The following is a 144,179-nucleotide window of genomic DNA, read 5'->3' on the forward strand; positions in this document are numbered from 1 at the left end:
GAATCGATGCAGTCCTTCAACAAAGTAAATACCTTACAATACGTTAGTTCGTCCAGTCTTGGAGTATTGTTCGTCTGTGTGAGACCTTTACCAGTTGGGTCTGATTCGAAAGATTGAGAGGGTCCAAAGAGGAGCGGCAAGATTCGTGACTGGTGCGTTTAGCCATCGCGAGAGAGTTACAAATGTCATAGAAAGTTTGAAGTGGGACACACTTGCAGATAGACGATGCGCTAAACAGAAGGGGCTGCACACTAAGTTCCGAAATCCAATCATCACCGAGGATGTAGAGCATTTATTATTGCCACCAACTTTCAAATCGGGTAATTATCACTAGTCAAAGATAAGGGAAATTAGAGCTCGTACTGAGGCGTTCAGACAGTCGTATTTCCGTCGTGCGATCCACGAGTTGAAGAGGGGGTGGGGGGGAATATGACTTTGGAGCGAATTGTGCCCTCCGCCACACACCACATGATAGCTAGCGGAGAATATATGTTGATATGTAGATGTAGATGTACTTTGGAGAGAACGGTGCGTAGTTGCTATCCACTTTCATAATCGTTACGTGCACTTCCCACTAGTTCGCGGGAAGAATTGTTCAAGATTGCCATAGTAACCATTCGAAACGACTGGAAGTAGTTTTGAACACCAACCATTTTCTTACACCCTATTAGTCATGGTAATGTGTTGTATTTTTGGTGTTTCCATATTCTCCACCACCTGTTTAAGTAAGGAAACATGGTAAAATACCGATCGAGGCAGCATCGTTAATCTTAGAGCAGACCTCAAGTCATAACCAAATCATGGTAACTGTGTTTCACAGTTTCATCAGTAGGGCTCTTCGTGCACCCACAGCTCTCCGCGGCTGGGGTTGGTGTCCGGCCGGTGCGCACCGCGTGCAGCCTTCCTCCCAGGGGTAATCCCGGCGCACCCAGCGTGATGTGCCACGTACCTCCCTACCGCCTGCAGCGCTGCAGGGCCAAACGACTGCATATTGCAGCGGGTCGCGTCTAGCCCTGCAGTAACCGTTTTGTCCCTCCAACGTCGGCGCTGTACTGCGCGCCTGCGACGACCTTCCCGAATTAAGGGCGAGTCGCAGAGTACTCGCTGACTTCTCTCCACACTCAGGCAGACCAGGACGCAGTAATTCAATTTCCATCCTCCGAATACCGCTCTGCCCCATGTTTTCATCTCTGCAGAGTAAAGCTACATCCGCGCATGTGCTCTACGGGCCGCTGCTCCGTGCATAACAAAGGGTATTGCTGTTCCACATCGGATGAAGCGCAGGAAAATTGTCTGTCTGCCTGTCTCAGTACACAAAGTAACCATTTTTATCTTAACCCCACCACTGTTATTCAAGAATGTGATTAAATTTTTATAATCTGTTTTTTATATGAGTCGTTCTAACTTGTGGACCAAGGAAACTGATAAGATAAGTTGGAGACGGCCGGTGTGGTAGAGCGGTTCTAGACGCTACAGTCCGGAACCGAGCGACCGCTATGGTCGCAGGTTCGAATCCTGCCTCGGCCATGGATGTTTGTCATGTCCTTAGGTTAGTTAGATTTAAGTAGTTCTAAGTTCTAGGGGACTGATGACCTAAGAAGTCCCATAGTGCTCAGAGCCATTTGAACCATTTGAACATAAGCTGGTGCGAAGTGATCGGAGTCATGAAGATAGATAGCACAACAGAACACATACGACTGACTGCTGTAATTCACATTTACACATTTATTTTGTCCATTTTTACATTCACCTCCAGGACATAAAGCGTAAAGATCATGGCTTATTGCCATCTCAACAAAATTACAGTACGCATAGTTATATCCGAATTCTGCAAACTATCCAGTCTACCTAATCTCTTGGCAACAGTATCTATTTTGTCTTAGACAAATTTTCTTTTCGTTTTTATTGCTTCCCTCTTATAAGAGACTGAACTGTACTTCATTAAATGTTAGAACTTCAGGAAACGCAATGACATCATTAGCAACAGGCAAATTTTTTATTTTAAAAGCTTTCTTTCTTTCCGCCAGCATTATTTGTGAAAATAATACAGTTAATATTTAACTGTGTTAATAGTTACTTCAGGTATGTATCGTCTTACGTGGAATGTAGTTTGAAAAGATTAGAGAAAAATCTTTGAGCCATTTATTCATTTTACTGCGTTTTATAATTCAGGTACAAATGTTACTTTAGTAGCTGTTAAATTAATACTAAATCTCTGTTCCTTTCTACTAAAATAAAACACTTTTTAAAAGCTGTAGACGTTAACACTACATTTAGGCATGTTACAACAGGTGACGAATTAAGAATTTCAAATGAATTGTTTGTTCTGAGAATAATCTGTCTCTTTCAAATCACCCTTACTGTGTTTTACAGATATCTTAAAAAATCTATCGAAGAACCGATGAACTAAGTAGGATGAGGACAATTAATTGGTTTAATCACAATAATGTATTATAGAACGTTTTAGAGAGTTTTTGTCTAAGTTATATAAGTAACACTTTAACAGGCGTCGAATGAGGCCTTGCTCCCATATATAGAATGTGTTCGCACCGCAGTCACCGCCTTACGGATGACCATTGAGGGACTGGAGATTGTTTCTGCCATTTCAGACGGGTGAGACAATAATGTGTCCGTTCTAATTGATTGCGGGCACGAAGCGATAAGTTCTCTTGGAGAATACGCCGCCTCAGATCAGTTACACTAATGCGACTCAGAAGAGTCTCCATCAAAATATAGTTTAAGGAGCCACAGGCTATCGGGTAAACCAAACTAAGAAAAACGGCGTCAAAAACCTTAAAAGTTTCAGCATGACATGCTAGACGGACAGTTAATCACAATACACGCTCCGCCTGATAAACTGATCAACTGACAGTCCCGACACATACATTAAGAAATACACGATGGGATTAGGCAATTTAGTTAAAATAGACCCCCGGGTCGAGTCCCTTGGTATAAGTTAGACGACGCCGAACTAGCGACTCGGTTCTCAAGGAGCTCTATTCCAAATTACTAGTTGGGATTAACAGTTTCTGAACCTAACGTTGCAACTTATCGGCCACTTCCTGCTTCGACTGAATAAGTTGGAGACGCCCTAAAATTTGCCAAACGAATTTTCCAATGGCCAATTTGAGATTGTATCCTGAGCAATTGTTTATGGGTGGGGTTGTTATCTCTGAGAAAGGTAATTTCCGATCCAGTTCTTGTAAGGCAGAATAACAGGTAGAAACTGCAACACCTACGTCGCCAGTAGTGTCTGCTGTGATGTTAGCTGGGTTGGACCAAACGGCGCATTAGCCTCCCCCCCCCTCCCCCCTCCACCTCCCTTCCCCACAACAAAAGCCCTGCTCTCCATCACGCCGATCCAGATCTGGAATAATTACAACGCAATGTATTAGGCACAATACAGAAAATAGCCAACAACAAATGACTTGCCAGAGGAGAACCACTCTCTGAGGGTACCACTGAAATATCAGTGAACGCCTCAGGATAAAAGACCAACTATACCAGCATGAATAGGAGCAAACCATTTATCACAAGTCATTTGTTACTTCACAAAAGTTCAGCAATATTTTATTGCACAGATAAATCTTATAATTCCGCTGTCTGACAAACATATTTCCATTGAATTCTCGTATTCCATCTTACCACCATAAGTATGGAGCATTTTTTCAAACAAACATTAAAAATGGCTACTCTCCAAGTCAGATTTACAGATAAACACCACAGATTTACGTTCAATATAAATAAGTAAAAAGAGAAATTCTTGTAACGCTGGCCAAGGTGAACCACATAATCGTGAAAACATATTTGCTCAATCAGTGGAGGCTCTTTGGCGTAGACAAGATACTGTCGTGGAGAATTAATAAAATATCATTGAACGGCTCAGCATTTCTGCTGCCAGTGTGGTGAACAAGCTGCCCAAGGAACTACAACCAAAGACTACTAAGGGGCCACCAAGGCACCACCTGTGGACTAGACAGGGGCGATTGCGACACTAGGCAACGATGTAAAACATAGAACGAGTCAACTCGGCACATCTTGGTTGGGAAGCATAGGAGGAAATTTTCTGCAGTTATTTGCAATAGCTTTAAACAAAATAGCTTTGCAATTATTGTGCAACTCTGCAGTACCGTTACTGTCTAAGGGTTGTGTGATAACTTTAGTAGCAGATAATAAAAACCAGTCAAGTTTTAATAATTTGTTGCTAACTAAAGGTAAACATGACAAGTTATTTCTAGTTCAGGTTATGTTTTCCAAAGATTAAGTCAAACAATTTCATGAGTTGTATCCTACTTATCCAACGGTTCCTTTTCTATATCTGACATCTTCGATCACTAGACATATGTGGTTAACTTGATATCATAATCAAGTTTTAATATAGAATAGGAGACTTAAAAAACTTTTTAAAATATATAGGGACCACTGCTGCTATACGCATTAATCTAGAAAACACTTTTTAAAACTAAAATCTCATGTGTAACAAGATTGTTCATTGGAGGAAGTTACTCATGGACATCTTTTATCCCATGACCTTGCAGGGAAGAGAGTCACGATGTTAATTTTACTTTCAGGTCATACACATTGCCTAGAAAGAGCTCCCTCAATCCTGAGGTACGCTGACACCTTACCTGAACTTTTAAGAGATTGAATTTAGTAATAACTAGCGTGTGCAAAAAAAAAAAATGATTTCATAACTTTCAATCACACAAACAAGGACGGAGAGACCAAAAAAAAGAACAGAAGAACAACAAAAAAATTGTTGCGGTGAAGACGGAAAAAAAGTAATTTTATATGAAGAGTGATACATGACGAAATAAAGGTATTGGTTAAGGTGTTAAATATAAGTTACCAGATAATCTGATAATGAGTAAAACACCTTTTGAGAATATGATTATAGTATGGACACTGCGAGAAATTAGTATGAAACATTGTATCTTTTTCGATAACTTGTTTCTTATTCCCCTTTCACTATTATGTATTGTGTAAAAGAGGTGAGTTGGGATTCACTGATAAGGAGAATATGATAGATGCTTATTAATTGCATTTTTTAAATAATTAAATTATTAAAAGAAGCTCTACCAGTTAAATGAATTTAAAGCTGTTTGGTTAACACTTCTTTGCAACGAATTGTAAGCTTTAAATTATGACTACTTTTCTGAAAACTAACAAATTATTTTTCATTTAAAGATTTTTTGGTGATGACAACAAAAAAGCTAAATGGACTTCTCCACAGGTAGTTTTATATAAAACTGTGAAAACACTAACTTACTGTTGGGTAATGTGCGGGTCAGAAAACGATACTCATACTTTCTACATATTCCACAGTTCGCAGCATTTTAAGCTAATTTGTCAATTTTTGTTCCTAAATAAAATCCCTATTTACTGATACCTCTTCAGTATACTCTTGAATGTAGGACGGAAGTTTCGTAATTCATTATTTAACTTATTTTGCTATCTAAAAGGTAGAATTCCATTTTTTTTTTGCTCTGCGAGTAGAAAGAAATGTACCAGAAAATAATAGACAACTATGCACAGAAGGCTAGGCTGGTGGTGAACCAAGGCAGAATGAAGTTCAGGCGTTAAGGAAGAAGAGAAGAATAGGAATAATTTCATGAGATAAGTGGCATGAACTTCGAGACAGTTCATCAGTCCATATTCTTGGAGTTTTGGTTTACCAGCGACGACAGTATAGAACTGCACATCAAGGAAAGAACAGCAGTGAGAATGAAACGTAAGTATTCCATTTGCGAGATGCTGAACTCAAAATACATATAAAACATAGTGATATGCTCAGCAGTCATGTGCGATTCATAAACCTGGATCATGGCTAAACTAAAAGAGGAAAAACTATTAATATTAAAATGAAAGGAAATACGGAAAGTGTTGGAACTGATCTTAAGTAAACTACAATAGTCGAGAAAATGGAACGAAGAAATCTACCTCTTGATGCGACAACCAACTGTCATAATGTTGGAAACAAAAGAAGCTAGTGTGCAGGTTATGTAGCCGGAATACCAGAAAAAAGACGCTGAAGAAGGCAATTGAGCTGGAAATCGAACAACAGACGCCGCATAGGACGGCCAGGGTACTTCTGGACGGATGACCTGACGCAGGACCTGACAGACCTGAGGATGGAAGACACCCGGAGGAAATGAACATGAGACAGAAAGAAATGGAAGCAGTTTGAAGAAGCAGCCTGTGTTCCGGTGGGCATGTGATCACTAGATATGTCACACACGAATATTACAATTTGTTCATAGTGTTTGTCCTTTCCATAACGTTCCAAATTTTCTAGTCACTTCTTCAGTCTCATAACACCTCTCTGATTTACTTTGGAGATCAGAATTATCGAGTCTTCCCACTACATTTTCAACATCCATTTTTTTCTTGGAATGATGCATCAAGACGGTGAGTTTTTCCTTTTCACTTGTTGATTTTCAGTTACTAATTTCCACTCAGCTAGTTCCCATTTTCTAAAGACCACGAATTCACAATGAAAGCGTAATTGAAGCATATCAGTCCTGATTGTACGTGTATGAAATATCTAACTCCATCAACCAAGCATCAATGTTCCTAAAAAAACTCCATGTACTCGGAGTTGGCCACATGTGACTTTGCTTTCTTCCTAAAAACTAAAACTCTGATGAATACACGGCGGTTCACAGCACGTGAATAATTCAGACGCATAACACGATAAATGATTAAACTCTAGGGTACTCTCAGAAATAAAAGTTTAACGAATGTGTTTACAGGCGACTGATTTGCTGTGAATCTAATGGGAACGATCCTGAAAAAGTACTACCGAATTTATTCGTCAAGTGTAGTTTTTGATTCTTAAGGACTGTGTTCTAAGATTTCCTCGTAGCTGCACCAGTACCCTCTATACAACTTCAAACGTTCTGAATGCCTCCTCTGCCACTTTAAGGACACATGAACTGTCGTGTGCTCATGCCTTGAAGCGCTCGTATGATTGACACATCATGCTGTTGTGTGTGCATATGCAAATGCGCATGTGTGTGGTTACGCCGAACGGCATCGGTCGCGTGTTTACCTGGAGCCTGCTGACATCTCTGTTGAGACTTGCAGGTCTCTAACTGGCTAACTGTTGACCCATTAGCGAGTGTTTGCTCTCTGTCTTCGTATGTGGTATTCTGTCGTCTGCGAGAAGTGTATAATTAGATGGCTTATTCACATTCTTAGAACCTTAAACAAGAGTCTGATATTGTATTTTAAATTGCAAGCAAATAGTTCTTGGAACACAAGATAACTGTGTAGAAATTGTGTAGATAGGGTAACGAAGACACACACTACCGTCTAAGAAATTTATGAACGAAGTAATGGAAATATTTACGTTTGTATGAGATTCTAGTTTGGTTTGGTTTCTACAATATTTTAACTGTCAAGTATGGTTCGATTTTGTAAATTAACATTTTGTTTGGATTGGAAAATTTAATGTTTACTTACAAATGAAAGGAAATAGGAAGAAAAAGTATTAAGATTTAGTGCCAATTAACGATGATGTCATTAAAAATGGAACACAGTCTCGCAGAAGGACGGTGAAGGAAATCGACAGTATTGCGAGCTCAGGGGCAGAAATGTTTTGTCTCAGCGCCAAGGCTGCTGAAACAGTGGGTGACAGGTAAACTGGTTTTTGATTGTATCGGGGAGCGGTGCCAACCACAGTCGCATCCTCTTAAACATAGGAAATGGATACTCAACGGCTCTACGTGACACACGAGAATTCGAATTTCCGTTTAATCAACAAAATTCGGCAACAAATATCGTCATAATGTTCATAGAAGTCTCTAGTCGAACATAAAGCCGAGCATGGGTGAGGTTACCTATCACATTTAAGATTTCATTCCAGCTTCGGAGATCAAATATTTTGTACTTCGTTATTTAAAAACACTACACTGAGAACCAACGGCGTTCTACTCAGAACATTAGATGAATTCTAATTCTGTATTACCAAAAAATACAACCACCTGAACTCTGTGTGTGAACAACTTCCGCGGCCCGCCACAAATTTCTCTCCGATGCCAAACTCTTTATCTCAGAGAAGCATTTGCAACCTACGTCCTCAATTATTTGCTGGATGTATTCCAATCTCTGTCTTACTCTACAGCTTTTGCCCTCTACAGCTCCCTTTAGTATCATGTAAGTCAGTCCCTGATCTCTTAACAGATGTCCTATCGCCCTGTTCCTTGTTCCTGCAGTGTTTTCCATATATTCCTCTCCTCTCCGACTCTGTGCAGAATCTCCTCGTTCTTCCATATTTTACTTTTATAATTACGTTAAATCATCTTTAATTTCGACATAAAGTCCTTTAGTGTAAGTCATCATAGTTTGCTACATTCTTCTTCCCTCTCTTCTTCATCTCCCTCCTCTTGTTCTTTTTCGTTAAGTTATTCTTCTCCACGCCCCCACTTTCTTCTTCTTCTTGATCTACCTTTTTTTCTATCTAATATTTAGTTTTCTCTTCCACTGTGTAGTTTAATTATATATTGCATATGAAGAATGTGGATAGTGTATTTCTAATTTAACATCTATTTTAGAAACTAAAATTGTGCTATATTTTACTCCCCTGTACATGTTTTAAAATATGTAGACTATAAATCAATTACTGACTAAGTGATAAAAAAATTTAGAACCGAAAAACCAAGGTAAGTGTCGTTGCCAACAACATGAAAAATGGCGAAAGGTTACGATAATATCAAACAGTGTATATAAGATTAAAAAGACAGCGTGAGCGGTATGTGTCAGCCTACACGTGAGGCTAAAGCGGGCTAAGTGCCACAAGACTTTGTGATTGTTTGCAGCGTGTAGTCGAGGTTTTTCTCAGATTTGAAAACGTAATAGGCTGGAAGCATGTCATTGCTAAGAACCTAAGGAAGTTGTAAAATTATGAAAAATGAGTAACCTAACAATTTGTTTGGGGTTACTGTGCTCCAGCCTGAGGACGTTTCTATATTATAAATGCAGTTCCTTGCGAGGTGGGAGAGTGCCTATGTATGTCAAAAACAGTATTCCTTTAGAGTCCACAGACGTATCACGGCACTGCACTCAACAGATATTTGAATGTTGTGGAGGGGCAGTTGAATTTAGTGAAACTAAACTCCTATTTGTTGTTGTTTACAAGTCCCTTAAGTCTGACCTTAGAGCTTTTCTGCTCAAGCTAGAGAGAGTTCTTGATCCACTTTATAGGAAGTATCAGGAAATTGTTAAATGTGGTAACTCCAATATAAATGTTGTATATGACAGTGCAAGAAAAATGACGTTGGTAGATCTGGTATATTCATATGATCTCATGCAGACTTCCTTTTTTCCAACTAGGGTGCAGGGAAACAGTAGCACAGCCATAGACAATATTTTTATTCATTCTTCATTACTAGATGTACATACTGTTAGTAAAAGGGTGAATGGCCTTTCAGACCATGATGCAAAAATTTTAAAGCTAAAAGGCTTTTGTACTCAAACAAACCTCACATAAATTTACAAACTACATAGGAAAGTTAATCCAACAGCAATAGAGAGTTTATTAAACCTCGTCAAGGAACAAGAGTGGCAGGATGTTTGTAGTGCCGATAAGCTAGATCATAAATAAAATGCTTTACTCAACAAATTTCTCATGTTCTTTGAGAGTTGCTTTCCATTAGAACATTCTAAATGGGATACTAGCAGTAAAAGGCAGCCCAGGTGGCTGACTAGTGGGATAAGGATATCATGAAGAACAAAGTGGGAAATATATCAAAATGTTAGCAGTCACAATCAAGGTACAGTAGCCCATTACTAACTGTACTTTAAGGTGCTTAAATATTAATAGGAAGGCAAAGAGTATGTGGTATGTAAATTGATAAGCTAATTCACAGGATAAAATTAAAATCATATGGTCAGTTGTGAAGGAAGCGTCTTGTCAGAAGCACGAGGTCGACGATATCAAGTCAGTTCATAGTAAAAATATTTCTGTTACTGCAAAATCAGATAAATGTACAGTATTTAACAATCATTTTCTGAAAATTTCCGGTGAATTAAGTTAAAATTTAGTTTCTACAGGGACTGATGTCCGAAATACTCCTCTGTGATACAGACAAGGGGAAGATAGAGTGAATAATTTAATCGCTGAAGGCTAAGGACTCTCATGGATATGATGGAGTGCCTAACCGAATATTAAAGTACTGTGCGGCGCATGTTAGCCCTATATTTAGGCATATTTGTAATTTTTGCTTTCGGAATGGTCAGTTTCCTCGACGATTAAAGTACTCAGTAGTAGGGCCGCTTTGTTAAAAAAGAGAAAGGGATAATGTAGACAATTTTAGAACTATTTCTATGCTATCAGTGTTTGCTAAAGTTATTGAAAAGGCTGTGTATGTAAGCATAACTTATCATTTCATATCACACGATTTGCTATCAAATGTACAGTTCGGCTTTAGAAGTCGTTTAACAACTGAAGACGCTATATTCTCTTTTCTCTGTGAGGTACTAGATGGGTTAAACAAAAGATTTCGAACGCTACGAATATTTATTGATTTACCTAAGGGATTTGATTGTGTTGATCCCAAAATATTACTCCAGAAATTGAACCATTACGGAATACAGGGAGTAGCTAGCAATTGGTTCACCTCTTACTTTGCCAACAGACAGCGAAAGGTCATTAATCGTAGTGGTGAGAATGGCTATGATGTGGGGTCTTGGAGTGGGGTACGGTCAAATGCGTGGGGGGGGGGGGGGGGGGGACGGGGGTGGATGTGGTGCCTCAGGGGTCGGTTTTGGGCCACTCCTGTTCCTTATTTATATAAGATGCCCTCTAGCATTATGGGTAACTATAAAATATTTCTATTTGCTGATGAGCCTAGCTTGACAGCAAAGGATGTTGTATGCAACATTGGCTCGGTTTCAGATAGTGCAGTTCATGAAAAATTTCATGGCTTGTATAAAATAAACTAACGCTAAATCACAGTAAGACTCAGTTTTTACGTTTCTAACACACAATTCAACATAGCCTGACTTTTTAATATCACAGATTGGGCATATGATTAGTGAAACTGAACGGTTCAATTTTCTAGGTGTTCAGATAGACAGTAAACTATCGTGGAAAGCCCACGGTCAGGAAGTTGTTGAAAGACTTTCTGCTGCGATTTTTACTATTCGAAAGGTATCTGAAGTGTGTGATCGTTCGACACGAAAATTAGTCTACTTTGCTTATTTTCATTCGCTTATGTCATATGGTATTGTATATTGGGGTAACTCTTCCCATTCTAAAATGTTATTTTTGGCTCAGAAACGGCGGTTCGGGCAATAAGTTGTATAATAAGTTCACGAAACTCTTGTCGACCTCTGTTCACGAGTTTGAGTATTTTGACATTGGCCTCTTAGTATAATATTTCTTACTGTCATTTCTTGTTAACAATTTTAGCCTATTCCCAAGAACAATCAGCTTTGACTCAGTTAAAACTCGGCAGAAATCAAACCTGCATTGGGATCGTACTTCCTTAACTGTTGTGGAGAAAGGTATGCAGTGTACTGCTGCATCCGATTTCAATAAGCTACCACTAGAATTCAAAAATCTTAGCAGTAATCCACGAGCTTTCAAAACAAATGTGAAGACTTTCCCCAAGGGTCACTCTTTTTATTCTGTCGAGGAGTTCTTGTGTTTATTCAAACGTATGGCTTGACTTTTTCGGGTTCATACACATTTTATTTTTATCTGTGATTAGTTTTATGCTCTAATATTATGTACTGACATGTCCCATGACCTCGGAGATTTGCTCCTCAATTTGGTCCTACAGAATTTGACGTGTAAATAAAAATAAAAATAAAATATTAATATAATGAAAACAAATATATCGAAATGTAGTTCGATCCAAGTGAAAGAAATTACACCTCGTGTCTTCAAGAAGAAAACAACGTTTAAAACACTTGAAGACTGGAGCAAGAAAGTGGTTACCACTGACATAATAAAGGACTTTGTTTTACCGTCACAGCGATGTAAACACAATTTTTCATCTGAAAAGAAAGAGGATCTCCAACAGATGCTGCCGTCTTTGGAAATAGACAATAGAACGATTTTCGAACAGTTAATCAACTGAAGTTGCTTTCTTTTCTATGAAATTAAAAACCGATTAAAAATACTTTAATTATAAGATAGCGAATCTGTAAAACATATGTGTAAAATGTTTATTATTTAAAAAAATGATAAATGATTGAGACATATTTCATTGGCTCTTACCTCCTATTTGCCGAAACCTGTATGACATTTTGCATGTTCTGCGTTTTTCGGAACACATTTATTTTCATTGTTAAAGGGAACGGATTTCAAAAAAGTTGCAATGTTGGTGTGACTATAGACAACAAATAGAAAATGTTTTTTTGTGACAGTAATCTGAGTACCTCGGTATCAGTCTTTGGGCGTTCAGCCTGTTATTTTTTGCCACTCTACATACAGATAATACTAGATACGCTAATGAGCCAAAATCTTTCGACTACCTCGTTATCAGCGTGTATGTCCATCTTTTTAATGTAACTCAATAGGAATACTTCTTGGCTTGGACGCGACAAATTCTTAGTCTGTTTCCGAAGGTAAATGTCACCTGATGCCTAGGATCATATCAAGCTGTTCACAGTGCTTTGTGGGTGTAAAAGTGATGTCCGTTGTTGTCCCAGCTGTGTTCCATTGGGTTCATATCAGAAGACATTGATGGCGGTAACTTAAGTCCAAGAAGTGTGATACCTATCAATCTCCTCAAATCACCCGGTTTCGATTCCCGGCGGGATCAGGGATTTTCTCTGCCTCGTCATGGCTGAGTGTTGTGTGCTGTCCTTAGGTTAGTTAGGTTTAAGTAGCTCTAAGTTCTAGGGGACTGATGACCATAGATGATTAGTCCCATAGTGCTCAGAGCCATTTTTTCCCTCAAATCACTTACGACACCGACAATTATCCTGACGAATGATGTCTTCATCAAGCAGCAAGACATGTATGAGGAAACTCCAAAAAGTATGCTACACTCTATTACGTCAGGTCAAGTAAGCTTTGTTTAATGCTGCTCTATACTTCGAAGTTATGCAGAAACATTATCGCGTGTTTCAATGCAGTCACCAAGTATGTAAACAACGGTCGGTACATTCTACCCGTTGTTCATTTCCTCGACGACAGAAATCACGTTGTTCACGGTGCCGTTCGTGAACCCGTGTATCAGATTTCTAATCGTTGGGAAATGCATTTCAGCTTGCCGAAAAGATGGAATTCGCATGGTGCAAGATCTGGACTTCCTGACCACCATCACCCAGATCTGTGCGACCTTCATCGTATATTGTCTCTATTTCACTACGGCTCGACGCGAAATTGCAGATGGTCCATATACCGCCGGAATTTCACTGTGAATGTTGGCGCAGTTTAGACGTTCTGTGTACAAGAATCGAGTGCAACGGCCACAGAACTATGTTGACAGGAATCCCGGATCATCTGCTATATTCAGACGGTGTGCCACTCAATGTAAAGATGGTATCTGCATTTTCGGACGTGTCTGAAGGAACTGATACCATCTTCATATGGATAAGGCTTACTGGCCAATGATATTCTTCAGTGCGGATGCACTCACATTGCTCAAACTCTTATGGGAATAGGTAGATTGCCGTGAGTAATGAGTGTAGTGGGCATGGCCACTACAGATGTAGTGTGTGGACAGTAAGTTGGAAGGGTGGGTCTCACGGGGAGCGTGCCAGAGATAAGTTCCTGCAGTCGCACTATCGTCTCTGTTCTCGCTGGCTCAGTCGGATAGATCGTCGGCCGTGTAAGCAGGAGATGCCAGGATCGCGTCCTGGTCGGGGAACACATTTTTAACTGTCCCCATTGATATTTACCAACGCCTGAAAGCAGCTAATGGTCTGGATTTCGACGTAATTTCATCATGTGCCGTTCTTGTTACGGTATGGTGTCAGCGTCGAATGACAGGTGTATTTTACCATCTGAATTGCCACAATAATGTTACCCTAGCATCCAGCCGTCATCGGGCCTTCGGTTGCTGCCACAGATCCAATGAAAACTGCTCACCGCCGTCCTGTCTCTGTGGTACGGTGCAAGTTTCGAGCGATTGTTTGGCTGGACGACGCCGTATCCGAACGCGAGCACAGGTGTGATGTGTCAATGAATATTATTCATCCTACCAGGTGCCTTGTTTCCACGTGTAAAGCTGCGACTTACACGTTCCGTAATGGGGCGTGGACCCTCAACCCCTTGTTCTCTCTCTTCTCCATATATGCTAAAAGTAGCAGCACCCGAACAGTCTAACAACTTTTCCATTTGCTTTCCCAGGCGCATGATCATAATTTTCCCTTTGCCAAAGCCTGTTATGTCAGTCGATTTCGCATTATCTTCAGTGCTACTTAGTGTACATATTAGATTAATGATATCATCAGAATTACATAATAAATCAGGGGGGTATGTCAATTTTTATCCGCAAAGTAGTTATAAAATTTTATTGTAATCAAATAGGAAACTTACGAGAACATCATTTTTCGACGTACTCTCCTTGTGTTTCAACGTACTTGGCCCATCGTCGTAAAAGCTTGCTGATGTTATAAAATAAAGTTCTCGGTTGAGCTGCGAGCTAGGAAGGCACCGTTTCTTCAACTGCTTCGTCCGAGGTATATCGACGGCCCCTTAATGCCTGTGTGAGTGGACCAAACAAGTGACAGTCAGAAGGGGCAAGATCGGGACTATATGGAGGATGATCCAGTACTTCAAATTTGAGTTTCTGGAGCGTTTCAGCAGTGTGGGCAGCTGTATGAGGACGGGCATTGTCGTGCAACAACACAACAGCTTTTGACAGCAATCCTCTGAATTTGACTCGAATTGCAGGCTTTAGCGTGGCAGTAAGCATCTCACTGCAACGTACACTGTTTATTGTTGTGTCCTTTCCTCTTAATGATTCAGTACTGGACCTTGTGCGTCCCAAAAAATGGTAAGTATTAGTTTTCCTGCGGACGGTTCGGTCTTGAACTTTTTCTTGCATGGCGAATTTGGTTTTTCCATTCCATACTCCGAAGTTTACTCTCCGGCTTGTAATGATGGATCTATCTTTCGTCACCAGTAATGACTCTGTCTAAGAAGTTGTCTCCTTCCTTACCCTAGCGATCCAAATGTTTTTTGCAGATGTCCAAGAGCATTTGTTTATGCAACTGTGTGAGTTGTTTTGGCACCCATCTTGGACAAACTTTACGAAACCCCAGTCTGTTGTGGCTAATTTCGTAGGCAGAACCGTGACTAATTTGCAGGCTCTGTGCCACTTCCTCAATAGTTAATCGTCTGTTGAAGAGAATTATTTAACGTGAACTCTCAATGGTTTCTTCACTTGGTGCGGTAAACGGTCGTCCGGCTCCTTCATCGTGCTTACCACTTGTGTGACAATTTCGGAATTTTTCAATCCATTCGTAGACACTCCTTTGTGGCAAAACACTGTTCCCGTACTGTACCGGATTTCTTCGACGAACTGCGGCCCCTGATACGCCTTCCGGCCACAAGAAAAGGATCACTGAGCGTTGCTCTTCTTTGGTGCAAATAGACAGCGGAGCAGCCATGATTAACTGCATAGCAGCTAATGCGAAACTAACCTAGCAGCTTGAAAATTGCAAAGATATAACAACAAATAAACAAAACATGCGCCATCAATGTAAAACGACAGTACTAACAAAATCTAACTAAATTGTGTACAATAACTGACTTATCCTCGTATAAAGACACTTATTTCAAGAATCTTTTTTTTTTTCTAAATACAAAATTTAAAAGTCGGAAAACACAAAGTCCAAAGCTGCATTGTTACAACACAGTAAGGCGATTTCTTATTATTTTCTTCATTAACGACCAACGTAACGCTGTAACACATAGCACAATAAACGCAATATATATCCTTTGCACTGGCGTTGCATTCGGTCTCTTGGAATAAAATGGGCCTATATAGTAGCTAATAGTAAGACACAAGCATCTCCGTACCGGGGACAGGATCGTGCTGTGGACCTGTTCCACAGCACAGGCCATTCTGAATCTTCACATTCCTTCCTTTTATACATGTTCCCTCCGTTTCCACTTTATTGCCATTTGATGTTTTCCATTCTTCTTATTCCTTCTACTTTCTCTTTTCCTCTCTCCGATTTATTCCAGGTCACGCGCCCTGGTCGCGGTACCGTGACCGGCCTTCAGAAGTTCAACATTGTTCAAAGATTTCGTTAAGTCCAATAAAGCTATTAATGTGGGTCTTTCCTTCCTTCAGCTACCTTCTAAGACGACTTGTACTTCTCCTTCGAATCTGTATTTCTCTGCCGGCCAGACTGGCCGAGCGGTTCTAGGCGCTGCAGTCTGAAACCGCGCGACCGCTACGGTCGCAGGTTCAAACCCTGTGTGATGTTCTTAGGTTAGTTAGATTTAAGTAGTTCTAAGTTCTAGGGGACTGATGACCTCAGAAGTTAAGTCCCATAGTGCTCAGAGCCTTTTGAACATTTTTTTTTCTCTGGAACACAAACTATCTTTTTCCTTCTCGCGTAGCGCGATCACGACGTATGCTTATTGAACAGCACAACAGTAAACACAATCTGATAAAGGAGCATAAAGACGAAGTGCGTCATCAAACAATAATTATTGCAACTAAGACTGTTTTTCTTCAAAATTTTAATATGGTTGGTTGTCATGATGCAGTTGGAAAAGTTTTATACCAAACTCGTCTGCCCCGAATCTGGAGTCTTCCAGATTTTCCGTCGACCGGTGTGCCCGAGCGGTTCTAGGAGCTTTAGTCTGGAACCGCGCGACCGCAACGTTCGCAGGTTCGAATCCTGCCTCGGACATGGATCTGTGTGATGTCCTTAGGTTAGTTAGGTTTAAGTAGTTCTAACTTATAGGGTTATGTTGACCTCCGATGTTAAGTCCCATAGTGCTCAGAGCCATTTTTCTTCCAGATTTTCCATTCTTTAGTAAATAATTCGTGCCAATACTCTACAATTTTTTTCATATTGGTGTTTTTGTGATATTGTCCAAAGATCTCAAAGCAACACCGATGTCAGCAACACGTCGATACCACAGACGTTAGCGAGATCTCGCTACAATCCACGACGACGAATGGACGACGCTCGCCATGAAGACGTGCAAGATCTTTCAGCACTGCAGTCCGCTCGCACGGAGGTAATACGAAATAAAGCTTGGGAGAGGTCTGCCGCAGGTCGTGATCTCAGCTGAAGCACTCAGTATCATTGAGTTATTCAGGTCAATTAGACTATACTTCAAACAGATTCGTTTGTTAAATAGTGTTTTCAGTTATGTGTTAATGCTCAATGACAGTTGTAAATCAGGCACTCCTGTGACAAAGGGTTGTGCCAATTTAAGTAAACCTTCATATTCGTTCATCTAATAAAGTGAACTAATATTTTACATGTTTTAGATCCAACGAGCCGTCTCTCAGAGCAGTCAAAGAACCCACAGTTATGACCAGACGACTGTAGTTTCGTCTGGTCGTAACAGCCATTAATGCCTTCGTGAAGTCTGACAATACCTGTCCTCTAGCAGTCTCAATGGTATTAACAGGTGAAGAACATGGCCTTGGTTTTTCTGTATAACATGCTAGGACAACATAGTCCGATCTCGGGCATAATGTGGTATTTGATAGCGTTTAACAACAGGTAGCACGGTAAAGCCGTGTACGCTGCCTGTGATCGCTAAGGCCCGGGGCGCCTGTAGCTCGTGACGGCTGCTGATTGGCCGCGGACGTCCCTGGAGGCGGCGGGCCTGGAGGCGCTATCGCGAGCCGTAACAGCGAGTGGCGGCAGCGATAAGGCCCCGGAGGGGGGGGGGGGGGGGGGGGGGGCAGGGCGGACCACCTGCCAAGCCGACGCTGCGCGACGCACTAACGCGAGCTGCGGCAGTTTGGCCGGCTCTAAGATTACCAGCCGCTAACTGCAGTCCAGTCGCACAAACTGCTTTGCCTTCTCTCTCTCTCTCTCTCTCTCTCTCTCTCTCTCTCTCTCTCTCTGCTTTTCTGCCTCCATCTCCTTTTCTCCCAGCTTTAGCTTCTAATTCCCACACACCGACCAGAGCAAACCGCTTAAGGTACTTCGTGGACAGTATTCTTCATGACATAAGCACGATCGACATATTAGGGCCATTTTCGGAACAGGCTGTCGGAAGCAGACGTTAATTTCAAGAATTTGATATACTAGGGGTAGTCATTTAATTTTAAGCATCACCTCAAATAAACGTATGTAATTAATAGTTTGCGAGTGAAACTTCTCGCGACGACGTACTTGTACAAAGTTACAATGAAATGAACACCCTTAGCTGCTTACAGGCGTTGACATACGTCAACGGGGAAAGATGAAAATGTGTGTCCCTACCGGGAGTCGAATCCGGGATCTCCTGCTAACATGGCAGACGCTCTATCCATCTGAGCCACCGAGGACGCAGAGGTCTGCGCGACAGCAGGGATTTATCTCTGGCACGCCTCCAGCGAAACCCACCTTCTCAACGTATTGTCCCGCACCACATTCGTAGTGCCCCAACCCATTATACTCATTACTCACGGCGCGTTGCCGATTCCCGTAAGAGTTCGGGCACTGTTTGTGCATTCGCACAGAAGAAGAAGATGGTCAAGTGGCCGGGGAGGGTCAAGTGGCCGGTGAGCCTCAACTATTTATTTACTGAGATGGTATCTGTTCTTTCGGACATGTTCGAAAGAACAAATACCATCTTAGTAAATAGTTGTACAAAATTTCCAAGGACATCTTACCGTGTCTGTTATGGGTAAAACTCACGTTTTCGTCGATTATCACCATCGTCTTCGTCAGATGCAGTCAGATGCTGCTGATGATAGTGGTAATCATCAAGAACCTAAGATTTTAGTCGTAAGTAACGCCGCAAGAAATCATATTTTAAACAACTAATCATTGTTTCTTTGAGGGTTCATGTCTGTGACATGTTACATATTGACTTCCCAGCGCCAAATTGCAGTACCACGTCAATGAAGGAACCAAATGAAAGTGGCACAAACCATTTTTAATAATTTGCGGCGTGTGATAAATCTTTTTCTGGCTGTGACTGTGAACATGAATCGATGATCCGTGCTGGCTTCACCATCGTATGAGGTAGTCCTCAGGTGGCACAGACACTTCCACTGCGGTTGAAGACGCCTGAATGACGAAGAACGAAATGCCTCACCAAATTCACTATGAAGACCTAAGAAACGCAAAAGAATCAGAGGAGCTGGTGCACGGCATATAACAGCGGAAGCGACAGCGGAAATCAAGTCAGAATTCGACATATTGCGCTACGTTCTGATTAAGCCAAACTTTTTCCCCCCTTAGATGGTGCGTCTGCTCCCACCCATCCGAAAACTCCGCCAACCTCAAGCAGCAGCGGAAATGTGTCCGCGTCAAGTCTATCTATACTGCGGAATAGGATTGAAGGGTCATTTTGATCCATTGCCGTGGAGAAATTTGAAGTTTTGCTCGAGGCTTCTTACTGACTTCCTGTGTAGTAGCAGAAAATCGTGGCACCCTGCGACATCACCCTTGGGTTCGGCGACGTGTCAGACAGGAAGGTAGTGATACATGTGAGATAAAAGCCAGACCTCGTAAGTTTGTATGAGGTGTAACGTGTGTCAATGGTGTCACATTTTTGCCAAATTTGAGCTCAATTCTGCCGAACGGAGTCTTGGACATGCGAGTTATGCGAAGGTCTTACTCACTTACCCACATTTCGCCGCTTGTCTTGAGGCTTCTGCGATTGTAACCGTGACACCTTACATTGAAATCACGCTGCTTTCCTATGGGGAGGCTAGGAAAACAATTTAGACATACCGCCTCTCTGAAGAGACAAGAGCCTCAAGGAGTGGCCATAAAGTGAGTCAAAAAACCATCCGGTACCTTGGGACGTTGATTCCCACACATTTCGCGGTCGAGACCGATAGCCAGTGCAACAGCACGACGTCCCTGATTAGTTTTAACACTAATGACAATTCCTCCTCCCACTTTCCCCCCCCCCCCCCCCTGCCCTCCTACAATATTCCCTCCTTCTCCCATCATGGGCCTGCAACGCTATTTTTTGTTATCAGTCTTCTGACTGGTTTAATGCGGTCCGCCACGAATTCTTCTCCTGTGGGAACGTCTTCATCTCAGAGTAGCACTTGCAACCTACACCCTAAATTATTTGCTGGATATATTACAGTCTCTGTCTTCCTCTGCAGTTTTTTCCTTCTACAACCCCCCCCCCTCCCCCTCCAGCAACATAGAAGTCATTTCCTCATGCCTTAACAGATTTCCTATCATCCTACCCCTTCTCCTTGTCGATGTTTTCCACAGATTCCTTTCCTGTCCGATTCGGCACAGAACCTCCTCATTCCTTACCTTATCAGTCCACCTAATGTTCAACATGCATCTGTAGCACCACATCTCAAATGCTTCGACTCTCTTCTGTTCCGGTTTTCCCACTGTCCATGTTTCACTACCATACAATGCTGTAGGCCTACTCCAGACGAACTTCGTCAGAAATATTTTCCTCAAATTACGGCCGATATTTGATATTTGTAGACTGATCTTGACCAGGAATGGCCTATTTGCCACCGATAGTCTGCCTTTGATGTCCTCTTTGTTCTGTCCGTTTCTCACTATTTTTCTGGATAGGTAGCAGAATTTCTTTACTTCATCTACTTCGTGAACATCAATCCTGATGTTAAGTTCATCGCTGTTCTCATTTCTACTACTTCTCATTACCTTCGTGTTTCTTCGATTTACTCTCAATCCATACTCTGTACTCATTATACTGTTCATTCCATTTTACAGATATATTTAATTCTTCATTTTTTTCACTAGGTTCAAAAAATGGTTCAAATGGATCTGAGCACTATGGGACTCAACTGCTGTGGTCATTAGTCCCCTAGAACTTAGAACTACTTAAACCTAGCTAACCTTAGGACATCACACACACCCATGCCCGAAGCAGGATTCGAACCTGCGACTGTAGCAGTCGCACGGTGCGGGACTTAATTCTTCTTCACTTTCACTTAGGATAGCAATGTCATAAGCGAATCGTTTGACTGATATTCTTTCACCTTAAAATTTAATTCGACTCCTGAACACTTCTTTCATTTCGATCATTGCTTCGTCGATGTACAGATTGAACAGTAGCGGTGAGAGACTACATCCATGTCTTACACCCTTTTTAATACGAGTACTTCGTTCATGGTCGTCCACTCTTATTATTCCCTCTTGCTTGTATTACATATTGTATATGACCAATCTCTCCCTATAGCTTACTCCTATTTTTCTCAGGATTTCCAACATCTTGCACCACTTTATATTGTCGAACGCTTCTTCCAGGTGGACAAAGCTGATTGTGCGATAGTTCTCGCACTTGTCATGTTTTCCAAAAGTCAGGTGGTATGTCGCCGGACTCGTGCATTCTACACACCAACGTGAATAATCGTTTTGTTGCCACTTCCATTAATGATTTTAGAAATTCGGATGGAGTGTTATCTATTCCTTTTGCCTTATCTGACGTTAGTCCTCCAAAGCTCTTACATTCTCATTCTAATACTGGGTCCCCTGTCTCTTCTAAATCGACTCCTGTTCCTTCTTCAATCACATCAGAAAAATCTTCACCCTCATAGACGCTTTCAATGTATTCTTTCCACCTATCTACTCTCTCATCTGCATTTAATTGTGGAATTCACGTTGCACTCTTAATGTTATCACCCTTGCTTTGGTTGTTTTGATTTTCCTGTATCCTGAGTCAGTCCTATCGACAATCATTTCTATTTCGATTTCTGCACATTTTTCCTGCAGCCATTTCGTCTTAGCTTCCCTGCACTTTCTATTTATTTCATTCCTCAGCCACTTGTATCTCTGTACTCCTGAGTCTCCGGAACATTTTTGTACTTCCTCCTTTCATCAATCAATTTAAGTACATCTTTTGTTACCATGGTTTCTTCGCAGTTAACTTCTTTGTACCTATATTTTCCTTCCATACTTTTGTTATCGACTTTTAGGGGATGTCCATTCCTCTTCAATTCTACTGTCTACTGAGATTATTCCTGTATCTATGTCCTTTGAGAACTTCGAGAGCATCTCGTCATTCCTTAGTAGTTCAGTAACCCACGTCTTTGCTTGTTGATTCTTACTGATTAATGTCTTAAACTTCAGCCTACTCTTCATCACTACTATGTTGTAATCTGACTCTGTATCTGCTCCTTGGCACGTCTTACAATCCAGTATCCGATTTCGGAATCTCTGTCTGACCATGATGTAATTCAATTGAAATCTTCTCGTATCGCCCGGCCTTTTCCAAGTATAACTCCTCCTCTTGTCATTCCTGAACTGAGTATTCGCTGTTACTATCCGAAGTGTATTACAGAACTCAATTAATCTTTTTCCTGTCTCAATCCTTGTCAAAAGTCCATATTCTTCTGTAACCTTTTGTTCCACTCCTTCCCCTACAACTGTATTCCAATCTCCCATGACTATTAGATTTTCATCTCCCTATACATACTGTATTACCCTTTCAATATCCTACTACACGTTCTCTATATCTTCATCTTCAGCTTGCGACGTCAGCATGTACACCTGAACTATCGTTGTCGGTGTTGGTTTGTTGTCGATTCTGATAAGAATAACCCTATCAATGAACTGTTCGCAGTAACACATACCCTGCCCTATCTTCCTATTCATAACGAATCCAACTCCCGTTATAACATTGCTGCTGCTGTTAATATTACCCTACACTCATCTGACCAGAAATTCTTGTCGTCTTTTCGTTTCACTTCTCTGACCCCCTAATATTATATCTAGATTGAGCCTTTGCATTTGCCTTTTCAGGTTTTCTAGTTTCCCTATCACGTTCAAGCTTCTGACATTCCACGCCCCAACTCTTAGAATTTTGTTACTTTCTTGATTATTTTAATCTTTTTCTCATGATAACCTCCATCTTGACAGTCCCCTCCATGACATCCGAATGAGAGACTATTCCGGAGTCTTTCGCTAATGGAGAGATGTTCATGACACTTCTTCAGTTACAGGCCACATATCCTGTGGATACACATTACGTGTCTTTGATGCAGTGGTTTCTATTGCCTTTTCGATCCTCATGCCATTCATCTTTGTTTCTTCTTCCGCCTTCAGGGGCAGTTTGCCACCCCAAGGACAAGAGAGTGCCCCGAACCTCCTCCGCCCTGTTTGACAAGGCCGTTGTCAGAATGAGAATGACTTCTTATGCTGGAAGTCGTCTACCGCAAATGCTGATTATTAATCAAAATTTAAGCAGCTGTGGGATTCGAACACAGGACCGAAAATGTTTCGATTATGAATCAACGACGCTACCCCAGGAGGACAGGCTACCGTCCCGAAATCGTACTCATCATTATATGACCAGTTTCTAGCAAATCGCGAAGGGCTTTTTGCTTTTGTATACAAAGTTATGCCACTATCCAGTTTTCAAACCTGTTACAGGAAATCTGAGCGTGATCCGAAGATACAGAGGACGTTTTTGCTTCTTCAAGTGTCCTGTTTATTAGCTTTGACACCCCCCCCCCCCCCCCCATGAACCATGGACTTGCCGTTGGTGGGGAGGCTTGCGTGCCTCAGCGATACAGATAGCCCTTCCGTAGGTGCAACCACAACGGAGGGGTATCTGTTGAGAGGCCAGACAAACGTGTGGTTCCTGAAGAGGAGCAGCATTCTTTTCAGTAGTTACAAGGGCAACAGTCTGGATGATTGATTGATCTGGCCTTGTAACAATAACCAAATCGGCCTTGCTGTGTTGGTACGGCGAACGGCTGAAAGCAAGGGGAAACTACGGCTGTAATTTTTCCCGAGGGCATGCAGCTTTACTGTATGATTAAATGATGATGGCGTCCTCTTCGTTAAAATATTCCGGAGGTAAAATAGTCCCCCATTCGGATGTCCGGGCGGGGACTACTCAGGAGGATGTCGTTATCAGGTGAAAGAAAACTGGCGTTCTACGGATCAGAGCGTGGAATGTCAGATCCCTTAATCGGACAGGTAGGTTAGAAAATTTAAAAAGGGAAATGGATAGGTTAAAGTCAGATATAGTGGGAATTAGTGAAGTTCGGTGGCAGGAGGAACAAGACTTCTGGTCAGGTGACTACAGGGTTGTAAACACAAAATCAAATAGGGGTAATGCAGGAGTAGGTTTAATAATGAATAGGAAAATAGGAATGCGGGTAAGCTACTACAAACAGCATAGTGAACGCATTATTGTGGCCAAGATAGATACGAAGCCCACACCTACTACAGTAGTACAAGTTTATATGCCAACTAGCTCTGCAATTAACGAAGAAATTGAAGAAATATATGATGAAATAAAAGAAATTATTCAGATTGTGCAGGGAGACGAAAATTTAATACTCATGGGTGACTGGAATTCGAGTGTAGGAAAAGGAAGAGAAGGAAACGTTGTAGGTGAATATGGATTGGGGCTAAGCAATGAAAGAGGAAGCCGCCAGGCAGAATTTTGCACAGAGCGCAACTTAATCATAGCTAAGACTTGGTTTAAGAACCATGAAAGAAGGTTGTATGCATGGAAGAACCCTGGAGATACTAAAAGGCATCAGATAGATTATATAATGGTAAGACAGAAATTTAGGAACCAGGTTTTAAGTTGTGAGGTATTTCCAGGGGCAGATGTGGACTCTGACCACAATCTATTGGTTATGACCTGTAGATTAAAACTGAAGAAACTTCAAAAATTTGGGAATTTAAGGAGATGGGACCTGGATACACTGAAAGAACCAGTGGTTGTACAGAGTTTCAGAGAGAGCATAAAAGAACAATTGACGGGGATGGGGGAAAGAAGAATGGGTAGCTTTGAGGGATGGAGTAGTGAAGGCAGCAGAGGATCAAGTAGGTAAAAAGACGAGGGCTAACAGAAATCCTTGGGTAACAGAAGAAATATTGAATTTAACTGATGAAAGGAGAAAATATAAAAGTGCAGTAAATGAAGCAGGCAAAAAGGAATACAAACGTCTCAAAAATGAGATCGACAGGAAGTGCAAAATGTCTAAGCAGGGATGGCCAGAGACAAATGTAAGGATGTAGAGGCTTATCTCACTAGCGGTAAGATAGATACTGCCTACAGGAAAATTAAAGAGACCTTTGGAGATAAGAGAACCATTTGTATGAACATCAAGAGCACAGATGTAAACCCAGTTCTAAGCAAAAAAGGGAAAGTAGAAAGGTGGAAGGAGTATATAGAGGGTATATACAAGAGCGATGTACTTGAGGACAATATTATGGAAATGGAAGAGGATGTCGATGAAGATGAAATGGGAGATACGATACTGCGTGAAGAGTTTGACAGAGCACTGAAAGACCTGAGTCGAAGCAAGGCCCCGGGAATAGACCACATTCCATTAGAACTACTGACGTCCATGGGAGAGCCAGTGCTGACCAAACTCTACCATCTGGTGAGCAAGACTTATGAGACAGGCGAAATACCCACAGACTTCAAGAATAATTTAATAATTCCAATCCCAAAGAAAGCAGGTGTTGATAGATGTGAAAATTACCGAACTCTCAGTTTAATAAGCCAGAGCTGCAAAATACTAACACGAATTCTTTACAGACGAATGGGAAAACTAGTAGAAGCCGACCTCGGGGAAGATCATTTTGGATTCCGTAGAAATACTGGAACACGTGAGGCAACACTGACCTTACGACTTATCTTACAAGAAAGATAAAGGAAAGGCAAACCTACGTTCCTAGCATTTGTAGACTTAGAGAAAGCTTTTGACAATGTTGACTCGAATACTCTCTTTCAAATTCTAAAGGTGGCAGGAGTAAAACACAGGGAGCGAAAGGCTATTTACAATTTGTACAGAAACCAGTTGGCAGTTATAAGAGTAGAGGGGCATGAAAGGGAAGCAGTGGTTGGGAAGGGAGTAAGACAGGGTTGTAGCCTCTCTCCGATGTTATTCAATCTGTATATTGTGGAAGCAGTAAAGGAAATAAAAGAAAAATTCGGAGTAGGTATTAAAATCCATGGAGAAGAAATAAAAACTTTGAGGTTCGCCGATGACATTGTAAATCTGTCAGAGACAGTAAAGGACTTGGAAGAGCAGTTGAATGGAATGGACAGTGTCTTGAAAGTAGGATATAAGATGAATATCAACAAAAGCAAAACGAGGATAATGGAATGTAGTCGAATTAAGTTGGGTGATGCTCAGGGAATTAGATTAGGAAAAGAGGCACTTAAACTAATGTGGAAGTATGGATTAGGGTTAAGGAGAAGAGAAGTTTGTGGCACAACTTGACCAGAAGAAGGGATCGGTTGGTAGGACATGTTCTGAGACCAAGAGATGAATACACTAAGCAAATTCAGAAGGATGTAGGTTGCAGTAGGTACTGGGAGATGAAGAAGCTTGCACAGGATAGAGTAGCATCAAACCAGTCTCAGGACTGAAGACCACAACAACAACAACAACAGCTTTGACGCTAATGATAATCCCACCGAATACTGACTCCTGCTCCAACAATGTGGGGCTGCAACCCCCACTGAACCTGTTATGACCTCATTGTAACATGGCGCGAACGCAATTTTTTGCTTTGGTATACAGAGTTATACTACTGTGGACTTTTCAAAACAATTCGACGAAATATGACTGTGATATGAAGCTGATCAGTGTGTTTGCCCTTTTTCAACCCTTCTGTTTCGTATTCTCCTATGGCGTGATCATGGAGGGATGCGACATTGACACATGCGTGGATCAAATGGCAGTGGGCCTGTATAAAGCCTCCCAGTTTGGCAAACCACCATCGCTCTTTGGTTGGGCAGATTAAAAATGGTGCTGTAAAGAGGCAGCCATTCACTGACCTCTAGGCACCACGAGACAGGCATTCTTTTCGACACCCCTTGTATTTCACATGCAGCCAGCAGGAGCTAGTTTTTGAGCGCCCCACAAACCAAACATCATCATCTGTAGCTAGTTCATCGACGTAGCACCACACAGCTGAGATGTGTCTACATAGAGCTGGTCGCATCACATGAGAGCGCGAAACAGGAGAGCTGAAAATTCTAACCACCCTTTGCACTTCAGCTCACGTTTACATTATTTCCTCGAATGATGTTGACAGATCCCGTAGTGATTCCAGTAGATCAAAAATTGCGCCCAGGCTACAGTCCAAAGTTGTCAGATCACGTTCAGTGGGGTTGCAACCCCACGACGTTCTTAGAGAAAGACTGGATTGTCTCGTATGTCGAAGGTTCTCCAGAACGTTTTCCTTTAACTTTTCATACAGCGAAACATGTCGGGATCAACATCTCAATGGAAGAGGGGAATTCTCTAACGCTATTTCTACCACCAGCTGTGATTCCTTTCTCGTCGCTTCTGAACGGTCATTTCAGCGTTGGCCGCCACGATTCTCACCTCCATCGCAGAGGTGTCAATAAGTGAAAAATCCAGCTCGCTTTGGTACGAGGTACAGAACTGTAATGAAGTGTAGTGTTCGGAAGTGTAGAGCTGTGTAAGGTAGTGCTGCGTAGTAGCGTAGTCCAGAAATATAAATTACAAAATTTGTGATATACGCTGCATAGTGTGTATAATTGCGTTTACGAATAATTGCGTTAACCGTTCAAATTGTCATAAAAATTACAACAATTGAAAAAGAGTCTCAGCTGTGGTTGGCCTCTCCAGAAATTTGTTTGTAAATTATTTTAAGATATTGTGTCCTATATTCATGCCTATGCATGTGAAACATTAGGTCCATTCTTCTATACAGATAATAAACTAAAAGAAATTAATACATAAATACAAGCGTCAGGAGACACCTCCAAGGAGACATTGGGAAGATAGAAGTAATTTGTGATGCCACTGTTACTTAAATAACCTATCTTACAACCCACATAAACTTCTGAAATCTGGCCGTTTTCTAGCATAAGTCGACACCTTACTGTCTGAAGCGTCGCAGAGCCCTAGGGTGATGTCGCAGGGCTCCACACTTTTGAACCGTTACAGAGAACGTTAGTAGACACCTTAGAGCCAAATTTCGAGTCCCTACGAGTCAGTCACGGTATTTGGAAGTGTAGATTGATGATTTCTTTGTGATTGGTATTGATTTCGCAAAATCAAACGAGCAAAGCAAAGTAATGGTAACATGTGGTGTCACCACTGGTAATAAAGACGAAGACCTAAATATCATCGGGAAAGGTGAATAACTGCAATGGTGTAACGATAACACATTAACCTCGTGAGAGACGTATCATCGAAGGATGATTCCACCGCCATCTTCTGCTGAGGTTCCTCCTCATTCTGGCAGAATACACTCGCACATGCTGGTTCTTTTGGCTGCTAAAATTTAGACTGACAACTCCTACTGTGCTGACACAATAAGCAGTAAACTCTCCTGCTTACCATGAGTGCGTGCTGGCATTTCCAGAAAGATGACTAGGTGGTTTTCAAGGCTGATCGTATCTTTTCCTATAAAGTCAAAATGTAGATTTCTGAGGCCAAAATCTCTACCACGTTATCCTTCATGGGATTCCATTAGTCGCATTTCAGGATGAATGTGTGTAAATCCACCATGGTGTATGTAACATATAGATTTGTTTGCGTGGTTGCCTAATGTTGTCTCCACAATGAAATTCTCACGCCTACAATTGATTGAAACGACTCTGGCATTGACAAATTACGTCTAGAGATTTCCCTGAAACGAACATTCATGTTGTACTTTTACTTCACATCAAACCGACTGTTCCCGTCAGGATGCTACTAAAATGATACCGTAATTATTTACTCTTAAAAAAGTAAATACACAAATAAAACATGTGGAGTGCACAAATGTATAAAAATGAAGAACAAAATGTCGCTTTCTACCTCACACGCAGTTTCTAGTTTGGGAAAGCATAATTTGACTTTCTTTAGACCACATCTCCCGTTAATAAACGGACACAATGTTGGCTGTTACTGATTAACGGTTAAAGACAGAAGACCTACACCCTGAGCGGCGCTTTCAGGTAAAAACCCAGGGGACAAACAAATTGAACTCAACACATCTGATGAGAGTGTTACATTTTAAGCCGAACCGGAATGCCCTTATCACCTACTGAAGTATGGACAACATTTGTAGTGTACCGATGATCTGCTCGTTGGTGCGCTGACCGCTGTGCGGATAATGTACGTGGCGTAACCACAATTCCCTGACTGCACAGTGGGCGCAGTACGCTGTTTGCAAACTTGTAGGGCTAAAATATCCTCAGCACAAGAAAGAACACAAGTTAAGATTTCTGTTTGCTCACTAGCCATAAAAATAAATTCGTCCCAAGAATTCTCCTGTAAAGAAGAACTTCAGTGTGTATCAGACTCGGCAGAGAGAGCTACAGAGTCTTCACTTGAGTAAACAGAAAAACAGTCTTGTTTACAGAGAAACGTCTTCAGGTGCTCCATGTGCTACACGTAACACTTGTCAAAATCTGCCAAATTTTTGGCTGTGGCTCTCACCATCGAAGTGTCTATTTCGAACCCCACAAGGAAATGTCTTCAATCGATCCCCGCTGGGAAGTGTCACTTCATGCCATACCCTGCACCCTCCTGAATACGTGTCACATCCATTTTCAATCAGGAGACGAATCCCATGGCATAGATCGTGGATCTGCCAGGAAAGAGCCTGAAGCTCATACATCTCTCAAAAGATTTTCTGGAAGTGTCCATTGCTCCTTCTACATCCTCAGCACTCCGCCAAACAAATACGCTCAGAGGTGAGCTCAATGACATCGTTTTGAACCCGTGCAGCCCTTCGAGACAAAAGGATGTCTTTTCTGCCCCTCAGACACTTTCTGCAGTTATACTATTCTCAAATTACTTCCGTTCTGCCAGAATGCAACCTTCTGCCCACACTGTCGGCGTTACGGTGGTTCTGCAACCTCCAAACAGCAACCTCCTCGCTCCGCTCTCTCTTAGAGAAGAAAATGTTCAATGCCGCCGAACACGACAAGTCTCTTCCCAGTGCCTCTATAGCTGGTAGTTGCTTCTGTGGAATGGGTGGCCCAAGTCGCACTTCCTGTCAGTGCTCAGAACTAATTCAATTAAAGAGATTTAGTGCAACAGAAAGTCTTAATCTGTGGTGTTACACAGTATCAGCCAATAAAATGAGTAATAATCCAACTGGGTATCGTAAACCATGATCTAGTATACATGTAAATCGAGAAGCATATACAGAATATTTTATGTATGTTGGCCGTACATGTTTTAGGAACGAGTAACATCCTTCAGGCTTTTCATGGTCTTAGCTTGCATTTTTCGTGCTGACAATTAAAACTTTACGGCTACTGCTAGTACAAATAGTGTGTCGAAATTGCCTCGCTGTTAGTACTCAATAAAACAAAAAGTCTCAAAACTTGGGTTCGAAAAGCATTCCTTATGAGATCTGAACGTTTGTTCATGCGACAGGCTGACACATCATTTCGTTGTTAACATAATCACTGTTGTTAAAATGAGCTCCTGCGATAGTGTCTTTGGATGTATTTCGTTACCACAGCACTCGTAGGTAAAAAGGCATTCACTGGGTACTCTGCAGTCATTTTGTGGCTCGATTTGTGTTGTTCTGCTTTGTACTGTAAATTACTGGCAACTCTGTGTAAGTGTCGCTGTACCTTATTCACACAGATGACTTCCACCTTCGCTTAATGGCTACCTGCAGGTGGGACCGGATGCTCGGGGGTGCGGTTTTTTAGGGCTTCTGTTAATGCCGAAATATTACGTAACAAAGAGGCCAAAAGGGGAGTGGCACCGTGCGAGGTGGCATACCTGGATCTAGAAACGAATCCTTGAAAATGTGTAATCAGTCACGAAACTGTGAGATACTCTGCTGTAGGCAGCAGTAGTAAAAATAAAGTGGAGTATTGGAAGAGACAAACTGCATAACAAGAAAAAGCCTTCTAGAAGGAGTATGTACGAGCTCTTTAATTATAGAAGATCCTTCCCATAGCTCGGGAATTCATTTAAATGTTACTGAAACACTAACTGTCGCATCATATTTTCTTACCGTGTAATGAACAGTGTAAAGTTATTGCACACTCTAAGGGAAAAAAGAAAAGAAAAAACAACGACGTTCGACGAAGTAGATATGCAAATATGTCAAAAAGTGGTATTTATACAGGTATCGATGAAAATGCGAAACTACTGTATACAGTGTAACAGAAAATATTCTTTAAATTTAACATGATTGGTACAGGAGGGCCCAGGTAGCCTTGAGATTGCTTCCAGTAAACCTTCGCAGAAATCTGAACAAATCCATTATTACCAATTCTATCAGTCCATGAAACTCTTAGCGTGCTCCTGTATGGTCACATCTCAATTGCCTCAATCCGTTTTCCCTTTGTACAGTTCACTGCCCAGGTCCGAGCTCTATAGACGTGTATGGGAAATATGTAGCAACATAAGAGGAATAATTTTGTCACTATTGTGAGGTGATGGCTGTGGAACCTATTTTATAAAACGAGGCTCTGGTTTCTTCAACGTGGACTGTATTACTTGGTGAATTACTCCATTGGCATTTTTCATAAACCGGTATTTTTTATTTTTAAGAAATATTTGTATAAGGTAATATAACAGACAATTGTTACTAATATATTATAAGCACGACCCATTTCGACAGCATGCTGGTCTTATCAGGGGGATTTAGTGTTACTTTTACAATTAGAGTGAAGTGAGGTTAGTTTTCTGTGTTGTTTGTGGCAATGAGGTTATCTGTGGAAAAATACGCCTGTTTATTAAGATAAATAAGTTATACTTTGTAAATTAAGTGACAGGCATGATTCACTCATTTTGTTAGTGCATTTACCTACATTTTTGTTGGTAATTTTGTTGTGTGACACACAGATACAGTAACAAGCACCTCAAAACTTAATACTTTCACAAAAATTTGTTACGTCATCTTAAAAGCTGAGTATTTTCTGTTCTTAAAACAATAGTTTGCACTGAAGAGAATATGTTTATCTCTAGATGTCATTTGGTCGTTGTACATATTCGGGCAGTAGGTGGTAAAGACAATTTTTTTTCTCAGTGAAATAGCTATTCAACACTTGAGTAGTTTTCAAAGATGTTAATATTTTTACTTTCAAGTTTATAATTTAGTTACATGTCTCCATGTACTGTGCCATAAGTGAATAGTTCCAATTCTTCACATACGTCTATTTGGTGTCCGTTCCCGTTTTATGTAATATATGAAGATCAAGCGCAATATCGTGGAATGACGTCCCTGTGTTTCTTATGTGGGTGGTTATTGCCGATTTACTACAGTTGTTAGTAAGGTAAGTATGTATATGTTCGTTGTATATCTCTCTGTGCGGCCTACATAGACGTCTTCGCAAGTAGTATGTATTATTGTACAAATGCCTGACTGTGAGTGTTTATCTCTAAGAGTGTTAAAATTGTATCTTAATGTGTTTCATGAAGGTAATTTTGATTATGTGTAGTCTGAAAACGTTTCAATATAGTAAGATAGGTTTCCTGTGAAAGGAATACAAGCAACGGGTGTCTTTTCCATTTTCTACGTTAAAGTTGATTTAATATATTTTTTTTTCCTTTTTCGTCTGAGTCTGTCAATTACTGTGTCATCGTCGCCATTTGCTGAAGGGTGTCTTTTCCATTTTCTACGTGAAAGTTGATTTAATGTATTCTTTTTCCTTTTTCGTCTGTGTCTGTCAATTACTGTGTCATCGTCGCCATTTGCTGAAGGTATTTGATGGCACACAGCTAATAAACCTTTTTACTTCTTCTATAACATTACCATTAATATTTAGATGTCAGTTTGGCACATCTTACTTGCTCATGACCATTAATTTCGATGTTGATTTCTAGGCCACAGTGCTCACCACTTTCACTGATTCGGAATACAAAGTGCCGAGGACGGCAAATATTGAAGTATCGTCAGTGTTTCGGATATTGTTTAGCCCCCCTTTATTCTAGCTGATTCCTTCTTATATATTTTAAAGGATATCATTGAAGATACGCCGGTCACTGTGGCCGAGCGATTCCAGGCGCTTCAGCCAGGAACCGCACTGCTGCTACGGTCGCAGGTTCGAGTCCTGCTTCGGGCATGGATCTACATCTGCATCTACATGTGTGTGATGTACTTACGTTAGTTAGGTTTCAGCAGTTCTAAGTCCAGGGGACATATACCTCAAATGTTAAGTCCCATAGTGCTTAGAGCCATTTTTTAAGATACATTCCTCAAAAGTATTACGTATCAGAGGCGGCAGAATTCAGCAGTGTCTTAGTCCTCAGTGTAAGATTTCTCATTTTGCACCCTGACAGAAGCACAGCGATTGCAATGTAGGTTATGATTAGGAGGTCTCTGCCACCTATCCCTTTACTTTTTAGCATCTCCGTCATCTTGCAATGTTGCGCTCACTTCGTATTAATGTACCGGACATTACGTTTCTGTCCCGGGATTCGTAGGCGAACAGCCAGGGAAGGCGCTCCATTCCACAGGTACGTAAATTACGCCATGCCCCACGACGGCGGCACACCATTTCCGCCACAGAGTCGATACGCCGTGACAACCGCGGGGCGGCGGGTTTACACGTGCTGACGTCACGGAACACGTGGTCCCGGCAGGCCCGGGGTGTAGACGGGTCGCCTCGAGGCACACCGCCAGCAACGCGCCGCCCGTGTAATCGCCTCCCCGCGACCTGTCGATGGTGCTGTCAGTGGCGCCGCATTATCAGCCGCTGGGAGGCGTCGACGTAACGACCGGAGAGCCGTATCACACCCACGAGCCGTGGCCCGTCACCAGCGCAGAAGAGGGTGTATGTGTGTGTGTGTGTGTGTGTGTGTGTGTGTGTGAAGTAGACCGAGGAGGTCCGCGGGGTCGATTTCTGCCCATGGGATGGCGCCGGCCAGCCGACACCGCCCGTGACATTACCACGCGGCCTGTTGGGAGGTGTCGTTTATCAGAAATTTAATAAACACAGTGACAGGTTTCGAGCCGCTTGGAGCGGATCACTTTAGATTACAGCGGCGCTCGGATTGCCAGTTGGCGCAGGCGACAGGGATGTTTGGCAGCCACAGCGCGACGTGCCGATTGGAATCGACTGCCAATCTCTTGAGTAGTAACGAAAAATGTAGCGTTGCAGATAATGGCGTGTAACTTTCACCTGCTTTCGGGTTTATAGATAACCTGTCGAATTCACGGAAACTTGGGATGTGACATACTTGAAAATGCAATAAAATGGAAATTTATATTTTTTGGAGCCTCATTTTTTTTGGGGGGGAAATGTGTAGAACTGTTTAAGACTAGAAGACAATAGTCGAAAAGGTTCATTACGGAGTAAACATGGAACAGATCACCCATATTAAACCTTTGATTACTTGTTTAACCCTAGAAGTAACAAAGCATTCTCCACAACACGTTCTACAATGGCAAGGTGCTATATTGTGCCCTCCGCGAGAGCAATTAGAAACACATAAATGTTGTTGAGTGTTGTTAATTTTTATTGAAGTTTTTTTAAAAATAGATATTGATGTGTAAGTGGAACTGTGTATGTGGAACGCTTAACCTTAAAATATCTTTCAGTACAATCTTAGCAATACCAACCCATTTTTCGTTTTGTGTCCACAGGTAGGAAGGAACTTGAACAATAAAAAAAATAATAATAAAAAATAAAACTTTTGCTAATTTTTGTTAAGTTTTCTTCACAATATACATTTTAAAGGTGTGTAGATGTGCAAGCAAGCAGCTGAACTTGAAAATATGAATAAGATATTTGTTGCGAAAAGTCACATTCGATACTAAGAGCTAAAGTTTTGTTTCATATTTTACCAAAAAATTCAAAACAATTACGGAATCTGATTAAAAACAATTAACACTGTTTTTGAAGTTTTAAAATTCAAAGCACCTGACTAGATTGCACCCTCCCCACCTCTCACCCCTCGTTTTGCGAGAGTTAACTTATTACTGATAGTTGTTGTTTCCGTTATCATTTGAAATAATTAACCAGGAGACTGTGTTACCGGTTTGTGGACAGATATCACCTCACATTAATTTCAGAAATAATCTAAGATACTGGACAATCTGTTTCAGGACATATGTCACTCCTGGCCAGGCCAGGACAAGCCAGAAATTACAGTTGGGTATTGTACAGATGATATCCAGGCAGTTACCGAAAGTCAAAGAAAAAAGGGTAGGTCAATTGCACTGCCCCTATAGAAGTAACCAAGAGTGCCATTTCTAACTACCCTTCAATTCTTTTATCATCGGGACATGGCGAAGGGGAAGGCTTCGTACCTCAGTCCTCTAGAAACTGCGCTAGAAGAGGAAGAATCTGTATTTCGATCTCTGTTTCAGCTGAAATCACCTTTCACATTCAGTTCTCAGAATGTGGTTTCATCACCGAAGATTCAGCTAGAGAGATACTTTCTTCAAATTCGAAATTAGTACGGTTCACCAGCTCCTCGTGTTCCTAAACAGCAAGGGAAGTTATAAGCTATTGACAGTGTGAAACTGGAATGGTTTCTGACGTAATATGCACGTGCTTCACTGGGCGCTACAGAGACCAGTGCCTGTCAAGGTTTCGCCAACCACTTGTAAAGCACCACTGACGGAATCGTCATGAGACAGCACTGCCGCTGATTAGCTGCTTTCCTGTCCCTCGTTTTCTTCCAAGGTACTGAATGTCAAGGCACTGCTGTTTCGATTCCCTGTTTTGACGAGTCGTTTCTTTTTAGCTGAGAATTGTTCCACTTGCACAGCGTAGCACAAATTCTACTAAATCAAACTGCGATTCATTAAGTATGTATTCAGAGAAAAATATAATTGTCCACAATTTTTATTGATTCCTAAGTACCCTATATTGTCTAAATTACAGGTACCAGCTTAACCTTCATTACCTGATCTTAGTAAAGTATGAGGTAATAGATCGATTGCAGTGAACAGGTAATACAGATATTACTAATTTGACTGTCGGGGTTCGGTCCGCCCGTGGTTCGCCCTGTTTTTCCGTTTTTGTTTCACCATGCGTTGTCCGTTTTTCTGAAGACAATAAATTTTAAGATGTCAAAATCTTGGTTCCCTGCTAAATAGGTTACAGAGACATGGTCGCTCTTACACCTACTTCCTGTTACAACACAATTGCAATTTATTACTTACGACAGAAATCACATCATTAGCAGTCTTAATTTCTAGACAGTCTGGCAGATAGACTAGAATGTGGTCACTGATTGGTATCTTAAATGGCAATATCTCACTAATATTTGTAAATTTCAATTTTTAATTTTATATCGTTGGTATTTTGTTGCAGCGACATACAACCACAGTGTAATCTTTACGTCCTGAATCTATAAAAAGAACATATACAACAACAAAGTAGAGTACTGCGGAATGTCTTCACGGAAAATTAACCACAAAAACGATCATATTACTAACAATACTTAGCAACACTAATTGTGCCAAGTTGCTTCTTGTTAACAAGATTAATAAATAGTGAACCGTGTCGGCATAACATTATAAAATTCAGTGAAATTTTGACATCAGACGTCAATACTGAAAGTACAAGAGAAGTTGCAATGTTAAACACAGAGCAGAGTGCAGATCAGTGTGCCTTGAAAGCCTGTAGAAAAGTAGGAACTGTCGACGTGATAGAAAACGAAATTTGGATCAATGTGGGATACATAGAGTCGATCAGGACTCTAGAATACCTGCGATCAAAGAAGGCGGAAGGGCACAGGAAACATTCTTTTGGAATTTCTAAAAAACGGGATAAGATAAAACAAAATGACTTTTCAACTTCGTCTTTAGAGTTTACGAATATCGAGATACACATTCAGAAACCCCAAAAAATAGAAAGAAAAAAAAGAAACAACAACAACAAAAATAATAATGAAGAAAAATAAAATTATCCACACAGTTCCGCAGACAGCAGGGATACATACGCGAGTATATGCTTCCGCGATGTTGACAAGGATAGTATACAGAAAAATGAAAAAGAAAATTCAAAATCTGAAAGATGGTGATCGGTTAGAAATCGTGCTTAATATCTGAAGCAATCTTAAGAAAATTCAAGACATGTGAAGCAAAGCAAGCGCTGTATCATGTATAAGATACAGAGGCGAGCGAGTGCACGGGACTTACCCTAGTTCACTGCTAGGAGCGCCACGTCATCGTAACGCGCCTGCATATAGTATTGCACCACATTTAACATAAAAGTAAAAATTAAGATTTGTGTGTAAAACTTTGTTAAAGTATAGTTCTATGTAATAATGTTTCAGGTAACAAATCTTAATGTTATAAAATTAGTAGTTTACGTAAAATTCACGTTTTGAAAGAAAAATAGGAGGCGCTAAATAATGACGCTAGGAAGCCAAAATTTGGTGAGAAGGTGCAGTAAGAAGTCATTAATGAGTGGTGCTGGTTTCCAAAACCATAAAACTAAAATTGACTCCAGAATCCGCGTTTTTCGGAAAAATCAGAGGCGCGAAATAATAGAGCTACAATATTGAAAATTGGTAGGATGCTTCAGTTCACCCTAATAATAATAATGGAAATACCACAATCAGTTACCTCTTCTAGTTTTTTAGTAATTTAGTAAAAACTACTTTTGTGAGTAAAATGTACATAAGCATTATAGATTAAGTACTTTAAATTTTAATGATAAAACAAATTCTTTAAGACCAATGATCAGATAGGACAATTAACAAAGCTACACCAAGTTTTAGTCTTGTAGCATAATTAACAGCTGATACAAGTCTTGATAAAGCTATGGTTCAGAGGTAACAATCTACCGTTGGTTCCATTGTAAAAATTCTAGAGAGTAAAGTTTTATTTTTAGCGGGCTGAGATTTTCTACGTGCTTCTGTACTGCTCAGATGTATGTATACAAAAATTGAGAAGTTTGTAAAGCTATTATTAAATGTGATATTTAAGATTATGTGCCTGAGATAGCGATCATTTGGAGGCTGCAGGCATCTGCATAGGAACGGAAAGAACAGATGCTCTCTTGGCGGTACGCGCCGGAGCTATATAAAAAGAGCGGCAGAGGCAGTAGTAAGCTCACTCCGCATTAGACCAACGCCTAGTCCACGCGAGCTTAACGTCCGATCGCGCCTCGCCTCGGGTGACGTCATAGCGGGCTGTGACATGCGCGTACTTAGCAATGTAAACGGACATTGAAAATCGCGAGGACTGTACACCGTCCTGGATCGTTTAGACTTCGGTAACAAACTGTTATTGTGCCGTCCGTGTGAAGTATAATTCCGCGTGGCAAGTGGTGACTAACTCCACTTTTAAGGCGAGCATTAATCTTTTTTTTTAACATTATTGCGAACTATTAATAGAGCACCGTTAGTTAGAGTAATGAACTATTCGGGAGGAACTTGCTGTAGAAGTCGCCTCTGAACTATTAAACGATTGGCTGAATTAACAATATTTAATGTCTTTAGCATTTTCAGAAGTTTCGAGTAATTTGTGTGAGCCTTTAAGATAATAAAATCTTGTTTGGAACTTTAAATTTTATTGAAGCAGCCCTAATCCCGTGAAGAACTATGGATATTTTTCGTTTAGCTGGGCTGTACAGGAATGTGGCCGTGCAGACTGGGAACTAAGGTCAGTAAGTTTCCCTTCGCTTTCTGACTGGCCACCAAATTAGTTGCCAGGCTAGCGTGATTTAAGGTGGCAATGTTCAACTTTCATTCAACATTAAACAACGACTTCTTCGCCGTCCCACATATGTTGCATCGGCAATAGTCTGTTACGTGAAATGAACATTCAAACAACTCATTCGACAACTTCTTCGCCGCCCCACATATGGTGCTTATCGGCCGGGAAAACTGAATTAAAAGCAAATAAAAGTGCTCGATGTGTGAAAGCGATTGGTATAAATTAACGAACTCGGTAGGCAATAACAGGACACTGAATTGAACTAGTGTGGGAACAGTGTTACCAGTAAAGGCGGGTGTAGTGTATAAACAATAAGTGTCTACCGCTGTACGTTGGTTAGTGACGATGGTGAGGAAGGCGACGATGCTGGATCGCGGCTGCCGACGGCGCTGAGACTAAAGGAAGACGGTGCGTCATCGCGGAGCTGCGCTGATCTGCGAGACAGCTGCCGGCTGCGCCGAGCGGTCAACGGTGCCTTGCTGCCCCCCCCTGGAGCTATTGCAGTAGGCGATTCCTGTGGCGGTACTCGACGCTACAGCTGCTGCTGCTGCCTTCAATACGTCGCGACGCGTCGCATCACGATTGCTGGTACACCGCGACGACATCATTCGTCGAAATCAAGCATTTAAGTTAAGTCAAAGACTTTTAAAATATTTATTAACTGCTGCTAACAAACTAAAAGATATGGAAAGTAGTGTACATTTCAGAAGGGAACCGGTCTCTGACCAAGAATCCTCAGGATCAGGAATTAATGAGGATGGTTCCATTAATCCCTCAAATATTGAACTAGAACGTAATTTGTCACCAGTAAATTATGACTTTAATTTAAATGAGAGTGCAGGGATGCAATCAATAAGTGAAATAGAAGTCAAAAGGGAGCCAGTAGAGTTGCTAACTTTGTCAGGTAGTGAAACTGAGCTCAATATATCTCCAGCTCAGTCAAGTCAAGAGATACAAAGTATCAAGGTAGAAGCTCCGGATTGGATGCAAATACTGTTTGCCAAACTCGAATCAAACCAAAATAAAATTGAGGCTAAAATTGAGGATAGTAATAAAGAACTAAAAGAAGAACTGCAATCAAAATGGAATAGTTTGAATTATAAGATAGATGCTATTCATCATGACATTCAAGTAAAAGTAGGGCAACAGTTAACTAAAATGCATAGTACTTTCAAATGTGAAATAGATCAAATTCAAAAAAATTATCAAGAGGCAGATGAACTTTTGGAAGTGAGGTTGTCCGAAAGATCGAGCAACGAGTCCAAACTTTGCTCTGACAAAGTTAAAGAGGTACAAATTAAAGTAGATACTTGTCAGAAAAACATTGAGAAAGTAAAAGAAACCTGTACCGAAATTCGTGGTGCAGTGGAACAAAGATGTTTTGCCAGGATAGAAGCAGTAGAGTCACAAGTAGAGGAATTAAATACTAACATTGCTAACCTAGAAAATAGAGTAACCTCTGTTAATTCTAGTCATTCTACTGTACAGCATGTGACTTCAGTTGACGCCGCTTTTATAGGGTGTCGACAGTTTTTGCGCTTTGATCCTGATAAGTACATTCACCCTCTTGAATTTTGGAATGACTTTGAGGATGTTCTCCCCAACACTTGGTCAGAAAGAGAAAAAATTTCATTTATAAGAAGTCATTTGTCAGGTGATGCTTTGCGATGGTCAGCGGATGTAATGATCAAATGTAAAACTTTATCTGAATTTAAGTCTGCATTTCTCAACGAATACTGGTCACATAACAAACAAAATGATGTGTTAAGGGAATTCTGGAGTGGTAAGAAGTTTTTCCCAGGGCGTGAATCAGTAAAGGATTTCGCTAGGAAGTGGGTTTCAAGACTGTCACATTTGACAGAAAAGATGAAGCCAGATATGATCATTATGGGTTTAGAAGGTAAGCTGCCGTGGTACTGGCAGAAGAGGATCATTTCCGCCCCTAGAGATAATATAGACAAATTTATTGAATATCTGGAAAGAGTGGAAAGAGTAGCTGCTGCTGAGGAGCAGGTGCAGCAGAATAACAAATCTTCTAACAATCACGTACAAAATAATGGAAACGTGAACGTTAGAAATATGGAAGTTAGGCACACCAAAACAAACTATCGAAACCAAAGCCGTGGCAGAGGAAGAGGGGGTAGATACTCACCACGCTTTCGTAACAACTACTATGACGAAAGTGGAGAAGTAAATACTATGCCATTAAGACAAGAAGGGAGTCATGATGCTACTATATCTAGTGGTGTTACAGATGAACACAACAGGCCGCGTGTGGGAAACTAAATCCCGTCTATGAGGAAACTGGCGCTCACCAGGCGGTAACAGTAACACAGCCAGTAACGGAAACACAGACAATCAGCCAACATACACAGACAGACAACATGGATGACGAAATAAATACAGATAATACCAGTGATGTGTTAAGCCACTCTCAGAAAATAGTGGATAGTATTTTGGATACACTAGAAAAATGGGTCAAGGAAGAACAGGAACTCAAGCTAGATAATGGGGAAGAAATAGATAATGGGTTTGAGTCTGATGGGAATAATGATGAAGTAAAAGCTTACATATTCGATGAAAATGGCAATCTAAAAGCTGAAGTAGAAGTAGCAGAAGTAGAATCAGTACTGCAAAACTTTAGAGAGGAGGAAATGATGAATGAAGGGGGTAGAAATAGTAACGAGGTGAAAGAATCTAGTAGCTGTGTAAACGTGCCACAAATGGTTGAAGGTGACGACATTCTTATGAACAGCAATATTGCGCAGGGACGCAGTTGCTCAGAGGTAGAGGATAGTTTGGCTGATGTGCAGCAAACAAAAGTAGAAAAAGTCGTCAGATGCTTCGATTTAAAGTTAGTGGACAGATTAGAGAAAGCAGCTAAGATTATAGAGCATGATGAGCCCCAGGATGTAAATGTAAATGTAATTGCAACTGATCAGAATTACTTTAGCTGGAAGAACATAGAACGAGATTTATTAGACGAGGTGTGTGAGCAACCTGTTCAATGTAAAATAACTCACCCTGTTATCAAAGTAAACATATCAGGAGTCACTGTGCGTTGTCTGCTTGACAGTGGCAGTGAAGCAAGTGCTTTATCACAAACATTTTTTGACACCATACCCAATAAAGAGAAGTTAACAGTTATGAAAGTAAGTGGCTTAAAGATTATAGGTGCTACTGGAAAAGTCTCTAGACCAGTTCAACACGAAGCTTTGATACCCATTGGTATAAATGACGTAGTAATAGATCATCCTTGTTTGATTGTGCTAGGCTTAAGTGTTGATATGTTGATTGGTACTGATTTCTTATCAAAGTACCAGGGAAAGATCAATTTTGATCAGAACAACTTAATTTTAACTTTACCTGACTCTAAAGTGATAAGAGAGTCTTTTATAGGAAGTCATATAGGCGGTAGTAATGAAACTTGGGAACTGCCTATTAGAGTAATAAAGAATAAAGGATACTTGCAGGAAAATTTGGTTTTCAGTGAGAATGAGGAAAGTGCTAAGGTTGAAGAGAGACACATCCTAAAAGAAATAGAGGAAAAGGTACAATCAACAAAGCAAATTGCTGACGAACAAAGATCAGAGTTAAAGAGTGTGTTAACTAAGCATAGTAATGTATTCTCAAACGCACCTGGTGAAGTTAAAGGTTATGAATGCCATTTGAATATCAAGCCTGGGAAGGTATTTTTTAAGAAGCCTTATCCAATACATGTTGCAAGGAAACAAGCAGTGCGAAATGAAATTAAACGTATGTTGGCATGGGGTGTCATAGAGCAAGCAATTAGTGAATACAATAGTCCTCTTGTTGTAGTGCCTAAGCGTGATGGAAGTGTTAGATTAGTATTGGATGCACGCTGGTTAAATGAAATTGTCATCAGAGAAAGTGATCGTCCTCAAAATATGGATGAGTTAATTCAAAAGTTCCGAGGGGTTAAGTACTTTACTTCCATGGACATAACATGTGGTTACTGGAATTTGCTGCTGGCTAAGGAATCACGTAGGTATACAGCATTTTTGTATGAAGGAGTATGCTACCAGTATAAAGTAGTTCCGTTCGGATTGAATATTTCAGTGTGTGCCTTTGTAAGAGTTATGGCTCATGTATTAGGACAGGAATTATTAGATCAAGTAACCATTTACGTAGACGATATTCTGTTGGCAACTCCCACATGGGAAGAACATATCAGTCTGTTGGACAGGGTACTAGAAGCTCTTGAAAATGGAGGTATGAAATTAAAGTTAGAAAAGACTGAATGTGTAAAGGACAGAATAAAATTCCTGGGCCATGAAATTAGCAGAGAGGGTATATTACCTGATCCATCCAAATTATCATGTATTGAAAAGTTTGAAGCGCCCCGAAATAAAAAGCAACTCAGGTCAATGTTCGGTTTGTTTGGATTCTACCGACATTTTGTTAAAGATCATTTATTTAATGATCCATGTTTACTCAACCTGCTAAAAAAGAATACCCCATGGGTTTGGACTCCAGAATGACAGTCTGCTTTTGAGGGATTAAAAGATTGTTTGATTAATAGTCCGCTCTTGCACCATCCCGATTTTACAAGACCCTTTTGCATGTCAGTGGATGCAAGTGGTTATGGGATTGCTGTAGAATTGTTTCAGCTAGAAACAGAAGGCGACCAGGAGGTTCATAAAACTATTGCTTTTGCAAGTCGTTCATTACAATCTGCTGAGCGAAATTATGCTATCTCAGAATTAGAGGCACTAGCCATAGTATTTGGCATGCAGAAGTTTGAGCACTATTTGTTAGGACAGAAGGTAATTATCTATAGTGATCACAAAGCACTTACATTTTTGAAGACTTGTAAACTAAGGCATCCAAGGTTGAGAAGGTGGGCCATGTACCTTCAACAGTTTGATCTTGAAATTAATTATATACAGGGAAAGAGCAATTTGGTAGCAGATGGGCTATCAAGAAGTGCTGAATTATGGAATGAATCAGAACTTCCTTTGGCAGAAAGGAATGAGGTAAGTATGTTGACAGTACATGAGCTCAGAGAGGAGAGTGCCTTAAAGAAAGTATTTAAGAATTTAAGACGAGAACAGAATGAGGATGATCAATTGAAGCTAGTTAAAAGCTATTTAGGGGACCCTAATTATCCAAAGGTAGCACAATATTACTGTCTACACAAAGGAATTTTGTTCCGTAGGAGGAAGGTAACTTTAGCAGAATGGAAAGTGTGTTTTCCTTCACAGCACGTAGATCTGCTAATAGATTATGTACATCTAAGGTATGGTCATTATGGTACGAAAAAGTGCATTGCTAAACTAAATGAGAAAGTCATCTTTGATAACATGCATCGTAGAGTTGCAGAAAGGTTAGCATCCTGTGTTATTTGTCAAAAGGTAAGAGCAGTAAATAAAATAGTGCAAGGGGATATGCATCACGTAGACCCAAGTGAACCCTTAGAGTTATGTGCAGTTGATCTTTTTGGACCTCTCCCGACATCTAAAGGAAGATGTACGCATGTTTTTGTGGTGATTGATGGGTTTAGTAAATATGTTAAACTGTATCCGATTAAGAGAGCCAATGCCAAAACACTTGTAGATAAATTGGAGAAAGATTATTTTGTGAAAATTGGCAAGCCAAAGAACCTATTGTCAGATAATGGTCCTCAATTTGTATCAGAAAAATTTAAGTTGTGTCTTGAAAGTAGCGGAACTCGGCATATAAGGATTTCAGCATACTTTCCGCAAGGAAATATGAGTGAAAGGGTTATGCGAGAACTGAATAGACTATGTAGAACCTACTGTGCTAGGAAGCATTCAACATGGGCTGATCATATTAAGTATTTTGAAGAGATAATTAATAATCTGAAACACGATGCCACAGGTTTTGCTCCATGTGAGCTGATGTTCAATCAGGAACCACATAATATCATTCCGAGTATGATTGACTTTCCAGTTCTAAGTCAGAGTACATTGGATGAGAAGAAAGCACAGGCCAGGGCAAATATACGCAAAAGAGCTTTAGATAGGAAAAAGAGGCATGATGCAAGGGCTTCCCCCACTAGTTTTAAAATTGGTGAGCTAGTGCTGGTCAAAACAAAAGAAAAATCAAAGAAAATTTCTGCAGAAACTAAAAAGTTTATGCATGTATATCATGGACCATTTAGAATAGTAAGTAAACCTCATGCAAATGCCTATCGTTTGGAATATCCAAAGAGTAAGAGAGAACTAGGTTTAAGAAATATTGTGGATCTAAAGGAATTTAAAATTAACAGTAATTAATTACTGTAGGGAGTCTGCCACTCTTTGGCGGATACACGGTTTGGCGTACCGTGCAGTCCCAGCTGGGTGAAACTTTATTTCCTTTTCAAGTTTCATTCCCTTCTTCTGGTCTATCATAACAGGTAAGAATCACATATGTCTTCATGTTGTATATATGCTATTAGGTTTTAAGTATTCTTAGTAAGGGTCTACCTAGTGAATGGCAAAACAAAAGTCTGAGTACCAATAAGAGGCAAACATGGCTAAAATAAATAAATTAAAATATTTCATGTAATTGTAAAGGGTTAGAAACTACAACTAAGAGAGACACTTTGCAGTATACGAAGTACGGTATGAATATGAATAATCCATGAGATTATGCAGAAGGTAGTATGTTGCTAGAAATAAGGTTGTCTGAAGGAAAACAGCGTAAGAAGGTAATGCTCATAGAGGCAAGCAATGGCGTTTTAGAATTAAATAAATGGAGATGTGTGGAAGTGGTGTGAGGATCGCACCAAATATATAGAAACAAGACGTCAATAGGCTGACAAAAGGAAAAGGGAGAAAGAAGTGGAGGAATGAAGTATTTTTGAATCTGGAAGAAAAGGGAGAAAATGAATAAGGTGAAGAAGTGAAGTAAGTAAATTGAAGTAAATGATGTAGGATTAAAGAATAATTCCCTCACGTCTCGTGAAATGGTGAAAAACGCTAAATCTTGCTTGAGGCAAATAAACAGTTAAACAGACAACAGAAACACACAAATATTGGAAAACGCAGAAATTTGGAATCGGTATACTAAAAATAACTAATTTCTTTAGTAATTCATACAATAAAGCAAAGTGCTGGTCAGCAAATGACTTCTTTGATGAACTAATCCATACGATAATTAAGCCAGAGTACATTAAAACTAAAAGGTTACTCAATTTTCTAAGTTGAAGCAAGATCTTAATATATTAATTTGCTAAAAGAATTTTCACTATTTAGGAACCTAAAAGATTATATATGAAAGAAGAAAGTAGGAGCTATTGTATCAGATACGACTTAGTGCTAAATGTCTTTCTGACAACTTCACAATTAGTAAAATAGTGCCAGAATATAAACTATCAAATGTACTTTGTCCTACCTTAGATATAAGTTGAAAACAAAAACTTAGACTGTATTGTCTGTTTCTCAGGGACATGCAGGCTGCATGAATGACTGACAACAAGCGGTAGGGAGATTGGAAGTAGAGACGCAAACCACAGTGAATACAATTTCCTCCCACAATTTTGTCAATCAGTGAAATTAAATGAGTGTTACAATAGGACACCCACCACAGTGCCGAGTATTATAGTAAAAGAAAAATGTGAGTGCGTTGCAGTGATAAAAGTCGTGTGTATTTTCTTTTTCAGGAAGAGACTGATTTTAAAGAAAAAAAAATAACTATTTTGTAACCATTGAAAAATTTATATTTCCATGTAAATGTATGTAAATAATTTGTGAATGTCTTCTGTACTAGGTTTTCTATGTGTATATGAGTATGGTTATTTTGTGTATGTAGTAATAAGGAATTTCCTAAGAAGAAGCAGCTTAAGTTGAAAGAGGTATACTAAAGTAATCCATCGCTTGTTTGTTCTTTTAGAAATTTAATTTTGTTCAAAAATAGATTTTCACGAAAATTAAAAAGGGGGTGATGAAGCAAAGCAAGCGCTGTATCATGTATAAGATACAGAGGCGAGCGAGTGCACGGGACTTACCCTAGTTCACTGCTAGGAGCGCCACGTCATCGTAACGCGCCTGCATATAGTATTGCACCACATTTAACATAAAAGTAAAAATTAAGATTTGTGTGTAAAACTTTGTTAAAGTATAGTTCTATGTAATAATGTTTCAGGTAACAAATCTTAATGTTATAAAATTAGTAGTTTACGTAAAATTCACGTTTTGAAAGAAAAATAGGAGGCGCTAAATAATGACTCTAGGAAGCCAAAATTTGGTGAGAAGGTGCAGTAAGAAGTCATTAATGAGTGGTGCTGGTTTCCAAAACCATAAAACTAAAATTGACTCCAGAATCCGCGTTTTTCGGAAAAATCAGAGGCGCGAAATAATAGAGCTACAATATTGAAAATTGGTAGGATGCTTCAGTTCACCCTAATAATAATAATGGAAATACCACAATCAGTTACCTCTTCTAGTTTTTTAGTAATTTAGTAAAAACTACTTTTGTGAGTAAAATGTACATAAGCATTATAGATTAAGTACTTTAAATTTTAATGATAAGACAAATTCTTTAAGACCAATGATCAGATAGGACAATTAACAAAGCTACACCAAGTTTTACTCTTGTAGCATAATTAACAGCTGATACAAGTCTTGATAAAGCTATGGTTCAGAGGTAACAATCTACCGTTGGTTCCATTGTAAAAATTCTAGAGAGTAAAGTTTTATTTTTAGCGGGCTGAGATTTTCTACGTGCTTCTGTACTGCTCAGATGTATGTATACAAAAATTGAGAAGTTTGTAAAGCTATTATTAAATGTGATATTTAAGATTATGTGCCTGAGATAGCGATCATTTGGAGGCTGCAGGCATCTGCATAGGAACGGAAAGAACAGATGCTCTCTTGGCGGTACGCGCCGGAGCTATATAAAAAGAGCGGCAGAGGCAGTAGTAAGCTCACTCCGCATTAGACCAACGCCTAGTCCACGCGAGCTTAACGTCCGATCGCGCCTCGCCTCGGGTGACGTCATAGCGGGCTGTGACATGCGCGTACTTAGCAATGTAAACGGACATTGAAAATTGCGAGGACTGTACACCGTCCTGGATCGTTTAGACTTCGGTAACAAACTGTTATTGTGCCGTCCGTGTGAAGTATAATTCCGCGTGGCAAGTGGTGACTAACTCCACTTTTAAGGCGAGCATTAATCTTTTTTTTTAACATTATTGCGAACTATTAATAGAGCACCGTTAGTTAGAGTAATGAACTATTCGGGAGGAACTTGCTGTAGAAGTCGCCTCTGAACTATTAAACGATTGGCTGAATTAACAATATTTAATGTCTTTAGCATTTTCAGAAGTTTCGAGTAATTTGTGTGAGCCTTTAAGATAATAAAATCTTGTTTGGAACTTTAAATTTTATTGAAGCAGCCCTAATCCCGTGAAGAACTATGGATATTTTTCGTTTAGCTGGGCTGTACAGGAATGTGGCCGTGCAGACTGGGAACTAAGGTCAGTAAGTTTCCCTTCGCTTTCTGACTGGCCACCAAATTAGTTGCCAGGCTCGCGTGATTTAAGGTGGCAATGTTCAACTTTCATTCAACATTAAACAACGACTTCTTCGCCGTCCCACATATGTTGCATCGGCAATAGTCTGTTACGTGAAATGAACATTCAAACAACTCATTCGACAACTTCTTCGCCGCCCCACACATGCACATAGGATTTATAGACACCCTATCTGAGAAACCTGGCGTTGGCCAGTTACTCATTTTGCCAATCCTCTATCTGAAATGAAAACAAAAATAAACTGCGCGTACAGCGTAAGATCGAAAAAAGTTTGTTTCCATGTACTCGTGAAACCGCTTTCTAAATTGTGAAATAGTCAGAGAAAGAAATATACATAACGTGCAAAATTGTAGGTACAGAAACCAAATTAAAAAACATATTATGCAATATAAAAATTCTTTATAATATGTAATTAACTCATAACTTGATTATCAACAATATTTATAGTTATATATCCAGGAGCGACGATGAATAAAACATTGGGTTAGCCCATCCTTCAGCAAGCGACATATAGTTGTCCACGAGAAAAACTTGGCGACGTCGAATTCACTCTGTAGTAAATTATGGATTGTCCCTGTGTCTACTTAACTGTTACGGAAAATATAAGGCTTGCTGGATTCTAAAGTCTATTGAAGTTAAAGGGGCGCAGCTGATCACGTTGAGACCAACCCTAGATTGCTAAATGTATGTGATGCGAAGGAAAAAGCGTTCCACTTTAATTTCGCTAAACATGATGAAACGTATAAAACGAGAATGGTTATCGTTATTCTTTAAATATTTGCTTTGAAAGTTATTTAGGCTTCATACAAAGTTCGTATAAGCTGCTAAGAGAATGATGTCCATATCACGTAACAGTAGACGTAGTTAGAGTCGAACTTCTCTCAACAACTACTATTTGCATAAAGATGTCACTATTTTCATAAATGTATGATGACGTCTATTCTCTTAAACAGCAAACTGAATAGGAGAACATGAGGTACGTTATCTTTAGGCTAAACGTGGTTTCTGAATGTGCGGCTGCTGAATAACTAGGAAACATTTGTAAGTAGCTGAAAATAGTAAAAGAAAATGAGATGCGTCGTTGTTTAACAAATGCGCCTGGCTGTGTCCTGTGGTACCTGAAACAATTTCAATTTCTGATTGTATGTGCTTGCATTGCTAGCACATTTTACTTCTCTTCATTAAAGAAGCGAATCTGCAGGCATCGTGCCCAGTATTAGCTGAATTTAGAGAATGTTGTAGCAATGGCTGCCAACAATCAACATTCATCTGCTATCCTGATAAATGGCAATAACTTGGAAGAAAGATGCTTTACATACATCTGAACATTAAATAAATTCAGTTAACGAAAAACAGTTATATTCCATGATGACAAACAGAAATTAGTACATCACAGACCTTTCTATTCACGTAATAAAATATTAGTGTTCAAGTTTGCGACTTATTGTTCCAAGGACTAGAAGAGAAGTAAGTGTTAATAGTATCACAGTCTTTAGAGAAATAACGTTAACAATGAGAGTTTTACTTTCTTTGATTTTATTGCATCGCAGATACGGCTATAATTTTAGTTTATTTGATTTCGTGCTGCTGTCACTTCGTATCTTTTCTCATGCAAGGAAATATTTATTTAGGAGTTTTCCATTTCCAGAGGATAATACAACGTGTCTATAACGCGATTTTGAAAACATATCTACGGCAACTCCCCTTTATAGCTCAATAAACGGCTACTGCTTTGGCCTAAAGCCGTTTGTGCTCGCAATTTGAAATTTGTCAAAAGCGCTGTCAGCTATAAGGGATTTCCTTAAGTTGACTAGACTGTAGGTGTGTCTTAGTAGTAAACAATAAGGGTACTAAAACTTTATGCACATTGCGGAGGTGTTTTACACATCTCATTGTTTGTGATGTCAAATCTCCTGAACTACGAAAGGCAGGTGGTTTCTTACCCAAATATCGATTGTTGCCCAACAGTAAGGGATATCTCTACAGAGTTTGGTGTAAATGGGTCCATTGCGGAGGGGGAAACACACATAGACCCACTTTCGTAACGTATATGGATGAATAACGCTAGGCACTGTAAAATGGTGGAATGTGCTCGAAATTTGTAGGGAAATAGGAGTCAGCTATAGGGAGAGACTTATAATATGCACTACCTGTAATAAGAAAGGGGGAAAATAGGAATGGAAGACAAAAACTAAGTTGTCGGATTCAAAAGAATGTAAGACAAGTCTATAGTTTCCCCTCCTAGTTTTCGACCTATACATCGAAGAGGCAGTGATGGACTTAAAAGAAAGTTCATGAATTTTATTAAAATTCTGAATGAAAGGATATCAATGATATTATTCAGTAATGGCATTGTTATCTTTACAGAAAGCGAAGAAAAACTGTTGTTGTTGTTGTGGTCTTCAGTCCTGAGACTGGTTTGATGCAGCTCTCTATGCTACTCTATCCTGTGCAAGCTTTTTCATCTCCCAGTACCTACTGCAACATACATCCTTCTGAATCTGCTTAGTGTATTCATCTCTTGGCCTCGCTCTACGATTTTTACCCTACGCGCTGCCCTCCAGTACTAAATTGGTGATCCCTTGATGCCTCAGAACATGTCCTACCAACCTGTCCCTTCTTCTTGTCAAGTTGCACCACAAACTCCCCTTCTCCCCAATTCTATTCAATACCTCCTCATTAGGTATGTGATCTGCCCATCTAATCTTCAGCATTCTTCTGTAGCACCACGCTTCGAAACCTTCTATTCTCTTGTTCTCTAAACTACACTCCTGGAAATTTAAATAAGAACACCGTGAATTCATTGTCCCAGGAAGGGGAAACTTTATTGACACATTCCTGGGGTCAGATACATCACATGATCACACTGACACAACCACAGGCACATAGACACAGGCAACAGAGCATGCACAATGTCGGCACTAGTACAGTGTATATCCACCTATCGCAGCAATGCAGGCTGCTATTCTCCCATGGAGACGATCGTAGAGATGCTGGATGAAGTCCTGTGGAACGGCTTGCCATGCCATTTCCACCTGGCGCCTCAGTTGGACCAGCGTTCCTGCTGGACGTGCAGACCGCGTGAGACGACGATTCATCCAGTCCCAAAGATGCTCAATGGGGGACAGATCCGGAGATCTTGCTGGCCAGGGTAGTTGACTTACAGCTTCTAGAGCACGTTGGGTGGCACGGGATACAAGCGGACGTGCATTGTCCTGTTGGAACAGCAAGTTCCCTTGCCGGTCTAGGAATGGTAGAACGATGGGTTCGATGACGGTTTGGATGTCCCGTGCACTATTCAGTGTCCCCTCGACGATCACCAGAGGTGTATGGCCAGTGTAGGAGATCGCTCCCCACACCATGATGCCGGGTGTTGGCCCAGTGTGCCTCGGACGTATGAAGTCCTGATTGTGGCGCTCACCTGCACGGCGCCAAACACGCATACGACCATCATTGGCACCAAGGTAGAAGCGACTCTCATCGCTGAAGACGACACGTCTCCATTCGTCCCTCCATTCACGCCTGTCGCGACACCACTGGAGGCGGGCTGCACGATGTTGGGGCGTGAGCGGAAGACGGCCTAACGGTGTGCGGGACCGTAGCCCAGCTACATGGAGACGGTTGCGAATGGTCCTCGCCGATTCCCCAGGAGCAACAGTGTCCCTAATTTGCTGTGAAGTGGCGGTGCGGTCACCTACGGCACTGCGTAGGATCCTACGGTCTTGGCGTGCATCCGTGCGTCGCTGCGGTCCGGTCCCAGGTCGACGGGCACGTGCACCTTCCGCCGACCACTGGCGACAACATCGATGTACTGTGGAGACCTCACGCCCCACGCTTTGAGCAATTCTGCGGTACGTCCACCCGGCCTCCCGCATGCCCACTATACGCCCTCGGTCAAGGTCCGTCAGCTGCACATACGGTTCACGTTCACGCTGTCGCGGCATGCTACCAGTGTTAAGGACTGCGATGGAGCTCCATATGCCACGGCAAACTGGCTAACACTGACGGCGGCGGTGCACAAATGCTGCGCAGCTATCGCCATTCGACGGCCAACACCGCGGTTCCTGGTTTGTCCGCTGTGCCGTGCGTTTGATTATTGCTTGTACAGCCCTCTCGCAGTGTCCGGAGCAAGTATGGTGGGTCTGAGACACCGGTGTCAATGTGTTCTTTTTTCCATTTCCAGGAGTGTATTTATCGTCCACATTTCACTTCCATACATGGCTACACTCCATACAAATACTTTCAGAAACGACTTCCTGACACTTATATCTATACTCGATGTTAATAAATTTCTCTTCTTCAGAAACGCTTTCCTTGCAATTGCCAGTCTACATTATATATCCTCTCTACTTCGAGCATCTTCAGTTATTTTGCTCCCCAAATAGAAAAAAATCCTTTACTACTTTAAGTGTCTCATTTCCTAGTCTATTCCAGCAGCATCACCCGACTTAATTCGACTACATTCCTTTATCCTCGTTTTGCCTTTGTTGATGTTCATCTATATCCTCCTTTCAAGCCACTGTCCATTCCGTTCAACTGCTCTTCCAAGTCCTTCGCTGTCTCTGACAGAATTACAATATCATCGGCGAACCTCACAGTTTTTATTTCTTCTCCATGAAGTTTGACGCCTGCTCCGAATTTATCTTTTGTTTCCCTCATTGCTTGCTCAATATACAGATTGAATAAATCGGGGATAGGCTACAAACCTTTCTCACTCTCTTCCCAACCACTTCTTCCCTTTCACACCCCTCGACCCTTACTGTATAATTTTTTTAATGAGATTATGAGCAGACAACGATCTTGGTGTTCAGTTGAAGGGCATGGAAACTGTGGGATAAGACATACTGGAATGTATCCACCAAATAACTGAAGTCGCTGGAGGCAGGTGCTACTTCAAGATGGAGAGGTTAAAATAGGAGAGAAATTCGTTACAAGCAGCATCAGTTGAATTAACAGACTAATGACTCAATAAAAAAATTAAAAAAAATATCACAGTGTTTGTTATTCATAGTAGAACATTATTTATATATTTCTAAATTGCAGCTCGGCTTAAAAATGTTAAGAAAGGGGTGATTTATTAAAAATTCTGTCACTCAGAGACTTAATATTGTATAGGTAAGTTGCCACATTACTTAATAACAAAGTGAATACCGTAGCACAGATTGCTTGTTGTTGGTCAGTTATCGAGGAAGTAGCATGTGTGAAGCATCTGCTATTCGCAGAGTTTAGCACGAACTATGAACGTCAAGTATGTATATACTTGCGTTGCTCGTCATATATTACTGTCTAATGAAATCTTATAATAGCTATATAAGAGCACTGAAAAGATAGGCTTGCAAAGTGGGCTACATTTGATGCATAGCGATGGCTGAGAAGTTCAAATATAAACATTGTGAAGTGTTTTTGTAGCACGAAATAATATGCTTGCTATAACGTTCCTACACTGGAACAAAAAGTTCACTTCGTGTACTTGTTTTGACATTAAGCATATGCTGTGAATAATAAGTGCTTCTGTTCATATACTAGCATCTAAGTAAATAACATATAGGCCACTACGAACAGTAGTGAAAAATATTTGTAATAACAGTGGATAACGTTCGTTCTGAATCAACAATACAGCTACGCCAGTTACCAAGGAGACTGTAAACAATGAATATTCTACTGTATGGTGATATATCTGGCCATTTTAATGGTACAGTTAAGACTGCTGATCTTAATATGGATTGTATTATTAGAAAATGGTTAGTGGGCGGCCAATGTAGGATAACCGTGTATCGTTTCTGACAGCTATCTGTTTTCATTTGAACCCTCTCATTGTAATGAAGCACTCCTGTTGTACATCTGTTAGAAAACAGTGTTAATGACATATGTATAATTAATTTAGCGAATTTATTAAACTTCTGATTGCTATTATTTATGTCGCCTGAGATAGAGGCCTCTCTGAAGCTTTTGAAAAATCTTTAATATTAATTATTATAGCATTTAAAAGGAGTAAACTGAAAGTAATTTTTCCGTTAAATACTATTCTTCAGTAACACAAAATGTATATGCAGTTACATTCTTTTGCCATTACATTTATTCTACTGATATTTAAAGGTGTTGCTAATCATTCTGGAAACTTTGAGCAGTGATACGAAATTTTCTATTTCATGTTTCGTTTGTCATTCACTATGTACACATGTGCAATTTCTCTATTGTTGTTTTTTGCATGTCATAGTGTGTGGCATTTTGTTCAACGTGGTGGCAAACTACGCGCATCGTGCAGAAACTGTCATCAAGCAAACTGGCTTCCACTGTCCAGAAAGATTATGTGGAAGGCAGTGATGAAGCGTTTATATGGACTAGAGACTGTTTACATGTCATCTGATTGCAGTTTTCCACAGTCACTGCTGAACGTATTGCCTTTCCTTGGTGAGTACCAGTTATAATGACAGTGAAAGTATGTATTATGCACACTTGGATTGAAATTATAGCTGTTACTCACCAAAGAAAGGCAATAAGAAATTTTTTTGGATAGTTAATATTTCATATATTTACTTGTTGGAAGGCTATAAGCAAGAAATCATATGAGCATTTCGATAGTGACGCAAAACCTTATCTCTTATTTTGTCACATTTTGCTTTAATTTGAATTGAATTTCTTTTTACTGTTAGAATGATTCACGTATGCAGTCACTTCTCATAGACTTTATATTGGAGACATTGCTGTTTCGTTAAACACTACTATTAACAAAAATATCTTCACAGATCCCATCACCAGAGAAAATAATAGCTATGATAGGTTGCAACCATAGATGTCAGCATTATTAAGTTACCACAGAATTAATGAAAAATAGTAAATTCAGCTAACTACATCTACAGCATACATTTTGCAGGTATTAAAATTTGGCATAATTTCCAAACCATAAACTGAAGTTTTCCAGTCAAGCCATCGCTGTTATGGTATTGACTATTGTGGTGTGACGAAACGTAAACGGAATGTTCTCAATGCAATTCTCCGGCAAAGCAGGCTCACGTATTGCGGCAAGCCTTTTACTCAGTGAATGATGAATGTGCTACGCCTTGCTTTCGGCAACTTAGATCGATGGGCAGCTGTCTCAGCCCCGAATTTATCAAAGGGAAAAGAGTAATTAACGGTGTCTGGAACAAACAACAAATGGAAGTGTGGGGAGGAAATCGCAGGAGAGAAGTTAAACGTAAAGTAACTGACAGAAATACAACTCTGGATTTCTCGCGAAGAACAATGGAGAATTTCATAGTGATAACGTTACGCAATCTGTAATGAAGCTCTAGGAAGAGTAATGTAGCTGACCGTGTTGAATATTGATAGTTCTTTGGGAATTAACGTATCCGACCTCATATTCTTGTGACACATATCAGTTACCCCTTACCTGAAACTCGTTTCGTTTCGAGTGTACGTAATACGTCAAGGGAAATTAACAGCAGAGATTAACGTTTTCTACACAGACAGAAAATAAAATGGTGACAGTCTGCAGTACAATTGCAGTAAAATTTTTTCCAAATCTGGCGTTTCCTGCCCTCGAAAACTGTGAACATATTGAATAATAAGTATGGGACAACGACTAATTAAATCTTTTAATTCAGTAAGATACAAAATAAATCAACAAATATGAAATTTCTGATGTGAGTCTCCCAATTCCACGATCTGCTACTACTGCTTTAATTGAAACTAAATTTGGAAGATGAAGCTGCTGTAAACGAGAGTTAAAAACTATGAATGGCTTTAAAAGACTACAGAATTCTGGTATTCTCAAAACTTTAAGAATACCTGACCAACAACTCAAGGGATTGGCAATTTTTACTTTTAAGTTGAGAATATATAACGAATATGATAATACATATAATTAAAATATTTAAATTAATTTAAAATCGAAGATCTTAAACACAGAGTGCAGATTGTACTTTTAAACCTATACCTGACACTCTGTCAGAGAAGTGAATAAGTTGAACCCTTCAAAGTTGCAGTTTGCAAGGACTCAAAAAGCAAAGGAATATATAATAGACTACATAGTCATACCAAACGAAACAACTTGCATTCAGATGATGTAAGTAGAAGAAATAATGAATATATAGGGAGTATTTTACACTGTGGAAAACTTTTGTACTTAAGTTTTATATGGTTTTATTGTCGTATTAATATGGTTGAATCTCTTACAGGTGATATATTTGTTTACTGAATGTAATGTTAATCGAGGAAATACTAGCGTTAGACACGAATTTGCGGGCGCACGTTCCTCAGTCACAGTTATAGGTACACTAAGTTATAGGCAAACTACAACTTAAAGATAAGCTATAAATTCTCATTATGCACGTTAGTACAGGTTAAACGGTATATAGCTGTCACTAGAAGTAAACAGTCATTACAGAAGCAAGCGTCTGGTCAAGATGTTTTCTGTAACTAATAGTACTATATACAACCGAATAAATGTGTTCCACACATACGTTGAATGACAGATACTTAAAGGAAAGATGATGTAAGAGGTGGAAGTCAGTTTATTTTGTTGTAAAATAATCACAAAAATCCGTAGTGGTTCTTGATTTATTACTATGGAACTACTTTCCTTGTTTACAACATTATTAAGCCAAATAACCTGTTATGATCCGTAGAATCAACTATATCATAGCTAACGTGTTATTCTGTAAACGGAATTGATGTTATTTGTTGGCATGGTGTTGTCAAGAAGTTATTATGACAACATGATTACTACAAGTATTGTTTAAGAGTAACTGTGGAAGATAATGTATGTCTATGTAATACGTTTTTAGATCCTAATTTAGCTACACAAATGGAGAACAAAAATAAAATTTATGAGCACATGGTAGATTCATGGTGAGGGTTCCTGTAGTCATGTCCTATTTCATGAACCACACGGGCAACGTATGAGTGGCCAAGTAAGTGGTGCCGACAGTCTGGATACCAGTTATTTTGGAATAAGGGTGGGAATCTCGGACATATTCTGAGTCGTGGTCACCTTTGTGCTCATACGGCAAAGACTACAAAATCCATCGGTTAGGCCCTCAGCCGTTTAGGGGTAAAACCGAATGGGACTCGGGGCAAGTAAGACTAGCAACCTGCTTCCCTGGTACTTTAAATATGATGCTGGCAACAATCAGAGCAAAATGCTTCGGACCTTTCGAGGTGACAGAGTCCCACCTTTAACTGATAAACCAGGGACACCAAAGATACGACTTGGCAAAGAAATGCTAATGAGATGGGGTGCTATTAATGTCAATGGGGGCTACTCTGGAAAGAAGGTAGAGTTGGCAGAGGCTGCAAGTAAGATGGGGCTGGACAGTTTAGCTGTTAGTGACATTCGGGTAAGGGGTGAGAAAGAAGAGGAAGTGGGAGAATACAAGGTCTACCTGTCAGGAGTCACAGCAGGAATAGCACAATGGGGTGTAGGGCTTTACATCAGGAAAGAAATGGAACCCAGTGTAGTTGCAATAAAGGTATATAAACGAACGACTCATGTGGATAGATTTGACAGTGTCTAGCAAGAAAATTCGGGTGGGTCAGTGTATTCGCATTGTGAAGGGACAGATCAAGATAAGATGGATAGTTTTTATGAGGCACTCAGTGATGTAGTTGTTAGAGTAAAGGTCAAGGACAGTGTTTTGCTCATGGATGATTTTAAAGCCAGGATTGGAAATCGAACAGAAGGGTATGAAAAGGTTATGGGTAAATTTGGAGAGGATATGGAGGCCAACAGGAACGGAAACAACTCTTCGATTTCTGTGCCATATGGGCTTAGTAATCACAAACTCCTTTTTTAAACATAAGAACATTCACTGGTATACTTGGGAAAGCAGGGGAACCAGATCTGTCATTGACTATATAATAACAGATCAGGAATTCAGGAAGGCTGTGAGGGACACACGTGTATTCAGGGGATTCTTTGATGATACTGATCATTATTTAATCTGCAGAGAAATTGGTATTGTGAGGCCGAAAGTGCAGAAGGTCAGGTTCATATGTAGGAGGATAAGAGTGGATAAACTTCAAGGTAAGGAAATCAGGCACAAGTACATAACAGCGATCTCAGAAAGGTACCAGTTAGTTGAATGTATTCAGTTACAGTCATTGGAAGAGTAATGGACAAGGTTCAGGGACATAGTACTAGAAGTGGCGAATGAATGTCTTGGAACAGTAGTGTGTAAAAGTAGAATGAAGCAAATAGCTTGGTGGAATGACACAGTCAAGGCAGTCTGTAAAAGGAAAAAGAAGATGTATCAAAAATGGCTACATACTAGAACTCAGGTAGACAGAGAAAGTTATGTTGAAGAAAGAAAAAAAACCAAACAGATAATTGCAGCATCCAAGAAGAAATCATGGGAAGACTTTGGAAACAGGTTGGAGACATTGGATCAAGCCGCTGGAAAACCATTCTGGAGTGTAATTAGCAGTCTTCGAAAAGGAGTTAAGATGGAAATGACAAGTATTTTGGACAGGTCAGGAAAACTGCTGGTGAATCCTGTGGATGCCTTGGACAGATGGAGGGAATATTTTGAAGAGTTGCTCAATGTAGGTGCAAATGTGATCAGTAATGTTTCAGATTTCGAGGTAGAATGGGACAGGAATGAGGATGGAAATAGAATCACATTTGAGGAAGTGGAGATTGCAGTGCAATAAAGCAGCTGGGGTGGATGAAATTAAGTCGGAACTCATCCAATACAGTGTGAAAGTCAGGTCTTAAATGGCTACACAGGATAATTGAAATGGCCTAGGAAACGGGACGGGTTCCATCAGACTGGACAAAAGCAGTAATCCCACTAATCTTTAAACATGGAAACAGAAAAGATTGTAACAACTACAGAGGTATCTCTTTAATTAGCGTTGTGGGTAAAATCTTCTCAGGGATTGTTGAAAGGAAAGTGCGAGTATTAGTTGAAGACCAGTTGGATGAAAATCAGTGTTGGTTTAGGCCTCTTAGAGGTTGCCAGGACCAGATCTTGAGCTTACAGCAAATAATGGAGAAGTGTTATGAGTGGAACAGAGAATTGTATCTATGCTTCATAGATCTACACTCCTGGAAATTGAAATAAGAACACCGAGAATTCATTGTCCCAGGAAGGGGAAACTTTATTGACACATTCCTGGGGTCAGATACATCACATGATCACACTGACACAACCACAGGCACATAGACACAGGCAACAGAGCATGCACAATGTCGGCATTAGTACAGTGTATATCCACCTTTCGCAGCAATGCAGGCTGCTATTCTCCCATGGAGACGATCGTAGAGATGCTGGATGTAGTCCTGTGGAACGCCTTGCATTGCCATTTCCACCTGGCGCCTCAGTTGGACCAGCGTTCGTGCTGGACGTGCAGACCGCGTGAGACGACGCTTCATCCAGTCCCAAACATGCTCAATGGGGGACAGATCCGGAGATCTTGCTGGCCAGGGTAGTTGACTTACAGCTTCTAGAGCACGTTGGGTGGCACGGGATACATGCGGACGTGCATTGTCCTGTTGGAACAGCAAGTTCCCTTGCCGGTCTAGGAATGGTAGAACGATGGGTTCGATGACGGTTTGGATGTCCCGTGCACTATTCAGTGTCCCCTCGACGATCACCAGAGGTGTATGGCCAGTGTAGGAGATCGCTCCCCACACCATGATGCCGGGTGTTGGCCCTGTGTGCCTCGGTCGTATGAAGTCCTGATTGTGGCGCTCACCTGCACGGCGCCAAACACGCATACGACCATCATTGGCACCAAGGTAGAAGCGACTCTCATCGCTGAAGACGACACGTCTCTATTCGTCCCTCCATTCACGCCTGTCGCCACACCACTGGAGGCGGGCTGCACGATGTTGGGGCGAGAGCGGAAGACGGCCTAACGGTGTGCGGGACCGTAGTCCAGCTTCATGGAGACGGTTGCGAATGGTCCTCGCCGATACCCCAGGAGCAACAGTGTCCCTAATTTGCTGGGAAGTGGCGGTGCGGTCCCCTACGACACTGCGTAGGATCCTACGGTCTTGGCGTGCATCCGTGCGTCGCTGCGGTCCGGTCCCAGGTCGACGGGCACGTGCACCTTCCGCCGACCACTGGCGACAACATCGATGTACTGTGGAGACCTCACGCCCCACGTGTTGAGCAATTCGGCGGTACGTCCACCCGGCCTCCCGCATGCCCACTATACGCCCTCGCTCAAAGTCCGTCAGCTGCACATACGGTTCACGTCCACGCTGTCGCGGCATGCTACCAGTGTTAAAGACTGCGATGGAGCTCCGTATGCCACGGCAAACTGGCTGACACTGACGGCGGCGGTGCACAAATGCTGCGCAGCTAGCGCCATTCGACGGCCAACACGGCGGTTCCTGGTGTGTCCGCTGTGCCGTGCGTGTGATCATTGCTTGTACAGCCCTCTCGCAGTGTCCGGAGCAAGTATGGTGGGTCTGACACACCGGTGTCAATGTATTCTTTTTTCCATTTCCAGGAGTGTAGAAAAGGCATTTGACCGGGTTCCTAGGATGACGTAATTGTCTGTTCTACGAGATTATGGAATAGGAGGCAAACTTTTGCAAGAAATTAAAGATCTTTATATGGATAGTCAGGCAGCAGTTAGAGTTGACGGTAAATTGAGTTTATGGTTCAGAGTAGTCAGGGCAAAGTAATCCGATACGGAGTAGACCAATGTTTATGCTGTAGTGCAGAGTGTAACTGCCTCTGCTCCCCATGTGGTATCCACTAATATCCGGATATGTTACTTCAGGTGATCAGCACGTCAAAAGAAAGTTAACACAAGCGGTCGCTGAAATGGAAATATTCTCTCGCAGTCAACAACAGCAAATGCAGCCTCAACAGGGTAACCGAGTCATTCACTTGAATTGTATATTTTGTTCATCAAACCGATCGCGAACAGTCATGGCTCGGCATCGTTGCCTAAGAACACAAAGTGCATAGTGTAACTGCCTCTGCTCTCCATGTGGTATCCACTAATTTCCGGATATGTTACTTCGGGTGAGCTGCATGTCAGAAGAAAGTTTACACAAGTGGCCACCGAAATAGAAATAGTCTCTCGCAGTCCACAGCAGCAAAGGCAGCCTCAACAAGGTAACCAAATCATTCACTTGAATTGTATATTTTGTTCTTCAAACCAATCGCGAACAGTTGTCGCTCGGCATCGTTGTCCAAGAACAAAAAGGCCATTAATGTCTACAAATGGTTTCCAGGAATCCGAACAAAACCATTCTAGTCACTGTTCGGTTCAGCTGGATAAGATGATGCAGTCCATTCAATGAAAATACAGACCACCATATTATGGATCCATCACAGCTTTGAACAGTGCCTTGGTGGCATCTTCGATCCATAGCTTCGTTGGTTCTACGCCACAATAGAACACGGCTACCAGGTCTTACCAGCTGGGATTGGGACTCACCTGACGAGGTCAAAGTTTTAATGTAGTCTGGGGTCCAGCCTACGTGGTCACTGGCACAGGAGAGGCGATTCAGGCTGTAAGTAGAGGCACTCCGTCTGTCGTGTGCTGACAATGCCCATTATCGCCAGATTCTGCCGCACTGTCCTAACGGATACGTTCATCCTATGTCCTTCATCGATTTCTGCGGTTATTGAACGGAGTGTTGCCTGTCTCGTAGTACTGACAAGTCTACGCAAACTCATCTGCTCTCAGTTGTTAAGTGAAGGCCATCGGCCACTGCGTTTCCGAGGTGAGATGTAATGGCTGAAATTTGGTATTGCCGCCACATTCATGACACTGCGATGCTCGTAGTACTGAATTCCCAAACTATTTCCGGAACGTAATGTGAAAATTACCGAACTATCAGTTTAATAAGTCACAGCTGCAAAATACTAACGCGAATTCATTACAGACGAATGGAAAAACTGGTAGAAGTCGACCTCGAGGAAGATCAGTTTGGATTCCGTAGAAATGTTGGAAGACGTGAGGCAATACTGACCTTACGCCTTATCTTAGAAGAAAGATAAAGGAAAGGCAAACCTACGTTTCTAGCATTTGTAGACATAGAGAAAGCTTTTGACAATGTTGACTGGAATACTATCTTTCAAATTCTAAAGGTGGCAGGGGTAAAATACAGGGAGCGAAAGGCTATTTACAATTTGTACAAAAAGCAGATGCCGGCCGCGGTGGTCTCGCGGTTCTAGGCGCGCAGTCCGGAACCGTGCGACTGCTACGGTCGCAGGTTCGAATCCTGCCTCGGGCATGGATGTGTGTGATGTCCTTAGGTTAGTTAGGTTTAAGTAGTTCTAAGTTCTAGGGGACTAATGACCACAGCAGTTGAGTCCCATAGTGCTCAGAGCCATTTGAACCATTTTTGAAAAAGCAGATGGCAGTTATAAGAGTCGAGAGGCATGAAAGGGAAGCAGTGGTTGGGAAGGGAGTGAGACATGGTTGTAGTCTCTCCCCGATGTTATTCAATCTGTATATTGAGCAATTACTAAAGGAAACGAAAGAAAAATTCCTAGTAGGTATTAAAATCCATGGATAAGAAATAAAAACTTTGAGGTGCGCCGATGACATTGTAATTCTGTCAGAGACAGCGAAGGACTTGGAAGAGCTGTTGAACGGAATGGACAGTGTCTTGAAAGGAGGATATAAGATGAACATCAACAAAAGCCAAACGAGGATCGTGGAATGTAGTCGAATTAAGTCAGATGATGCTGTGGGAATTAGATTAGGAAATGAGACACTTAAAGTAGTAAAGGAGGTTTGCTATTTGGGGAGCAAAATAACTGATGATGGTCGAAGTAGAGAGGATGCAAAATGTAGACTGGCAATGGCAAGGAAAGCGTTTCTGAGGAGAGAAATTTTGCTAACATCGAGTATAGGTTTAAGTGTCAGGAAGCCGTTTCTGAAAGTATTTGTATGGAGTGTAGACATGTATGTAAGTGAAACATGTACGATAAATAGTTTGGACAAAAAGAAAATAGAAGCTTTTGAAATGTGGTGCTATATAGGAATGTTGAAGATTAGATGAGTAGATAACGTAACTAATGAGGAGGTATTGAATAGAATAGGGGAGAAGAGGGGTTTGTGGCACAACTTGACAAGAAGAAGGGACCGGTTGGTAGGGCATGTTCTGAGGCATCAAGGGTTCACAAATTTAGCATTGGATGGCAGCATGGAGGCTAAAAATCGTAGATCGAGGCCAAGAGATGAATACACTAAGTAGATTCAGAAGGATGTAGGTTGTAGTAAGTACTGGGCGATGAAAAAGCTTGCATAGGATAGAGTAGAATGGAGAGCTGCATCAAACCAGTCTCAGGACTGAAGGCAACAACAACAACAACAACAATGTCCCTTGTGTGTAAGACGAACTACCATTCGGTCTTCAAAGTCTGTTAATTCCCGTCTTAAGGCCATAATCACATAGGAAACCTTTTCACACGAGCAGTCTTTAGTGGAAATGACAGCTTTGCGGAAGCACTGCCCCTTTATGCCTTGTGCACCGCCATCTGTATGTCGGCATGAGCCATGCTGGTCCGTATCGACGTGTGCTTCGCTGCCTGGTGGCGTGAATTCAGCGTTGTGGCGCGCCGTTTGGAGTTCGGCAGTGGTCTCTGAATCGAGGGCAAGACCAGTCTCTCTGCTCTCTGGGGAGACGCAGGGAGGAGGAGGTGGCTGTTGCGGCACGATGTGGTGCACGTGTTGAAATGGTTTCTTGCTTTGTACGAAGGAAGCGTTACAGTGGAAGGTTGATCTATGGGGAACCTAGAAAGCTCCGCGTTTGGAAAGTGCTTTTCTGGTACATTCCATTCATGGTCTAAGTGGCTCAGCCGGTCGTATTCCTGGCGCTTTATGCTGCAGTAGCTAAGATGTCGTTTGTCTCCTGCTAGAGTCTATAGCTTCATAGTGCCTTTGGCGAGACACTCGATTGCATCGTAGCTGATGCCGCAAGTTGTTTTGAGGCGGGCCTCCCTTTTTTGTTGCTCTTCGGCGTTGAATTAACGTTACTGTCAACGTATTTTTTTTCAATATAGTTTTAAGGTTTCCCATTTTCAATTGTTCCCCTCTTAACGGGAACCAAATAATTTGCAAAAATTCCTCTAGTAAGAGCTCTTTGTAATGACCTCACAGTGTTTTCAGGGTTTTTTGTACTGAGCTGAAGGTTTCGGCCACATCGCTACTGTTTAATATTCTCCCCTTCCGGGGTGCTAGTACCGTACTAGCTTCTGCTGATTTGTGATTAATCCTTGTTATTCATTTAATGTATGGTAATATTGAAATATGTATTGATTATAGTTATTTCTTAGCTGCGTCCCCTGACCAGGTTCTCACGTAGTTTATTAAGGCCATTAATAACGAGCAATCGGTTGGCTACTCGCCATTATCCTGTCTGATTCTGAGGTAAGGTCTTGTTTGGCTTTTCTTATGTGACTGCATCCGTCTGGGGCCTTACATTCAAGCTTCAACACCCAAAAATTTTGCGGGAGTATTTGACCTTTCTCACTGTCTGTCAGTGCAAGTAACGTAACTGTTTTCAGTGTAATTACTCGTTGTTGGAAATCATATTTAATTTTGTTTGTCTCTTTTAGACCTTTTACTGAATGGGTTCTCTAATGCTAACTTAGTGGGCAGTAAGTTGATTCAGTCTGTTTTTGAAAAATTGTCATTTAATTGCAGATAATTGGTGGGGCTTAGATACCTATTTATTTTGCTCTTCCTTTGGTGGATGACCGAGCGAGGTGGCGCAGTGGTTAGCACACTGCACTCGCATTCGGGAGGACGACGGTTCAATCCCGTCTCCGGCCATCATGATTTAGGTTTTCCGTGATTTCCCTAAATCGCTTCAGGCAAATGCCGGGATGGTTCCTTTGAAAGGGCACGGCCGATTTCCTTCCCCGTCCTTCCCTCACCCGAGCTTGCGCTCCGTCTCTAATGACCTCGTTGTCGATGGGACGTTAAACACTAATCTCCTCCTCCTTCTTTGGTGGATGGTTATTGTGCCTGTGTTACTGTTTAGTTTGGAGCGGTCTTGCTTAGGTGATTCCTTCGCTGCACTGTTTCCTACCTGGCAGCGCTTCTCGCCTTGGTTCCTTGCTCTGGATGGCGTGAGAGAGGGGGGGGCTGGTTCAGCAGTGGCTGGAGTGGCTGTTTACTAACGCGTGCGTCTGGACTGTGCGGTGGGACTGCTGCATGCTCTTTGAGATCTGACCACGTCACTTACCTCTGCGGACACCTTTCATTCCCCTTCGTCAGCTCCCTAAGTTGAATTTACGTTTCCTTCTGTAGCCTTCAGCCGCTTCTTCTTCAGTGCTTCACATACTGAGATCTTGTCTAGCCCCTCGAACATTATCACCGGTGAAATCCTGTGATATTAAGCACTTACTGTCCTTGTCTACAAACTTGTTATTCATTTGTAACATTTGCTAGTTAATTCATCCCCTTGGAAGGGAACTTTGTTACAGACTGTTGTTCTGAAAATGTTTAGTGGATCACTGATAACTTGGTAATGATTGAAATACAATTGTAAGTTTTTTTTACCTCTGTGATTTTGTTAAATTCGCAAGTTATTCGGTACTGAATGTTTGTCCAGCAGCTCATATGTCGGTTCTGCAGTTGTCCTAATTTTTATTTAGCACTGCGTCAACTTACAATTTTAAATGCTAGGTGTGTCCTTAAAAAAATGGATCTGAACTTATGTCATTAACTGTTTCATAACTGTTCTAATCCTTTCTGGCAAATTAGTCATACCTCAATTGTGATTATTTCGTAGCAAAATTAAATTGTAACAAATGATGAGTGATGTCATAACCGGATCTTAGCCTTCCTCACGGCTGCGGAATTCAGAGCATATCACTATCCGATGACTTTTGTCACCTGAGTGTAACACGTGTAAAAAAAAAAAGTTCACTCAAGTCTACACTGCAGTATTATGATTGGCAGTATTCTGATTGTTTTTTTTTTGTTTGGAAAAGGCATATTTTAACAGTTGTTACAGCCTAAAAACTATTTTATTGTTTGTAATATGCAGATTTCGTAAGTTACTTACTGTTTATTTTTTAATTATTATCACTACGATGACTGTGTGAAAGGTATCCCCTCTGTGATGTATATCGTAGCTTTGCAATACGTTATGTTGATTTTCGGTGCTGTCCTTTCAGTAGCTAATAATTTTTATAGCTATTTGTTGCGGCACATTCTCTCTGCAGCAGCGTGTCTGAGTGAGAGTTGTGAACCGTGCACCCATGTACAAGTACGTAACAGGCAACCCGTCAAAACGAAGGAAGTCGGAGACGACGAAAATACGAACGTTTTTCTACAATTGTTTGAAAGGGATGATGAGGAGTAGGATGTGTATTCTGAAGCGTCACCACTATATTTTTGGCGTGGCTTCGGAAAGCATAGACACTGCCTGGCTAATACAAGAGGCCGGGGAGGCGGGACTAGACTGGTTTCTAAGAGACAGTGTTACATCATGGGCTAGTGCTGGTACTACAAAAACTGTGAATATGACACCACAGCACCAAACTACTAGACAGAACGGAGTAGTCATATCATCGAGACATCAGAAAGGTGGAGCCACTGGGACAATAATAATCAAACCGATTCACATCAGAGCGGTGGGCTCTGTTGGGTTCTTTGTGATGCGAGTCGACACCTTGGAAAAACTGGTATGTGTACCAAGCTAGTATAAATATTCCTTATTTTTACTTATGTGGGTGTAATGCAGTAGACGTGATGTAGGATTACGTGTTGGCATGAATCTGCAAGCTGCCATTACAAGACTTGTCTAGCTGTAGGCCTACTGTAGAATCTAAGACCAGTGGTGTTGACGTAGTGCCTTCCAGCAGCTGGGGCATTTCCGGTTCTATTTCGCGGCGCTGCCAGCCTCCTGCCCTGGACTAGGGCCAAGCAGCTGCTCGGCCACCTTCACCTGTGCGAGTGTATTGTCACATTACGCCTCCGCTGACAATGCCACGCACTATTGCTGTAAGCTGTCTCCACCTATAGGGCCCTCGATGAGATTCTGCGCCTTCAGCGCTTCCTGCTATGAGCTGTAATGCTGTGTCCAACCGATGCCCCCTTGGTCCTGATCACTGCACGCACCTCGCTTTATCACACTCGCTGTGTCGCTGTAGTCATCAATTCTCTGGGCGCAGGGCATAACGTGCTGCAGGGCCATTGCAAGTCTCAGCATATCCGCACCCATGTCTCTAGCACACATCTTTGGTGGCGTTACAACCACCGAGAGTCACTAAACTGTTATAGTTTATTAATAAAATGATATTTAGTCAATGATGTTCCCGTGATATGTCGACAGCACCTACAGCCACCCGCCGCTTCACTGTTTCCCAGGCAAGGGTGGTGTAGTACCGTATTCCTGATACTAACAGCCTCGTTTCACCACGCTCCGCGGAAGCCATCTACTCCCGGCCATTACAGAAATGGAACACTTAATAAATCACAGTTTGGATTTCAGATGCGCTGTTCCACTGAGACGGCAATATACAAATCCAGTATGCACATAATACAGCCTTTAAGTTGTAAATAGTCACCAACAGGAATTTTCTGTGACTTCTGCAAAGCATTTTAAGATGTGAACCATGACATATGTTACAGAAATTACAATTCGATGCTTTAAATGGAATAGAATATGAGTGGTTCAAGTCTTACCTACAGAACAGGAAACAAAAAGTTTCTTTATATGGTCAAGTGATTTAAATAAGTTTTCCACTTTATCTAACTGGTGTGAAATTACATTAGGTGTTCCAGAGTGTTCAATCATGGGTCCCCTTCTACTCTTCATACATGTGAACGACCTCCCTTCTTATATCAAACAAGAAGCCGAACTGACACTGTTTGCCGATGATGCAAGCATAATTATTAATCCAGTAAAATAAATTCCAATTGAAAATGATACAAATAAGGTCACTGGAAAAGTATTTAATTGGTTTTCAGCAAATGAGCTTGCTTTAAACTTTGAAAAACTACAGTACATCCTATTTTCTGCTGCAAAAACTACATTCACTTCAATAAATATAACATATCAACAGAGGTTAGTAGACAGGGTAGAGCATACAAAGTTTTTGGGTGTACATATATATGAGAATCTTAATTGGAAGATTCATATTTAGGATCTTCTAAAGCGACTAGGTTCAGCAACTTTTGCAGTCAGTATAATTTCTAATTCTGAGGATATAGAAATTATTAAGCTAACATACTTTGCGTATTTTCACTCTCTGATGTCATATGGAATAATATTTTTGGGTAACTCAGCACGTAGAGTAAAAGAATTCACTGCTAAAAAGAAAGTGGTTAGAATAATGTGGTTCAAATGGCTCTGAGCACTATGGGACTTAACATCTATGGTCATCAGTCCCCTAGAACTTTGAACTACTTAAACCTAACTAACATAATGACTTCACACAACACCCAGCCATTAGGAGGCAGAGAAAATCCGTGACCCCGCCGGGAATCGAACCCGGGAACCCGGGCTTGGAAAGCGAGAACGCTACCGGACGACCACGAGATGCGGGCAGAATAATGTGTGTGGTTCTTAGTCGAACATCTTGTAGGCATATTTTTAAAATGTTGGGAATTCTTAGTACAGCCTCACATTACATTTACTCACTAATGACATTTGTTCTCGACAACATCGACCATTATAAAAAACAACAGTGACATTCATGATTATAATACCAGAAAAAATAAAGACTCGCACTACGCCTTATTTAAACTATCCTTAGCAAAGAAAGGAGTAAAATAGGACACTATGAATGTTTGTAACAAATTACCAGATAAAATAAAATGTCTGACAGACAGCAGTAATAGTTTCAAAAACAAATTGAAATCATACATCCTTGACAACTTCTTCAATACCATACATGACTTCTTCAATAGGAATAAATAAATCTGTAAATACAGTAAGTGCATATTTTGCCATTTAACGGAATGCGGTAAATAATAGAAATATTAATCTTTATCACAGTAATGTAATATATATATATATATATATATATATATATATATATATATATATATACTCCTGGAAATGGAAAAAAGAACACATTGACACCGGTGTGTTCGACCCACCATACTTGCTCCGGACACTGCGAGAGAGCTGTACAAGCAATGATAACACGCACTGCACAACGGACACACCAGGAACCGCAGTGTTGGCCGTCGAATGGCGCTAGCTGCGCAGCATTTGTGCACCGCCGCCGTCAGTGTCAGCCAGTTTGCCATGGCATACGGAGCTCCATCGCAGTCTTTAACACTGGTAGCATGCCGCGACAGCGTGGACGTGAACCGTATGTGCAGTTGACGGACATTGAGCGAGGGCGTATAGTGAGCGTGTGGGAGGCCGGGTGGACGTACCGCCGAATTGCTCAACACGTGGGGCATGAGGTCTCCACAGTACATCGATGTTGTCGCCAGTGGTCGGCGGAAGGTGCACGTGCTCGTCGACCGGGGACCGGACCGCAGCGACGCACGGATGCCCCCCAAGACCGTAGGATCCTACGCAGTGCCGTAGGGGACCGCACCGCCACTTCCCAGGATATTAGGGACACTGTTGCTCCTGGGGTATCGGCGAGGACCATTCGCAACCGTCTCCATGAAGCTAGGCTACGGTCCCGCACACCGTTAGGCCGTCTTCTGCCCACGCCCCAACATCGTGCAGCCCGCCTCCAGTGGTGTCGCGACAGGCGTGAATGGAGGGACGAATGGAGACGTGTCGTCTTCAGCGATGAGAGTCGCTTCTACCTTGGTGCCAATGATGGTCGTATGCGTGTTTGGCGCCGTGCAGGTGAGCGACACAATCATGACTGCATACGACCGAGGCACACAGGGTCAACACCCGGCACCATGGTGTTGGGCCGTACACCTCTGGTGATCGTCGAGGGGACATTGAACAGTGCACGGTACATCCAAACCGTCATCGAACCCATCGTTCTACCATTCCTAGACCGGCAAGGGAACAGGACAATGCACGTCCGCATGTATCCCGTGCAACCCAACGTGCTCTAGAAGGTGTAAGTCAACTACCCTGGCCAGCAAGATCTCCGGATCTGTCCCCCATTGAGCATGTTTGGGAGTGGATGAAGCGTCGTCTCACGCGGTCTGCATGTCCAGCACGAACGCTGGTCCAACTGAGGCGCCAGGTGGAAATGGAATGGCAAGCCGTTCCACAGGACTACATCCAGCATCTCTACGATCGTCTCCATAGGAGAATAGCAGCCTGCATTGCTGCGAAAGGTGGATATACATTGTACTAGTGCCGACATTGTGCATGCTCTGTTGCCTGTGTCTATGTGCTTGTGGTTCTGTCAGTGTGATCATGTGATGTATCTGACCCCAGGAATGTGTCAATAAAGTTTCCCCTTCCTGGGACAATGAATTCACGGTGTTCTTATTTCAATTTCCAGGAGTATATATATATATATATATATATATATATATATATATATATATATATATATATATATATATAAAAATCTTGTTTCATATGTGCATTTCATGTGCACTTGACACGATCCACATCATAATAACTATTGCAGCGTGTGATTGACCAATGGAACACACAACTAACTAACAAACTTACTTACTTACTGTTCTGATGAAAATGACAAGTAAATTCATAACATAACTCCAAGTGACTACAACACCCAACCACTAAGAGATGTGAATGATGAAGAAAACAGATTCTGTTTGTTTGCACCGAATGATTGGAATGCATCTGGTTCATTTGATTTTTCTTATAGGGTGGTTCGTAAAACGATACGCGAAAGTTCCCCGAAGAAGATGTCAAAAAATTGTTCAAACGGCTCTGAGCACTATGAGACTTAACAGCTGTGGTCATCAGTCCCCTAGAACTTAGAACTACTTAAACCTAACTAACATAAGGACATCACACACATCCACCCCCGAGGCAGGATTCGAACCTGCGACCGTAGCAGTCGCACGGTTCCGAACTGCGCGCCTAGAACCGCGAGACCACCGCGTCCGGCAAGAAAATGTCCATACATGAAAAAATGCCATAATTGTTTGCTTTCTGGAAGGAATATAGAGCTCATTCGGTCAAGATTCCAATAGAGGCACCGAATTCGTATCTTGACCATCTTCCTGTACTTATTTATACACTGAAAACGTATGGCCATGATTTAGCGGAGAAAGAGATGTTAAACTGACAGATAGCATAGAAATAACACCTGCTTTTCATGGTTTTTAGAAAACCACCTTTCTGTAATTCTAAGCTTCTGTTGACGTTTTTCCCGTATTTGCGAAATAAATTTTGGTTCTTCAACTCCTCCTCCTGCAAAACACAACGTAGTTTGTTTCAGAACGGGAGTCTAAAACGCCAACTTAAAGAATAAGGTCTTTCATCAACGCTCTTTATGCCATTCCTATGTTGCACTGTTCAAGTGATAATTTGATGCAGGTGTGGACAGCCCCAAAGATAATGGACTGCTGTGTCGTTTTCTTACTATTAGTCAGAAGACATTCGTTGCGTTTTGTTGATATGAATGAGCGTAATTCTGTGCAGCTGGAAAATAACGTAGCCCAACTCAGACATACTGGGTGATCAAAAAGTCAGTATAAATTTGAAAACTATAAATCATGGAATTATTTATATAGAGAGGTATAAATTGACACACATGCTTGGAATGACATGCGGTTTTACTAGAACCAAAAAATACAAACGTTCAAAAAATGTCCGACAGATGGAGCTTCATCTGATTAGAATTGCAATAATTAGCATAACAAAGTAAGACAAAGCAAAGACAACATTCTTTACAAGAAATGTTCGATATGTCCACCATCATTCCTCAACAATAGCTGTAGTCGAGGAATAATGTTGTGAACAGCACTGTAAAGCATGTCCGGAGTTATGGTGAGGCATTTGCATCGGATGTTGTCTTTCAGCATCCCTAGAGATGCCGGTCGATCACGATACACTTGCAACTTCAGGTAACCCCAAAGCCAATAATCGCACGAACTGAGGTCTGGGGACCTGGGAGGCCAGGCATGACGAAAGTGGGGGCTGAGCACACGATCATCACCAAACGACGCGCACAAGGGATCTTTCACGAGTCTAGCAATATGGGGTGGTTCTAATGAAACCCCATGTCATTCCAAGCATGTGTGTAAATTTTTACCTCTCTATCTATATTATTCTGTGGTCCCTTAAGTTTTCAGATTTATACTGAATTTTTGATCACCTGGTATTTAAACTTGTGACTAATTACATTAATGATTGCTGCTCTGCAGGTGCATATTATAGACTCGATAACGACCTTCTGTCTTTCTGGGCAACTGCTCCGTTAAGCAGTACACAGCAAGGAAAGCTGCAAAATATGCATTTAAAATATTTGCTCTTGTTGGTGCTAGAATGGATACATAGATACATACATATTAATGTTCCTGCGACGTTGTGTTGAGATGATTAGTGGAACCTACTCCAGGGACAAAAAGGACTAAAACAGATGACAACTGGTTCGGCAGCGTGAAGTAGGCTCTGATACTGTTGGAAGAAAAGAAAACGAGGTACTTGAGAATACTGCGGAAAGCAAGAATAGATATCCCAAAAGAAATGCTTTCAAGCAAGAACAAAGATGGATAGGCCCACTCCTCAGTGTTTGGTTTCACTAACAACCGAACTTATGTATCATATTGCCCAAAGAAAAATAAAGTATTGTACCCACAAAAATCTAGTATGCATCATGAAAGTACTGGTTGTGAGTGGAATCTTGGAATTATATTATAACAGCAAAAAAATTGGAATGACTCAAATTTGTAACACGAAAATTATGTTCTTACGACTATAAGAGTATGTCCTGTGGTAATAGTTTCTGATCTCCTGAATATTTGTGTGATTCATCACCTCTACTGTGGCGAAGGTATTTTTTGGAGATAAAGCCTGGGAAATCATTAAAACTCAGATACAGCTCCGATGCTCTATTCTTCATGTTCCATTTGAAATACGGTGGAGGTACCAATTGGCACTCCGCGCTGAGAAAAGGGGAAGGCTCGATTTTGAGAAGCTGTCAGCCTCCAGAAGACGCTGTCATGTCAGAAGAAAAGGAAAAGCTACAAGGAAGTGGTGTTTGAAACGCAGGAGTTGGATGTGTGGTGATCATGTTAAAGATATCTAGAATCAGTCTCGTGGTCCTGGAAAAATATCCAGCAGAACAGAGAGTGTAATCAAAAGTATCATCAGTAATTTTCATTTTGTCAAATAAATAAAAGCATCATCAAGTAAAAATGATTTTACACACTGCAGATACATTTTAATGCCTGGATGACCTCTTTCATCAATATGTCTAATCGTGCAACACAAAAGTGCACGCCTTATGCAGGCTTAATTGATAATGTTGTAAATAATTTATTTTCTATTCTAAGAGAAGCATGTAAACTGTAATACCACAGCGAGAGGAAGTACCCAGAGGATAGATGGTAATGGTAATCACCACGTACATTGACGTGCAAGAGTTACACTGTCTGCCCAACAAAAAGTAAGAGTTTAAAGCTCTAATGTAATTTCTTACTTGATGATGTTATCTTATATGCCAAGTCTATTGTGATACGTATCACAAGTTCTTTTGTTTATCCTACAAGCGTTTATAGGGTCACATTTTTACATAGCGATGAATAATGACGAATTACTTCACAAAATTACCGAAGTGTTGTGTTCGCCATTTTGAATGTAAACCCTTATTCGTTTTAATGGTTGTTATATGTCGCTATTTGTTTTATCTCGTCCCTTATTATGTAATAATTTGCATGTTGTTATTTGTGCATCGCATCCATGTTGTGCCAGAACTAGTTTCATAGTAATCCACACATATCATACAAGTAGATGTATGTATGAGTCTGTGCGTATGTGTGTGTTTAAGTTCCACATCTCCTCATGAAACACTGGACTGGTGTCGACAAAACTTCGTACACATATACAACCCTGATTGAGATTTCCACTCTGCAGCGGAGTGTGCGCTGATATGAAACTTCATGGCAAGTGCTTCCTTCGCGGGCAAGTGCTCTACCATCTGAGCTACCGAAGCACGACTCACTCCCGGTACTCACAGCTGCAGAGTGAAAAACGCATTATGGAAACATCCCCCATGCTGTGGCTAAGTCATGTCTCCACAATATCCTTTATTTCAGGAGTGCTAGTTCTCCAAGATTCGCAGGAGAGCTTCTATAAAGTTTGGAAGGTAGGAGACGAGATACTGGCAGAAGTAAAGCTATGAGTACCGGGTGTGAGTCGTTCTTCGGTAGATCAGATGGTAGAGAACTTGCCCACGAAAGCAAAGGTTCCGAGTTCGAGTCTCGGTCAGGCACACAGTTTTAATCTGCCAGGAAGTTTCATACCAGTGCACACTCCGCTGCAGAGTGAAAATCTCATTCTGGAAACATCCCACAGGCTGTGGCAAAGCCATGTCTCCACAATATCCTTTCTTTCAGGAGTGTTAGTTCTGCAAGGTTCGCAGGAGAGCTTCTGTAAAGTTGGAAGGATAACCAGATAACGATAGAAGTAAAGCTGTGAGTACCGGGCGTGAGTCGTGCTTCGGTAGCTCAGGTGGTAGAGAACTTACCCGTGAAAGGCAAAGGTCCTGAGTTCGAGTCTCGGTCGGGCACACAGTTTTAATCTGGCAGTAGTTTCATATACAATCCTGGCAGGCGACAGTTACTGTGGGGTAAGAACCTGCCTATGGAAAGAGTGGGGGAGTGTAGATGACAGAGATGCGTAAGCCTTACGCGTGAATTCTCGGACTATATCCATCCAGTATTTGTGAATGAGAGCACTTAGCAGCTTGTAATGAACTTTACGTATAACTTCAAAAGAGTGCGAAATTTTTTTCTTGCTAGCAACCCCTATAATATGATGCAACGTAAAACCATTTACCTCTTAGTACGTTTCCGCTGTTCATGCAGTAACAGCACCGCATGAGGCATGATGTCTAATTTATTACTTCTGTGTTACCAGCTGTATTCTCGACACATTTTTCAGAGAGTATGAAGATATAGCGCTGAATATAGGTGCAAGATTATATAATCGTACCACACTTACTGCAGGAGATGTGTCGTCATAAATAATGAGATGCATGAAAAACTTCCATATTATGCATGATGTTTAATATTACTTCTTTACTGCTAAACCTATTCACAATCAATTTCCTAGACACTGTACATATACGGCGCTGAATCTATCTAATAAATTACATCATTTTACAATGCATATTTCAGAAGATATGGCATTATAAACATTAATCACTGTGGTAGACAGTGCTTGGTACGTGCATGGACGTAAATATCTGGGCCATATAGGTTTTCTCCGCTAATAAAACCAATATTTATAATAGCCTGGATAAGTAATTTTACAAAGGATGCTCTTTATGCAATCTGTGCAGCAAAAGTTTAAAGAAATTGGACGAAATCATTATGGTTTACTTCAGCATAAGTGTAGTCACGCAATCGTTTAGCTATTTCCTAGTGTCAGTATGATTGTTCTCGAGCTGGAATAGATAGATATTTACAGAAAGACAGCAGCTTTTGGCAGTTCATCAGCAGGTTCTTTGAAAGCAAGGAAGTTTTGGTAGCCACAGAGTTACGTGTGTCACAGGAAGCGCAGTCGCGACAGCGCCTTTTGTGGGCCGCGTCCATCATCCGCGAGTAGAGCAGCGAACAGGCACATTATGTCCTCGGTGTGACGTGGCGCGGACAGGGCAGATTTGAGCACACCGTTCGATTGTGCCGTCATCAGTTTGCATTTGCGTCTCGCCGTTAAACATGACTGTCGGTTTCAGTCACTTTAACGATGAAGCACGACTCCATTACTGGCAGCCGCGACAGTTCTGCGTTTACGCTCAGACACACCTCTTTACAGTTACTGCATTAGACATCTGGTATTAACAGCTGTTCTATGTTATGGGTGCGTTTAACCTCTGACGGATGACGAGGGATGCATTATCTAGGTTTCATTATCGAAGACAATGGGAAATGAGGTTTTACAACCATTATATCTATGATTTCAAAACGTAAGCCACATATCATGTGCTTCAATGATCTATAGTATATTTGGGGTAGAGAATGCCACTATGGCAGAATATTATGAATGTTATGAATTAACGTCTCTTCGGAGACCCGGTCGCTAGAACGAGATGGTGTGTTTACTAAAGCTTTCTATTTAATGGTCAGTATTAAAGTCGATCATCAATTGTATAGTAGTCACGGTAGGTACTTTCCCCCATTTAAAGACTTTCTGCCAAAATGTATATAAATTTTGTAAGACTTGATGTTGTCAATAACGTGGGAGTTTCCTATGTAACCTTTATTGGTCTACATAGCGAGTTAACATTTAGATGAATTTTTGGTTCGTTCATAGCTACAACCAAAAATATGCCAAACACATTCACACACACGCACTATTTTTAAAGAATCGTAATTATAGAATCAATGCTTAGTACTTTCCCAGTGCCTAGGTTTATCACTTCCTGCCAAATTAGAGCGTCGTGCCAGATTGAAGGTCGAACGTGGAGTCTTGTGTTTCGTAGCAAATGTTTTTACCAAATGAACTACCCAGCCACGACTCATAACCCACACTCAACAGTTTCATTTCCACCAATGATTCACTCCTACCTTCCAAACTATGGAGAACTTTCTTACGTACTTTACTGGGGAGAGAGAGAGACAGAGAGCTGGAGGGAGGCGAGGAGAGAGAAATGTATTACTAACAGATATAAGATTAGATGTCATGGTGTTCAGGCACGGTGATAAATGCCTAGTACTTGCATGCTTTATGCTTTCAGTCAACTAATTTAATTTCTAAATTCACGTCGATCGCAATGCTTGGTGAAATAGGTAGACATAGATTACATATTCTATGTGATTTTACGGATGTCTGCTTTAAAAACGACTCTATTGCCAAACCTAGACTCCTGTCATATAATTACTCTACTCACTGAATCAAACAATCCTTACGGAAATGACACCATCGTTAAAAGTACTTTTTCAGTTTTTCAGTTTGAGTTACGGAAATAAACTGGAAAAAATGAGAGAGGAAGGAAATTAAATGATTAAAATCAGAAAATGTAATGATTAAAATCTCATCAATCGAATCACGCTCTACTATCATAATTCTAGCTCACAAAGGCCAAGTTCATGTTACGATGAATGCAACAATAAACAGACCTCACCGAAGTAAGTAACGGTGAGAGAAGAACTTTTTGCTTCTAATTCCATTTTCTTCGTTATCTACATCATCAGTCATTTGACTCCCACGCACCATATTGATCCAATTTTTTTCTACAGTTGTCTGCACTGTTTAATTTCGTATTATTGTATTCCAGTTCAGTTACGTAGAAATAATGCCTTATTCTGTTTTGTAGACTTCTCATCCTTGCACCCCGAAGCTCCGACGTAATCTCACCTTTCACATCTTTTCTCTCCAAACCAGGACACGTGAAACTCATTTCCTCTCTTACCACGCACGGATGCTTCTAAAGCGGTCACCTTACTCTTACTTCGTTAGCTACAGAGTTACAGTGTGTAAAGCCCTGCGACATCCAGTGAAATGTTTCATGAAGACACAGCAGCTGGATTTCGCTTCGCAGTAGCTTGTAGGGTCAGTTTCTCGGAGCAGAAGCCGTTGCTAGTGACTGCTGTGTGGTTAGATTAGTCAGTGGAACGCACAACGAGCTGTCGGCGGCTGCCCGGACCGGACTTCAGCTGCGAGCGAGGTGGCGCACTGCGAAACTGGGCAACCAAGCGCAGCTGCGAATCCACTCCCACGAGACTGCACTTTAGTCCGTCATAGCAAAGCGAAAGGCTATGTGATGTCGCTTTCAGGTCGACAAAGGGTGGGTGATGTTGACCACCGTCTGTAACACTGAGAAGAACCATAGCGAAGCAAAAACCACGCTGCCTACAAGATACTGATTGTTTTCAAATACTCTGACGGAAAAAAACGCGGCAACAAAAAATAATTAATGTTGTTGTTGTCTTCAGTCCTGAGACTGGTTTGATGCAGCTCTCCATGCTACTCTATCCTGTGCAAGCTGCTTCATCTCCCAGTACCTACTGCAACCTACATCCTTCTGAATCTGCTTAGTGTACTCATCTCTCGGTCTCCCTCTACGATTTTTACCCTCCACGCTGCCCTCCAATGCTAAATTTGTGATCCCTGGATGCCTCAAAACATGTCCTACCAACCGATCCATTCTTCTAGTCAAGTTGTGCCACAAACTTCTCTTCTCCCCAATCCTATTCAATACCTCCTCATTAGTTACGTGATCTATCCACCTTATATTCAGTATTCTTCTGTAGCACCACATTTCGAAAGCTTCTATTCTCTTCTTGTCCAAACTAGTTATCGTCCATGTTTCACTTCCATACATGGCTACACTCCAAACAAATACTTTCATAAACGACTTCCTGATACATAAATCTATATTCGATGTTAACAAATTTCTCTTCTTGAGAAACGCTTTCCTTGCCATTGCCAGTTTACATTTTATATCCTCTCTACTTCGACCATCATCAGTTATTTTACTTCCTAAATAGCAAAACTCCTTTACTACTTTAAGTGTCTTATTTCCTAATGTAACTCCTTCAGCATCACCCGATTTAATTTGACTACATTCCATTACCCTCGTTATGCTTTTGTTAATGTTCATCTTATATCCTACTTTCAAGACACTGTCCATTTCGTTCAACTGCTCTTCCAAGTCCTTTGCCGTCTCTGACAGATTTACAATGTCATCGGCGAACCTCAAAGTTTTTACTTCGTCTCCATGAATTTTAATACCTACTCCAAATTTTTCTTTTGTTTCCTTTACTGCTTGCTCAATATACAGATTGAATAACATCGGGGAGAGGCTACAACCCTGTCTCACTCCCTTCCCAACCAGTGCTTCCCTTTCATGCCCCTCGACTCTTATGACTGCCATCTGGTTTCTGTACAAATTATAAATAGCCTTTCGCTCCCTGTATTTTACCCCTGCTACCTATAGAATTTGAAAAAGAGTATTCCAGTCAACATTGTCAAAAGCTTTCTCTAAGTCTACAAATGCTAGAAACGTAGGTTTGCCTTTTCTAAATCTTTCTTCTAAGATAAGTCGTAAGGTCAGTATTGCCTCACGTGTTCCAACATTTCGACGGAATCCAAACTGATCCTCCCCGAGGTCTGCATCTAGCAGTTTTTTCATTCGTCTGTAAAGAATTCGCGTTAGTATTTTGCAGCTGTGGCTTATTAAACTGATAGTTCGGTAATTTTCACATCTGTCAGCACCTGCTTTCTTTGGGATTGGAATTATTATATTCTTCTTGAAGTCTGAGGGTATTTCGCCTGTCTCATACATCTTGCTCACCAGCTGGTAGAGTTTTGTCAGGACTGGTTGTCCCAAGGCCTTCAGTAGTTCTAATGGAATGTTGTCTACTCCGGGGGCCTTGTTTCGACTCAGGTCTTTCAGTGCTCTGTCAAACTCTTCACGCAGTATCGTATCTCCCATTTCGGCTTCATCTACATCCTCTTCCATTTCCATAATATTGTCCTCAAGTACATCGCCCTTGTATAAACCTTCTATATACTCCTTCCACCTTTCTGCCTTCCCTTCTTTGCTTAGAATTGGGCTGCCATCTGAGCTCTTGATATTCATACACGTGGTTCTCTTCTCTCCAAAGGTCTCTTTAATTTTCCTGTAGGCGGTAACTATCTTACCCCTAGTGAGATAAGCTTCTACATCCTTACATTTGTCCTCTAGCCATCCCTGCTTAGCCATTTTGCACTTTCTGTCGATCTCATTTTTGAGACGTTTGTATTCCTTTTTGCCTGCTTCATTTACTGCATTTTTATATTTTCTCCTTTTATCAATTAAATTTAGTATTTTTTCTATTACCCAAGTATTTCTAGCAGCCCTCGTCTTTTTACCTACTTTATCCTCTGCTGCCTTCACTACTACATCCCTCAGAGCTACCCATTCTTCTTCTACTGTATTTCTTTCCCCTATTCCTGTCAATTGTTCCCTTACGCTCTCCCTGAAACTCTTTACAACCTCTGGTTCTTTCAGTTTATCCAGGTCCCTTCTCCTTAATTTCCCACATTTTTGCAGTTTCTTCAGTTTTAATCTACAGGTCATAACCAATAGATTGTGGTCAGAGCCCACATCTGCCCCTGGAAATGTCTTACAATTTAAAACCTGGTTCCTAAATCTCTGTCTTACCATTATATAATCTATCTGGTACCTTTTAGTATCTCCAGGGTTCTTCCACGTGTACAACCTTCTTTCATGATTCTTAAACCAAGTGTTAACTATGATTAAGTTGTGCTCTGTGCAAAATTCTACTAGGCAGCTTCCTCTTTCATTTCTTAGCCCCAATCCATATTCACCTACTATGTTTCCTTCTCTCCCTTTTCCTACACTCGAATTCCAGTCACCCATTACTATTAAATTTTCGTCTCCCTTCACTATCTGAATAATTTCTTTTATTTCATCGTACATTTCTTCAATTTCTTCATTATCTTCACAGCTAGTTGGCATATAAACTTGTACTACTGTAGTAGGTGTGGGCTTGATATCTATCTTGGCCACAATAATTCGTTCACTATGCTGTTTGTAGTAGCTTATCCGCATTCCTATTTTCCTATTCATTATTAAACCTACTCCTGCATTACCCCTATTTGATTTTGTGTTTATAACCCTGTAGTCACCTGACCAGAAGTCTTGTTCCTCCTGCCACCGAACTTCGCTAATTCCCACTATATCTAACTTTAAACTATCCATTTCCCTTTTTAAATTTCCTAACCTACCTTCCCGATTAAGGGATCTGATATTCCACGTTCCGATCCGTAGAACGCCAGTTTTCTTTCTCATAATTAATGTAGAGTAATGAAATTTCTGGAATACATTTCTCTAGGCAACATATTTAAGCGTCTAACATAGCAAGGTAAGCGACATATGATCCATTGCAAATACGAAATACTGGTATATTAATATTAATAACACAGGCCAAAAAAAAAAAATTATTTCAAATTTTTTTTTTTTTTTACTTTGATATCTGATCTTAATAGATTTTTATGTGCTGAATTCAACTCTAGCCTTAGTTTCTTTGTATCATCCCTAATTTTCGTGCAATATTCGTTTTGCTATAGGCCTGTAGTATAAAAATTCTATACTATACCGTAAATGGGGAAATTAATGAAATGCTTTGTTACAATATAAGCATGGTTTGTATTTACAGTAATGTTGCCGCCACGTGTAGTAAGCGTTGCTTCACGGAGTCGAGAATGGCAAAACAGAGGCAGCTGGCGACTGAGGCATTATGAAATAAGTGTGGCACTGACAGCCTTGCTGACAGTAGCAGTCTACCTTCAAGCTGACCCTTGGACGCACACAGACCGACCGCCTAGCGAAGCCTGGAGAGTGATGAGTAAGGAGAAGTGAGGCCAGCATGCTAAGGTATGCTGCAATATACTGTGGGAGTAATAACAAAAAGCTACCACCGAGGGTAAAAATGGTCGTCCTACCGGATATAAATAGTGCAGCGCAGGCAGCTACAGACAGAAGCCATTAGGAAGCAGTTCGGATCTGAGGACGGACGTGGTCCGTGTCCGAATGTTCAATCTTCGTAGGTGACGATTCCGGAAGTTGTTCCAGCTCGCAGGAGTCATCCGTTCGCTGCCAGATGTCAACTTCAGCGCTGGAGGTCGTCCCGAGTTCGGTCGGCACCATGGCTGACTAACTACAACGAGAACTCCAGCAGGACTGGCTGAAGTGCTGTCTTGGTGACAGGCGCCGCTGGGGACTGACGCCCGGACGTCACGGCAACATGGCCCAACGGCGCGTGGTCCATCCATGACGGGACCTCGCGGACATCGCGACTGACGGCTTCCCAGCCGCCGATGGAGCAGGCGTCGGCAGCTGACCTCACGGCGACGCGGCTCCGAGCGGTGACGAGTTCATCTCAGCCACAGGGCATCCTGGCTTCAGCGGGGCACTGGTGGCCTGAGGCTTCCGAGTGCGATCAGCGGCGCGCGTTGCGCCCATTGTCGGTGAATCTACACAGCAGCAGCCAGGCGGAAGGATCCGCAGGGCTGGGCAGCGACGACGAGGGAGAAATTGTAAAGAAAGTTCAATAAATAATTGTAAAACTGCCCGCCGTCTCAGTGTTTGACGCAGCCACTCTGTCTGCTGCTAACAAGTGGCGCGTCGCCGCAACAAGTACTGCAGAATCCGTAACAGTAAGCTAGTTAAAACAATAATATGTGTTAATAGAGGTTTCACGTGTCAGATGCCACTGGTTTGTATTTTCCTCCTCGTGCAGCTTTTTCTACTATTAGTCGCTTGCTGAATAACTCGATAAAGCGACCAAAAGTAGTACCCTATCATGTTGGTGTTCCTGCGGGCTTCGTAGCGTTTTTCCATAACTTTATGGTTTAGGTGAAAACACTCTCCCTGCTCCACACTACCATCTCCCATATTATCCGGGGAGTAATCAGGGCGACTGTTCAAAAAGTGAGCTTTCAGGCTCATTAAATATCCTAAAATTTTTAAACTTCTTTAACATTGTAGCTGTAATAGAAACATATTCTGATTTTTGTACATGTCCTAAGAACTTTGTTAAAACTTTCTTGAATGATACCCATGCTTCTTTCTCATTTAACGTCATTGTGGATTCAAATTACTATCAGGTATCAATCTTATAATGTCAAGTCCGACAAAGTGGCCTTCTTTTAGTTTAGCTTCTGAAAGCTGTGGAAACTTTTGGCAGCGATATTTAAAAAAAGAAGGTTCATCTTCAGGCAAAGCCTTTACAAACTGTTTAATTAGGTCTAACTTCATATGTAGAGGTGGTAGGTGTACGTGTTTTGGATCTACAAAGTTTTGTGTAGAATGTTCTTCCAACCAGATTTTAAAGACCCTCTCACAGGCCAGTTCTTCCTGCACGTGTTGATCCCTACACTAAGGTCCCATTCACACAAGAAACATGGAAATTTGGCAGAGCCACCTTGTGACCAAGGAGCCACATATCATCGAACCATGAACAGAATAGCCTATTTTGCTTAGCGCTATTTCTAGGTTTTCATAGCTTTCCTTCACTTGTACCAAACGTTCAACGGATATAGATGCATACATAGATGCAACGGCCTTGCCGCAGTGGATACTCCGGTTCCCGTGAGATCACGGAAGTTAAGCGCTGTCAGGCGTGGCCGGTACTTGGATGGATGACCATCCTGCTGCCATGTGCTGTTGCCATTTTTCAGGGTGCACTCAGCCTCGTGATGCCAATTGAAGAGCTACTGGACCGAATAGTAGCGGCTCCGTTCAAAGAAAACCATCATAACGACCGGGAGAGCAGTGTGCTGACCAATGCCCCTCCTGCATCCTCAGATGAGGATGACACGACGGTCGGATGGTCCAAATGGGCCACTTGTGGCCTGAAGACGGAGTGTTTACAGGTTACCATTGTGTAATAAAACAGCCTATAAACTAGTTTTGGATGAATCAATAAACAGCCTCCAGTCTTCCTTTTTCTATTCAATACCAAACTCATTCATCAGACCGGGAATGTCTGAGCAGTACACTAAATAATCTTCTTGTCTCTTTTTTTTTAAAAAAAACTTCGAAAATGGCTGGTCTCTCTTTCTATACATGTATATGCTGGTTCCAACACCCAATAAATTCTTTTAATGTAGAGCCAAGCAATTCAGCTTTTTCTTTCGTTAAGCCCAGATCCCTAACCAAATCGTTAATCTCGGTGTGGTAAGCAATTTGAGCTCTAGACTTTCTGTATTACAATTTTAATCATCATCATCTAGCTCATATAAATGACACTGTACATCAGAAAATATTTCTGTTGCAGTAGAATTTAAATCATCTGGTGGTTCAGAAACCGGCAAATCTACACCATGTTCTAGTGGTCGGATCGCGGACAGAAGGTTAGGGGAGCTTATTACCTTTTAGTTTTTCGAATTATGACCGAAATATCAAGACTGCAAAAGTAGAAATCATCGGAATGATTTCTTGGCTCCCTCCAAATCATAGGATCAGAAAATCGTAAGGTTTTTCCTCCTTTTTGGACCATTTTCTCAAATCCTTAACACACGCATGACATACATCATCTCCTTCAAGCTCAAACGTTGGTACATAGCACATTCCATCATCTGGCTGTCTTCCGCAAGCCGGCCGCGGTGGTCTAGCGGTTCAGGCGCTCAGTCCGGAACCGCACGACTGCTACGGTCGCAGGTTCGAATCCTGCCTCGGGCATGGCTGTGTGTGATGTCCTTAGGTTAGTTAGGTTTAGGTAGTTCTAAGTTCTAGGGGACTGATGACCACAGATGTTAAGTCCTATAGTGCTCAGAGCCATTTGAACCATTTGTCTTCCGCAAGATTTGATGTAGCCGTATAAATTTTCTTGCACAAGGGTATTGCTACCAGGGTAAAGTACAGCAGAAAATTGACAAGCTGCGCCAGCATACCAACCTGCGAAATATTTGCGTATCCGTCAGTTTACACAGAACACATAGTTGTGATAAGTTATGACGGAATTTACCATAAAACAAAACAAGCATGAATCATGAAAAACAAATGCCATGATCAACTGTAAATAAGGAACTTGGCAAAAATGCACATTTGAGATGTATTACACAGCCAGATGTCACTACAGGCATATCCTTTCATACGTCCATAGCGAAGAATTTTCGAGCACAGTTCATATGAATTGTTCATCTGTATCTATCTACATCTACGTTTTCATGATTAGTCTGCAATTAAGTGCTTGGCAGAGGGTGCCTTTAAGCTACAATTCTACCGTTCCACTTTCGAATGGGAGGAGGGTGTAACGAACACTTACATCTTTCAGTGCGAGCTCTTATTTTTCTTATTTTGTTATGACGATACTTTCTCCCCGTGTTGTAGGGCGCTAGCAAAATATGTTCTATGAGGAGAAGGTCGGTGACTGAAATTTCATTAAAAAGGGCACCTTTGATTTAATGACTGCCACCCAAATCGTGTATCATATGCGTATTATCCTCTCCTTTATTCTCCTATAATATAAAACGAGCTGACCGTCCTTGAACATTTTCTTTCCAGTGTCCCCCGTCAGTTGTGTGTGATGCGAATACCACACGGAACCACAATACAGTACACCAGAAGCTACCGGACAAGCGTAGTGTAAGCAGTGTTCTCCCAATAAATTGCAGCCTTTGGTCTACTTTCCCACAACATTACCTATGTGATCGCTCAAATTTAAAGCCTTTGGTCTACTTTCACCACAACATTACCTATGTGATCGCTCAAATTTCAATTATTCCTATTTCAATCATTAAGTATAAGTATGTCTTCACACTTTTCGTAACTTAGATTCAATTATCACTTTTTACACCATACAGATATCTTAACAAAATCATTCTGCAATTCGTTTAGACCATCTGATGACCTTACAAGACAGCATCATCTGCAAACAGTTTAAGAACACTTCTCAGATTGCCTCCTAAATCGTTAGTGTAGATCGGGACCTACACAAGGGCTCTATCGGTTCCTTGAGGAACGGCAGGTATTACTTCTGTTTTAATCTATGACTTTCGGTCAGTTATTACGAACTGTTACCTTACTGAAGGGTAATTACTAATCAAGTGAAAAACCGTAGTCGATAGTCCAAAGGCATGTAGTTTAATTAGAAGCCACTTGTAAGGAACTGTGTCAAAAGCTTTCTGGAAATCTAGAAACGTGGAGTCAATTTAACGTCTCCTGCATATAGTACTCGTTATTTCGTTCACAAAAATGATTTTCTCTGAATCCGTGTTCACTATCCGATAGTAAATCGTTTCCTTCGAGATTACTCATACCATTCGAGAGCAATATATATTCCTAAAGCCTACTGAAAATCGAGGTTAGTGATATGGGCCTGTAATTCTGCGGATTACTTCTATTTCCTTTCTTGGGTATTAGTGTAACTCGTGCAAGTGTCCGGTCATTCGGTACGGATCTTTCTATTAGCGAGCGGTAATATATGATGGAGGTATTGTATCAGCATTCTCTGAAAGAAACCGGACTAGAATACGATTTGGACTGGAGGTGTTGACATTCTTGTTTTAATCTGCTTCGCCACACAGAGGATATCCGCTTCTAAATTACCCAAATTGGCAGTTGTTGATTCAAATTCTGGAATGTTTACTTCGCCGTCTTTTTTGCAGGAGTTTCGGAAAACCGGGTTTAGTAACTCTGCTTTAGTGGGACAGTCATCAGTAACATCACCTTTGTCATCGCGCAGTGAATGTATTGATTGCGCCTTGCCAGTGGTATACTTTACGTACGATCAGAATCTCTTTGCCTTTTCTACTAGGCTTCGAGACAGTCTTCGGGTGTGGAAACTATTAAAGGCATCTCGCTCTGAAGTTCGCGCTAAATTTCGAGCTTCTGTAAATATTTGCTACTGTTTAGGATTTCGTGTTCTTTTAAATTTGGCGATGCCTTTTAGTTACTTCTGCAACAGTGTTCTGACCTGTTTTTTGTACCATGGGGGATCAGTACCATCACTTATCATTTGGTATATATTTCTCAATTTCTGTCGATAATATTTCTTTAAATTACACTCTGTGACTTGATGAGTTCCGATTGTCTCTTAGGAAGGTGTCAAGATAATTTTTATCATCTTTTTCACATATATGGTTATATGTTTAATTTTTAGTGGGTTTGGTGTTACGGTAGTCCAGCTACAACAACCTTGAGGTCATTAATCCCTGGGTGTGTCAAGATGGTCCTTATTTGGTCAGGTATAGTTGTTTCTAAGAGATCGCTTTATTGAATCTAATTGATGAAAGCGGAAAATATAAAAATGCAGTAAATAAACAGGTGAAAAGCAATACAAATGTCTCAAAAACGAGATCGACAGGAAGCGCAAAATGGCCAAGTGGGAATGGCTGTAGGCTAAATGTAAGGATGTAGAAGCATATATCACTAGGGGGAAACAGAAAGGTGGTAGGAGTATAAACAAGGGCGGTGTACTTGAGGGCAGTGTAATAGAAATGGAAGAGGATGTAGATGAAGATGAGATGAAAGATACGCTACTGCCTGAGGAATTTGACAGCACACTGAGAGGCCTAAGTCGAAACTGGACCTCGGTAGTAGAAAACATTCAGCTATAGTTACTAATAGCCTTGGAAGAACCCTCCAACTGATGAGCCAGTTGTATGAAACAGTTAAATACAATCAGAATTCAAGAAGAGTATATCAAATTCAATTCTATAGAAAGCAGGTGCTGACGGATGTGAGCATTACAGAACTATCAGTATAATAAGTTAAGGTTCCGAAATACTAACACACATTCTTTACAGACGAGTGGAAAAACTGGTGGAAGCGAACATAGGGGAAGATCAATTTGGAATCCGTACAAATGTAGGAATACGTGAGGCTTTACTGGCCCTACGACCAATCTTAGAAGCGAGGTCAAGGAAAGGCAACCCTACTTTATAGCATTTCTAGACTTAGAGAAAGCTTATGACATTGTTGGCTGGAACACTCAGATTCAAATTCTGAAGGCAGCAGGGATAAAATACAGGGAACGAAAGACTATTTACAATTTGAACGGAAACGAGATGGCAGTTATAAGAGTCGTCGGGCACGAAAGGGAAGCAGTGGTTGAGAAGGGAGTGAAACGGGGCTGTAGCCTACCGCCGATGTTATTCAGCCTGTATATTGAGCAAGCAGTGAAAAAAATAAAAGAAAAATTTGTAATAGGAATTAAAATCCAGGGGGCAGAAATAAAAACCTTGAGGTTCGCCGATGACATTATAATTCTGTCAGAGACAGCAAAGGACTTGGAAGAGAAGTTGAACGGAATGGACTGTGTCTTGACAGAACGGTACAAGATGAAGATCAATGAAAGCAATACGAGGATAATGGAATGTAATCGAAATAAATCAGGTGATGGTGAGGGAATTAGATTATGGAATGAGACACATAAAGTAGTAGATGAGTTTTGCTATTTGGGCGGAAAAATAATCGATGATGGTCGAAAATTGAGAGGATGGCAAGGAAAGTCGTTGTGAAGAAGAGAAATTCGTTAGCATCCGGTACAGATTTAAGTGTCAGGAAGTCTTTTCTGAAAGTATTTATATGGAGTGTAGCCATGTGTGGAAGTGAAACATAGACGATAAATAGTTTAGATAAGAAGAGAATGGAAGCTTTACATAAGAATGCAGAAGATTAGATGTGTAGATCACGTAACTAATGAGGAGGTACTGAATAGAAATGGGGAGAAGAGGAATTTGTGACACAACTTGGCTAGAAGAAGGAATCGGTTGTTAGGACATATTCTGAGGCATCAAAGGATCACCAAATTGGTATTGGAGTGAAGCGTGGAATGTAAAAATCATAGAAAGACACCAAGAGATGAATACATTGAGCAGAGCCAGAAGGATGTAGGTTGCAGTAGTTATTCCGTGATGAAGAGGCTGGCACAGGATAGGATAGTATGGAGGGCTGCATCAAACCAGTCTTTGGAGTGAAGATCATAACAACAACAAGAGGTTCAGCACGTTTTCGCAACCATTATGCTTAGAATGGTCTCCTGAACTAGTTATTTAAAACAATTTTCTGAGGAGGCGTTTAGTGCAATGTGTACCATTGATATTAAACATGTATTTTCATATAAAAAAACGAGGGTACATTGAAGCCACCACCAACTATAATGGTATGATGAAGTACCTATTTGAAATGACGCTGGACATTCCTATGAACTGTTCAGCTACTGTATCATCTGAGTCGGAGAGCCGGTAAAACGAACCAGTTATTAACTTGTTCCGTTTGTCAAGTGTAACCTCCACCCATACTGCCTCACAGGAACTGTCTACTTCAATTTCACTACAAGGTAAGTTACATCTGACAGCAATAAACACTCCACCACGAACTGCATTTGAACTATTATTTCTGGGCAAGGCTAGGTTCCTTGTAAGAAATTGCGCGGAATGTATTTCCGGCTTTAGCCAGATTTCCGTTCCTATAATGATTTGAGATTCAATGCTTTCTATTAGCGCTTGGAGCACTGATTTTTTCCACCGTAGTTACAGGAGTTTACAACTACAATATTGATTGTTGTTGTGTTTGCCCATTACACGTCAAATGCTAGAGCTCCCAGCTAGCAGTAATTCCACCCTCTGTGAATGCATATACCTTGCAGGCCGGGAGGAGTCCTCGGGAACATTGTGAGCGACGTCATTGTCTAATGTTCTGCCGCCAATAAAACAACCGTAAAGTTCCTGACAGATGTGTTTGTACACCCCGTACGTCTCACGACAGGTGGTGCTGGAGACAGTGAAAGAGAAAGAGACAGTGTATTCCTTTCTTTAGTGTATGAAGAAATGTGCGAGTAACAAGAATTTAATTTTAATTTCGCTTAAAGAAAGTGTTGTAGGGCCTCGTTGTGTTTCTTATACACGATCGATGTTTCTACCCCACCGCTAGGATCTTCTTCAGGGCGTTATAGTGTTCACGTTTAGTCGAATGTTCGGCTGACAACGGTCTCGAAAGCTTGGAGACTTACGTAACCATGGGGAAACTGAGGAACTGAAAAAAGTGAAAAAAAAGGAAATATAAGTTCCATGGTGACGACATACAATCTTTCTCCCACAGCGATTGAAATTATGTTGCTTACAATCAGTCTTGTAAATTAATGAGAGTTTTATCCCTCATGAACGTTTATTAACTTCGTGCTTCAAAACTATGGGTCACTGGAAATCATTTACTTGTCCCTCTGGTCAATTGACGCACTAAAATTTACCGAGGTGGAGTTCGATGTCGACGGGTTTGCCTTGAGCACATCCATTGGCAAATAAATGAGGCAATTAATAAGTCAACACGCAGTAACACACGCCCCTGATTGCCTCGCAGATGCGCCCCCTGGTATCCCGGGTAGACAACATTTGAATTAGCCTACAAATATCCCATTAATATTCATTGACTTGCAAAATTATTGCTCAAACAGTAGGCGAGCGTATGGCGCCTGTATAATCAACTGACAAGTGGATCAATATTTCACTCTAGATTAACAACTGCTTCCGTGACCACTGTCCACCCTATGGCACTGGAATTGAAACATACGTACGTCTCGTTTCGCTTGTGCGTACCCACGCAAAACACAAAATTGCTTTGCTAATTTTCAAATATTCATTTCGTCTTGTGATGGCAAGGCATTTGAATACCGTACACTGTCGACAGCAGTAGCAGTTGGTTCAATGGTTGCACCGAGTCCCTTTGTTTATGCTTGGTTAGAAAATGATCAGAATCTCCATAAACACAAATTCTACGTCGACAGTTCCGTCGCTAGTCAGTTCTCCTAAAATGAACAAATTGACAGAATAATTTGTGTAATACAACATAAAACAGCATACCAGAATTTGCAGCAGTTTTAACAACGTTGAATGCGCGTATTAAGATTTTTATCACCATTTGAGAGCGTTTATTTCGATCAGAACATGGACTTCGGAGAGCAAGGAAATATGTGCAGTCTATAGAGCAATATATAAGAATGGTGTATTATGCAAAACAAACCATTTCACGCAGATGACAAGGAAAACAAAAACAATACTTCTGGGTTCACCAATTTCTCGATGGTGCGAGAATATTCTAACTGCTTCACTTAATAATATCATAAATTCAGCTGCTATATTTGGGATATGTTTATGAACTAAGTGTTTACATTACAGTCCTCACTTACAAATGAAGCAGGAGCACGGATGTAAAGAACTGTGATTACCGGTGATGAAAGTTCTGTGTTTCTTCTAATCATCCGTATCCTTTCCCACACTTATAGATAAGCTTGGAAATATTTGCAATGTGTACCTCTTCCAAGTCAATCCACAGCTGCGTCTAAAAATCTGTAGTTAGAGTAATGAACGCCAGAAGCTGCTGATATGATTGACAAAATCTTTTGCAAACACCATTCCACTGTGTACTCTTCATGAAACAGAGCTGTACAAGCTAACATTCTGTTCATCTGTTTCATTTCCTTCTCGCTGTTTCTTGCTCTTTCGAATGTCAGATGCTTACGTTAAATTTGAAGCAATTAAATCAGTGTATCAGACATTAAATTTCATGCTTCGTGTCAGTCAGCCTCAAAATACTGTCAGCGGAATACAGTAACCCAACCGTGTCTGCTCCGTAACAATACATTGCTTGATAATCTGTGTAAAGCGACAGCCTTTATTTCGATAAGTCTCAGATCGTTTGTGAAATAAATCTGCGTAAGTCAAGAATGAGTTTTGGTTCGGTGCCCGCTGTGTCGATCATTTTAGGCACATTTTAGTGGCCCAGAGAAGAACACTTCACGCACCCTTGTTTCGCCAAGTGGTTACCATGATCCAAAGGTCAAAGTAACTTTCTCAAAGTGGTTTTCTGGTTGCGTAGACACTTTTAGAGACTAGTTATGAGTGCTATTACCAGCACTGAGTAAAACATAGCTTAATAAATACTTTTTTTAATGCTTTTGTTGGTGTCACTGTTTTGGAGTTTTTCTTTTACGTGGTATCGTAGTGTGCAGTTTGGTTAATGCCTCAAATTGGCGGTGTGTTTATGTAATGACGGTTTATTTGAGCTCTATGTAGGAAGTAAATTAATGTAACTTTATTTAAAACTACACTCCGTGCGAATAGAGCTGGCCTCGGAAGGTACAACGGTACGGACCGACCGCTGATAATCCGCAGCCGACAGACATCACTGGATACAGATATGGAGGGGCATGTGCTCAGCCGCTGGCTTTTCCTGTGACCAGAGCACGCTGCTTCTCAATCAAGTAGCTCCTCAGTTGTCATCTGAGCGGTTGAGTAGAAACCGCTTATCAGCAGCACTCAGCAGACCCAGACTTTCACCCATACAAGTGCTAGCAAAGCCAGGCAGTGCTTAGCTTCCGTGACCTGATGGAAGCCGTGTTACCACCGTTGAGAGGCAGTTGGCGTAACATAATACTCATTTATTATAAAACTATGTGTTACCCACAGCTGCGTTCGCATGTCGATAGCTTTGTTGTAATGAGTGACGGTGAGTAAGTAAGCTATTGCATGTTCAATAACATCAGCTGATATCAGGTGTCTGCCTATTCGGCTAAGCGTAGCTCCTGATGTGCACCCACTCTGCCCTTCCCAGGCTGTCACAACACACGATGCGGCGGTATGCGCAGTGTCGCTACCGAGCAGTTCGTATAGACGGGCATGGGCAGGAGCGTCCGTCTATACATCGTACTGTTGAAGTAGCTATACACTGTACAACGTGCACGTTGAAGAACAAATAGTGTGGAAGTATGGATTAAGGACAGTGGAGACTGTATAAGCATTGAATTCATTACTTTGAATTATTTCATGTACCACACATCAAAAAATACAAGGATTTTCAGAAACACGATCATGAACAAAAGTCAAAAAGTAAATAAATTTTTCAAAGAGTAAATATTCTCCGTAATTCGAGCTATATTTTTCAAGTCTTGTACTACTCACTTTCTTAAATGGGGTATTTTCCTCCTCAGTGTACCACCTGCCCTCACAGCAAATTTTATCAAAATCGATTCAGCGAGCTGATCGTAAAAACGTAACAGACGGACATACTTTCGCATTTATGATATAGTTTTTACTAAAACTTTTAACTACGATATCGTATCTCTCCGTGAAGTGATTTTGATAAAATAAAGCCAGTTTTACAGATTCATTAAACGCATAGATAATATAATGTAGTTGTATCACTTGGAAAGAACAATAAGTAGAAGAATATGGTGTGTCAGTTTCTGAGGTATCATAACAGCACCTGGCAGCGACGCTGCTATAGCTGTCCCACTAGTGTGATGACTCGCTAGGCTAGCAGCTTGTAGCCATCGGACGCTATGACAAACAAGTACCAGAGCTGAACTCAGGACTCTCAGATGTAGGCTGGTGTGTCAGGGTATGGCACCCTCTGAGTGGCCTCGCACCTGCGGGTTCTGTTCATAGACCAGGATCGTCAGGGCCACCTGACCGCTCGCAGATCAATACTTTCGCCTAGGTTTCGAGGTTGCTCGATGAGGATGAAATAGCGTAGCTGTACGTCACTCAGTGACTGATAAAGAGACTTTGCAGGTCGAATTAATGGTGCTATGCTGGGAGCAATAATTCTCCCTTTGGTTAGGTGTTTTACAACAAATGTGTGAATGCTGCGCTGCGCTGCACCACATAAGAACCTTGTCAACTACTGGCGCATTGCAGGTTGTAGCATCAGAGCTTCTGCAGCGCCCAGGTGGAGACGTTAAGTCCTTTCCTGGCCCAGATATCCGTTGTAATGGCCCATCTACATCTGAAAATTATGTGACCAAAAGTGTGTGACCAGTTCCTAAATGTGTCACAGTAACTGCAGGTAATTCGTTGTGTAGGTATCTGAATACAGAATAGTCCAAGTTTTAAACTCCTAAGTCAAGCCAGCGTAGACAGAAATGTAGACATTGGATACCAGCACAATGATAACGTAATGAGAATATTTGTGAAATCACAAGTGTCTACGACGTACCTCTTAGTCAAACACAAGCATTGCTTGGTAAAGTGACTTGACATAACCTACGAGCATTCTATATGGCTGCACAAGTGAGGGGCAAAATTCTTACGGCTAAAGATTTCCAGCAAACGTCCTCTCATCAGATTCATAACAGTGGGAAAGATTTTTGAAGGACACGTGTCGCACCCTCTCACGGACAATAGCAGAGTTATTCGCGGAGTACAGCATAAGAAAAGTAAGCGCAGAGCAATGGGACGGGTGTGATGCAGAGTGGCGTTTGTCACAGCCCAGCAGGGGCCAGTAGGAAGCGGGAAGATGTGCTCGGGGAAGCAATTACGTATTAGTCAGAGATAGCGTCTGATCTAATGAATGGAGGGAGAGATTTGTGGTAAGCTCAGTGAGTTCACTTGGATTCAGACCTGGAGATGTAGAATTATCACTCTAGCTGCAGGCCATGCATTGCTTCGATGGCACGTTTAGACCCATTCATTACTTACACTCAAAGTAGTACCATATGTTTATGCTGGTGGTAAAAAGCAACTCTAGAACGACCATGAGAGCGTGACTGGCTGCTGCGTCGGTAGACGACGTGCATTCCCGTTACCTACTAGCTAAACAAAACAAACATTAATTGAATGGGTCATGGCTGCTACAGTGATGAGTCCACCTAACAGTACACAACAAGTTCCAGGTACCACTGGTCAGGTACTACTTCCCAGTTACAAAACGTAAGACCAGAAAGTACAGAAGTGTCATTCGTCACTGAGACAAATTTATGGGACAAAATTTACCGTGATCCCTCTGTTGTGCTCTTGATCAATGGCGGTATTTTCCATGGTTTACGCCAGAATTCTTGGTCACATTGTTATTCACTACATTTCTACGATCGACTCAGTCATCTTCAGGTGTAACAGATATGTCCTGCTCGGACTCCAACCTGCCTGTGAAGTATTTTTAAAAACTTATTAGCAGTCCTATAGGCACCTCTGATGTTAGTTGCACACCAGCAATACTTAGCAGTCTAGATGGAGTCCAAGCAGCATAGATGTGTAATTACACTGTTCGTACTAAGTACTGGCTCCCCAAATATCATATAGGAAATTGAATAAAAAATACAGCTTCCACACCCGAAAGCACATCATCAATTATGTTTATTATTTCAGGAACAAGTTAAGTGGCCATCAGGTTATCGTCTGTGGTAACACGTATCACGTAGCATAGGTTCTTTGCTGGACAAATAGCTCTTGAACAAGGAGAGAACTTTGTGTCACCGTTTCGTGGCACACATCGTGAAGTAGGTTCAACATACTAATCAGAAAATGAGACCCACTCCTCTCCATGACTTGATGCAGCAACACAAATTAATTGTTACAAAACAGAAAAAAGAGTATATGCTGCAAAAGACTTTATTAATTATGGTTCGTTTCGGGCAGTTAACACATCTTCAGTTTATCTAAAAACAGGGAGAGCCAGCTTAGTCAGAGACTTCCATTATGTGACTTATGCAGCTTTCGCTATTTTAGGTTAACCTGAAGATGCGCCAACGGTACAAAACACATCATTATCAAACAAGGCCTTTTGCAACAGAGCATCCTTTACTTTCATACAGTGATCCATTGTTGTGCTGTGTGTGACAGTTAAGTACAACTTTAGAGAGTAAATGACTGATGGGTGCATGTAGTATTTCTCCTATGATGATTACGACATGATAAAGGATGAAAAAGGGTGCCGACTCTATTATGATACTAAGAAGGAAAGCGGCGAGCTTATTTTCCCAATGAGACCGACGAATCACTACCAACAGACACATGTTCGAGAGACAATGTCGAGAGGCTTGAAATTCATCTGAAAACGGATCTCCATCATCAACATGATATGATCAGGAATTTTATGCCACTACCTCTGTTCGCCTTTCAAAATAGTTTTCTTATGGTCTGCCTTGATTGCATTAATTTTTTGAGACGACCTGTTTCGGCTCACCACGCCCCAACTCTAATCTGAAGATAACAGTAAAATAACTACCAACGTACAGCCAGCTAAACACATAATATTGACACACCACTCATATTAACATCTGATTCTATCGGTTACAAAAGGAACCCATCTAGCTAGCAGCAAACGTTACCTGCAACATGACAGGATAAAATAATGATCTGTCAGATTCCACGTAATTAACATAGCCCACTGGGCTACAGTTAACAGATGACGCTGGGCCATTTGTCACATTTGACTGTATAATGTACAACCTTACTGGATTAAATGTAAGTACTGCCTGTTTTTTTTTCTTAGAACAAAACTGTGGTTGCGGGCACATATGGTATATTCAGAGCACTCTGTCACCAACAATGATCAGAATTTGGAAATCTTATACAGAATTCAAAAGAGGCGAGGCCTTTTAATACCTCGAAGGAACTCGAAATTTACAGTGACAAAAAGCAGCACTCGAATCTAATTCTTGAACAGCAAAGCGAAGTCAATCACAATGTCCAATATCACAGCAGACAGAATGTGATGGGACAGCTGGAACTTGTGTGCTGCGCCTGGAATTTGTTAACAGGCCGTCCTGTGTTGTCAGCAGACGACTGCTTGGCTCGCGGCACCGCTCCGTAACAGTAAACACATGAGAAAACATGTGCAGGCCTGCACAAAGCCTTGGATACGGACTACGACCTTTTCTAATAATAAAAATTTTGTGATGTTTTTGTAACTTCTTGCATGCAATCAATTAAGTTCCGGCACATTTCATGGTTTATGATGGTATCATAATGGTTCATGTCATGGTGAACGAAAAGGAAACCTAATGAAATTAATATGACAAAAATATGAATCATAAAGAGCAATTGCAGATAATTTTCAAGTGTCAATTTGTGTATAATTTCTTCCCTTTTACGACCAAATTCCGAGGATGAAGGTTCTTCCAACATCAAAATTTGAACTGGTGACTTTAGAGTCGAGCGCCACCTCACAGATGTGCACCATTGAGCCTGACTATTGAGAGTATGCAGGTAGACAGGTTGTGTACAAACCAGTACAATACAATGAGATGACTAAAAATATGAGCTACCTCATGATATCGTATCGGACCTTCTTCCGCCCGGTGACGTACAGCAAGTCGACGTGATATGGACTCAACAAGTCGTTGAAAGTCACCTTCTTAAATATTGAGGTAGGGCTGTCTATGGGGGCAACGGCCTTGCCACAGCGGGTACACCGGTTCCCGTCAGATCACCTAAGTTACGCGCTGTCAGGCGTGGCCGGCACTTCGATAGGTGACCATCCTAGCCGCCATGTGCTGTTGCCATTTTTCGGGGTGCACTCAGCCAATTGAGGAGCTTCTCGACCGAATAGTGGCGTCCCCGGCCAGAGAAAACTATCATAACGACCGGGAGAGCGGTGTGCTGACCACACGCCCCTCCTATCTGCATCCTCAGCTGAGGATGACACGGCGGTCGGATGGTCCCGAAGGGACACATGTGGCCAGAAGAGGGAGTGCTGTCTATAGTCTTGCATAATTGTGAAAGTGTTGCCAGTGTAGGATGTTGTGCACAAAATGACCTCTACATTATGTCCCATAAATGTTCGATGGGATTCACGTCGGGAAATATGGGTGGTCATATCATTTGTTCAGTTCGTCCAGAATGTTCTTCAAAATAGTCGCGAACAAATTGTGGCCCGGCGACATCGCTTTTTGGAGACATGTAGTCAATGAATGCAAATGGTATAAAATTAGCATAACATCACCATTTGCCGTCGATTTTCAGTTCAGTTGCACCAGGGCACCAAGAATATTTCATGCAAATACAGCCCATACCATTATGGATCCACCACCAGCTAAAACAGTGTCTTGTTGACTACGTGGGTCCATGGCTTCGTGAGGTTTGCGCAACACTCGAACCTTACCGTCCGCTGCTACCAACTGAAATCCGGGCTCATCAGACCAGGCTTCGGTATTCCAGGCGTGTAGGGTCCTACCGATTGTGGTCACGAGACCAGAAGAGGGAGCACAGGATATGTCGTTCTGTCACCATAGGCACTCGCGTCTGTCGTCTGCTGACATAACCTATAAACATATATTTCGGCACAGTGTCCTAACAGATACGTTCGTAGTACGTGCCACATTGATTTCGGTGGTTATTTCGCGCAGTGATGCTTGTCTGCGAGTAATGGAAAATCAACGCACACGCCGCTACCCTTGGTTGTTTAGTAAAGGCCATCAGCTACTCTACTTTTCGCGGTGAGAGGTAATGCCTGAAATTTGGTATTCTCGGAACACTGTATACACTGTGGATCTCGGAACACTGAAATCTCTTACGATTTCCACAGTGTCACATGCGTGTAGCTCAAACTACTACAGCATGCTCAGTGTGTTAATTCCCGTCGTGTAGCCATATTCGCGTCCGAAACCTTTTAACATGAATCGCATGAGTACAAATGACAGTCCGCCAATGCACTGCCCTTTTATACATTGAGTACGTGGTAATACCACCATCTGTATATGACTTATGTCAACTGGGTGATGTTTTCAACTGAGTACTTTGGATCACCTAAATGGTTGTATCATCTATCATCAGAGTTTTGTGATTCCTTCATTAAACTGTAGCTTATTCAAGAATTTCCCAGTCTCGTATTTGATAACGTCAATCAATGGAGGAAAGACGAAACTGTTTAGCAGAACTCATTGCTTGATCCAATATTGCCGCCCTCAACAGGAAAACGAGACAGTTACACCCTGGGGTATAAGCAAACGCTCTGCCAGAGACATTTCAAATTTTTGTTATTATTATCATTTATTTTCACCATTTCCGTTGGTAAATTCTGAACTTTGTAGAAAACAAAACAGTGCTGAAGTCCATGGAAAATAAACGTGCCAGTAATTGCTGTATATAAAACGAACATTGATAAACACTGGAATACCTTCTGCTGTTTGCTAGGAGTATATACATTTAATATTGGAAACTCCTCTGTCTAGTTCACATTGCTCGAAATCCATCGTAGTGAAACACTCCGAAGGGCCTACCGACGCTAGAGAGAGTTTCAGGCCCTCAGCGCGACAGTCTGGTCACTCGCTGGTCAGAACAGTTCAAACGTTGGCAGTACGCGAAACTGAGCAAAGCCGCATTAGCGGTCAGCGGTCGCATTAAGCTGAGTGCTGGTCTCAGGTAACTCAATTCTGCGTTTCAGAATGCAGTCGCGGACTCTGGGGCACAGCTTGTGACAGCGATGTCCGCAGGACGTTGTGAAGTAACCTCAACAGCCGGCGTGTGTATCTCCGCATGCGGAACTCAGCGTCCGCACACCGAAGCAATTGCTGTTGCATCTATACAGCACCCACAGAAATCCCTCTCTGGTGCGTAACATTGTTACCGATGTTCGGCCCCTCGGAGCTTGGTCTTAGTTAATATCTCAGACATGGTTTAAAATTAATGTTGTCGACAAATGATTGTGCCACATTGTATCTTCAGTCCATATATGAAGGAAGAATTATTAATGCAGTGCCACGGACACGTATAAATGAAAAATAAATGAATAAATAAATAAAATCTTAAACGTGGCTGCGATTCAGCAACTGCATAAATTTCAAGGGGTTGAAAAAATGGGCCAATCATTAGCAAACAAAATATTTGTATAGCCCGTGACCTAGGTTTCGACGTTTATAAAAATATCTTCCTTAGAAGGAGCGGACGTTGTTACATCATATGGTGGTAGATTACACTAGTTGAAGCCGAGCGACTCTTGTCGTATACAAAATTGATATAAAATCCAGAAACATTATATGCCGTAGCTTAAGACAGAAGCTAGATTATATTAAGCGTACGTAACAATAAATGCATAAACGTATTCGCCCAATGGGCAAGGTTCTTGTGTACATAAAATTATAACAGCAAGCCGAAGTATAAGATACACTCCTGGAAATTAAAATAAGAACACCGTAAATTCATTGTACCAGGAAGGGGAAACTTTATTGACACATTCCTGGGGTCACATACATCACATGATCACACTGACAGAACTACAGGCACATAGACACAGGCAACAGAGCATGAACAATGTCGGCACTAGTACAGTGTATATCCACCTTTCGCAGCAATGCAGGCTGCTATTCTCCCATGGAGACGATCGTAGAGATGCTGGATGTAGTCCTGTGGAATGGCTTGCCATGCCATTTCCACCTGGCGCCTCAGTTGGACCAGCGTTCGTGCTGGACGTGAAGACCGCGTGAGACGAAGCTTCATCCAGTCCCAAACATGCTCAATGGGGGACAGATCCGGAGATCTTGCTGGCCAGGGTAGTTGACTTACACCTTCTAGAGCACGTTGGGTGGCACGGGATACATGCGGACGTTCATTGTCCTGTTGGAACAGCAAGTTCCCTTGCCGGTCTAGGAATGGTAGAACGATGGGTTCGATGACGGTTTGGATGTACCGTGCACTATTCAGTGTCCCCTCGACGATCACCAGAGGTGTACGGTCAGTGTAGGAGATCGCTCCCCACACCATGATGGCGGGCGTTGGCCCTGCGTGCCTCGGTCGTATGCAGTCCTGATTGTGGCGCTCACCTGCACGGCGCCAAACACGCATACGACCATCATTGGCACCAAGGCAAAAGCGACTCTCACCGCTGAAGACGACACGTCTCCATTCGTCCCTCCATTCACGCCTGTCGCGACACCACTGGAGGCAGGCTGCACGATGTTGGGGCGTGAGCGGAAGACGGCCTAACGGTGTGCGGGACCGTAGCCCAGCTTCATGGAGACGGTTGCGAATGGTCCTCGCCGATACCCCAGGAGCAACAGTGTCCCTAATTTGCTGGGAAGTGGCGGTGCGGTCCCCTACGGCACTGCGTAGGATCCTACGGCCTTGGCGTGCATCCGTGCGTCGCTGCGGTCCGGTCCCAGGTCGACGGGCACGTGCACCTTCCGCCGACCACTGGCGACAACATCGATGTACTGAGGAGACCTCACGCCCCACGTGTTGAGCAATTCGTCGGTACGTCCACCCGGCCTCCCGCATGCCTACTATACGCCCTCGCTCAAAGTCCGTCAACTGCACATACGGTTCACGTCCACGCTGTCGCGGCGTGCTACCAGTGTTAAAGACTGCGATGGAGCTCCGTATGCCACGGCAAACTGGCTGACACTGACGGCGGCGGTGCCCAAATGCTGGGCAACTAGCGCCATTCGACGGACAACACCGCGGTTCCTGGTGTGTCCGCTGTGCCGTGCGTTTGATTATTGCTTGTACAGCCCTTTCGCAGTGTCCGGAGTAAGTATGGTGGGTCTGACACACCGGTGTCAATGTGTTCTTTTTTCCATTTCCAGGAGTGTATTTACATAAGAAAAGAATTTAGCATGCCAAGCACTGGCAATGTGAATATTTACGTTATGCAGGCATTTTATGAATATTATAATGTAGCTGCTGTCTTAAGCCATGTAATGTGATGCTTCAGGTTTTTATATCAATTTTGTAAATGACAAGACCCGCTTCAACTAGTGTAATTTACCACCGTATGATGTAACAAGGCCCACTACTTATGAACAAGATACTTTTGTAAATATCTAAACCTTGCTCACGGGCTATATAAACGTTCGGTTTGCAACTGGTTGGCTGACTTTTTCAACCGCTTCAAAAAAAAATTTTACTTCCATAATTTATTTGTCGACCTAGAAAAATCGTTAAACCACGTAAGCACGTGCAAGATGCTTGAAATATTCAGGAGGAAAGTTGTCTTACCTTATAGAGATAGAGGGCACTATACAATGTGAATGTGATTTACAGCAATAAAAAAAGAGTTATGCAATTAAAATTTATAATCTAATTTACCGTCTCGGCTGCACATTCGTTTTTATAAAATGACTAGCTTCAATCAATGATTACCATTTTCTGGTGTGTTTGATAAAGTATCGCATAGTTTCTGCTCTGTATCGAACTACAGTAATAACAATGTTTTCAATAATGGGAGGCGTAGTTTGATACAGATGTGACGGGTTGCTTACTCAAATAAATAGGTGTGAAGATCATTAACTTTGTAGACACTAATCAAGTCATACAACTGAATATGCAGCTGAGGCCAAAAAAGTACGATAAATTTTAATTTCTAGAAAAATTGCGGAGCTCCTCACGATGAAGATGTCGTCAGCAGTTACGTCATTAACTAACAATTTTAATGTGCCATAAAGTTTCTAAGTAGCTCGCACCTTCTGTGAGGAAAGTCATTTAGCGGTTCTGCGACTTATAAACGACAGTGACATCGCAAAGTCATTTTCTTGAAGGTGTCTCCATCTCCTGAAGAACTACGCGGCAAGTCTAGCATTAAAATTCTGTTTTTTGTTACCTTACAACATATTTAACTTGCGAGGGAATGAAAAAAATTTGTACGCAAATGATTTATTGAAAAAAGAGAGACCTACACTCATTCCCTTTGAATTATTATTTATTATTTCCACCGGTGTATTGTCGCACATACTCTTACCAAACACGGTTATCACCTATTACAACATTTGATTTCATTAATTTCCACCTTGTCGAAAATAGTATAGTTGAAGCACTTTTACATTCAGTTTTCTACATTTCCTCCTGCCATTAATATTCTCGCTCAAAGCTGTTAACTATCTCGCAATATCTCCACACAACACGGTGGCACGCTCCAGTGCTTACTCTCGCCCGGATTCTGATGGTATCCGTCAGCACCTGTTCTTAACTCGGTTCCCGTTAGTATTGCATTCGGCGTCACTCTGTACATTTGTATCTTCTCAACTGACGTCACGAAGTATGTTCCTAGGCCATTTATGATGATTTCCTATCATAAGAGTAAGGAAGCCTAAAACCCTGATATTTTCCACCTTGTGATACATAGCGTTCGTAAATGAAAAAAAAAATATAAATTATAACTCAGGAAGGCACATTGACGTTCTAGATTATCGTTTTACACTGAAAGGCCAAAGAAACTGGTAAACCTGCCTGATATCGTGTAGGGCCCTGCGAGCACGCAGAAGTGCCGCAGCAAGACTGGCATGGACTACATTAATGTCTGAAATAGTGCTGGAGGGAACTGTTGTTGCTGCTGTGGTCTTCCATCCTGAGACTGGTTTGATGCAGCTCTCCTTGCTGCTCTATCCTGTGCAAGCTTCTTCATGTCCCAGTACCTACTGCAGCCTACATCCTTCTGAATCTGCTTAGTGTATTCATCTCTTGGTCTCCCTCTACGATTTTTACCCTCCACGCTGTCGTCCAATACTAAATTTGTGATCCCTAATACCTCAGTACATGTCCTACCAACCGATCCCTTCTTCTAGTCAAGTTGTGCCACAACCTCCTCTTCTCCCCAATTCAGTTCAATACCTCCTCATTAGTTATGTGATCTACCCATCTAATCTTCAGCATTCTTCTGTAGCACCACATTTCGAAAGCTTGTATACTCTTCCTGTCTAAACTATTTGTCGTCCACGTTTCACTTCCATACATGGCTGCACTCCATACAAATACGTTCACTTAAATCTATACTCGTTTTTCACAAATTTCTCTTCTTCAGAAACATTGCCAGTCTACATTTTATATCCTCTCTACTTCGACCATCATCAGTTATTTTGCTCCCCAAATTCCTTTACTACTTTAAGTGTGTCATTTCTTAATCTAATTCCCTCAGCATCACCCGACTTAATTAGACTACATTCCATTATCCTGGTTTTCCTTTTGTTGATGTTCATCTTATATCCTCCTTTCAAGACACTGTCAATTCCGTTCAACTGCTCTTCCAAGTCCTTTGTTGTCTCTGACCGAATTATAATGTCATAGGCGAACCTCCAAGATTTTATTAGTTCTCCATGGAATTTAATACCTACTCCGAACATTTCTTTTGTTTCCTTTACTGCTTGCTCAATATACAGATTGAATAGCATCGGGAATAGGCTACAACCCTTTCTCACTCCCTTCCCAACCACTGCTTCCCTTTCATGTCTCTGGACTCTTATAACTGACATCTTCTTTCTGTACAAATTGTAAATAGCCTGTCGCTCCCTGTATTTTACCCCTGCCACCTTTAAAATTTGAAAGAGAGTATTCCAGTCAACATTGTGAAAAGCTTTATCTAAGTCTACAAATGCTAGAAACGTAGGTTTGCCTTTCGTTAACCTTTCTTCTAAGATTAGTCTTAGGGTCAGTATTGCCTCACGTGTTCCAACATTTCTACGGAATCCAAACAGATCTTCCCGATGTCCGCTTCTACCAGTTTTTCCATTCGTCTGTAAAGAATTCCCGTAAGTATTTTGCAGCTGTGACTTATTGAGCTGACAGTTCGGTAATTTTCACATCTGTCACCCCCTGCTTTCTTTGGGATTGGAATTATTATATTCTTCTTGAAGTCTGAGGGAATTTCGCCTGACCCATACGTCTTGCTCACCAGATGGTAGAGTTCTCCCAGGACTGGCTCTCCCAAGGCTGTCACTAGTTCTAATTGAATGTTGTCTACTCCCGGGACCTTGTTTCGATTTAGGTCATACAGTGCTATGTCAAACTCTCCACGCAGTATCATATCTCCCATTTAATCTTCATATACCTCCTCTTCCATTTCCATAATATTCTCCTCAATAACATCGCCCCTGTATAGACCCTCTATATACTCCTTCCACCTTTCTGCTTTACCTTTTTTTGCTTAGAACTGGATTTCCATCTGAGCTGTCGATATTCATGCAAGTGGTTCTCTTTTCTCCAAAGATCTATTTCATTTTCCTGTAGGCAGTATATATCTTACCCCTCGCGACATAAGCCTCTAAATCCTTACATTTTTCCTCAAGCCATCCCTGCTTAGCAATTTGGCACTTCCTGTCGGTCTCATTTTTGAGACTTTTGTATTCCTTTTTGCCTGCCTCACTTGTTGCATTTTGTTATTTTCTCCTTTCTTCACTTTAATTCAGTATCTCTTCTGTTATACAAGGATTTCTTCTTGCCCTCGTCTATTTACCTACTTGATCCTCTGCTGCCTTCACTATTTCATCCCTCAAAGCTACCCATTCTTCTTCTACTATATTTCTTTTCCCCATTCCTGTCAATTGTTCCCTTATGCTCTCCCTGAAACTCTCTAGAACATCTGGTTCTTACAGTTTGTCCAGGTCCCATCTCCTGAAATGCCCACCTTTTTGCAGTTTCTTCAGTTTTAATCTACAGTTCATAACCAACAGATTGTGGTTAGAGTCCACGTCTGCACCTGGAAATGTCTTACAATTCAAAATCTGGTTCCTGAATCCCTGTCTTACCATTATCTACGTCTACATCCATACTCCGCAAGCCACCTTCTAGTATCTCTAGGTTTTTTCCGTGTATACAACATTCTTTCATGTTTCTTGAACCACGTGTTAGCTATGATTAATTCTGCTCTGTGCAAAATTCTACCAGGCGGCTTCCCCTTTCATTTCTTAGCCCCAATCCATATTCACCTAGTACGTTTCGTTCTCTTCCTTTTCCTAGTGTCGAATTCCAGTCTCCCATAACTGTTAAATTTTCGTCTCCCTTCACTACCTGAATAATTTCTTTTATCTCATCATACATTTCAACAATTTCTTCATCATCTGCAGAGCTAGTTGGCATATAAACTTGTACTACTGTAGTAGGCGTGGGCTTCGTGCCTATCTTGGCCACAATAATAAGTCACTATGCTGTTTGTAGTAACTTACCCACACTCCGTTTTTTTCATTCATTATTAAACCTACTCCTACATTACCCCTATTTGGTTTTGTATTTATAACCCTGTATTCACCTGACCAAAAGTCTTGTTCCTTCTGCCACCGAACTTCACTAATTCCCACTATATCTAACTTTTACCTATCCATTTCCCTTTTTAAATTTTCTAACTTACCAGCCTGATTAAGGGATCTGACATTCCACGCTGTGATCCGTAGAACGCCAGTTATCTTTCTCCTGATAACGACAGCCTCCTGAGTAGCCCCCTCCCGGAGATCGGAATGGGGGACTGTTTTTCCTGCGGAATATTTTACCCAAGGGGACGCCATCGCCCTTTAATCATACAGTAATGCTGCATGCCCTAGGAAAAAATTCAGCCGCTCGCACTACCACAACAGCAAGGCCGTTTTTGTTAGTGTTACAGGGCCAGGTCAATCAACCATCCAGACTGTTGCCCGTGCAACTACTGAAAAGGCTGCTGCCCCTTTTCAGGAACCACACGTTGGTCTGGCCTCTCAACAGATACCCCTCCGTTGTGGTTGCACCTCGGTACGGCTATCTGTATCGTTGAGGCACGCAAGCCTCCCCACCAGCGGCAAGGTCCATGGTTCATAAGGGGGGGGGGGGGGGGTGCAGGGAACTGACACCATGAATTATGCTGGGCTATCCATAGATCCGTAAGAGTAGGAAGAGATGAAGATCTGTTCTGAACAGCATGTTGCAAGGCATCCCAGATATGCTCAGTAACGTTCATGTCTGCTGAGTTTGGTGGCCGTCGAAAGTGTTTAAACCAGAAGAGTGTTCCTGAAGCCCGTCTGTGTCAATTCTGGATGCGTGGAATGTTGCATTGTCCTGCTGGAATTGCCGAAGTCCGTCGGAATGCGCAATGGACATGAATGAATGCAGGTGATCAGACAGGATGCTTACGTAGTTGGCGCCTGTCAGAGTCGTATCTAGACGTCTCAGGGGCCCGGTATCACTCCAACTGCGCACACCCCACACCATTATAGATCCTCCACCAGCATGAACATTCCCCTACTGGTATACAGGGTCCATAGAGCCATGAGGTTGGCTCCATATCCGTTCACGTCCATCCGCTCGGTACAATTTGAAACGAGACTCTCCGACCAGGCAACATGTTTCCAGTCATAAACAGTACAATGTCGGTACTGATGGGCCCAGGGAAGGCGTAAAGCTTTGTGTCGTGCGGTCATCAAAGGCACACGAATAGGCCTTCGGCTCCGAAAGCCTTTAGCGGTAATGATACGTTGATTGGTTCGGACGCTGACACTTGTCGATTGCCCAGCATCGAAATCTGCAACAGTTTGCGGAAGGGTTGCACCTCTGTCGCGTTGAACTACTGTCTTCAGTCGACGTCGGTCCCTCTCTTACAAAATCTTCTTTCTGCCTGTGTCCCATCGCTCGTGCTCCAACTATAACACCACGTTAAAAGTCACTTAAATCTTGATAGCCTGCTATTGTAGCAGCAGTAACAGATCTAACAACTGCGCCAGACAGTCGTTGTTTTAAATAGGCGTTGCCAAAGGCAGTGCAGTATTCTGCCTGTTTACATACCCCTGTATTTGAATACGGATGGCTATACCAGATTCTGTGTATATGACACAGTATTGTTAAGTTTTGTAAACACAGTGAAGAAGTGTGAAAATGAATTCCGTGATAAATGCCTCACAAAATTCCTAAATCCATGGAAGTGGTATAGTAATTACACAAATGGTATCCTAATTTCGCGAGTCTACATAAAATGAATGTAAAATATACAAAAGCAAAATTTGGCTAATATTGTGATCAACTACATTGTGTTGATAATGATATTAACATGACGAAAAAAGGCTAAATGGCAAAATTGACAGGAGTTTATTTCGCCGAAAGCCACACTTATCAGAGAAAATGAAAAAAAACGAGCAAAACGTAAAAAGTTATGGAAATAACGTTTTTCAAACAGAAACATTAATCGTGACATACTGTACTCATATAGGATTAAACGTCCTCGACATAATCGTCCCACAGACCCTCACATTTGTTGTTTTACCATTGAAGATAGAGACAACACTGCATCTGTTTCACTGCGTGTCTGTATATGATATTAATAGTCCAGAATGCACATGGAACACTTTGTGCTATCATTAGATTTGGTGTTTCTTCCATCGGTTTTCCCCCATTTCTTCCTTGTGTGTATTTTTTATCAGGATAAGGACTGCATGTAGCTCTAGGTCTGGTATGAACTTGTATAGAATGTCATTTACAGCTATTGTCCTTAGCTGTGGCTGGTTCACATACACCGCTGGGTGGTATTTTCTCTTCCTCTTAAATCTGGTCAATTCCAGCAGTTGGTTTATCAGAGACTGACGGGGGTGCTATGACCTCTGGTGGAAGTAAATCTGTGTTAAAAGGGTGTAATATCATTATGGTATAGCTAGGAATAATTAATAGTAATTTCTGCAATTGTAGAACCATAATAATCAATGAAAATGACTTTTCCACAAAGTATGAAGTGGGAAATCTGTTGCAGCACTCTAAGACCGAATTGACGAATGGTGCACGGAATGCCAATCGAATCTCAATGTAGACAAGTGTAATGTGATGCGAATACATAGAAAGATAGGTCCCTTATCATTTAGCTACAAAATAGCAGGTCAGCAACTGGAAGCAGTTAATTCCATAAATTATCTGCGAGTACGCATTAGGAATGATTTAAAATGGAATGAACATATAAAGTTGATCGCCGGTAAAGCAGATGCTAGACTGAGATTCATTGGAAGAATCCTAAGGAAATGCAATCCGACAACAAAGGAAGTATGTTACACTACGCTTGTGCGCCCACTGCTTGAATACTGCTCAGCAGTGTGGGATCCGCACCAGATAGGGTTGATGGAAGAGATAGAGAAGATCCAACGGAGAGCCGCGCGCTTCGTTACAGGATTTAGTAATCGCGAAAGCGTTAAGGAGATGATAGATAAACTCCAGTGGAAGACTCTGCAGGAGGGACACTCAGTAGCTCGGTTCGGGCTTTTGTTAAAGTTTCGAGAACATACCTTCACCGAAGAATCAAGCAGTATATTGCTCCCTCCTACGTATATCTCGCGAAGAGACCATGATGATAAAATCAGAGAGATTAGAGCCCACACAGAAGCGTACCGACAATCCTTCTTTCCACGTACAATACGAGACTGGAATAGAAGGGAGAACCGATAGAGGTACTCAGGGTACCCCCCGCCACACACTGTCAGGTGGCTTGCGGAGTATGGATGTAGATGTAGATGTAGATGTAGATTATGAAAATAGTGACAAGCATTAATTCCTTGTAAGTTTATATACGTCACCTGAAGCAAAGCAAGCGCTGTATCATGTATAAGATACAGAGGCGAGCGAGTGCACGGGACTTACCCTAGTTCACTGCTAGTAGCGTCACGTCATCGTAACGCGCCTGCATATAGTATTGCACCACATTTAACATAAAAGTAAAAATTAAGATTTGTGTGTAAAACTTTGTTAAAGTATAGTTCTATGTAATAATGTTTCAGGTAACAAATCTTAATGTTATAAAATTAGTAGTTTACGTAAAATTCACGTTTTGAAAGAAAAATAGGAGGCGCTAAATAATGACGCTAGGAAGCCAAAATTTGGTGAGAAGGTGCAGTAAGAAGTCATTAATGAGTGGTGCTGGTTTCCAAAACCATCAAACTAAAATTGACTCCAGAATCCGCGTTTTTCGGAAAAATCAGAGGCGCGAAATAATAGAGCTACAATATTGAAAATTGGTAGGATGCTTCAGTTCACCCTAATAATAATAATGGAAATACCACAATCAGTTACCTCTTCTAGTTTTTTAGTAATTTAAGAAAAACTACTTTTGTGAGTAAAATGTACATAAGCATTATAGATTAAGTACTTTAAATTTTAATGATAAAACAAATTCTTTAAGACCAATGATCAGATAGGACAATTAACAAAGCTACACCAAGTTTTAGTCTTGTAGCATAATTAACAGCTGATACAAGTCTTGATAAAGCTATGGTTCAGAGGTAACAATCTACCGTTAGTTCCATTGTAAAAATTCTACAGAGTAAAGTTTTAATTTTAGCGGGCTGAAATTTTCTACGTGCTTCTGTACTGCTCAGATGTATGTATACAAAAATTGAGAAGTTTGTAAAGCTATTATTAAATGTGATATTTAAGATTATGTGCCTGAGATAGCGATCATTTGGTGGCTGCAGGCATCTGCATAGGAGCGGGAAGAACAGATGCTCTCTTGGCGGTACGCGCCGGAGCTATATAAAAAGAGCGGCAGAGGCAGTAGTAAGCTCACTCCGCATTAGACCAACGCCTAGTCCACGCGAGCTTAACGTCCGATCGCGCCTCGCCTCGGGTGACGTCATAGCGGGCTGTGACATGCGCGTACTTAGCAATGTAAACGGACATTGAAAATCGCGAGGACTGTACACCGTCCTGGATCGTTTAGACTTCGGTAACAAACTGTTATTGTGCCGTCCGTGTGAAGTATAATTCCGCGTGGCAAGTGGTGACTAACTCCACTTTTAAGGCGAGCATTAATCTTTTTTTTTTAAACATTATTGCGAACTATTAATAGAGCACCGTTAGTTAGAGTAATGAACTATTCGGGAGGAACTTGCTGTAGAAGTCGCCTCTGAACCATTAAACGATTGGCTGAATTAACAATATTTAATGTCTTTAGCATTTTCAGAAGTTTCGAGTAATTTGTGTGAGCCTTTAAGATAATAAAATCTTGTTTGGAACTTTAAATTTTATTGAAGCAGCCCTAATCCCGTGAAGAACTATGGATATTTTTCGTTTAGCTGGGCTGTACAGGAATGTGGCCGTGCAGACTGGGAACTAAGGTCAGTAAGTTTCCCTTCGCTTTCTGACTGGCCACCAAATTAGTTGCCAGGCTCGCGTGATTTAAGGTGGCAATGTTCAACTTTCATTCAAACAACTCATTCGACAACTTCTTCGCCGCCCCACATATGGTGCATCGGCCGGGAAAACTGAATTAAAAGCAAATAAAAGTGCTCGATGTGTGAAAGCGATTGGTATAAATTAACGAACTCGGTAGGCAATAACAGGACACTGAATTGAACTAGTGTGGGAACAGTGTTACCAGTAAAGGCAGGTGTAGTGTATAAACAATAAGTGTCTACCGCTGTACGTTGGTTAGTGACGATGGTGAGGAAGGCGACGATGCTGGATCGCGGCTGCCGACGGCGCTGAGACTAAAGGAAGACGGTGCGTCATCGCGGAGCTGCGCTGATCTGCGAGACAGCTGCCGGCTGCGCCGAGCGGTCAACGGTGCCTTGCTGCCCCCCCCCCCCCCCCTGGAGCTATTGCAGTAGGCGATTCCTGTGGCGGTACTCGACGCTACGGCTGCTGCTGCTGCCTTCAATACGTCGCGACGCGTCGCATCACGATTGCTGGTACACCGCGACGACATCATTCGTCGAAATCAAGCATTTAAGTTAAGTCAAAGACTTTTAAAATATTTATTAACTGCTGCTAACAAACTAAAAGATATGGAAAGTAGTGTACATTTCAGAAGGGAACCGGTCTCTGACCAAGAATCCTCAGGATCAGGAATTGAGTTTAATGAGGATGGTTCCATTAATCCCTCAAATATTGAACTAGAACGTAATTTGTCACCAGTAAATTATGACTTTAATTTAAATGAGAGTGCAGGGATGCAATCAATAAGTGAAATAGAAGTCAAAAGGGAGCCAGTAGAGTTGCTAACTTTGTCAGGTAGTGAAACTGAGCTCAATATATCTCCAGCTCAGTCAAGTCAAGAGATACAAAGTATCAAGGTAGAAGCTCCGGATTGGATGCAAATACTGTTTGCCAAACTCGAATCAAACCAAAATAAAATTGAGGCTAAAATTGAAAATAGTAATAAAGAGTTGGAGACTAAAATTGAGGTTAGTAATAAAGGGTTGGAAAATAAAATTGAGGATAGTAATAAAGAACTAAAAGAAGAACTGCAATCAAAATGGAATAGTTTGAATTATAAGATAGATGCTATTCATCATGACATTCAAGTAAAAGTAGGGCAACAGTTAACTAAAATGCATAGTACTTTCAAATGTGAAATAGATCAAATTCAAAAAAATTATCAAGAGGCAGATGAACTTTTGGAAGTGAGGTTGTCCGAAAGATTGAGGAACGAGTCCAAACTTTGCTCTGACAAAGTTAAAGAGGTACAAATTAAAGTAGATACTTGTCAGAAAAACATTGAGAAAGTAAAAGAAACCTGTACCGAAATTCGTGGTGCAGTGGAACAAAGATGTTCTGCCAGGATAGAAGCAGTAGAGTCACAAGTAGAGGAATTAAATACTAACATTGCTAACCTAGAAAATAGAGTAACCTCTGTTAATTCTAGTCATTCTACTGTACAGCATGTGACTTCAGTTGACGCCGCTTTTATAGGGTGTCGACAGTTTTTGCGCTTTGATCCTGATAAGTACATTCACCCTCTTGAATTTTGGAATGACTTTGAGGATGTTCTCCCCAACACTTGGTCAGAAAGAGAAAAAATTTCATTTATAAGAAGTCATTTGTCAGGTGATGCTTTGCGATGGTCAGCGGATGTAATGATCAAATGTAAAACTTTATCTGAATTTAAGTCTGCATTTCTCAACGAATACTGGTCACATAACAAACAAAATGATGTGTTAAGGGAATTCTGGAGTGGTAAGAAGTTTTTCCCAGGGCGTGAATCAGTAAAGGATTTCGCTAGGAAGTGGGTTTCAAGACTGTCACATTTGACAGAAAAGATGAAGCCAGATATGATCATTATGGGTTTAGAAGGTAAGCTGCCGTGGTACTGGCAGAAGAGGATCATTTCCGCCCCTAGAGATAATATAGACAAATTTATTGAATATCTGGAAAGAGTGGAAAGAGTAGCTGCTGCTGAGGAGCAGGTGCAGCAGAATAACAAATCTTCTAACAATCACGTACAAAATAATGGAAACGTGAACGTTAGAAATATGGAAGTTAGGCACACCAAAACAAACTATCGAAACCAAAGCCGTGGCAGAGGAAGAGGGGGTAGATACTCACCACGCTTTCGTAACAACTACTATGAAGAAAGTGGAGAAGTAAATACTATGCCATTAAGACAAGAAGGGAGTCATGATGCTACTATATCTAGTGGTGTCACAGATGAACACAACAGGCCGCGTGTGGGAAACTAAATCCCGTCTATGAGGAAACTGGCGCTCACCAGGCGGTAACAGTAACACAGCCAGTAACGGAAACACAGACAATCAGCCAACATACACAGACAGACAACATGGATGACGAAATAAATACAGATAATACCAGTGAGGTGTTAAGCCACTCTCACAAAATAGTGGATAGTATTTTGGATACACTAGAAAAATGGGTCAAGGAAGAACAGGAACTCAAGGTAGATAATGGGGAAGAAATAGATAATGGGTTTGAGTCTGATGGGAATAATGATGAAGTAAAAGCTTACATCTTCGATGAAAATGGCAATCTAAAAGCTGAAGTAGAAGTAGCAGAAGTAGAATCAGTACTGCAAAACTTTAGAGAGGAGGAAATGATGAATGAAGGGGGTAGAAATAGTAACGAGGTGAAAGAATCTAGTAGCTGTATAAACGTGCCACAAATGGTTGAAGGTGACGACATTCTTATGAACAGCAATATTGCGCAGGGACGCAGTTGCTCAGAGGTAGAGGATAGTTTGGCTGATGTGCAGCAAACAAAAGTAGAAAAAGTCGTCAGATGCTTCGATTTAAAGTTAGTGGACAGATTAGAGAAAGCAGCTAAGATTATAGAGCATGATGAGCCCCAGGATGTAAATGTAAATGTAATTGCAACTGATCAGAATTACTTTAGCTGGAAGAACATAGAACGAGATTTATTAGACGAGGTGTGTGAGCAACCTGTTCAATGTAAAATAACTCACCCTGTTATCAAAGTAAACATATCAGGAGTCACTGTGCGTTGTCTGCTTGACAGTGGCAGTGAAGCAAGTGCTTTATCACAAACATTTTTTGACACCATACCCAATAAAGAGAAGTTAACAGTTATGAAAGTAAGTGGCTTAAAGATTATAGGTGCTACTGGAAAAGTCTCTAGACCAGTTCAACACGAAGCTTTGATACCCATTGGTATAAATGACGTAGTAGTAGATCATCCTTGTTTGATTGTGTTAGGCTTAAGTGTTGATATGTTGATTGGTACTGATTTCTTATCAAAGTACCAGGGAAAGATCAATTTTGATCAGAACAACTTAATTTTAACTTTACCTGACTCTAAAGTGATAAGAGAGTCTTTTATAGGAAGTCATATAGGCGGTAGTAATGAAACTTGGGAACTGCCTATTAGAGTAATAAAGAATAAAGGATACTTGCAGGAAAATTTGGTTTTCAGTGAGAATGAGAAGAAAGCACAGGCCAGGGCAAATATACGCAAAAGAGCTTTAGATAGGAAAAAGAGGCATGATGCAAGGGCTTCCCCCACTAGTTTTAAAATTGGTGAGCTAGTGCTGGTCAAAACAAAAGAAAAATCAAAGAAAATTTCTGCAGAAACTAAAAAGTTTATGCATGTATATCATGGACCATTTAGAATAGTAAGTAAACCTCATGCAAATGCCTATCGTTTGGAATATCCAAAGAGTAAGAGAGAACTAGGTCTAAGAAATATTGTGGATCTAAAGGAATTTAAAATTAACAGTAATTAATTACTGTAGGGAGTCTGCCACTCTTTGGCGGATACACGGTTTGGCGTACCGTGCAGTCCCAGCTGGGTGAAACTTTATTTCCTTTTCAAGTTTCATTCCCTTCTTCTGGTCTATCATAACAGGTAAGAATCACATATGTCTTCTTGTTGTATATATGCTATTAGGTTTTAAGTATTCTTAGTAAGGGTCTACCTAGTGAATGGCAAAACAAAAGTCTGAGTACCAATAAGAGGCAAACATGGCTAAAATAAATAAATTAAAATATTTCATGTAATTGTAAAGGGTTAGAAACTACAACTAAGAGAGACACTTTGCAGTATACGAAGTACGGTATGAATATGAATAATCCATGAGATTATGCAGAAGGTAGTATGTTGCTAGAAATAAGGTTGTCTGAAGGAAAACAGCGTAAGAAGGTAATGCTCATAGAGGCAAGCAATGGCGTTTTAGAATTAAATAAATGGAGATGTGTGGAAGTGGTGTGAGGATCGCACCAAATATATAGAAACAGGACGTCAATAGGCTGACAAAAGGAAAAGGGAGAAAGAAGTGGAGAAATGAAGTATTTTGAATCTGGAAGAAAAGGGAGAAAATGAATAAGGTGTAGTAATTCATACAATAAAGCAAAGTGCTGGTCAGCAAATGACTTCTTTGATGAACTAATCCATACGATAATTAAGCCAGAGTACATTAAAACTAAAAGGTTACTCAATTTTCTAAGTTGAAACAAGATCTTAATATATTAATTTGCTAAAAGAATTTTCACTATTTAGGAACCTAAAAGATTATTTATGAAAGAAGAAAGTAGGAGCTATTGTATCAGATACGACTTAGTGCTAAATGTCTTTCTGACAACTTCACAATTAGTAAAATAGTGCCAGAATATAAACTATAAAATGTACTTTGTCCTACCTTAGATATAAGTTGAAAACAAAAACTTAGACTGTATTGTCTGTTTCTCAGGGACATGCAGGCTGCATGAATGACTGACAACAAGCGGTAGGGAGATTGGAAGTAGAGACGCAAACCACAGTGAATACAATTTCCTCCCACAATTTTGTCAATCAGTGAAATTAAATGAGTGTTACAATAGGACACCCACCACAGTGCCGAGTATTATAGTAAAAGAAAAATGTGAGTGCGTTGCAGTGATAAAAGTCGTGTGTATTTTCTTTTTCAGGAAGAGACTGATTTAAAAAAAAAAAAATAACTATTTTGTAACCATTGAAAAATTTATATTTCCATGTAAATGTATGTAAATAATTTGTGAATATCTTCTGTACTAGGTTTTCTATGTGTATATGAGTATGGTTATTTTGTGTATGTAGTAATAAGGAATTTCCTAAGAAGAAGCAACTTAAGTTGAAAGAGGTATACTAAAGTAATCCATCGCTTGTTTGTTCTTTTAGAAATTTAATTTTGTTCAAAAATAGATTTTCACGAAAATTAAAAAGGGGGTGATGAAGCAAAGCAAGCGCTGTATCATGTATAAGATACAGAGGCGAGCGAGTGCACGGGACTTACCCTAGTTCACTGCTAGTAGCGCCACGTCATCGTAACGCGCCTGCATATAGTATTGCACCACATTTAACATAAAAGTAAAAATTAAGATTTGTGTGTAAAACTTTGTTAAAGTATAGTTCTATGTAATAATGTTTCAGGTAACAAATCTTAATGTTATAAAATTAGTAGTTTACGTAAAATTCACGTTTTGAAAGAAAAATAGGAGGCGCTAAATAATGACGCTAGGAAGCCAAAATTTGGTGAGAAGGTGCAGTAAGAAGTCATTAATGAGTGGTGCTGGTTTCCAAAACCATAAAACTAAAATTGACTCCAGAATCCGCGTTTTTCGGAAAAATCAGAGGCGCGAAATAATAGAGCTACAATATTGAAAATTGGTAGGATGCTTCAGTTCACCCTAATAATAATAATGGAAATACCACAATCAGTTACCTCTTCTAGTTTTTTAGTAATTTAGTAAAAACTACTTTTGTGAGTAAAATGTACATAAGCATTATAGATTAAGTACTTTAAATTTTAATGATAAAACAAATTCTTTAAGACCAATGATCAGATAGGACAATTAACAAAGCTACACCAAGTTTTAGTCTTGTAGCATAATTAACAGCTGATACAAGTCTTGATAAAGCTATGGTTCAGAGGTAACAATCTACCGTTAGTTCCATTGTAAAAATTCTAGAGAGTAAAGTTTTAATTTTAGCGGGCTGAAATTTTCTACGTGCTTCTGTACTGCTCAGATGTATGTATACAAAAATTGAGAAGTTTGTAAAGCTATTATTAAATGTGATATTTAAGATTATGTGCCTGAGATAGCGATCATTTGGTGGCTGCAGGCATCTGCATAGGAGCGGGAAGAACAGATGCTCTCTTGGCGGTACGCGCCGGAGCTATATAAAAAGAGCGGCAGAGGCAGTAGTAAGCTCACTCCGCATTAGACCAACGCCTAGTCCACGCGAGCTTAACGTCCGATCGCGCCTCGCCTCGGGTGACGTCATAGCGGGCTGTGACATGCGCGTACTTAGCAATGTAAACGGACATTGAAAATCGCGAGGACTGTACACCGTCCTGGATCGTTTAGACTTCGGTAACAAACTGTTATTGTGCCGTCCGTGTGAAGTATAATTCCGCGTGGCAAGTGGTGACTAACTCCACTTTTAAGGCGAGCATTAATCTTTTTTTTTAACATTATTGCGAACTATTAATAGAGCACCGTTAGTTAGAGTAATGAACTATTCGGGAGGAACTTGCTGTAGAAGTCGCCTCTGAACCATTAAACGATTGGCTGAATTAACAATATTTAATGTCTTTAGCATTTTCAGAAGTTTCGAGTAATTTGTGTGAGCCTTTAAGATAATAAAATCTTGTTTGGAACTTTAAATTTTATTGAAGCTGCCCTAATCCCGTGAAGAACTATGGATATTTTTCGTTTAGCTGGGCTGTACAGGAATGTGGCCGTGCAGACTGGGAACTAAGGTCAGTAAGTTTCCCTTCGCTTTCTGACTGGCCACCAAATTAGTTGCCAGGCTCGCGTGATTTAAGGTGGCAATGTTCAACTTTCATTCAACATTAAACAACGACTTCTTCGCCGTCCCACATATGTTGCATCGGCAATAGTCTGTTACGTGAAATGAACATTCAAACAACTCATTCGACAACTTCTTCGCCGCCCCACACACCAACCATAATTAACGTTTTTGCATTGATATTCACACCTCAGTTCAATATTCCTACAGCAGTGACCACAAAGCACAGAAAGTGCCACCGTCTCACCAATGTTTACAGCACAGCACATGTGTGGAGATCCGCTCTCCCACATATCGCTGGAGAATTTTGAACTGGAAAACAGACGACTCACACTACCTGCTAAATACATGAGAAAGTTTAAATCACGGAGCCTAACACAGCGGAGGGTGCCGCATTAAATATCATTGTTTTGGGGTATCACGAAATTAGATACCCTTACCCTACAACATGTGGCTTCTCATGATTTAATGATGAATGCAGTATTCTTGCAGTAACTTCGTTTCCAGAGTGATGCTTTCTTCTGATCAAACTGCTACATACTATTGGGGGTCAGTTCATGATTACTGTACGTCTCACTTTACATAGAGAAAGTTTAATTGTTTGTCAGTGAGTAAAAAGCAAAATGAAATTTGAGGTTTCCACAGATTTGGTCACGTTAAACAGACTCACCTGTACAACATCAAAACAAATGTACTTTGTCTCAGAACTTCACATAATATACTGAAGAACATGGAATCTGAGTAACTTTTTCTTGACAGAAAATTATGTAACGCGGTTGGGATGACATGTGTACTTGTTGACCTCGTTGCAGTTGGCAGTTGTGATGCAGGACGTTTGATGGGGCAGCAAATACACAGAACCAGGTGCAAATCCATAGAAAAATTGGGAAAATTATGTTCAGTTTATTCATTACATGCATTACAGCAGTCGGAACATCATCTTTCTGTGGTCAGCGCCCAGTGGATCAGGGTGGGTCTCAAACAGAGGCGTATAGTTAGCGTGCGCGCTCCGCAGCTGGCCAACTCGTGGAGCCGCCGAACTGAGCTGGCGGCAGGGCTGATGAAGCATTGTCAACACCTCTGCGAGTGTAGGCTGCATCGACCTGCGGAGGCTGCAGGCACGCAGCAGGTGTCAGCTCCCTAATAGGTCGGTCAAGACGTTTGGCACAGAATGGGTGAGCAGCTAACGTTGGGCAGCACCCGAGCGTGGTACTGAATCAAGGCCCCCTCCATAGGATACAACAGAAGCTGCCTGCGGGTGCAACTGTGCCGTATCATCGTGGGTGCATACAGGCAATTGCAGCTTGACATGTGCTTGCAATATCAACCCAGTAATTTGATACGGTGTCTGGTGCTGGGTAACGACTTTTTAAGTTTTGCCCTTTGGGATGTATTGGGTTGTTAGCAACAGCTATGACCTATACGATGTCCAGAGATTTATCACTGCATCGTCCCACTACTTGTTGACGCTCAAAGGCCACGATATTCGTCCTATAGTGCAGGTATTTATCGACGATACACCACCCCATATGGCAAACGGCCTGTGTTCTCATAGTTTTTTTTTTATTATAACCCGCTACCAACCATGGCAAGAAGGTATCTCAATCATTTTGATGATTATTCACTTGGTGGTTTAGCGTATTTCCCACCGTTCAACGTACACAACCTAATCATTAATCAACTTGTGGATGTAATGGTTATGTTTTTAGTTTCCGCATATGTAACAAACATACTAAAACCAGGTATGTAGAAATCGTGAGGACAAGATTAGACTAATGACAGTGCACTCAGATACACTTAAGCAAACACTCGTCTTCCCGAGTTCCGCATGTGAATGGAATGGGACCAAGTCCTAATAACTGATAGAATGGGAAGTACCCTCTGCCCTGTACTTCACAGTGCTGGTCGGGTTTACTCGTTACTAATAGAAAGCGTCATGGTAGAGGTTGTGAAACAAAAGTATAGCAGTGGTGATTTTAGACTGGCACAAAATGAGGTGTAGTAGAAAATAAATAACACAAAAACTATATTGAAGAAAGGCCATAACAGGAAAAGTAATCAGAAATCAACGCCACAAAGAAACTAAAAGGGAAACTGCATTCGCACAACATAACAATCATCAGAGATATTAAGGGAAACACCACCGATTATTAAGGAAGATATGTAGGAAAAACTAAATCATTTATGTTCTACATCACAAATCCGAAATCTGATCCAATACCATGTTTCCAGGTACAAATAAAAACAAACTCAATAACGTCATAAATATATATTTTTCAGACAAACAAAAACAACACATCACATAAAAGAAGTCAAATGTACCAGCAATCCAAAGCCCGGCCTAAATACAGAAATACTGTGATAAATATTGTGAATGGTTTAACTCGCAAAAAAACATAAAATGTCATAGTGAAATTAATAACAGAAAAGTGAAAAATACAAATGAACTTGTAAAACTTACATGGTACATAAACAGGTACAATCGATTCCTTTAAGACCTGCACATGGCCGGCCGCGGTGGTCTCGCGGTTCTAGGCGCGCAGTCCGGAACCGTGAGACTGCTACGGTCGCAGGTTCGAATCCTGCCTCGGGCATGGATGTGTTTGATGTCCTTACGTTGGTTAGTTTTAAGTAGTTCTCAGTTCTAGGGGACTGATGACCACAGCAGTTGAGTCCCATAGTGCTCAGAGCCATTTGAACCATTTGAACCTGCACATGTATATAAAATGAGACTGAAGATAAGTTACTGGAATACAAATAACCGAAGAGAAATAACGAAGTCGTTGCAGTATTCACACCTGAAAAGTATTTCCAATCTGTAAAGAAATAATTCTGACAAACATTTGGCCTTCTAACAGGATACCAAACATCAGGAACATTTGCATACTTATTCGTCAGCCATGTAGACGAGGCAATCTGCAATACATCATTCAGAACGTAAAGATACCACAAACTTTACTGGTACAGATTTGAGGTTTAAAAAAACATGTATGGTAGAGGAAAAAACAGAGGAAATAGATAAATTTCTTACAGATGCAAACATTTTATGCGGAGACCCAGATAACCATGGAAAGGAAGTGAAAACAAACACAATTCTTTGATATAACAGTATAGGAAAGCACAGAAGAAATTTTATAATTACAGAGGACAGAAGCAGACAGAGTCATGCACTGCGTATCAAACAATCTACAAAACCAAAAACTAGCAGCTTCCCAACACATGATACACAGACTAAAAAAAATTACACTCTTCAGAGAAAAGTATGAAAAAGAACAAAACTAATTAGAAACAATACAGCTCATAACCAAAGAAGTGGATGCAATATCCGCGTAACAAAAATACTCAAACAGGAAATGAAAACACAGCTGAAGAAACAAGAAAATAAGCAATGGTCCCAACCACCACAAAATGGCGCAGAGATTACAGACATGATTAAAGAGAATGAAAGGTAGAACTTGACATACAAATTCAAATTTAGTGAAAAAATGAGGATTACACGCAGTACACTGAACAAGAAACACACGCACCTCTCACATTTACAAACGCCGATAGAAACACCAGACGTATATCAAGGAGTTGCTAAATATAAGTTAGAATGTGAGTATTGCAAATCATTGTCCCAGGATGAGAGACGCAGAAATTTCAAATCCAGATAAAAGGAACATATATGAAGCTGGAAGTATTGAGATGATAGGGAAATAGGATCTACATCTACATGTACGTGATTATTCTGCTATTCACAATAATGTGCCTGGCAGAGGGTTCAATGAACCACCTTTAAGCTGTCTCTCTACCGTTTCACTCTCAAACGGCACACGGGAAAAACGAGCACTAAATTTTTTCTGTGCGGGACCTGATTTCTCTTATTTTATCGTGATTATAATTTCTCCCTATGTACGTGGGTGCCAACAGAATGTTTTCGCAGTCGAAGGAGAAAACTGATGATTGAATTTTCATGAGAAGATACCGTCGCAACGAAAAACGCCTTCGTTTTAATGATTGGTACTCTAATTCACATATCATGTCTGTGACACTGTCTCCCTTATTTCGCGATAATAAAAAACGAGATACCCTTCTTTGTACTATTTCAATGTCATCCGTCAGTCCCACCTGATGCGGGTCCCACACCGCACAGCAATACTCCACAATAGGGCGGGCAAGAGTGGCGTAAGCAGTCTCTTTAGTAGACCTGTGGCACCTTGTAAGTGCTCTGCCAATGAATAACAGTCTTTGGTTTGCTCTACTCACAATATTATCTATATGATAGTTCCCATTTACGTTATTTGTAATTGTAATCCCTAAGTATTTAGTTGAATTTACAACCTTCATCTTTGTGTGAGTTACCGAGTAATCGAAATTTAGCTGATGTCTTTTAGTACTTATGTGAATAACTTCAAACTTCTCCTTATTCAGTTTCAATTGCCACTTTTCGCATCATACAGATATCTTAGCTAAATAATTTTGCAAGTCGTTTTGCCCATCTGATGACTTTAGAAGCCGGTAAATGACAGCATCATCTACCAACAATCTAAGACCGCTACTCAGATTGTTTTCTATGTCGTTCATGTAGATCAGCAACAATAGAGGGACTATAACACTTCCTTGGGGTACGCCGGACATTACTTCTGTTTTACTCGATGACTTTCCGTCTATTACTACGAACTGCGACTTTTCTCACAGGAAATCTCGAGTCCAGTGGCACAACTGAGGCGATACTCCGTAGGCACACAGTTTGATTAGAAGACGATTGTGAGGAACGTTGTCGAAAGCCTTCTGCAAATCTAAAAATATGGAATCAATTTGACATCCCCTGGCGATAGAACTTATTACTTCAAGAGTATAAAGAGCCAGTTGTGTTTCACAAGAACGATATTTTCTGAAAACCTGCTACGTGTCAATAAATCGTTTTCTTCATTATGTTGGAATACAGTATATGTTCCAAAACCCTACCGCAAATCGACGTTAGTGATGTAGGCCTGTATGTGGTATGGTTTTGAGCATAAAGAAAATAATCCTTTTCAGCATGATTATTTAACACTGAGACCAAATTTAACGTCAAGAAAGATGAGCGAGAACTATTGCCCACAGAGGCCAAGTTTAGCATAAAGAAATAAGAATCATTAATGTCATGGATACACCTCAAATGAAAACTTAAATTAATGTTTTTGGTATAATACAGAGAATTCCTTTTTTAAATCACCATCAAACAAACGCTTTGCAGTCACTTTCTATGTCTTTCAATAGTTTTGACTTGTAGAAAATCGAAGGCCGCAACGAACATACGCTTTAAACAATAGTAAAACTTACATTTTATCTGAATACGCGTCATATGTATGGGCTCTAAAATAAGGAAGGGAGCATTATCAAATCGACAAGCGCAACCAGTTATTCACATGAGCAAACAAGGACAAATCAAAAGAAAATAAAGGGGCTGAAACGCACGGAGTAAACTATGCTTGAGCTTGGCCCACACCCTTAAAAGTCGCTCAGTACATTACAATTTCTAAACCATACAGAAAGAAAATACGTTAAATTTAGGAACATATGAACGGCAAATAACACATGGGCGCCCATTCGTAAGAGAGTCTGTTTGACCCTCAAGTATGATACACGGGTTAACAGGGTACAATTAAAACAACTAAATAAATTGCAACACACACATGGGCCATTTAATCTTAACTGACAATAACAAATATAAAAGATGCTAAGTTCTGAGAGTATACGTAACAGTTGCACGGGTAAAGTGGAGTATTTCTAGATCCAGATTAACAGTCAGATTTTTAAGGGTATTTAAACGCAGAAAAGACAAGTAAATGAGGATTACATGCAGTATACTGAATAAGAAACACACAAACGTCTCACATTTACATGCGCCAATAGAAATACTTTGATTTTGCCTCTTTCTTTGCATTCAAAGCTATGTGAAATATCTATTTTTCAGTTTTATTCATGGTCTCATTTACATGGGCGCACTTAAAGCATTTTCACTTGAAATAACTGAATCTCGATCGGTCAGAGAGACAAAAGTCACATTAGATATTCTTATTAATTTTTGGCTCATTTTGAACCTATCAGAACTAATTACAGGGAAAACTAAAGGCAGAGCTTAAATAAGAATCTCAGACAGCAATCTTTTAGAATGTCTCAGTGACACATCGTAGCGTGGGTAGCAATGTACAGCGCTATCACTTTTGAGTAAAACGCTAATATTGGTTTGTGTGTATATTTTGTTTCGAGAGCCAATGTATTTGCATTACCGCAGATATTAGCAAATATTAGCACGTTCATCAAGCATACATTGAATTTCATCGCAAAATGGCAAAACATTATTTGAGAGAGAATAATTGCAAGGAAGACTAACATGCTGTGTTACATTTCTATCAAGAAAAACAACATATTGACTACAAATGGTACATTTTAGAAAATAATCAGTGACATTCAATTCTAGCCACACGGTGATGGCTTCTGTGGTTTCATAAGAAGGGGATTGTCGGGTGCAAACGGAAGTAAATAAAAATTATTTTGTCTGTAACGGTGTTATTGCGCTGTGCGCTCCAGCCTACCTTAATCAATCACCAAACACGAGACGATGAACTATGCAACGAAACTTAGCCCAGCACAACAAAACTGTCGTTTGTGGATTCAGTTGAAATATGAATGATGAAATATGTTTTCTCTTATATAGTGCTGAGATGGGAATACAAATGTATTGTACAACTCTGATGCTATGGAACATAGTATCTGACACTGTATATAGTAAGCGATTTGAATACAATTGCGAAGTAATCTGAATAAGTCATAAATTAAGACAACCTTATAGTGAACTTCTTTGCATCAACATCTATCAATATTATGGTAACACCTACGAAAAATAGTCCAGCGAGACGCACAGTGTAATCCAATGATAACAAATACTCCATTGTACATAATACCGTTGTCCCGTAGACCACGTCATACTTGGCAATAATAAAGGTGCCACAAAGAAGATAAATATATACTGTGCACAAGCATTAACATAACACAGTATAATGAAATTAGAGCTGTGACATCTTATGTGAATTGAAGGTCGAGGGGGCTAGATAAGAAAGTGAAGGGAAGGAACTGATAATATCACCTGCGTCGGGATTTCATGCGGAATAGGCGGCGACGACTGAAAATGTGTGCAGGAGTTGGCCAGTTGGGTTAACCACTGCGACATGTCAGAAAAGAATAGACACTATACACATCATGTACAGTATATACACTGAAGGGGCAAAGAAACTGGTAAAGGCATGCGTATTCAAATACAGAGATATGTAAAAAGGCAGAATACGGCGCTGGGGTCGAAAACGTCTATGGACGGCAACAAGGGTCTGGTTCAGTTGTTAGATCGGTTACTGCTACTACAAGGGCGAATAATTGAGATTTAAGTGAGATGTCGCTCGAACGACGGGACTCACCATATCTGAGGTAGCGATGACGTGGGGATTTTCCTGAACGACCATTTCACGAGTGTACCGCGAATATCAAGAATCCGGTAAAAAATCAAATCTCCAACAATGATTAAGACGGAAAAAGTTGCTGCAAGAACGGGACCAGCGACGACTGAAGAGAATAGTACAACGTGACAGAAGTGCACACCTTCCTCAAATTGCTTCAGATTTCACTGATGGGGCATCAACAAGTGTCAGCGTGCGAACCATTCAACTAAACGTCATCGATAAGCACCTTCGGAGCTGAAGGCCCACTCATGTACGCTTGATGATGGCACGACACCAAGTTTTACGCCTCATCTGGGCCCGCCAACGCCGACATTGGACTGTTGATGACAGGAAACCTGTTCCGTGGTCGGGCAAGTCTCGTTTCAAATTGCATCGAGCGCGTGGACGTGTACGGGTATGGAGACCATGAATCCAGGGACCATGCATGTCAGCAACGGACTGTTCAAGCTGGTGGAGGATTTGTAATGGAGTCCGGCGTGTGTAGCTGGAGTGAAATGGGAACCCTGATACGTATAGATACGATTCTGGCAGGTGGAACGTACGTGAGCATCTTGCCTGATTAAATGCATCCATACTTGTATCCATTGTGCATTTCGGCGGACTTGGGCAATTTCCGAAGGAAAATGCCACACTCCACAAGCCCAGAATTGCTACAAAGTGGCTCCAGGAACACTCTTCTGAGTTTAAACGCTTCTGCTAGCCTCCAGACTCCCCAGACACGAACGTTATTGAGCGTGTCTGTTCAGAAGAGATCTCCACGCCCTCTTACTCTTACGGATTTATGGACAGCCTTGCAGGATTGATGGTGTCAGCTCCCTCCAGCACTACTTCAGACGTTAGTTGAGTCCATGCCACGTCGCGTTGCGGCACTTTTGCTTCCCTGCGGGAACCCTACACAATATTAGGCAGGTGTACCAGCTGCTTTGTCTCATATATACGATTAAAGCGGGAGGTCAATGATCTTCTCAGTGTAGATACACACCAGACTGAAATTTTTATGGGAATCGACCAAATGCCTCGAGAATTGAGAATAAAGGACAAGGGGCACTACAGTTAGTGTGTGGATGTGTTGAGAATTTGGTGCTGACGCGAGGCATGCGAGGACAGTCCGTGCGGATGTAATGCCCCCTGTATCGGGAGGTACCGGTGTTCAGGGCGTCTGTCTAGTACGTGAGGGACTCGGGTTCGAATCCTGGTCGGACAATATTTTTTTAAAGTTCCCTATTCTGTTCAATCAATGTGCACTCGCAGCTGAGGTCCGAAATTCCTTTATGCCTTAATTCGTAATGCCTTGTGACGCAAAAATAAAGTTGCAAATGGCTCTGAGCACTATGGGACTTAACAACTTAGGCCTAGAACTTAGAACTACTTAAGCCCTAACTAACCTAAGGACATAACAATCATCCATGCCCGGGTAGGATTCGAACCTGCGAACGTAGTGGTCACGCGGTTCCAGATTGACGTGCCTAGACTGCTGGGTCATAAATCGTGCCTGTTGGTTCAAATTGCTCTGAGCACTATGGGACTTACCTACAGTGGTCATCAGTTCCCTAGGACTTAGAATAACTTAAATCTAACTAACCTAAGAACATTACATACATCCATGCTCGAGGCAGGATTGGAACCTGCGACCGTAGCTGTCGCGCGGTTCCAGGCTACTCCAGCCGGCCGTGTCTGTTGTTTCAGAAATGTACGAGAGAACACACACACACGTCTGACATACAAAATACGTAACTATTTAGCATATGAGCCGTATTATTAGTGATACACTTGTAATACACATTCACCATATACGCTCATGAAACATTTTTCTCTGTAACAAGGGGAAATGGGCAAAGCCCGAAAGTAGTTAACCAGGACATGAATGGTAATTTTGGTGCTAAAGAAATTTAAAAAAATTCTTTTCTTCAATATTTGTTAGCTGAAAGCCGCTATGTAAAGGAAACTTCTATTTGTGCCATAATTGTTATTCAGATCATTTCATTTGCGCTGAGGTTACTGCAATAACGCGAGCTATTTCTCACAAAGCCAACTTACTTACAAAAACATATAGTTTTCTAGCGTGCTACATTATCTCTTGGCCCAATAATGTGTTAACTGCTCCTTAATAATTGATATTACGATAGGCTGTGAGTTGTATGATTTTTCCCGAAATGTAAGTGAACCGCGTGAATGGTTACCAGTGCAGAAAGGAATATGCCCTTGTACCAGTTCCTCGCCGCAGTTACTGCACTGCGTCATTGAGTCGGTCTGCAAACGTCTGTAAAGAGAGGCGCTGAATTAAGGATGAGCCGGCATTAAGTATGCGTCTGCTAATCGTCCTACAGAAGACTGCTGCATAATGAAACAGCTGTCGCAGCCGCTGTCGTGACCCATTATGGTCTGCAGGGAGATTCCATCTGGCATTTCAAAAAACGTTACAGTTGCGGTCATTGCTCTATTATTACGCGTGGAACTAGATTTACAATTTGTATAACGCGTAGTAAGGCGAAAGATTTTTTTTGTTGCTTTTCTCGATTTAGTATTAGGAAATCGTTATGCTCCAACTGCCAAGAGCTGGCAATAGATAATTTATTTTTCATCGTGAATAAGTAATACTTTACCACGAGCAGGTGATGGTTGAAATGCGACATTAATGAGACAGTATCTGTGGGCGACAACCTTGATAAAACAGAATTAATGTTACTGGTGGTCGACATTTGTATCGCAATACAAAACAATGTAATGATACTTGAGCCACCATTTGGAGGAAATGATCAACTCCGATTGTAAATACTTTCATTGCGATGGAAAAATTAATAGGACATTAGTCACTTTTTTACATACGCGCATGTGAGCGTATCATTACTTTCACCAGCACATACACTACTGGATATTAAAACTGCTACACCACGAAGATGACGTGCTACAGATGCGACATTTAACCGACAGGAAGAAGATGCTGTGATAAGCAAATGATTAAATATTCGGAGCATTGGCACATGGTTGGCAATGGTAGCGACACCTACAACGTGCTGTCATGAAGAAAGTTTCCAACCCATTTCTCATACACAAACAGCAGTTCACCGTCGTTGCCTGGTGAAACGCTGCTGTGATACCTCGTGTAAGGAGGAGAAATGCGTACCATCACGTTTCCGACTTTGATAAAGTTCGGATTGTAGCCTATCGCGAAGGCGGTTTATCGTATCGCGACATTGCTGCATGCGTGGTTCGAGATCCAATGACTGTTAGCAGAATATGGAATCGGTGGGTTCGGGAGGGTAATACGGAAAGCCGTGCTGGATCCCAACGGCCTCGTATCACTAGCAGTCGAGATGACAGGCATCTTATCCGGATGGCTGTAACGGGTCGTGCAGCCACGTCTCGATCCCTGAGTCAACAAATAGGGACGTTTGCAAGACAACAACCATCTGCACGAGCAGTTCGACGACGTTTGCAGCAGCATGGACCATCATCTCGGAGACCATGGCTGCGGTTACCCTTGGTGCATCACAGACAGGAGCGCTTGCGATGGTGTACTCAACGACGAACCTGGGTGCACGAATGGCAAATGTCATCTTTTCGGATGAATCCAGGTTCTGTTTACAACATCATCATCGTCGCATCCGAGTTTGGCGACATCGCCGTGAACGCACGTTGGAAGCGTGTATTCGTCATCTCTATACTGGCGTATGGGGTGCCATTGGTTACGCGTCTCGGTCACCTCTTATTCACATTGACAGCACTTTAAACAGTGGACGTTAATTTTCAGATCCCAGCGAAACCCAAAATTTTACCAGGATAATGCGCGACCGCATGTTGCAAGCCCTGTACGGGCCTTTCTGGATACACAAAATGTTCGACTGCTGCTCTAGCCTGGAAATTCTTCAGATCTCTCACCAACTGAAAACGTCTGGTCAATGGTCGCCGAGCAAGTGGCTCGTTACAATACGCCAGTCACTACTCTTGATGAACTGTGGTATCGTGTTGAAGCTGCGTGGACAGCTGTACCTGTACACGCCATCCAAGCTCGGTTTGACTCAATGCCCAGGCGTATCAAGGCCTTTATTACGGCCAGAGGTGGTTGTTCTGGGTACTGACTTCTCAGGATCTATGAACGCAAAGTGCGTGAAAATGTAATCACATCATTTCTTTCCAGTGAATACCCTTTTATCATCTGCATTTCTTCTTCGTTGAGCAATTTTAATATCCGGTAGTGTATTTACTCCCATTTCACTGTGAAGTAATTGTTTAGTAAAAAATGCAGTCCTGAGATAACTGTATCCAGACTTAACACAAAAAGCCAAACGAGAAAATCTTATATATGTCCATACAAGCCCAACTTAAAATCAGGAACGAAAGTACACATTGAGTATATAGATACATTGAGTACATCTGCATAAAATGGGCAAAGGAAAGCTTATACGGTTGTTATTGTGGTCGTCAGTTCGTTGACTGATTTGCTGCAGCTCTACATGCCACCCTATTCTGTGCGAGCCTCCACTTCTCCGATAACTACTGCACCCTGTAATCGTTCTGAATCTGCTTAGTATATTCATCTCTTGGTCTTCCTCCACGATTTTTACCCTCCACGCTTCTCTCCTCTACTAGATTCCTGATCCCTTGATGGCTCAGAACATATACTACCAAATGATCGCGTCTTTCACGGGTCCGATGTGGCCGGGCGGTTCTAGGCGGTTCAGTCTGGAACCGCGCTGCTGTTACGGTCGCTGGTTCGAATTCTGCCTCCGGCATGGATGTGGGTGATGTGGTTAGGTTAGTTAGGTTTAAGTAGTTCTATGTCTAGGGGACTGATGACCTCAGATGTTAAGTCCCATAGTGCTTAGAGCCATTTGAACCTTCTTCTAGTCAAGTATGCCAGAGATTTGTCTCCCCTATTATATTCATTACTTCCTCATTAGTTACGTGATCGACTTATCTAATCTCCGGCATTCTTCCGTGGCACCACGTTTCGAAAGATTCTATTCTCTTTTCTTCGAAACTGCTTATGGTCCATGATTGACTTCCATGTATGGCTACAATCCAGACAAATACCTTCAGAAAGGACCACCTAGCACTTAAATCTATATATGGTGTTAACAAATCTCTGTTCTTCTGAAATTATTTTCTTGCCATTGACAACCTACTTTTTATATCCTGTGTACCTCGGCCATCGTCAGTTATTTTGCTGCCCAAATAGCAAACCTCGATTGCTACTTTCAGTGTCCCGTTTCCTATTGTAATTTCCTCACCGCCGCCTCATTTAATCTATTATGTTTGCTTTAATTTTTCTGGTGTTCATCTTATATCTTCCTTTCAAGACATTTTCCATTCCGTTCAATTGTTCTTCCTTTTCCTGTCTCTGAGAGAATCCCAAAGTCATCTGGACACCTCAACGGTTCTATTGCATCTACCTGAACTTTAATTACTATTCCAAATTTTTCTCTGGTTTCCTTTACTGCCTGTTCAATGTACAGACTCAGTAACATCGGAGACATGCTACAACTCTGTCATATTCCCTTCTCAGTTACTGCTTCCCTCCCATACACCTCGACCCTTATAACTGCCTTGTGATACTTGTAGAAGTTGTAAATAACCTTTCCCTCCCTGTATTTTTCTCCTGCTAACTTCAGAGTTTCAAAGAGAGTATTCCATTCTACATTGTCGTGTGTACAAATGCTATAAACGTAGGTTGCCCTTGACTTAACGTATCTTCTAGGAGAATTCGTAGGGTCAGTGTCGCCTCGCGAGTTCCTGCATTTCCCCGAGATCTATAATAATCTTCAACGAGGTCTGCTTCTACCAGTTTTATCATTCTTCTGTAAGGAATTAGTAGTAGTATTTTGCACCCATGACTTATTAAACCCATAGTTTGGTAATTTTCACCCCTGTCACAACTGTTTTGTTGGCAATTAGAATTACTGCATTCTTCTTGAAATCAGAGGATATTTCGCATGTTTCATATTTCCTGCATACCAAATGGAAGAGTTTTGGTATTGCTGGCTCTTCCAAGGCTATCAGTAGTTCTGACGGAATATCGCCTACCGCCGCGGCCTTGTTACGACGTAGATGTTTCAGAGCTTTGTCAGATTCTCCTCGCATTACGATATCTCCCAGTTCATCTTCATCAACGTGGTCTTCTTATTCTATAATATTGCTTTTTAGTTCATCTGCCTTTCATAGGGAATCTATATACTCCTTCCACCTTTCAGCTTTCCCTTCTTTGCACAGGACTGGGTTACCACCTGAGCTCTTGATAATCATACAGCTGCGTCTCCTTTCCCCAAGCACATGTTTAATTTTTCTGTAGGCGTTATCTATCTTTCACCTAGTGAAATGTGCATCTAAGTGCTTACATTTGTCTTCTAACCATTCCGGCTTATAAATTCGGCACTTTCCATGAATCTCATTTTTGTAACCTTTGCATTCTAGTTCACCTGCCTCATTTGCTGGACTTTTAAATTTCCTTCTTTAATCGATTAAGTTCAGTACCTCTTGTGTTATCCAAGGCTTTCCACCAGTCTTTGTCACAGAGAGGCAGTTCTGACGTTACGACTGATAATGGAAGCATGACTGATGAGAAATAAAGGCAAGTTCGTAGGAGATTTTTAAGTGTAAAGAGCAATCGACAATGTAAAATGGCGTAAGATATTCCAATTTCGGAGAAAAATAGGGCTAATCTATAGCAAAAACGGGTATTACAAATCTGTACATGAACGGAGAGGGCACAATAAGAGTGGAAGCGCAAGAACGAAGTGCACAGATTAAAGAGACAAGGCTCGTCCCTGCTATTCAGTCTATACGTCGAAGAATATATGACGGAAATAAAAGGTTAAGGAGTGGGATTAAAATTCCAGGTGAAAGAAATTCATGGATACCATTCGCTGATTATATTGCTATACTAAGTGAAAGTGAAGAAAAAGTACATGGTCTGCTGAATGGAATGAACTTTCTAATGAATATACATAATGGATTGAGGGTAAATCGACGGAAGACGGAAGTAATGAGAAGTATCATAAATTAGAAAGGCGAGAAATTTGAAACCAGGATTGATAGTCACTAAGTAGATAAAGTTGTGGAATTGTGTTACCTAATCAGCAAAATAACTCATCAAGGACAGAGCAAGCAGGACATACAAAACCGGCTTGCACTGGCAAAAAGGGAATTTCTGGCCAAGAAAATTCTGCTATCAAACATAGGCCTTAATTCGAGGAAGAAATTTCTGAGAATGTTGTCTGGAGCACGCCATTGTATATCAGTAAGAAAAGGACTGTCGGAAAACCAGAAAAGGAGGGAATAGAAGCAAGGTATTTGAGATGTGGTACAACAGAAGAATGTTAAAAATTAAGTGGACTGATAAGGTGAGGAATGAGGAAGTCCTGTGCAGAATGAGTGAGGAAATGAATATGTGGGGAACAGTGACACTCAGAAGGAACAAGATGACATTTGTTAAAGCATGAGGCGGTCGTTAGTGACCGGGCACAAGCCCAGAACCTTTCAAAGACCTGGATGGAAACTGCTCGTGTCCTTTGAAAGACACCATCGTGGTATTTGGCCGGAGCGTTTCCGGGAAATCAGGGAAGACCTAAATCAGGATGTCTGGACGCGGATTTGAACCATGGTCCTCCCGAATGCGAGTCCAGTGTGCTAGCCACTGCGCCAACCCACTTGGTCGGTTGGGTTCAGGTCTTCTTCGTCCAGGTGCGAATCTCTTGGATACCAGATTAATGTGTTCATCCGTGGATACTAGATTAATGTAGACACAAAAATCCGTCATTCCAAAACAGCACACCGTTTATTTTTTACAGTAGGACGCACGTCACACGGTGTACATAATGTCAGTGGTAATTAATATCATCAGTCGCTTATTAAAAGTGTCCAACCGCAACAATGATATACTGGTAGGTAACATTCCCCTCGTATATCCACTGGTTATTTCGCGTTGTGACGTCATTAGTAAGGAAGCAGCAAAGCGCAAAGGTCGAGTCGCATGCGCTCTGCTGCCGCCACCTTGCAGCGGACCGGAAGTCACACATGACCTATATCCGCGTGCAGGCTCCAGACAGCTCAATTTCCTCCGCTGAAATATCATCTCCGCTATCGGCGGGGAAATAAATCGCGCCTGCTCCTGGCTCCCCCTCTCTCTCTGTCTGCCCCCCGGCCCTTTTCTAAGCCGTAATCCCACCCGGTAGCGGCGTCTTCCTGGAATCCTAAGTTCCCAGGAACCTGGAACAACACTGAAGAAGAACAGCCTGGGACGGCTACCTGTTAGCCGAGGAGGGGCTCTGTTCCACTGCGTTTGTCAGAAATACTGAGTCGGGTGGTTTCTTTCGATATGAAAGGATACAGTGGATGTGAACCCAACTGCAGTGATAGATCTTTTGCTTAGGTGGTAGAATTTCAGCATCGGTGACCAAATCTATTATAACACAGTACACCTTGAATTCCAGAGGCGAGACATAAAATGACGTAAAACCGAAGTAGTGCTGATAACCTTTGTTATTGTATTGTAGTCATAGGAAGTTTCTAATGGTTCCGATAGTTGTTCAGCTCTCTACAACGATTAGACCTTTTCTCCTGCATGTGCCATTCAGAACCACCTCGCCATCGTCAAATCTGTATGACATATGCGTTATAAAATGGACGAAACGAAATTCATGTTGTACAACATATACACTACCGGCACTGGAAGCTGTATTGCATCGAAAACGAGCTGGATAAAGATTATCCAGTTTCTGTGTTGATGTTCAAGGTGATTCATTTCTGGCTTAATAAACTGGAAGGAATTTGCTAAAGCCCAGAACTGGGTACATGAGTTAATGACTCAGGTAAACGTACATTATCTTCATGAATATTTGGTGCTGGAAGAAGGCTACATGATTATGTGTATGATTACTGATAATTTACATGAGGTGTGGTCAGCCTTTTTTACCCACTGGCTACTTTTGTGTCTCTGTTAGGACTAAAATTTTCTAGTGACCCACCAGTTCCTCAGTAATGGTGATTTATTAATTAGCAACTTTACATTTATAAAGGAGAGTTACAGTAAGTTAAAGCATATATAATAATTACTTACCATATACTTTGTGTCAAAATTCTATGTTAACTTAATGAACATAAAAAAAAAACACTACTGCCCTCCACCCGCCACGAAAGCTGCAACGGCCATTAGGGGTCGGTAGGAACCAGGTTAGTCAACCAGGTGTAGATGTATCAGCGGTTTGAAAACATTTAATTAAGGGCCAAAATTTGTACCCCAGCTTGTTATTCAGTGTCGGCTGCAGAAAAATTCACCTCGAAATCTGATGAACTTAAGGCACAGACAAGGAAACATATTAAACGTCATATCAAACATCTGGCGATTCTTCAACAGAGTAGGAAGCCTTGTTTAAAAACTACACATAATATATTCTACGGATGTCATTCTAGTCCATGGACGACTGTGCTCACTTTCTGAATGGCGAGAGGGTTATAAATCGTTAACAAAGAGTTACAGAAACTACAAGCGATAGCAAATTCTACTACGAGTTAATGCCTGAAACACGCTATGGGAGCCATATTCAGCATTTATAGGGGGCCGGCAAATGAAGTTTAGCTTGATGTGGTTTTGATGTAACAATCTAATACACGCGTGACAATTCGATAATGATTGCAAGTCTTTTCGTGCAGTTATAGCGTAGACAATCATTAATGATTCCCAAAGACGCTGATTGATTCCTTACATAAAGCCTCCATTATGGCTCAATGTCTATCAATTCCGGTTCACAGTTGCTTCTGTTTTTTCACATTTTTCATGTCAGTGCGGAATCTCTAGCAGCTGTATTCCACACAGAAGGTCTGATACGAATTGCCATAATAATTATCAACCTTGACATGTGACATCACAGAACTACTGAACACCTGAGAGAAATTCCTGAAAATATGTTTAAACAAGTTTTATTCAACAACACAAACTATAATACTTGCAAGAAACAAGTCCCAAATTACATGGAAATAAAATATGACAAAACCCCATTGTTTACTTATATAGGTGCATTATAGTATGACGTTAAATGAAAATCATTTTCAAGAAGAAAAGCTTCTAACAACACACTCAAGTGAAATATTACAATTCTCTCACTAAATGAGAATGTCTCCATGCTTCAGACACATTCGCTTTGAACAAGAAATCAGACACTGAAATCACTGGACAGAGAGCTGAAAATAATAAGGAAAGCTCCATTGACTGCGCTGGAAGACAGTTCAGGCCAAGAAAGAACTAAGGTATCAAACACTACACATTCATTCACAGCATTTTTGTGGAAATTAATATTTTACGACCGCATCAATATAAATAAAAATCAAAAAGACTTAGAGGACAAGTGATTTAGTTTGATGATTTGAATCTACATTCGGCAGGAGACGCACAACATTAAAATTCAGGACAGGGAAATTTTATGATCTAACGTTTATCATTGGTAAGATGATCACAAGGAAAATCCGGAAAAAAAATGTCATTCAGTGCTCTTACTTTCGTCAGAGGTCAAATGAACAGAGACTCTGAAAAGAAGACTGGAGAAACCTGGAGCAACTGGGTCTGCAGCAACGTAACAAACTCATGGCAAAACCAATGGCAAATAAATAAGGACACAGAGGAAAGACAAGGGATGTTCGTATGTACTGTGCTCATTAGTAAATTGGATCATTCACATAAAAAATTAATCATTAATTGTAGTTTTTGCCCTTTTCGATCTGACGTTAATTGGACCTACGTTTTAAGGTCAAAATCTTCACTGGAAATGAGAAAGATAGAAAAATTGGTGTATGTAACCGTGGATACCATTCCAGTATCAAACTTAAGAGGAAAAATACAGAAGCCACACAATTACCAGTAGCGGCCAGATGATTATAGAGACGGAAAGTAAAGGTTAATTAGCAGCAAATTACTTCAATGTAATCGTACCATGCCCACTGTCAACATCTACACCCTTGTGTCGCCAAGGTTAGGCCAAATTAGTAGGAAATGATCGTCTAATAGATATTTCATGCACTAATTTATATTGCTAATCCCTTATAATAACAGTTCAAGTATCGTCGACAGTGTTGGAAGAGGCGTATGGAATGTAACACAGAAACAAGATACTACTTTAGAAATGTCACTGGCAACGTGGATTAACTAAAGTGTTGTATTCCATTTCGTCAACACCCAAGGAACTTGTAAACTAACCTACACTTCGGGTTACACTACAGATCAATCTGTCATCATAACTAATAAGGAGCACAACGGATGAGGAGAAAAAAGCGGAGGTGGCTACCGAAAGAATCATTCGGAGGTGGCTACCGAAAGAATCATTCTATCATTCATATTATGTGAGTAAGGATCTTATGGGAAAATTTAAACGTCATGGGTGAGATGGAACGTCGGAATCGGGAGTTTTCATAATGGCTGTATTTCCCTTCGCACTCTTCTCCTTGCGTAGTAAATATGTAGTTGGGTACACTGTTGACTGTGTGATCGGTAATATTAGCGCTCACCTGGTAGGGCTGATAACACAACTGATAACACTAGAGATCAATTGCTTCCAACAATTTTACAGTGGTTTCCCTTGTTTTCATGTCGGCATTTGAACAATAATAGATTGAAATTGTATGCAGTTATAAAGACTCTAACTGGAAGTGAGTTCCACGTAGCATAGAAATATATAATAGGGCAACCAGTTTCATCTTCGGCCACTCTTCCATCATACCACGCTCGTCGGCTACCCGGTGATCTGCCGAGTCTGAACTTCGGCTATAAATATTTCGTCAGTGAGATCTTCACGTCAAGGCCGCGATTACGTTAGGAGGAGGATTTCCCCAATTTCGAGGAGTTTTCAAGTTCGTGAGCTTGTAATCTCAGATACGAGAAGAGGATTTGCATATTTATTGGTAAGCAATTTTCCTGTCGTCCGTAAAATAACGAGTTGAGGGCGCTGTAGCCGATCACTAAAACTAGTGAGGCGGAGATCTTGCAGTTCGGAAGTTAGTTAGGTATGTAATTACATTGCCTTCACTTTGTGCGATATTAGTGAGAGCTAAACGACGCTTTCTAGTGACAGGTGAATTGACTATTACGTAAAAACGATGGGCTGTAAAATAAAGTGAGTCAATGTGTTGGAACATAGAGACAGTGGAAATTTTTCATGCAGTCACAACTGATGGAAGATTAATGATTATCTACCAGTATCAGAATTTTCTGTCAGCAGCTTGAGAACGAAATACACATTAATTTCACAGAGTGAGTGACTCGAACAACTGTATATTTCGTCCATTTTCTAAGTGCCAGACGTTCTGTATCATTGATATCCTGTCCTCCTGAAGTTTAATCCTACTTCTGCTTCATTCTTTTACTTCCTTTAAGGCGTCTTCGATGTGTAAGTTGAACAGTAAGGAAAAAATACATCCTTTCCTTACACCCTTCTCAATCCGTCTTCTTTGTTGGCATTACGTTAATATGAAACCCTTTTGCTTATAACACATATTGTACTCGTTTATTATTCATCTTTCTCTACAGTACATATCCGTTTCTGTTATCTCGTAAAACTTTACATATCAAACACAGTTTCTGGGTCCTGTATACCTTATGGAGGCGTTACGATATTTTTGTTGAGTTTAGCCGCGGACCTGTTTCTCACACGCTTACGTTTCTTACAACCAAACCAACTGTCACCAAAAGAGGTTCTTCCCCGTTGTTTTGTTTGTTAATCTGATCAGCAACATCGATGAATATTCTGTCAATTGAATGGTGCAGTAGTTATCGCATTTACATTCTCTTCGCACTTGTCTGAATTTTGTGAATGATATTTTTCCTAAAATACGAAGATTTCCTTCCAGTATCAGTCTACAGATAATCGTTTCACTGAATTCCACAATAATTTTAGAAATTCCGCAAGTATCGCTAGTTCCTCTTTAAATTTAAGCTGACTACGTAACTGCTGATAATGCTTTAAAAACTTTATCCTTTTTGAGAAGAGTTTTCACCCATGATAAAAACAACGTGATCTACCTTCTATTGAATAATATGTTCGGTAGTAGCAAAAGCAAATAAGGGACATATTGCACATGTGATTAATTAATGCAAAATTATGACCAAGATGTTCGAGCATTCAAACACAATCTAAAAGAATTAATAGAGTTCTCCCTCAGAGAACGAAGGCGTACACTGCAGATGTAGGATGCACTTTGTATGGCCTAGCATTCACCTGAAAAAAAAAATTAATCATAAAGAAGCCAGTCACAACATATTCAGGATAGTATAACACTAGCGGCTACTACTAACCTAGCAATACACCGATTATGTTACTCTTGTGTAAGGCTACCTATTTGACTGGGATGGTGAGTAATGGGAAGGTACCAGATTTCTATTGAAAGAAGCAGTAGCAGAACAAACGGGGATCGAACGTAAGTTCTATTAGCAATGATATCAACCGCAACCACGCAAAATGAAACGGTCAGCATTATGATCCTGTAGGCAAAGTTGTACCAAATATTATTTAGGTTTGTAAAGAGAATTTCTTTTGGGACTGACTTCACTTACCACTAAAATTATGCTTTGCAAATAAGTTACCAAGTAGTAGTGCAAATTACCAAGCAGTGTCACACTGGCTGGGCGTCAATAGCTGGGAAAGAATGTCAACCATTTTTGCGACAACTGACGCTCAATATCACTATATGTATATTAAAGCTGAAAGGTAATAGTTATTACAGGTACATGATACTAACGGTGGTGCAAAATTAACTTCGACGAGAGGTTTTTTGTTAGTTTAGTTGTTGGATAATACAGTAGTTGTAATCTTTGTCAGATACTTACATTCTCTATTTCTATTATTATTTGTATTCTCAAGGAGCTTTCACTTGCTTACATTCCTTAGCTCAAATGGAACATATGGTACTTGGATCTAGTGTAGTTTGAAAAGTTGTGCCCAATGTCTTACAGTAGCACACAGATGTTAGGTATCTGGCACGTGTACTTAATTAAGGCTTTAATTGTAATATGAAAAGTAAATCTGACTCGATAGTTATCAAGTGGACCCACAAACTAGTTTATCAGCAGACTCAAATCAATGCTGACCATTTTAGTCACAATACCGTATGGGAAACACTATTAAGCATATACTCATGAAATGATAAACACTGTTACTTTCAAAACTATACAGTAATTATCCTTATGCTGATTGTTCAAAGTCTAGTAGACAATAACTGATGATTCATCACGTGTTTTCAGAGTTATTGTAATATTGCACTGAGATATCAATAACAACGATTTTTAAGCAGAATATTTTAAATATTTCCTTGATAATTGTACTTTGCTAAAAAAACTTTAACTATCCTTCTAAGAAAAATACGTGGAGTGAATAAAAACTTAGGTTCACTGAATAGCTGCGTAATACACTACTGCAAAAAATTTACTAACTGTAGTGAGAGTTTAGTTAAATAAATTTTCAGCTCAACATAATAGAATACTCGAAAATATTGTAGCACTCGGGAGAGGACCCCGTCTAGGTAAATGACTATGGATAAAGGGGCTTAACAACTGATAAATTAAGATCAAGGTTGTAGCAGTATCGATCTACTGCGCCAGTCAAACAGGCGGCAGAAGTATCCATGGCTCTTGTTGTATAGCAAGCTCTGAAAATTCTCGTCTTACAGAGCTAACCAAACTGCGCCATGAAGAAGCAGCCAAATTACGTGTACATCCGAGGCTATATTCTATAATCTTGCAGTTCTTCTTGCCCGGTTTAGTTCACAAAGAAGTTAGATCAGACATTTTTAGATAATATCGATAACAGCGTTACACATGCCCCCTGCTTCAGCGATGTTTCCTGATAGGGACACGTCAGTGAAGCGTTCAAAGCCCCTAAAACAGTATCGAACGAAAAAAAAATGGAAGAAATCTGCGAATGCATCAAGACAGCATTCACACTACATAGACAGTAGTACAAAGACAAAGAATTTCATTTCACCTCATTCACGTAATAACAACATTAGTTACATTGTGCAAAACCAGTACATCACAGAAAACTGTGTGTTACGTCGACCATTGCGTAATAACTGGGTAACTCACATGAGAAAGGACATATATAAGGGAAGACAAAATACATAAATACAAGGAGGAAATGTGAAGTGTTTACATAAACTTTATTTAAAATTTATTCGGTATTTACAGCTGTTCACTAGAAACTGTAAGCAGTTCGTCTATTTTGTCTTAAAAGAAATATTTGCTTTTCACTTTATCATTTTCAAACCATTACTGAATATTTTACAGTGTGTTTGTGTACCGAAAAAACAATTAGGAACAATTATTCCTTTCACCAGTTAGGTGTTTTTGGCTGTGTTATTTTAATGCAGTACGATAATATAATACTTATAATAATGTCTTTATTTACAAACCTTATTTTCCAGAGGAAACCCTAGGCTGCCCACTGAACCTTTTGGCAGTCTATTTGAAACATCCTTTGCTGTTCTACTCACATAGCAAGAAATTATGCTGCCCATGTCACGTATTGCCGAGAGAACGGTGTGCTGACCTCATGCCCCTCCATATCTATATCCAGTCACTCTCCTGGGCTGATGATGACATGGCAGCTGGTCAGTACCGTTGGACCCTCATGGCCAACTCCGGCGGAGTTTAGTTTAGTTTTTCATATCACGTATTGGTAGTTAATTTTAATAAGCAATAGCTGAATATGAATTTCAGTGTTGTAATATGTCGTTTAAATTTTCTGGAAAGTCCACTTTACTCTATACACAGTTAGATCGTTATGAATCTGAAACTTACAGCCATATATTAGAAAAAAACTATGACAGTAACTCTTCACAACAGTATAATATTTTTTACAAAACACATTTTGTCTCGAATGAAAAAGAGCCCACATTTGCAATAAATCCTCATTATTTTAAACCTTGAGCATGGTTTCAGCTATAATAATATAGTCTTCTTCAGTAGTCCTAAAAATAATCAAAATAACATCTAAACCAGTGATGCAATCTACACATAAACTTCAAAGTTACGTAAATGATAACTTATTACTTACACACACACTAATAAATGAAAAATGTCTTAGCCCAGCGGCTGCATCAAGTCCAATAAAGTAACTTCAACAGACATAAGCCTGTTTCATTTCAAGGGGACAAAAGTTACTGTATATAATTGTAATTTCTGTGTGAATAATTTGTTGTAGTTGTACCAATATATGCAACTGATATAATTTATTTAAAGTGACTGTTTGTTGTTATGTAAAATGATGTATGATACTCATTAATCGGAGGATCGTCTCTACCAATAAATGACAGAGTTCACCATGTCTATCTGCAAATCCACCTACCAACATGCACACGCCACCACATTGCGCAATCACTGAAACGGAATGGAGGATTTTTAGATATGTAAAATGAAGAATCAGCTCACTGGATGTTTTAGTGCTCTCAAATATAAGGTAACTTATCCCTGAATCTATGTAACTACCTTGATTTTTTCCTTGTCACAACACCTCTCAGGTTCCTCTCCATTTGAACTATGATTACCGTGTGTCCTTATTGTGGAAAAATGAAAGTCTCAAAACCAAACAGTTAATTAACTAACGTTGCTTGATAATTGGCAAGAAAGGAGTACTCATATTTACTGGGGATTTGGTAAAATTGTGAGCGGTACTAGATCTAGTTTTAAAGCCTCCTAGTGATTGAAAAAATCCAGTTCAAAGTTTTTTGGACTTACAAAGTTACCCATTTAATCTCTGACTTTAAAGTAAAAGACTGTGGTAATAAAATCAGACAATGAACCATCTCGAGGATAGTTCCAAAAGTGAAGTTTGGGTTGAAATGTTCTTCATAGTAAGCAATTATTATGTAGTCTATTGAAATAGTGCAAAAAGTGAGTCATATCTTTATAACTATGTCAATTTGTCTCTCATCGCAGTAAATGTTAAAAACTGTCACTGTTGAATGTTATATACCAATAGTTATTAATTCTTCTTACTGTTTAACGTCCTGTCGTCAACGAGGTCATTAGATAGTGAGCGCAAGCTCGGGTGAGGGAAGGATGGGGAAGGAAATCGGCCATGCCCTTTCAAAGGAACCATCCCGGCATTTGCCTGAAGCGATTTAGGGAAATTACGGAAAACCTAAATCAGGATGGCCGAAGACGGGATTGAACCGTCGTCCTCCCGAATGCGAGTCCAGTGTACTAACCACTGCGCCACTTTGCAAGGTTATTAATTCTTGATACTCATATGTATTCAAAGTGCTTATTACCAGTCCAACAGGATCCATAGTTTGTCTATGGTGATTACTGATCATTTTCTATGGAAATAGTAATTTATTTTATGCAGAGGACCGTCAGGAATTGTTTGTTAGTGAACTCCTTTTCAATTTCATGTCAGGTAGAAAAGTATTTGGTAAAGAGGGACTACATTCATACCCAATATTATAATTCTACATTAATCTTTAATAGTAATGTTATTGAAATTATTTGGTTTGACTAAATCTTGAATGCAAAAGTGGGTGTCATTATATGTTACGTTTATGCAAACAAACTTGTTCTTCTTTAACTGTTAGCATTTTCTTTAATATCAATATGTACATAATTCTGACTACCACTTCCGATAAGCTTCATCCGTTAGGTACATCACGGACACCACAGCAAAATTCCTTTCAGAGGGTAACACTGTTCTGCTTCTTTACAGTATAACTGCTTTAACAGAAATTTCACTGTACGAACTGCCTTCATCTTTGAGGTTGTGGTATAACATTAGCAGGGGTAGTGTTATAACCTCGTCAACGTGGAAACTGTCTTTTTCGTTTTGCTCTCAATTATATTATCGACTATGTTGGGGTTATAACCATTATTACCTGCAATCTCTGTTAGGGTATACACTTCTTTTTCAAAGCTGTAGTTTAGGGGTAGCGTATACAGTTCATAATTAAGTGTGAGGAATAGTTCCTGGGTTCTTTGAATTCTTACATTTCTGGGCTCTGAGCACTATGCGACTTAACTGCTGAGGTCATCAGTCGCCTAGAACATAGAAGTAATTAAACCTAACTAACCTAAGGACATTACACTCATGCATGCCCAAGGCAGGATTCGAACCTTCGACCGTAGCGGCCACTCAGCTCCAGACTGTAGCTCTTAGAACCACATTGCCACTCTGGCCGACCCTTAAATTTCTATAATAGATACAAAAAGATCTATAGGAAGGTGCTGACTGCTTCAAAAAATTAATTTAATAACAAAATAATATATAATGCAGAGAATAAAAGCAAAGGAGTCTGGGATGTTATAAAGAATTAAACGGGAAGAGGCAAACAAACGCAGAATAACGTACTGCTAAGGGAGAGGGCCAAGATAGATACAAAGCCCACACCTACTACAGTAGTACAAGTTTATATGCCAACTAGCTCTGCAGATGATGAAGAAATTGAAGAAATGTACGATGAAATAAAAGAAATTATTCAGATAGTGAAGGGAGACGAAAATTTAATAGTAATGGGTGACTGGAATTCGAGTGTAGGAAAAGGGAGAGAAGGAAACATAGTAGGTGCATATGGATTGGGGCTAAGAAATGAAAGAGGAAGCCGCCTAGTAGAATTTTGCACAGAGCACAACTTAATCATAGCTAACACTTGGTTTAAGAATCATGAAAGAAGGTTGTATACGTGGAAGAACCCTGGAGATACTAAAAGGTATCAGATAGATTATATAATGGTAAGACAGAGATTTAGGAACCAGGTTTTAAGTTGTAAGACATTTCCAGGGGCAGATGTGAACTCTGACCACAATCTATTGGTTATGACCTGTAGATTAAAACTGAAGAAACTGCAAAAATGTGGGAAATTAAGGAGATGGGACCTGGATAAACTGAAAGAACCAGAGGTTGTACAGAGTTTCAGAGAGAGCACAAGGGAACAATTGACAGGAATAGGGGAAAGAAATACAGTAGAAGAAGAATGGGTAGCTCTGAGGGATGTAGTAGTGAAGGCAGCAGAGGATAAAGTAGGTACAAAGACGAGGGCTGCTAGAAATCCTTGGGTAACAGAAGAAATATTGAATTTAATTGATGAAAGGAGAAAATATAAAAATGCAGTAAATGAAGCAGGCAAAAAGGAATACAAACGTCTCAAAAATGAGATCGACAGGAAGTGCAAAATGGCTAAACAGGGATGGCTACAGGACAAATGTAAGGATGTAGAAGCTTATCTCACTAGGGGTAAAATAGATACTGCCTACAGGAAAATTAAAGAGACCTTTGGAGAGAAGAGAACCACGTGTATGAATATCAAGAGCTCAGATGGCAGCCCAGTTCTAAGCAAAGAAGGGAAGGCAGAAAGGTGGAAGGAGTATATAGAAGGTTTATACAAGGGCGATGTACTTGAAGACAATATTATGGAAATAGAAGAGGATGTAGATGAAGATGAAATGGGAGATACGATACTGCGTGAAGAGTTTGACAGAGCACTGAAAGACCTGAGTCGAAACAAGGCCCCCGGAGTAGACAACATTCCATTAGAACTACTGACGGCCTTGGGAGAGCCAGTCATGACAAAACTCTACCAGCTGGTGAGCAAGATGTATGAGACAGGCGAAATACCCTCAGACTTCAAGAAGAATATAATAATTCCAATCCCAAAGAAAGCAGGTGCTGACAGATGTGAAAATTACCGTACTATCAGTTTAATA

This window comes from Schistocerca gregaria, chromosome 1 (assembly GCF_023897955.1).
Source record: "Schistocerca gregaria isolate iqSchGreg1 chromosome 1, iqSchGreg1.2, whole genome shotgun sequence".
In the NCBI taxonomy this organism is placed as follows: Eukaryota; Metazoa; Arthropoda; class Insecta; order Orthoptera; family Acrididae; genus Schistocerca; species Schistocerca gregaria.